At 44.2% G+C, this 144,179-nt stretch overlaps 1 protein-coding gene across 1 annotated transcript; it reads right to left on the reverse strand.

Moving 5' to 3' along the window:
* Nucleotides 1-7,303: 7,303 nt before the first annotated feature.
* On the reverse strand, nucleotides 7,304-110,668 carry EGFL6 (EGF like domain multiple 6). The gene is made up of 12 exons (XM_083174308.1): nucleotides 110,230-110,668; nucleotides 84,570-84,685; nucleotides 79,147-79,239; nucleotides 68,337-68,456; nucleotides 61,341-61,460; nucleotides 56,147-56,281; nucleotides 52,901-53,023; nucleotides 45,956-46,276; nucleotides 24,037-24,114; nucleotides 23,646-23,741; nucleotides 16,415-16,680; nucleotides 7,304-7,969 (listed from the first exon to the last, which is right to left on the reverse strand). The coding sequence occupies exons 1-12, from the start codon at nucleotides 110,298-110,300 to the stop codon at nucleotides 7,877-7,879; spliced, it is 1,632 nt and encodes a 543-aa protein (XP_083030434.1). The 5' UTR covers nucleotides 110,301-110,668; the 3' UTR covers nucleotides 7,304-7,876.
* Nucleotides 110,669-144,179: the final 33,511 nt, after the last annotated feature.

The following is a 144,179-nucleotide window of genomic DNA, read 5'->3' on the forward strand; positions in this document are numbered from 1 at the left end:
AAAGATAATGCTAATCCTGCTTCTTCGTCGTACTCTGCAAGGTATTTCTTTGTGTTCCAGACAAAGACAGCCATTGTAAACTGCGTCTCCCATAATGCAACAGGACAATGGCCCTTATTCACATTGGTGCGTACGCATGCAAATTTGCACATTTCACCCTGCTACCCCCATTGCGCATGTGCAGCTAACGCACTGCGCATGTGCAATCTAATAAAAAAGTACTCGCAAGCAATCTTCCGAGTAGATTTCTCCGTGCGAACGAGTGCATAGGTAGTAGGCGTGCAGTGGGCTTTAGCATGGGCGCGACCATTATAATGAGCAAAACTGGGCATACACATGGGCGTACACATGGGCGTTCACTATGAGTGGTGGGTGTGCTTTCGCATGAGTGCAAGAGGGATTGTTCCCCACAAACTCAAAACTTTTCGCAAGCTAAAAGCAGGTTTTTAGTTTCGCACACCTTGCTCCTTGTAATGTGCTCATTCGTACGGAGCAAACACACGCACGAAATGGCTAAATCAATGGGTAAATCAATGGCACCTGCACACTATTGACACCAATACATGGTTGATTTCTGGAGACAATGAACTCAGCACAACTTCTGATTGCATACCAACAGTTTTGCTGCGTGCATACTAGTATTTGGTTTGCTAACATTTGTGGAGTAAAGCATGTTCGTTAGCAGACTGTGGTGAGTGTGCGTACGAAAATGTGTGGGTGCGAGCGACCAGTTACACATACGCGCAATGATAGTCCACCCCCCTTTTTAGTATGGTTGCGTGCGAATGATTTCGCAAGCACTATAGGCGTGCCTTCGCCCGATGCGTGCGTGTGTTTTTTTTTATAAGAGTGCTTGCGAATGTGCATGCGAGCGCATGAACCTGAATGAGGGCCAATGTGCGCACAAGTCTGGTTTGGGTTCAAAGTCATGCTTTCCTGTGGGCAGCAGGGCTTAAGTTCCATCATGGTAATCATACAATTTAAGGTGGCAAAAGCTTAAAAAAATGAATACATTAGAATTGAGTGCAGTGCAGGCTTCGTGTGTACTGTATACGCAAGGTGATTGACATGAAGTAGGAATACCTAGGAAAATGCTGGGAGTGTCTGAGAAAATGATAGGCCTGTGCCCAGTGTAAAAATCAGTTGATGGTGAGCCTGTTACGATAGGTTTGGACATATTCCCACGGCTGCGAATAGATTTGTAGCCGTACACATCCATTTGCACAGCAAGCACATTAGTTCACAAGGCAGGATTTCACTCTAGCGGTGTGGCGGCTTAACTGAAAGCTGGCAGCTGCGAATTCCGAGCCATGCGATCAGGTCTGAATCAGCCCCCAAATCTCTTGCACTCTGGAGCTTCCTTTTGGAATTCATCAATGACCTTAACTAAACTTGAAGTACCTATTAGGTGTCTTCTTACACCACCACAAATATACCTACCCACATATACATTTTTACTATTTATTTATTATTATTTTATTAACAGTTTCTTACAAAAGGAGACCGTGATACAACAAACAGGGTATTTACAGACAGTCAAAAGGTAGGAGGGCCCTGCTCGCAAGCATACAATCTATAAGGAAAGCATTGATACATAAGGATAGATACTGTATTCTTTATTGCATCGATTCCACCAGAATGCAAGGTTCCGTGACTGGTTCTGGAATTCATAAGATTGCTTGAAGAGATGAGTTTTCAGGGAACGCTTATAGGTTTGGAGACTGGAGGAGAGTCTTATTGTGCTTGGGAGGGCATGCCACAGAGTGGGTGCAGCCTGAAGAAAGTCCTGCAATCGGAATGGGAGCGAGTGAGGAGTGTGGATGAGAGACGCAGATCTTGGGAGGAACTTCACTTGGAAGTTCATGTGGGTAAGCGGTAAGCATTTAAAACTTTATGGAAAAGTGGCTGTTATACTATAGGTGAAGTCAGAAATTTTATCTAAGAATTGTAATGGGCCATGGGTCATTGTATTGTATGAATGGGTCATTGCACTCCTACGAACATTTTTATTACTTAACTGTAACATTTTTCATGAATTTCCTCTGTGATGACAGTAGATAACATGAGATATGCAAGATACTGACTTATCCATGTTTCTATCAAGTCTCCAGATGATTTTAGGCTAAGTGCTTGGCCGTCTGTTGTTGTTTGTGTGTGATTTTCCTCATCTATCAACATTTTTAAACACAGCTGTGTTATGAATGATAATGACCTAGTCATCCGCACAAGCTGGTCTCCTACTTGTTACAATTTTGTCAAACTCATTATAATATGGTGCATTTTTTCTAACATAAACACAAAACTGCAGGGAACAGTGGGCCTGAATCAGAGTAGCCTGCAAAGCAGAAAGAAAAGCTGTTCAAAACCATGTTGCACTGCAGGTGGGGCTAATACAGCAAGTGCCGAGAGCTTTAGATTTGGGAGGGATCTGTTCAAACAAATCTAAATTGTAGTGTAAAAATAAAGCTCTCATTCTTACATGCAAAAGGAGGAGGGGGCTCCGGTGGGCCTGCTAAATGCGGGAGGCTTGCCCACCCTTTTGGAGAACCAGAAGTGGAACCCAATTTTCGTCTCCTGGCTACCCTGCAAAGTCAAGTATGAGTATCCAGAGTACTGCACATATTCATACTGGAGGAGGGGCTTACCCCCTGAAGGTTGCTTTTTCTGGGCCCCACCCCTTCCAGAAAAATATTGCAACTCAGTCCTTGCACATTCAGATGCACAGGTGTACACGAGAGAAGGGCTTTGTATCAGCATTGGCATAAAGTTGCCGATGTGCAACTGGATGCCTGGGACTGTCCCCCAAAAAATGGGATGGTCCAGCAAAATGGGGGAGAGTTGGAAGGTATGATTATATAATGTATAAAAATCTGTGGTTACAGATTGAGGGTTATAATAGTGGGTATTATAGCCTATAATAGAAGGGAGTACCTGGGGGCACTGTTTATAGTAGATTCCACCAGGGGGGCAGCTGTTGCCTTCCCCATGCTTGGTTCCTCTATGTAGCCTCTGATCTTGCATTATCTGCTCAGTATCTCTCCCATCAGTACCCATAGAGAGTCTCTCTCTCTTTTTTTTTTTTTACATGTATCAGCCTGGCATCCCTGCTGGGGGACCCCTTCATTGAGCCCCCCCCCCCCCCCTGTCCAGGGCTGACCAGCCACAGTGTGCATGATACGGCCGGGGGGACCTAGCGTAAAAAGTGTCCCCCGGCTGTGACACCGCGGGCTGTTGGAGCCCGGTGTTGGTTCCAAAATACGGGGGACCCCCGTATTTTGGTCCCCCGTATTTTTGGAACCAGGATCGGTCCAAGAGTCCAGGGCTGGTTTCAGAAATACGGGGGACCCCTACGCTTTTTGTCTCCTGTATTTTTGGAACCAGGTACGGCCATTTTTTTTATTTTACTAAATACCACACACTGTCATGGCTAAAAAAAATCGCACACTATCATTACTAAAGATCACGGGGGCCATTTACCAAAATGGATTCGTAGAAAAAAGGTGTATTCGTAGGGAGAAATACACCTTTTTTTTACGAATTTGTATTTTCGGGATTTACAATCCCAAAAATACAAAAATTCGTAGTCCTAAAGATGGAACATTCGTATTTGTATTTACAAATACGAATGTCTACACCATCGATAGAATACGACAGAAATCACCATTCAAAAGAATGGTGGTTTCTGATTTACTAAGCAGCCGTACTGATAATACGGCTGCTTAGTGGTGTAAAACACCCACGCAAATACGACAGGAAAATAGAACACCATTTTCATGTCGTATTTGCGTTTTAGCCTGCACGGATCAGTCAGATCCGTGCAGGCTTCAGTGTAAAAAAATAGAAAAAATAAATAAATAAAAAAAAAACCGGCGTGGGGTCCCCCCCACAGCTGAAACCAGCACCAGGCTGACAGAGCCTGGAGCCGGTAATTAAAAATCAGGGAACCCGACAAATAGGGGTTCCCCGATTTTTAACAACCAGCCCCAGGCTCCTGCTCTGGGGCTGGTTCCCAAAATACGGGGGACAAAATGACTAGGGGTCCCCCGTATTTTAAGAACCAGCCCCAGGCAAAACCAGCCAGCAGGCTAATGCCACAGCCGGGGGGAGACTTTTTATGCAAGTCCCCCCGGCCAAAGCATTAACACTACCGACCAGTCAGCCTGGCCAGGGGCCCTGGGGGAGTGGGGACCCCCCCAATAAAGGGGTCCCCCCCCTCCAGGACTTACCTGACCAGGCTGAAGCCTGGTGCTGTCCTCGATGCCCCTGGGCGGTGGGCATCGAGCTGATAGTTGTGTAAAAAATAGAAGAAACCATTGTTTTTTACTGTGGCACTACAAGTGCCAGCAAGCTGGGACTTGGAGAACCACAAGTCCCAGCCTGCTGGGCATTAAAGGGCCCGCTGGGTCTTGTAGTGCCACAGTAAAAAAAATAGTTAAATAAAACACACTGACACACATTTTAAATAAAAGTTTAATACATACAAAACACACATACTGATACTTACCTAGCTTGATCCCGTTGGTAGGTCGCTGGCTCCGGTGTCGGCGGCTCCGTGTCGGCGGCTCCGTTGTCGGCGGCTCCGTGTCGGCGGCTCCGGGGTCGTCGGCGTCCTGTCCGAAGATAATCCATGTTGGACCTGTGGAAGGAAATCCTACTCACCCAGGTCCTGCATGGATGGTCTTCGTTCTTCATCCGTCGACATCCCGGTCTTCTGACAGCTGCTGGCGACTTCCAGCAGCTGTCGGCATCTTCCGCGACGCTCCCCGGCTTTCAGAGCCGGAGAGAGAACCTTCCTGGTCGGCGTCTGGGCTCAGAATGAATTCTGGCCAATCAGGAGCCGCCTAGCCGCCTAGCGGCCAATCAGGAAAGACCTTTCCTGATTGGCCGCTAGGCGGCTAGGCGGCTCCTGATTGGCCAGAATTCATTCTGAGCCCAGACGCCGACCAGGAAGGTTCTCTCTCCGGCTCTGAAAGCCGGGGAGCGTCGCGGAAGATGCCGACAGCTGCTGGAAGTCGCCAGCAGCTGTCAGAAGACCGGGATGTCGACGGATGAAGAACGAAGACCATCCATGCAGGACCTGGGTGAGTAGGATTTCCTTCCACAGGTCCAACATGGATTATCTTCGGACAGGACGCCGACGACCCCGGAGCCGCCGACACGGAGCCGCCGACAACGGAGCCGCCGACACGGAGCCGCCGACACCGGAGCCAGCGACCTACCAACGGGATCAAGCTAGGTAAGTATCAGTATGTGTGTTTTGTATGTATTAAACTTTTATTTAAAATGTGTGTCAGTGTGTTTTATTTAACTATTTTTTTTACTGTGGCACTACAAGACCCAGCGGGCCCTTTAATGCCCAGCAGGCTGGGACTTGTGGTTCTCCAAGTCCCAGCTTGCTGGCACTTGTAGTGCCACAGTAAAAAACAATGGTTTCTTCTATTTTTTACACAACTATCAGCTCGATGCCCACCGCCCAGGGGCATCGAGGACAGCACCAGGCTTCAGCCTGGTCAGGTAAGTCCTGGAGGGGGGGGACCCCTTTATTGGGGGGGTCCCCACTCCCCCAGGGCCCCTGGCCAGGCTGACTGGTCGGTAGTGTTAATGCTTTGGCCGGGGGGACTTGCATAAAAAGTCTCCCCCCGGCTGTGGCATTAGCCTGCTGGCTGGTTTTGCCTGGGGCTGGTTCTTAAAATACGGGGGACCCCTAGTCATTTTGTCCCCCGTATTTTGGGAACCAGCCCCAGAGCAGGAGCCTGGGGCTGGTTGTTAAAAATCGGGGAACCCCTATTTGTCGGGTTCCCTGATTTTTAATTACCGGCTCCAGGCTCTGTCAGCCTGGTGCTGGTTTCGGCTGTGGGGGGGACCCCACGCCGGTTTTTTTTTTATTTATTTATTTTTCTATTTTTTTTTACACATTGCAGCCTGCACGGATCTGACTGATCCGTGCAGACTGCTAGAAATAATTCGTATTAGCGGCCGTATATACGGCCGCTAATACGAATTCCTACGACATCGGTGGGTTACAAAGCAGTCGTATATGACTGCTTTGTAAATCCCCCTCCGGAACACGACTTTGCATACGACTTAAACAGTCGTATGCAGTCGTAGGGAAAATACCAATACGAAAAACTAGGTTTTTCATATTGGTAAATTTCCCCCCACATGTCTAAAAATTGCACTCAATCTCATGCCAATTCCAACTTTGTCTAAAAAATCGCATCCTATTCAATATTCGACTTTGCTCACAAAATCACACATTTTACATGTGCGATTTGATGCGATTTTAAAACTCGCATCCTATTAAATCTCGCCCTTCATCTCATTTCCCTTCTTGTGTGCCATCTGGCTACATTTTCAGTTCCTCAAAAATGTGTTCACAAACATTCTAACATGTTATGATTCATCTTTACTTCTGTAATATAATAATTTCAATCATATTCGTGTATGTTAAACAAAAATGTTTTTAATAAAAAAACAAATACATTTCTCACATATGTATACAATATATAAAAACACACATTATTAATATCAGATATTTGTTTACATTAGAAGAAATGTATTATATTGGTCTATAAATATGCTGTAATTATACAAGGCACCTGGTTTGTTACAGTTCGTTACTGTTTTAGTTAACTTGCACCTCTTACTTGTGGTGCAATAATTTACATTTTCTAAACAGCAATCATAGCTTAAGATGTATACTCAGAATATCATCTTGTAACAAACAAACAGTGCTATGACATAACATAAAGGTCCCGTGATCAAACACAGAATACCAAGGTCTTGAACAAAGTTATTATGTGATTAATATGGATTATAATCTTAGGAAGCAGCTCAGATCACTAATACAAGCAGGAGGCATGACACCTCCTGCTGCAATAACATACTAGTGCTATTGCTTCTGCTTCTATGTAAGCATTAGAGACAGCGCCTTCAACCACCTCTGAATACATATACATACAACCCTATACATTCCTCTCAACTTTTAATAACTGTAATTCAGGACCTCTGCATGACAGAAAAGGCCAAAAAGGGCTGTGATCTGTGGTGGAGGGGGTGTGGCCTTGGGTGGAGGGGTGGCATGACCCTGCAGCCTGTGGAATAGACCATTTTGGTGATTTAACCACAGCGTGAGTTAACCGCCATCGCCAGTGGGTATACCTATCTTTTTTCTGTGGAATAGACCGCCTGACGGTGTCTAAAATGCAGGACTGACTGCATTGCTTATCTTGCACATACCCATTTTCTGATAATGCACAGTGCATATACTGTATATATATATATATATGTATATATATATATATATATATATATATATATATATATAGTATGTTTGCATTGCATTAGCTTTGTATGTGCATGCCTACAGTGTGTGGTAAAATGCAGAATTATGACAGAACAGTAATATATCAACAGAATCCTACCTACAGTATGTGCTATGTTAAATTAACTATGGCTGTTGTTCACAGTGCACATATTGGTGCTAATACTTTTCAGTAAGAAGGTTAGCAAATATAAAAATATATAAGATACCGATGCAGTTGATAATTCGGTGGCAGCTGGAATAATCAGTTGTCAGAAATTAGCAACGTACAATATCACACCATTTTACAAGACAAACATAAAACTACTAAGCACCATTTTGGAGAATAGTATATGATTATAACACACTTTATAAAACATACCAGAAAGATTACTAATACTCCACAACATGGTCATACATATATCCCTTGCATGTAAACATGACATTATTGTGGATACTAAATCACATTCAACAATAAAAAAAATACTGTTTTCCTTTTGTGTAATAAAAGTAAGGCACATGTCCGTTAATTATGTATACAGTACAGTTTAATGAAGTCATGTTATCTCAGGCTCAATCCTCAGAACATGGACCAGAGACAAGAAAGACATTGTCCAGTGCCATCTCTCCCGCTCTTCCCTTCCCACGTTCTGATTCAAATGTAATCTGCAAATAAACAACATCACGACGAGTTAGCATGTTTATCCAATAATCAGGTTAACATAAATACTTTTAATCTTTTTGTATGTTAATATAAGACAATGCAAAATATGATGTATTCCCCCAAAAAAGACTGCTCATGTTGTTTAGTTACTGTCATGTCGTGTTCACACTGCTCGTATGAAATACCCGGCTTTTACCCACCATTTTAATGCTGGGGACTGCAGCGCCAGACCCCGTTCTCACTCCTAAGGCAAATTCCCGGGTGAAGCAGTTCTACCCGGTAATTTGCCTTTTAACACAGCTTTTTTTTGCAGTGTGAACGGGTCAACCCGTGTCTGCATACCTGAGTCTCCAACCCAGGTTAAAATCAGGGTTGGAGACCCGGGAATTTTGACAGGGGTTAAACCATTCACACTGAACAAAAACCCATGTTAAAAGGCAATTTACTGGGTAAACATGCTAGACACGGGAATTTGCCTTGCAGTGAGAACAGGGCATCATTATAAAAATAACATTTTTTTTGTAAAAAGACTTTTAATTGCTTGCATCGCTCATTACTTAAACCTCCTCGTGTGTAGGCCCAATAAGAGTGCCAGTTTTAAACAGTTTCTATTGATAATGACTTGCAAAACATTTTAATACATTTTCTGTTGCAAATCACATATGTATCAAAGTCATATATAATATATTTTACTTATCTGTGGGAAAATACAACCACCATTTATTAAGTGTGGTAAATGAGAAATCAGAGCTTTAACTTTCCCAGCCACAGATGTTGGGGAGCAGGCAGCAGAACTATGAAGTCACTAATTATTTTAAACAAACTATTATACATTTCAGTAACTGTTATTCTGTTTGTTCACAAATATTCACAATTTACTTAAGGGGCATATTTAGCACTTATCGGGCCCTGATTATTATTCCTTATTAACGCTATTTGCAGCATAAAAATATAAGATTTCCCCAAATTAATTAAACTGCACCTTGACAATCATTTCACTACTTCCTTGATCACTGTGCTGGCGCCCTTGTGTGCACTATCCATAACCTATAAGCTGCAGTGGCGAACGTCATCTTCAGATGACATTAGGTATCGCTCTGGATTGCATTCCAGAGCTTGATTAATTTAGCAACCAAGCAGCACACATGAAAACCCATGCCCTTTAATGGATAAATAGGCCCCTAAATGTGTTTTGTTTCACAAAATACATGTGTTAAAAGCACAAATAGAAAATCCTCAAATGAATGCTGCATCTAAAATCAGACACAGTAATATAATGCCCCAACTGTGAATAAAGACATTTAATATGAATATATTTAATAAACTATGGAAAAAAAACACTTTTATAAAATCAATATATTTCTAATATGTAAATACATTTAAAGGAACATATTACATTTCATTATCAGAATCAAATCAGAATGAGAATCCTGTTCCCATGGGAGTTGTCCTTAGTGACAGTATGACACCACAAACAGTGTAATCCGATTTTCTTTTTGGCCCAAGAGCACATTCATCAAATTTCCAAGAAAACAATTATATTGCTCTGAACATTAAATTATATCAAATAAAAAGATTATGGTTACTTATCTAGTTGGACAAAAAATCTATTGCTTCATGCTTTTTTAGGGTTCTTTCTTTTTGTTCTTTTTTTATAATCAAGAAAGTATAAAGGGTTTTTCGGTACTTGTTTCCTAGCACGGCCACACCGATTTGCATCTGGGTGATCGTGTCGGAAAAATCGCGTCGGATGCGACCGACCCGATTTTTACATTGAATCAAATGTGAATAGGGTCCCTGGGACCCTATTTTACATTGGATTCAATGTAAAGTATTCCCCAGACCCCCAATTTTACCCCCTCAAAGCCACCCCACGAGTGACGCCAACCCGAAGCGTGGCGAGCGCAGCGAGCCCGCGAGGGGCGGCGGTGCGCGTCCTCCGACCTTTTCATACCCCTACTATCCACGTCGGCGTGGAGTTGAGAATATAAAGTGTGGCGAGCGTAGCGAGCCACCGAGCCCGAAGCGTGTCGAGCGGACACGTATATATAATGGCACAAGACCGACGCAATGCTCCCGATTTCAATGTTAAAAATATTTTAACATTGAAGCCTATGGCAAAATCGCGGGCATCGCGTCGGTCGCGTCGGGGGCCATGTTAATGCACGCGACCGACGCGATGCCCCGGATTTTGCCTTTGCCGGCAAAATGGACCTGATTTCAAAGGAAATCGGGTCCATCGCGGGCATCGTGTACCTTAAATTTAAGGTACACGATGCCCGCGATTGTGGCCGTTCTAGGAAACAAGTACCGGTTTTTCTTATACAGCTGTATAAATTTAGGCCTATAGTGCTCCTATTATTGCACAAATGTGAATATCTGTTGGGAGGATAGTAGCGGCGGCTCCTGAGGTGGGGCTGCAGCACAATTCAAAATTTTAATAGGTGAAAAACACCAACTGCCAGTGAGTCAGTTTCGAATGGCGGTTGGTCCACCTCCTCTATTTGATTTTTTGAACTGTGCTGCAGCCCCATCTCTGGAGGATACATAGTTTCTGCTGCCAGTAATGGTGCCCATACACTGTGCGACAGGGCAGTTTGATGAGATGTGCGCTCCCGTGCACATCCCATCGCACAGCACAAGTATGTGCTGCCTGTACTTTTAGTACTAGATTACATTGTATCTAGTACAAAAAGCAAGGTGCTGCAGAACATTGTATGCTTTTTGTACTAGATAGAATCCAATCTAGTATCTAGGAGTTCATCACACAAGGGCACCTTTAGTGACATTGCAATCATTTAGAGGAGTGTAGGGAATACACAACCCAGAAAAGGTAAAAACACCAAAAGCAAAATGTTGGGTACTTGTTTCCTAGAACGGCACCCACTAAGCAATTTACTTAGTGGGCTATTCTGCGTAGGGAAATCGCATCGCATGGGCCATGCGATGTGCGATGCAATGCGATTTTCCTATGTAATTTGTTCACTGCTCTCTCAGCCCAGGCCATCGCATCGCATCATGTGATCGCATGTGATTTTATAGGGTGTGCGATGCCATGACATTAGGTACAAAATAATATGATTATATGTCCCAAAATAGGTTTAACGCACCCCCCCTCCCACTATCCACCCCACCCTGAAGCGTGGCGAGCGGCGGTGGAACCCCTCCTCTGACTTTTTAATTACCCCACTATCCACGTCGGCGTAGAGTTGGTTTTATATAGTGTTGCAAGCCCGAAGCATGGCGAGCGGACACGGAATACATGTAAAGCAGGCATGTCCAAACTATGGCCCTCCAGCTGTTGTGAAACTACAATTCCCATCATGCCTTGCCACGGTTTTGCTATTAGGGAATGCTAAAATTATTGCAAGGCATGTTGGTATGTGTGGTTTTACAACAGCTGGAGGGCCATAGTTTGCCTGATGTAAAGTAATCCGCATCCCCTTGCTGGTCTCGCTGCACTTGCCACACTATCTAAAATCAACTCCACAGCGACGTGGATAGTGGGGTAATGAAAATGTCGGAGGACGCGTTCCGCCGCCGCTCGCCACACTTCAGGCTGGCGTGGACAGTGCCAGATTAAGCCTTCGGGGGGCCCGGGGTACTTTAGCCAGGGGGGCCCCCTTGCACTTGTCATTACTGGCCGCACACTGCATGAGAGAATATTACACTGTCAAAACACAGAGTAAAGGCAGTATAAACTTGGTCAATGGGTAACTGCATATATATATATATATATATATATATTTCGAAATTCCGCACTCCCAGCCAGCTTTGAAAAAATGTGGGGTGCTCCTTTAAGGCAACACAGATGTGTCCCAAATATAGAGCAAGGTAGGATTGTTTAAATCCAATAAGGGCACTCACCAGTGTCTCATCATGTAAAATTTATTGGTACATTACCAGTCACAGAAAAGGATGTAGGTCTGCAGGACCTACATCCTTTTCTGTGACTGGTAATGTACCAATAAATTTTACATGATGAGACACTGGTGAGTGCCCTTATTGGATTTAAACAATCCTACCTTGCTCTATATATATATATATATATATATATATATATATATATATATACACACATATATATACACACACACACACATACACATAAATACATACCATATGAAAAGCCTGTGTTTGTCCCTCTGCACCTTACTCTGTAGGAGACCTCACAGTCCTAGTGCTGCCTTTGATTAAAAACCCTCCCATGTCTAAGCTGCTGCTGCTGTTCTCCATGGGCATGTAATGAGCTCCACCAATTAGAGCTCAGCACAATCCTCTCAGCCTCTGCCCTCTGGTTTAAAGTGTCATGGGACTTAGACAACTCCCAGGAATGCACTGCACACTTGTGCAATCAGTGTGCCTTGGCTCCTGATGCTCAGCACCATTAATCATTGTCACATTGGCAGATAGGTGAAGCTGCAGCACTACCCCACTCCCATGCACAATACCTTTAGCTAAAAAAAAATTTTTTTTTTTGAAAAATACATGCCAACCACAGGGGGCCCCTAGCTAGTGGGGGGCCCAGGGGCACTGACCCCTTGTGCCTCCATTATAATCCGGGCGTGGATAGTGGGGGGGGGGTGCGTTAAACCTAATTTTGGGACATACAATCATATTATTGTATAGTTAATTTCATGGCATCGCACATCCTATTAAATCGCATTCGATCGCATGAGATTTTGCGGGACATGCGATGCAATGCGATGCGATATAGTGGGGTACAAAAAAAATTTATAGAATAGAAAAATTTACATAAAAAAGTTGCATCGCTTGCAGCTATAATGGCCCATGCGATGCGATTTCCCTAGGGTGCAGTACGTAGGAAATCTGGGTGCCGTGCTAGGAAACAAGTACCAAATGTTGCATAATAAGAGGGCAATTCAATTGTTCTAGGCATCTAATATGCTTTCTAAATAGGACTGTTTAGACGCCCAAACAATTGTTTAGCCGTGTTAAACAGCTAAACCTGTCTAAAATCATGCTTTGGCTGTCCAAACTACTATTTGAAAGCTCAAAGTGTAGTTTGCACACATTTTGGGCGAAATGGAATAGGAAGCGAGATGTAGAAGAGTGCGAATTTTAGACTTTTCCTAATTTTTCACAAAAAAAGTCCCAATTCGCACGTTTTCCGAAAATCGCACATTTAATAGAATGCAAATTGAGGTAAAAATCACCCTTTTTATGGCAAAAATAGCACATTTTGATTTTTTTCTCACACTTCAATTCGCATCCAGATGTTTTCCCATTATAAAGTATATAACTCGGGTGCGAGTGTGATTTTTGGTAAACGTTACTAATAAGCTAAAAAAAATCCCCAATAGACCAGGTTCTGATGGGTGAATTTGACAGAACCATGCACAGATCATTGAGATCTGTGCATTATGATCTGTGTATCGTTCTGTCTTAAAAAATGTGTAAAAGTAAAAAAAAAAACGGCATGGGGTCCCCCTCCTGGTATAACCAACCCAGAACTACAAGTCCTAGCAGGCCTCCCATGCATGCTGGGACTTGGCTAACCACAAGTCCCAGCATGCGGGGCATTAATGGGCCCCTTGGACTTGTGGTTTACCTGTAAAAATAATGTTAAAATAAAACACACACACATATAGAATAGTATAACTTTAATACATACACTAATTATACACCATCTTCCATCAACCGAACATCCCCTCTTCTCCCACTATCTCCATCAGCATTGGTGAAACCGAGATCACCTCCACCGACCAAACGCGCTGCCTTAGTGTCATCATTGACTCCTCCCTCTCTTTCACCCCCCACATTCATGCTCTCTCACAGTCTTGCCGCTTTCACCTACGCAACATCTCACGCATCAGACCATTCCTCTCCACTGATGCGACCAAAATTCTCATTCATTCTGTTGTCATCTCCCGCCTTGACTACTGCAACATCCTTCTCTCTGGGCTACCTCTCACCCGCCTCGCACCTCTCCAATCCATTCTTAACGCTGCAGCTAGGCTCATCTTCCTCTCCCGCCGCTCTACCTCCGCCTCCCCCCTCTGTCTATCTCTTCACTGGCTCCCCATTCCTTTCCGAGTTCTCTTTAAACTCCTCACCACCACCTACAAGGCTCTCTCCTCCTCCACCGCTCCTTACCTCTCTTCACTGATCTCTATCCACACTCCCTCCCGTCCTCTTCGCTCCATCGCTGACCGCCGACTGACCTCTCACCTAATCACCTCCTCCCACTCCCGTGTCCAAGACTTCTATCGCGCTGCCCCCCTGCACTGGAACAACCTCCCGCCACCCATCAGGCTTTCTGATTCCCTTACCTCCTTCAAGCGCTCCCTCAAAACCCACTTTTTTCGACTAGCCTATCCCTCCTAACCTCTTTTGAGCCTCCTATCCTGCCTCCGTTCCCCTCCGTTCCTACTTATCCTATTGTTTTTCGTTCGTCCACCCACCTATTTTTAGTATGTTAACTCTTATGAGTAGGGTCCTCCTTCCTCACGTACTCACCCTACCTCTTTACCTCACCTGTGCTCCTGTCCTGTTCTTCCCTTCCTCTACTTCATCTTCAGTCTCCTCGACAATTTTGACACCTACTTCTGAACTGATGCTGATTTTAGTTCTACCAGCTAAACCCCTATTCATACTGTATTTTTCAACACACCCTGTACGTTACCTTGTAATTTGTTTGCTATGTACGGCGCTGCAGACACTTTGCGGCGCCTTATAAATAAACGTACTGCTACTACTACACCAGCATACATTACCATTCCAGGCTCCAGCAGTGACTCTCCCCTGCATCTCACCCGCACAGACAGCAGGGATGAGTCAGCTTCCCTCACACTGACTGTGGGATGCGGCTTTCTGCGCACTAATAACAATGGAGATCCCTTCTGTCATAGAGCTATAGAAGCACTCAGCTCTGATTGGCTGAAAGAGTCTCTATGGAGACACCTACAGCCAATCAGGGCTGAGAGCTTCTATAGCAATTTAGTGCGGAGGAGGCCACCTCACAGCAGCAGTCAGTGCGAGGGGAGCTGGCTCACCCCCGCTGTCTGTGCGGGTGAGGTGCAGGGGAGAGTCACCACTGGAGCCTGGAATGGTAATATAGTCTGGTGTAAATTAAGTGTATGTATTAAAGTTATACTATTTTATGTGTTTGCATTTTTATTTGAACATTCTTTTTTCCTTTGAACTACAAGTCCAGGGGGACCATTAATGCCCCACATGCTGGGACTTGTGGTTTGCCAAGTCCCAGCATGCAGGGGAGGCCTGCTGGGACTTGTAGTTAAACTGTAAAAAGCAATGTTCTTTTCTATTTAATTTTATCAACCCGGCGTCCTTCCTAAAAATCGCACTAAATCGAATGTGAATTCTGACTTTGTCTATAAAAAAATCGCACCCTATTACATTTGCGAGTTTTACATTTTTTTATTTTTGGGCACCATATTGCACAAGTCACATGCAATTTTCAACCGAAAATCGCACATGTAACAGGGTGCGCATTTTTAGACCAAGCCAGAAATCACTTGCGATTTCTAACTATTTATGGGTGCAGTTTTTGGTTAAATAAAAAAAAAACATTGTGGGGGTCCCCCCCCTGAACATAACCAGTCCTGAATTTCCTCCCTATGAGTTTAATTCTAATACCTAACATCTTTGTCATAAAGGGCCCGATTCAGACCTGCTCGCGTGTACAGAGCCCAGCGAGTAGGTTACCACCGCCCCACTGAATGCACTCCCCTCCACCGTCCAAGCTCATGTGCTAGCGCCCGCACAGGGGAGAGATCCTTTGATGGTTATTTACCATCAAAGGATTTCTCCTCCTCTCCCCAGTACTTGCAGCTGCGGTGTGACCCAGGAGTCACTAGGCGATGACATCATGTGCCCGCCCAGAGCAGGTAGAGAATTGTTTGCATTCCGATGACCCGCCCAGTGTTTCTATGGCCGCTCCCATCATTTTTGTGGGCATGTCCATGAAACTCCGGGGGTCCACCCCACAATTCCCCCCCCTATATTTATATATAGAAACATAAATATATATATATATATCAACCAACCAATAACGTAGCAGCACTCAAGAGATTTCCACAAGGTAAAGAAAACAAAAATGGTGCTTTATTCCGTCATCGACGTTCGAGGACTATGTCCTCTTCATCAGGATCATCCTTGTGGAAGTCTCAAGTGCCGCTACTTTATTGGTTGATATATTGTAAGTTGTGTGTGGCTGACCAGCAGGCACTTGAGCCAGGTATCCCCGTGGGGGACCAGAGTGCCGGGGAACCAGGAATCGATATATAAATATATATATATATATATATATATATATATATATATTAGCATTTGTCTAATGTATTATTTATTATTAATTTGGAGCCGCAGCCATTATCAGCCCCAGCCCCAATATTTATTATTGTCATTTTTTTGAGCAACAGTGTTCTCATCTTCCTTTCTGACAATAGACCACATTGACTTACAGTGCTGGTAGTCCTGCTGTGCCTCTGAGGAATTTCAATTCTTGCTATCCTCCATCCCTCATCCTTGCTCCTGGTCTCCTCCCATGTAGGATTGTTGTTCTCATCCATATATACCCGCAGTTTTCCAACTTTTTCTCCAACAATTTGGTAGGTAAATGTCAAACAGAACTTGGTGTCTGCATTCAAATTTGCAAGAGGAAGTATCAAACGTCCAATATCTTTCTTGTGACCAACATTTGCTGGAACTGACAGATAAAATCCAGAACCTGATACATAAAAGAAAATTAAAATACTAAGTTGTAGGATATACAGGGTATTTTCAAACTGAACAACAAATGAGAATCCTAGAAAAAGCTACAAATATGTTCTCCGTATAATAATTCAACAAAGTCTGTTTTGTGCAGTTGGAGCATTCCTGACTAGGGTCAGACTTTTATACACAGGCTCTCCCTCGCTTATGGCTGCCCATGCAGGGAGATGAAGAGATGGGGCTGCTGGAAACTGAGGACAGGCTAACTGCTAGATGACAAAAGGAAGGATCCTGGACACAGAAAATGCCAAGTCCAATATAACAGTTTATTATATGGACATACTGTATTGCAAATGAAAAGCAGCACTGATCAACTGACCATCCGTTAGAATGTATTTGCCTTTGACAGCAGGCCCGGATCACACACACACACACACACACACACACACACACACCCCACATCTCTGCAGTGGCAGCTCCAGAGCAGTCAAACTCCTTTTGCTTCACACCACTGGTTTCCCTGCATCCGGTGGGCCCAGCTAGCAAATGAGCACCAGTCTGCTGCTTTACACACTATTGGACAGCTGAGCCTCTCAGCTGCCCTGTTCTGCTATACGGTGGGGCAGCGCAACTGTCCCTTGGTGCAAAGGGGAGACAGGAGCGCAGACATCTCACTGATATATGGAGCCGGCAGCGCCCCTCCCTTAATCCGGCCCTGTTGAACAGTAGGCAACTGCTTAATTGTGAGATATATGGCTGCGTCTACACATTGCCTTTTGACAGGACTCAGTTGAACAGGATCCTGTTTAGAAGGATGAAGCTTATTGCATCTACACACATCCTGTGTAGCAGGATGCAGCAGGCTTTTGTATGTATGTCTTTAGTATTTATCCTTCCAAACAGCTCCTGTTCGACTGCATCCTGCTAAAAGGCAATGTGTAGATGCAGCCGTAGACTTACATGTGCAGTCTCCTTCCTGCCAAACAGGTCCCTTTAAAAAATCTGTGCTGGAGACTATGCGGTAATAAAGGCCACATTTTTCATATCTTCTGGTCCTGCCCAGCGATATTACAATACTGAACGAGGTCTTTGCTCTAATCAATACAGTACTTAAGATGACTGTTTTGCCTGACCCGGCTTTAGCGCTGTTCCATGTCACCCCCCCCCCCCCCACTATTCCATCTGAAATAGATCTGTTTTAGGCCATATTCTTATTGCTGCTCACGCCAACCTAGCCCACCAGGGGAAGCAACCTGCCCCCCCTCCGTCATTACTGAAAGTTATCCTTAAAACAAATTACCATTTTCTCATGGAAACCAAATATATCCCATACTCCTATACAGCCTACCTCCCCTCTTGTGCGCTGGCTTCCATGGCACACATGTGACAGATGGCGAAGGAACCCAATATTTCCCAAGCTCTTCTCGTACTTACCCACTCCAGTTTAGTCTGAACGAAACTCCTGCCACCTAACCTCTGAGACTGATTACCTATATAGCTTTCATGTTTGTTATGTTTCATATTCCCTATCTGTATCCATTTTTCGTATTGTAATATTAGGTCTCAGGGCTGACATCATGTGTCCACATACTCTAGCTGCTATGCATCAGACTGTCAGAGCCTAACAATTAACAAAAATAGTGGAAATGGACTGTGACCAGGAAGACCACATTTTTATCCCAGTATCATATTGTAGAGCACACCAGCTGCAAGATCGTGACAAAACACTTCTAATATCACTTCTCCCCTTCTTCCTTCCATAAAGACCGGAGATGGAGAAAACTGGTCTTTGGGTTGGAATTTATTAGGGTAAAGGTACTCTTTACTTAGAAGGGCGCCCATCTCGGCCATCTCGGGCATTGAATGCACTAAAAAATCAGGTGCGATGCGACAGACGAGATGCCCGAGATTTCCCATAGGGAACAATGTTAAATGTCTCAATTGACCCGATTTTCCTGTTCAATGCCTCAATTGACCCAATTTTTCCATAGGAAACAATGTTAAATGGGCCACAGAGGCCAAATAGGCACCCTGAAGTGAATAATGGGCACCCGAATTGTTAACGCCACCCCACGATCAACGTCAACCCGAAGCGTGGCGAGCGCAGCGAGCCCGCGAGGGGCGGCGGTACGCGTCCTACGACCTTTTCATACCCCCACTATCCACGTCGGCGTGGAGTTGAGAATAGAAAGTGTGGCGAGCGCAGCGAGCCACCGTGCCCGAAGCGTGGCGAGCGGACGCGGATACCTTCACAGGTATCTGCGTCCCCTCGCGGGCTTCACAGCTGTCCGCGTACCCTCGCGGGGCTCGCTGCGCTCGCCACGCTTCGGGCTCGGTGGCTCGCTGCGCTCGCCACACTTTCTATTCTCAACTCCACGCCGACGTGGATAGTGGGGGTATGAAAAGGTCGTAGGACGCGTACCGCCGCCCCTCGCGGGCTCGCTGCGCTCGCCACGCATCGGGTTGACGTTGATCGTGGGGTGGCGTTAACAATTCGGGTGGCCATTATACACTTCAGGGTGCCTATTTGGCCTCTGTGGCCCATTTAACATCGTTTCCTATGGAAAAATCGGGTCAATTGAGGCATTGAACAGGAAAATTGGGTCAATTGAGACATTTAACATTGTTCCCTATGGGAAATCTCGGGCATCTCGTCGGTTGATCGCACCCGATTTTTTAGTGCATTCAATGCCCGAGATGCCCGAGATTTTTTACTAACGATGCCCACGATCAAAATCGTGGGCGCCCTTCTAAGTAAAGAGTACCAGGGTAAAATACTGGTTCTAATAATGAGCTGTTGCCACTTCAGATGAGTAGTTTTCATTATTTTCACACAGTAAAGGTGCGTACACATGGTGCAATTTTGGCTTAAAATGTTGACTACATACTGTAGTTAAAATCATAAGAAAAGGTAGCTAAAATTACACTGCATCTGTATTGCTTGAGATACCGATGCGTGACCCCGCAAGGTCGGTATCGCAATTAAAAATATACTCTGCAGACAAGGCAATATTGACTATGCTCCATACAATAGGTGAAATTTAATAGGATGAGAGATTCAGAAAGTGAGAGATTTGTTAAGAAATCTCCAGTTTCATTTGGTAAGAAATCTCCAGTTTCTTAAAGCGGCAATCATTTACATGGCAAAATCAAACTGGTTTTGAAGTGTAAATGATTGCCGCTTTAAAAACCTGGAGGTTTCTTACGAAATCTCTCACTTTCTCTGAATCGCTCATCCTATTAAATTTCCCCCAGCGTATTAAGCCATAGGCCAAATCGCACAATCAATTGCAAGTCAAAATTGGCTCCATGCGCTTCAAGGGGAAATCGCGCAGTCAAAATTGGCCATAGACAATATCTCACCGTGTGTATGCACCTTTAGTTTGGATATTGTTGAAAGAGAAAGCCTTAGGGTAGTATCCATGCGCACAATAAAGGGGTAATTAAACAGACGAGGTGATCAGAGCATTATCTCAGACAATTCTGCTCATGAGAGACATAGCATTTGCACTATTGTTACAGAACCTAACAAGTATATACTGAGCTCCATGGTTTGATGGTGATATGCAAAGTAGCAGCTAAGCAAAATACCAGCAAAAAAATGCTATAGTTATGACAAAAAGACAAAGTTGGGCTCGTCGCACTAGGTACTTATAATGTAAATATCGGAAGAGGCCCCCAGTATTTATTACACTTAAATCAGTGATATTGGCGGGGTGTGCTACCTTTTGACAAGAAATTTGAATACATCAAGGGGAGAAGGAAAGACTAGGCTTGTCGTTATTGTGGTGCACCGTAAGGAGGTATTTTATATAAAATATAACTTTTATTCAATTATTCACTTAAAAAGCGACATATAAAACCAAAGACATACAAAATGGACAATTAACACAAAAGTTTTAAAATTGAGGAAAAGATTCCTCACGTAGTGAGACCCCAATGTCACAGTATCCTGTGGTTTTTGTTTGTCACAGCAGTGCGTCTTACTATATAGGGAGTAGTCTGCAGACCTAAACAGATCAGTGAATTCTACCCATGTGATAGTGTTATATCTGAGTAGCCTTTAAGTTACAATGATGAGTACTAATCCTCTAATTGCTAGGGTACTCCAACACTAGTTGTTATTCACCACACCAGCTGATTACCCTCCAGACAGTTATACTGCCATCTAGCACACATGTAATACTGCCTCTAAAAACTCGGCAGACCTAGACCTATCAGATCACTATATCTCCCCACTATAACCATATTGTAAACAACTAGTGTTCGAGTACCCTAGCAATTAGAGGATTAGTACTCATCATTGTAACTTAAAGGCTACTCAGATATAACACTATCACATGGGTAGAATTCACTGATCTGTTCAGGTCTGCAGACTACTCCCTATATAGTAAGACGCACTGCTGTGACAAACAAAAACCACAGGATACTGTGACATTGGGGTCTCACTACGTGAGGAATCTTTTCCTCAATTTTAAAACTTTTGTGTTAATTGTCCATTTTGTATGTCTTTGGTTTTATATGTCGCTTTTTAAGTGAATAATTGAATAAAAGTTATATTTTATATAAAATACCTCCTTACGGTGCACCACAATAACGACAAGCCTAGTCTTTCCTTCTCCCCTTGATGCTATAGTTATGAAGCTACTGTACTACAATAGTAACCATATATAATACATTTCCATCTATAGGAATGAAATGTAAAAATCCAAGAACCACTAGCATCTGATTCATGTGAAAGGGAGTATTTAATGTTTAGGGATGGCCTGGGTATTTTATTCACTGTCTGTTTTTAGGGGTCAAAACTCTTTACAGTATATTTACATTTTTATAAATATCACTAGAGCTGAAATTCACTGAGGTAGATCCATGATGGCTATATGCTACACTTACAGAACTCAAGTTCTTATTATCTACAGTGAATTTAACTTAAAAATGTTCCCCTGCAGTTTGGGGAAATCTGAGCAGCATGCAGTTTCATCCTTGGATTTGTCAACACAGCTAACCAGCTGTATTTTCTGTCAGACCTCAGGGGTATGAAGCATGGGATTCCTCCAATTCTTCTCGATCTGTGAACGATCGGATTACTACAGACACAAGAATTGTGCATAAAGTTCTTGTCTGCTCAGTTTTATTTCCCTGATTATAGATAGAACAATGTGTAACTTAAGGAAAGCACTTGAACAGATGTTAAATGTATAAATCCCAAAGTACGTAATTATGTATGGCTGTACTTACAGAACAATGCAAGGGTGCTCCTATTTTGCCTAGGGAAAAAGTCATCATTTCGAAAAGGAAACCAAGTGTTCCGTTATTTTTATGTTACATTGAAGGTACTATTCCTTTGGAGACTATGGACAATATAATTCATGTTGCCTATGAACTCCATTTAAAGATTCCTTCACATCAGTACATATTAAAGTAGCAATGTCACAAAGAATTATTCTTAGCTGTCCTACAAATCATTATCTCATTTTGAAAATCTCTCTGGAGGGTTGACAGTATCACTAACAGTCACTCACAGAATGCCACCTTCTCTATCTGTAACTCTGGTCCATTCTGTGCTACCCAGGCCTACTCTTTGCCTGCAGCTTGTCCCACTGAATTCCCACTCCTTCTACTGCTGTTACTTAGTCCCCTTCTCTAGTTGCTCCTCTGTCTTGCTCCACCACCCCCTGTTCTGTTTCCCTTCCATACTTACCGGTTCCCCTCTTGCTAGGATATACTGTACACTACCATTCCAAAGTTTGGGGTCACATAGTTATTTTTAAAAGAAAAGTACTGTTTTTTTCCCCCCAATAAATATAACATTAAATTAATCGGAAATACACTCTATACATTGTTAATGTGGTAAGTGACTATACTAGCTGCAAATGTCTGTTTTTTTAAAGGAATATCTACATAGTGTATAGAGAACCATTTTCAGCAACCATCACGCCAGTGTTCTAATGGTACAATGTGTTTGCTCACGTTAGAAGACTAATGGATGATTAGAAAACTCTTGAAAACCCTGACGCCACCTCTCAAGCATGGTGGAGGTAATGTGATAGTCTGGGGCTGCTTTGGTGCTGGTGAAGTGGGAGATTTGTACAAGGTAAAAGGGATTTATAAGAAAGGTTATCACTCCATTTTGCAACGCCATGCCATACCCTGTTAACAGCGCTTGATTGGAGCCAATTTCCTCCTACAACTGAATCACACCTCCAAAGTATGCAAGAATTATTTAGGAAAGCAGCAGGCAGCTGTTTTTCTGAGTGGCCAGTGCAGTCACCAACCCATTGAGCTGTTGTGGGAGCAGCTTGACCGTATGGTACGTAAGCAGTGCCCATCAAGCCAATCCAACTTGTGGGAGGTGCTTCAGGAAACGCGGTGTGAAATTTCCTCCGATTACCTCAAAAAATGAACTACTAGGATGCCAAAGGTCTGCAATCCTGCAATTGCTGCAAAAGGAGCATTCTTTGATGAAAGCAAAGTTTGAAGGACAAAATTATTATTTCAAATACAAATCATTATTTCTAACCTTGCCAATGTCTTCACTATATGTTCTATTCATTTTGCAACTCATTCGATAAATAAAAGTGAGTTTTTATGTAAACACAAAACTGTCTGGGTGACCCTTTTACAACAAAATAACAGAACCAGTTACCTGGGTACCGCATGCTCCTACAGAAGAGCTTAAACATTTACATTTGTTTTAATTTATTTATATTAATTTAATCTTGGTATTGCAATCACACTTTTTAGCACTTTGTTATCTTAGAATTTTAGCTATTTCAAAACCTCACAGAGCGGCTGTACATACTACAAGGCGCAGGTTATTCCCCTTTTCTGTTACAATACTGATAATACCAGCACAGTATACATAACGGATGCATTGCGATAGATATAAATAATTACAGCAATATTTATAATAACTGAATAGCTAGTTACATTTTCCAATCCGCATAGACTACGTCCTATGTGCTATACAACTTCACTTACCATGGCTCCGAACAGTATGTTTCCAATCAAAGTCATCTTCAGTTTCCTGTTTCCAGTCACATGCTCCACGATCAAAGCTGCAATCTATAGTCACCTCTAAACATATGGAGAAATCAAAGGAAAGATATTATGTTAATATTATGTTAATATAGAGCTTGTATTTCAGAGAGAACAAAAAATAACAACCAGAAAGCTATTTAGAAAAGTATTAGTAATACTGATGCAAATCGCATTATCAGGCCCCACCCCAACTGCGGCCCGCATCATCGCCGGCCGCTGGTATTACCAGCAGATGAGCAATGGGGTGGATGGCTTTCTATAGCGTTCTATAAGGAAAATATATATACATTTTGTTGCTAGTGGTATATATCTGTAATTAATGTTAACTTACCTTCTGATTTTAGGTGAGGGACCTTTTGGATTACTGAATGTGCACTATAGGCAGGCTCTTCTCTTTTAACCTGTAGAGCTAATGGAAACAAATGTCAGACAGATAACTGATATAAACACTGTGGTAAAGCATACTTTACAATGTTGCAAATTGGAATGTCAGAACTCCTCACTGACTCTTCTATTCCATACCCATGCCTTGGCAGGCAAAACTGATACATTGCGGCTTATGGGGAATCGGGATATACACAGATAGAGAGGTGCACTTTAAGCTGGTGTACTAATTACCCGGGCCCAGGTCTGATGAAGGGGCCCAGTGGGGTCCTTCTTACCTGGCAGCAGCAGCTTTTCTCAACCCATCATATTGCTGTGCGCTGGGCTGTAGTGTGGCCAGGGATGTGCTTAATGCACTATTTTTTCTGTATTTTCTTCTGCTTTAATGGTGCATGGCCACGGCTCCCATAATTAGGCCGCTCCCACTTAATAGTACTTGTTCCCGGCCAGGCTCTCTACTGCCCTGATTTTAGGCCGGAGAACTGACAACGTCTAAGTGTAATGGACACTATATTACATTATAGTAGTATTGCACATGGATAATTCTGCCCAGTTTCAGATTTGGATCAGATTTGGATTAGCTTCATGGCTAGGGGGTGTGACCTATGATTGTGGCACTTAATGCTAAGCACTGCAGCGAATAAGAGAAGGTCTCCCAATTGCCCCCCACTGCGACTTGAGGATGGGACAGTCCCATAAAATGGGATGGTCCCGCCACAATTTTGACAGTTGGGAGGTATGTGATAATGACAACAGCAATGAAACATCACTTGTCATGCATGCCATGCAGAAGAAATGGCGGGTGATTGCATTTAACTCTACATAAGGTCCAAAAATATTCAATCCCTCCATAAAAACGGGGGGTGTTGGTGTTAGGGTAATAAATATTGCTATAAATTATTATTTACTTAATTAATTATTTACAGCTAAACTACAGTTCCTAGCAGGACTGTTGACACTAGGAGAACTACAAGTATCAACATGCCTCGGAATCTGCCAGCACCTGCAGTTTACATCTAAAAAAAAAAGTTAAAACAAACACGGTTATTACATGTTGAATGTTTAATCATTTACTAAAAAAAAACTTTCCCAGACATCCCTATTAACCCTTATATTAATATTTATATAATATAATATTTTATATAAACCCACTAAAAGGGTCATCTTTAGTGCAGGTAGAATTTACCTCCAGGTTTAACCAAAAAAAGAACATTCAACTGTCAGGCCAGAGCTGGATTAAGGCTCTGGGGATCCGGGGTACTTATGACACGGGGCCCTGAGGTCTAAAATTAAAATCATAATACAAATGTCTGGGTGTATGTGTGTACATATACACATATTTTATTAACATGAGATCCTGCTCGACCCAGAAATGTTGCTAATATGCGGTTTAATAAATTAAATTTAATATAATAGTTTAATACTGCAGTGCCCTGCATGGACTGGATTCATTCCTGACCCTCAGCAGAGAGATGGAATGGGATGCCGACACAGACATCCCAATCATAAGTATGACATTGAATCTAATGCTTGGCCCCCTACGCATCGCATTGGAGATCATACATATGATATTGCACATAAAATACATTATTTTCTGTCAAACCAAACCAGGTTATTAGTGATATTTGGGTGCAGATTTCTATATCAGAAGTGAGTAAACAAGGAGACAGTGACTGATAGATTAGTACAGTTTCCTTGCAGCATCTTGCTATATTTATTTTCTGATTCATTCACCGGTGTAGGGGACAGTGATGTTACAGGAGTCTCCGCTTTTTGGCCTAGTACAGGGGTTCCCAAAGTTTTTGAACCACGACACCCCGAAGCATCAGAAATGTTTTTGCGGCACCCCTAGGCTTAAAATGTATTATTGAGAAAGTCACAAACAAATATCAAAATAAAAAGTGTTTATTTGTCATCCTTAGGATCAGTTATGTTGTAATGGACAGGATTCACTTCTGTTTCTCCACAATTTGACTATAATAATGGACATAAAGAACTTGAATTGGTCCTGGACCACCAACCTAGGACACCCCTGCAAGTCCCCCAAGGCACCCCAGGGTGCCACGGCACACAGTTTGGGTACCACTGGCCTAGTATGAGAATTGAGAAAGACACTATCCTAAATCTCAATGAACATGTCCGTAGGGGAGTGTGAAGGTAATATTTACTGTTTATCAAACCTATTTAGGGATGGCCATCCGTATTGTCCCCATTGATTGGCTGCCATCAACGGTGACATGGGAAGTGGTTACAAACTATGCACAACCATTGGTGGTTTCAAAAAAGATGGTCATCCTTGTTTTTTTGACTGACAGGCCCGGGGTCCAATCTAAAACCCGGGGGTAGGGCAGCTCAGGTGCTGGGGGGTTGGGGGGGGGGGGGGGGGGGGCAGAGCTATGCTCTGTGTCCTGGCACTTGTAAAAAAAAAAATAGTTATGCTGTGCCACCAATGAATGGAAATTATCTGGCTCTCCCCCTTCGGTGGCAAAAGTATTTGACCATTACTGATTATAAATCAGTGATGGTCAATGGCCATCCCTTAACCCATCAAAATAAGTAGCTTTTATTCTCATTTTTGGAATGTACAGTAATCTAAAGTGGCTTAAGTAAATAAATCATGCAGGGGTGTCACATTTTTGCATAAGCACACAACATCTTTTCACAATTCAATGACAGCCTGAGACAGTACAGCAGCATCTCAGAGAGTGCTGGGCAAACTCCCACAGTGAAGCGAACAGGGGTGCTGTGCTCTGCATCTTTTCACCTGAAGCTTTGCCCCCTTTTTGGGTGATCACAGTGTCCTGAATCTTCTGCCAACATACTTGGGAGGTATGGATAAAATGGATCTCATGCCACCAAATTTGGGAGGTATGTATAATAAGATAGTTACCAGCTGATTCATAACTATTTTATTCTATTCATTACAGTCCTGATGTAAACAGTGCACACAAGTTTATTTGAGAACAACTTCAATTACACCCATAGCAGAAACATGAGGATTTCTGCTTGGAAACACTGACACCTAGACCACACAGATCTCATCAACAGCTAAAGCATACTGTGGGTGAATGATAAAACACACATATTCTGGGTTCCAACAATCTGTACTACATTTCCAACCACTGATTTCTCTTTCCTTGATGGTCGGATAACAAGAAACCAATCATATGCTTACTGGACTAAAGCCTGTCTTTTATCTATTTAAGCACATGAGTTAAATTGTTTAGTATCTGCACAATCCATCAGCAGTATTTAGTCAGGCTTTAAATACCTACTGCCAAAAGTTTAATGGGATAGTGCACTGCAGTGTTCTACCTTTATTCACTTTAATCGCTTTAGTGAAACTATTTAGGTCAGTGTTTACTCAAAATCAACTGACTGATTATATGAATGTACAATACCACGTTCAAGGCAACAAACGTATGATGTTTGCCCGCTTTAATAACATTCATACATTGCTATCTCATATTCCTGCTAAAGTAGCCAATCACAACAGTGAGTGCTTTAGACAGTCCAGAAAGTTTTTTTTTGGTTAGAAAAATTATTTAACCAATAGTGTATGTAGATATTGTGTATATAGCTAGATACAGTATAGTAGAATATCAGCTCCATTCAGCTGCTGGACCTATCAGAACGGATTCTGAATTAGGAGCTTCACTTACTCAGTTTTGGCAGTATCCAATTACCCGTGATCAGTGATTGCACATAACTGTCCTGTGGGGACCATCCATTTAGCTTTGTTAATAGAAGAGATGCAGTTGACTACTTCAGTCCTAGGCTTTTTATGTCATTATGCCAGGGGTTCCCAAACTTTTTTGAATCATGGCGCCCTAGAGCATAAAAATATTTTCATGGCACCCCTATGCCAAATGCTTCTTATCGAGAAATTCATTAAAAAAAAAAATTAAATTAAGTACATTTTGTTTATATGTCACAGTTATCTGGTGAGGGACAGGATTTGCTTCTGTTTGTCCACATATATTATGATTGGCAGCCACAAGCACTGGTTTTTCCTGTTACATTGACCATAAATAATATAAATTGATCCTGGTCCACCAACCCAAGGCACCCCTGCAAGTGTCCTGAGGCACCCCAGTTTGGGAACCACTGCATTAGGCCCTGTAAATATTGTGGCAAAATGCTGGTATTTTCCTACTTCACTATGAAGCAGGCAGGATGCGTAAGATCCAACCTCTCTTCCAGCAGTCAGGGAGACAAACAGAAAGATTGGGGATCTACCACACCGTTCTTAGGGTGTAGATAAATGTGGTTGGGAGCAAAGCAAGTAAGTTTGTATTAACAACAAATCATGTTGCAATGCAAGGGGTACAATTACATTTTATTAATTTGTTTGCACGTAGCTCACAAATGTTGGACAGCCGTATTTTTACACTGCAATTTAGATTGCAGTTTTGACACCTACCTTTCAAATCTACAACTATTTGCACATTTAAAATCTGCCCCACCTGCAGTGAAACATGGTTTGACCAAGGTACAGTTACTTGCTTTCTTGCTTTACACCTCAGAATCAGGTCCATTGAGTTTAATGGTCACTGCTGTTGCCACCTCTGTTCCGTAATTTCCTCATTGTGCACCACTGAATACTATGTTTGCAGAGTATACATAAAATGAATAAGCAATATTACTCACAATAAGAATCACTGGTACCTATCGTAATATACTAATTGTGACTCTAGAGGATAGCCTCATAGATGCAGGGAGTACAGCTGCTACAGGGCCCAGAGCTGGGATGTGACCACTTTCCCCATTAGTAGATACATAGGGGCACGTACATTTTTTTTTTTTACCTTGGGGTTAGCGAAATATCAAGGTATGCCCCTGGACCTGCTCATTGTAATGTGGTAATATGAATGGAGGGCATTATAATTGCTACACAACATGAATTGGAGGCACTGTAATGTGGAACAATATAAAATGGACACACTATAATGTGGTATAATATGAACTGTGGGCACTGTAATGTGGCATAATATAAACTAGGCGCACATTTCATAATGTGAATTGGGGGTACAGTATGTAATGGGTACTGGAAGCCACCAATATGACAATGTGACCTAGGGCAATACTATGGCCAAAGAATCTAGAGTTACCAGCATTGTTGATGGCTGCTTTTCAACTGCGACTGGTTTATAATGACTCTCGATAGTCCTTTTGGGGAACTGCTAGTCCCCATGGTGCTGTTTTTTTCTCTCCAAATTTATGTTTTAAAATTTCCTGTAGTGACCTTTTTTCTTAACTGTCTGTATCTAATATATTGAGGTATGACATTTATGTCTCCAAATTATTATGATATTGAACACTTAGATTTTTTGCTTCATATTGCTTAAAACTTATTAAAAAAAAAACATCATTTTGAAAATAAATAAAATAAATTAGTACACTATTGGGCAAAACAATAACTAAGGCATTACTATGGTTCAGAAAAAGAACTATGTGTCATAAAATGAACAACTGCTGCAAGAAGGTGCCTCTTTAGATACAATAAGACAGTGGTTCATTCAAAACATTGCTATAGGGTCAACAGAGGTCTGAATACACCCCTGATCATGACATGTTTCTATTTCACTCACCGCGACCCCCTTCTTTAGCCACCACAAATGCGCCCTGCCTGTCAATCAAGTCAATCACATTGCATCCAAGTCTTCAGTCATTCTGATGCATGTACAGTCCAAAAAATAAATCACTAAGGTCCACAAACATTGACATTGCAGCCACCACTAAATCAGGACCTCAATTATTTTAAACATTGAATGTTGAAAATATGGAACAAACTGTGCACATGAACAGACAGGATGTGACCAGACAGACGCAAGGAGCAGAGTGCGCCAAATAGCAAAACTATATTGTGATAACAAGAATAAAAAACAAACCATAATATTGCTCTTCATCCTTAAATAGTCATTACATGCTGACATAAGGGCTGAGAAAATAAATACAAATGCTAATGTGTTACACTAATATTTCATGGATTACAACTTTAATTGTGGAAAAAAACAATTATTGAATCGTTGACTCAGAAAATTATTTTTTGGGGGAAGAGAAGCCTTGTCATTATCTGCTTATAGCATGTAACTATGTGGAAGATGTGGAACTTAGAGAGAGATAAAGCACTAGCCAATCAGCTCCTAAATGCCATATTACAGGCAGTGTTTAAAAAATGACAGGAGCTAATTGGTTGGTACTTTATCTCTCTCCATATTTTTTATCTCCAAACTTTGATAAATCTCTAATGTCATGAGCTGCTGTCAGCAAGGATAGAGATGGCTAGTGTGTACGGATCTGTTACTGGCACACACAATCCGTAAAATGGGTGTTTCTGGGCAATAACTGGGTGGCGACCATGTGAACGCAATGAACTGTCCCATCTTGTTGGCATATTATACTGTGTCATGGGCGTGTATGCCGGTTCCCATGCTCGATTGCAGCATTCAGGCAGAAATTGGACACTTGTTTCAGAGGGATCTTTTGCACAAGCCTAGATACTAATATTGATGATTGCCACTGCAGACATAAAAAACAGTGAGCGAAATAGGATTCCACATGTACTCTTGTGGATATTCATTATAAAAGAGTGGATTCTTCCTTTAGTATAATGAATTGAGTTGGCTACCAGACCAAATGGTAGGCAGCAGCAGATGTGTCTGATTTAGAGAACCTGAATCAGGCCCAGTATGTCTTAAGTCGTAAGTCGAGTTGGTCAGGCCCACGAAAAAACCCTGGTGAGCCCCATTGCTTGAAGGCCCACCCTTTTCACCGGTGATCAGGTTCCATTAATCTGGTATATTATCACGCATGGGCTATATTCATAAAGGCGCCTATATCATGCATTAACAAATGGATAGCGAAGCCTCTGTGGTGGCTGACCGCACCCCTCTGGAGTATGGCCACACTCTTAAGTTTGGCCCCTAGCACTGCATTCCCCCAGGGGTCCCTTTATGCCCCAGTCCGACACTGGCTGTAAGTCCCTATGTCATGAGCTGCTAACAGAATGTGTCCTGGACTGCTGACAGTATGTCTCTGTGTCACGAGCTGTTGACAGTATGTCTCCTTGCCATGATCTGCTGATAGTATGCCTATGTGTCATGGCATAATCATTATCTGTGCTATCTCCATAAACAATACAGTTTATAGGGCACCCATACAGTACATTTTATGCAGTATTGTGCATGTGGAAACTATTAAGTTAAAGGAAACATTTTTGCAGAGAATTCCAGAAATCTTATACTTCATGGATATATAAGATATAAATAAAGTGTGTCTCCCATACCGAAAAGTCAGCCAGAAATGTATCCATTGATCCAACTGGGAGATCAATGACTTAGATGGAATGGATAGAATTTATACTGTACAAAAAAATAAATAAACCACTCACCACAGCATTTTGATTCATGTAGCATAGTGTTGTTTTTATAGCATTTATAACTTTTTTTTTTTATACAATATGAAAATTCCACACATGGACAAGTAATTTTCTTCCCAGGTAAACTGTAATAAAATGTTCTAAAACTAACTGTTATCCTAAAAGACTTCCTGTACATTACAGTGGGTCCATTGTTGATAATTACATGCTTTGTGACAGTAAGCACATTGCAATTTATATTCTTCTGCCAAGTAGGTGCTAATAAATTCCATTGAAAAGTGTTATTTTCATATTAGTTTATTTTTGCAGACAAAAAAGTTAAATTAACTTTTTCCTCTCAGTTTAAGTTCATTTTAGTGAGAAGAAAATATTTATATATAAACATGTCTTGTACATACCTGAATAGGAAGCTATGATGGAAACTAAATTGCATTACTTTTTGCTGGAACTGTATGTTAAATGTTAATAAATATATTGGTGGTGAGGGGAAGTGCGCCCCCTTAACTGCAGCCAAATGTAGTCCTCCTGGGTTTACCACCCCCCAATACAGAATATTTATAAAATGGAGAATTTCATCCGGCGCTGTTTCTAATCCTTAGTGACCTTTATAAACCAATTTTCGATTTTTGGAGAGAAGTGCTCATCCAGCGATGTTTATTCAAGTCTCCTCCACAGCCAATTGCAACTGACCTTTTAATAAGGCCCTATTTTCATATTAAAGGTTTCTTTCAGGATGACGACCAACAAGAATCTCCTTACTTCTCCCACTTCAGATTCCAAATTACACCTCCTAGTTGAATACTGACATCATATATAGGCCCTATTTTCATACAAAGGTTTCCTTTCTCCACTCAGGACACAAAGAACAACCACCAGGATACTTCTAAATACCGCATCAATGTTTCACAACCCCTTGGGGCAACAATTAACCTCTAGTAGAGGCCCTATATACTCCAAACGGTTTCTTTATGCTTCCTTCTCAGGCAGGATAACAAATTCTTAGGAGGCATCCAACCATAAAAAACAGGTTCTAATCCATAACGTTGACAAAAAAATACAGTGTATCAGGTACAAAAATTAAAAAAACAATAATAAAACCAATGAAGACCCTTAACAGCCAGAGTCAACCACCTCCACTCCGAATCCGGATAGGAATGGAAATGGCACCAGTTGGAAAAGGTAAGACTGTTATGGCTCCTCTCCATGAACCAACATGTTTTGGGCTATAATAGCCCTTTTTCAATGTGTGGAGATATGTCAGCCCTGTTCAGGTATTTATACCTTTGCAGCACTGGCAACAGATAAAACCCGGTAAAACACCGGAATGCAAATGATCTTGGACACATCCTACTTCTACCTAATACATATGATAAAAAAGTCTCTCTACCTTCTATATAACATACAGCCTCCTATAGAATATAATGCACAATATACAAAATAATCGAACTTTCAGAAATAACTCCATTCCATATTATACATCCATCTTACACAGCTGTATTACAATAACGGCATATTCCAGCCGCTATACCAGAAGTCTCTACGCTGACTTCCGCCCCACTTTGCGGCTTTAGTCTAGCGTGCTCCTTGCTGACTCTCCGTGAAGCCGGAATATTAAATTGGGTACTTGTTTCCTAGCACGGCCACAATTGCGGGCATCGCGGGTAATTTTTAGTGGTCTGCGATGCGACCGACGCGATGCCCGCGATTTCCCATTGAAATGCATTGAAAAAAGTCAAAATCGCGTCGGTCGCATCGCAGGCGGCTAAAAAAGCATTAAATGGTCCAGACGCGATGCCCGTGATTTGCCATAGGGAACAATGTTAAATGCCTCAATTTACCCTAATCAACATAGGGAACAATGGTAAATGGGCCAGAAACCCCCAAAAACACCCCATAACAGTGAAATGGCCCCCCAAAATTAGTTAACGCCACCCCACGATCAACGTGAACCCGAAGCGAGGCGAGCGCAGCGAGCCCGCGAGGGGCGGCGGTACGTGTCCTCCGACCTTTTCATACCCCCACTATCCACGTCGGCGTGGAGTTGAGAATAGAATAGTGTGGCGAGCCCGAAGCGTGGCGAGCGGACGCGGATACCTGTGAAGCCTGCGAAGGGACGCGTTTACCTGTGAAGGTATCCGCGACCCCTTGCGGGGCTCGCTGCGCTCGCCACGCTTCGGGCACGGTGGCTCGCTGCGCTCGCCACACTATTCTATTCTCAGCTCCACGCCGACGTGGATAGTGGGAGTATGAAAAGGTCGGAGGACGCGTACCGCTGCGCTCGCCACGCTTCGGGTTCACGTTGATCGTGGGGTGGCGTTAACTAATTTTGGGGGGCCATTTCACTGTTCAGGGGTGTTTTGGGGGGTTTCTGGCCCATTTACCATTGTTCCCTATGTTGATTTGGGTAAATTGAGGCATTTAACATTGTTCCCTATGGGAAATCGCGGGCATCGCGTCGGTCGCATCGCATGCGATTTTTTAGCCCGCATGCGATGCGACCGACGCGATTTTTTTACCTGCGATGCCCAAGATCATGATCGGTGTGGCCGTGCTAGGAAACAAGTACCTTAAATTGTGTTTATATGTCATCCAGGTATGTTTTGGTGGAGTACAGAGCTTCTGGTTGTCCACCTGTTTTATGATTGGCAGCCCCAGCACTGCTATTGAGTAGCACTTTCCTAAATTTGATAAATAATTTGATATGGACTCAGACCACTGACCTGGGGCACCGCTGCAAGAGCCTCGTAGCACCCCAGGGTGCCTAGGCACACAGTCTGGGAACCTCTGGTTAATGACCTTCTTATAATCTGATAATGTAGATCTTGCTATAGTTGTTCCTGAGGAGTTTTGATCTAGCATTATAAACTACACGTTGGGCCGATTCTGAGATAAACGCATAGATATGCCTTTGCAGCCACAAATAAGTAGCAGCGGCTGAGCAAAAATATGCAGAGGCTACAGCCATCAGTATTTGTACTTAAGGCCCCCATCCACTAGTCAGATTTGGCCTGTTTTCTTCAGGTTCAGATATATCTGGCAGACTGATCTGATCACATATATGATCTGAGCTCCCTCAGATCCAAAACTCAGCCGCACATATATGATCTGACAAAAAAATCTCAGATAATACACCAAAGATCCATCTGATCTGAAGCTGTCAGGGGTTTAACATAGAATTGATCAGATGTATCTGAAGTGAATAGAGTGAAAATTTAGCCCAGGGTCAGATCAGATTCCTGGGAAATCTGAAGAGTTTTACAGCTTCAGATATGACTGCGTAGTGGATGTCTATGATCTATGAAGATGCAGACTTTTTATGCACAGTCAGTAGCGCACTCAGGGGGGGTTCCAAGTACCCTCCTGATCAGAGCTGGCTGGCAGACACTATCTGCAGCTTCGATCAAAGATATCTTAGCTGAGCCAGCAGTCTCTAAAGAGCTGCAATCAGTGTCACTGCTTAGTGCAGTACTGCTGGGTGCCACCAGATGCCCCCATCTCCATTTGTACTGTCCCATCTGCCACAGTCAGCCCTGCTAAATGCTAATTACAAGCTGAATTCTGAGCTGACTCAGGGATGGCTGCAGGAAATATCAGAAGAGGGGGCACTATCTGGGATCCTACAAGCTGAGGAAGTAAGTTTTGCTATCTTTTAATATGTTTATCTCTCTCTCTGTAGGGAGTTTGTCTATCATTTCTCTCTCTAGGGTGTATATCTATCTATCTATCTATCTATCTATCTATCTATCTATCTATCTATCTATCTATCTATCACTTTGCTGGGTGCCGTCACAGAGGTCACTACTAACCCTAACCTACCTTTCCTGCAGCCTAAACATATCTACACTATCGCACAACATTAGGCCTTAATCCTCACCACTAGTGCCTAACCCTATCCCCTGTACCCCTATCCCCTGTACCCGATGACTAAAGCTAGACCCCCCCCAGACCTAATAACTCTATTAACCTTACTAATTCTTCTCCATAGTTTTACCACTACAGTATGTTGCATCTATACACTGCTTCTCTGGCCCAGCCTCAGCGAGATTGCCCCAATCTCTCTTGGGTCTGGAACATCACCTACTATTTCAGGATGCTAGAATTTAGCAGCAGGCGCAGGCTTAATATTGCTTGAGAAGCTTCACTGGAGCAGTCAATGATATGTAACTTTGCACCAGTCAATCCAATGATCAAGGATATGCAAAATATTAAATAGTCTACAAGACTTGATAGAGACATAATTGTGGACATCAACATTAAGGCCGTAGTTAGAGAAAGACATCACAGATTGATGCTGCTTTCAAATCGCAAAATAAAGGTTTGCACCGGGACTTTGAAACAGGTCAGTCCTGGCGCGAACCTTCATTTTGGGATGTTCACATTCCCACAGCAAACCGGCAATAATGCTGGTTCGCTGACATTGAGGGCAGGGGAGGAGGCAGCGCTTAGAGCTGGCGCTGCTCAATGCACTGCCTCCTCTATGAAAATATGAAATGGGTCGCTCGACCCGTTTAACCCATTCACACCGCCAAGCAACAAGGAAAACGGACCGGTAAGAACTCTTACCGGTTCAAATTGCCCATTTTAGGGACACGGTAACCCCTTTCACATCGCACTAATTACCGGGTCAAAACAGCTTGTACCCAGTAGTTGCGATGTGAAAGGGGAGTAAGTGTCCTAAATCCTTTTTGAGAAGGGGTGCTGGAATACAAATACTGCTTCAGAATTAATATTGCTTGAGAAATTACAATAGAGGGACTGCAGGTGGAGCTGTTATTAAAGTATCACTGCATAGTCTCTCTATGTTTACATAAGCATCTCTTTAGGAGAATGCTTGAGCTATCCTCCATGTACTGTACAAGTTACATCTGTGTGGTGAAATGCCTGCACTGCTCATGCTGATGTTATTCATCTCTGTGTGTCAGATGGGGATACGGTCATTGGTTCACCATTAGGTCGACATGAGTCTAGGTCGACAGTCAAAAAGTCGACATGGGGTTTTTCACTTTTTTTTTTTTTTTTGAGTCGTCATGTGGTATTTCATGACCTACCATCCACTAGTGTGTGGTGGGAGAATAAAATAGTGTGCCGAGCGTAATGAGGCACCGTGCCCAAAGCATGGCGAGCGCCGCCTTTTGACTGTTGACCTAACCCATGTCGACCTAATGACCCTGCTGACCTAACCCATGTCGACCTAGACTCATGACGACCTTCCTGCATGTTGACCTAGACTCATGTCGAACCCAATAACTGTCGACAAACATTGTGGTGACCTACTGATCCATACCCGTCAGATGACTGCTCAGAGAAGTGTATAATGCAAATTCGCAGCCTTGCGAGTCTACCAAACCCCTCCCGGCGAATGAATGCCCACCCGTCTCACCTTCGCAGTGCGGGTTCGCACGTACAGGCTGCGAATGGATGTTTAGCATAAACAGCCATTCGTATGCCTCGGGTAACCACACACATCTTTCGATGGTCAGCGACCATCGAAAGATGGGGAAGGTACACGCATATAAAAGTGACTTTCAAGTCACTTACATATGTGTGCACGCTGGAACGGATATTGGTCGGGCAGCTGACATCCGGTGATGTCAGCTGCCAGCCCCCCACTCCCGCGTCACTGCCTCATTACCATGAGAACGCCTAGCGTTCTCATGGGAACGCCCATGGAATGCTGGGTGTTCCAATATGGTAATGGGGCAGCCCGGCACCCCCCCGCCCTTCTCCACCCCCCGCATGCCGTTTTAGCTCCCCTTGTATTGCAACATGCTTTGCACCAGACACAAGTTACATGCTCTTTTCCTTTACTTACAAAGTCGGGTACTTGTGTATTATCACGGCGCCCGATTTAATCTAAATCGCATCCGATATCGCATCCGATTTGCGGCCGATTTTTTGGCCGATTCGATCTGCGATGTGAATTTGCGTCCGATTTTCGGCCATTTCCTGCCGATTTGCATGTTATTCCATCCTTGCACACCCCCAGGTACTATGCGATGGTATGCGATGTGATTTTCGGGAAAATGCCCCTGATTGTACAATTAAATATCGCATAGCATTGCATGCCAGCAAGTGGCATGCGATGCGATGTGATTCGCAATGTTAAATGCACCCCCATTGTTAACGCCACCCCCACTATCAACGCCAACCCGAAGCGTGGCGAGCGGCGGCGGTACTCGTCCTCCGACCTTTTCATACCCCCACTATCCACGTCGGCGTGGAGTTGATTTTAGATAGTGTGGCGAGCGTAGCGAGCCACTGATCCCGAAGCGTAGGTTATGTGCAGGTGGGTGACTCAAGAGTTGCCGGGGACAACACTGGCAAGAGATTGTGGGGTGGGTGTGGGCGGGGTTGCTGCCGGGCATTTGCAGGGGGAGGTGGGGAGGCTGAGAAGGGGTTGTGGAGACTGGCAGGAGAGTAACGCTGCGGGGGGTGAGTGAGCGGGCAGGGATGCTGTCGGGAGTCCGCGGGGGGTGTCCGAGCAGGAGGGGCTGCAGACAGTTTTTGGGAGATGGTGGGGTTGGAAAGATGCTGGCAGGGGATTCAGGAGGGGCTCAGGACAGTGGTAGGGGTGGGGGGGTTGTGGCTGGGGATGCTGGCAGGGGATTGAGGTCAGAGGGTCTGGGGACACTGCCAGGGCACCTCCTTCTCTTGCTCATCACAGCCACTTACAGGGAAGGAGCAGCCAGACTTTGCTGGTGATAGGCTATTAGCCCTATCTGTCACTGATTCCGCCCAGTGTTATACACACAGTCACAGAGTGACAGATCTGGCTAAATATATAAGAGATAGTTCTAACTAATTTGTCATATTGTTACTAATGAAATTAAGTACTTTTCTTTTTTCGGATACTGAAGAAATATGTCTCACAGCATTTCTCCCAACTGTCCCCAACAGGCAGAATTTGATGTCTCTCGCCTGCCAGTGCCTCAAATGCTTTTGATGCAGATTCGATCCCAATGCCCGCTCCCTTGTAGTGTAAATCGAATAGAAAAATTTTGTTTTGGCAGCCAAGACTATATAGTGGAAATCTAATAGATAGTGCAAATCTAATTTGTTCACTGCAGCATTCAATTCGATGTCCATCTCCTGCCTGAAGCCAGTGATCTAATAGTAAATCTAATAGCAAATCGAATGGAAAATTTTATAGAAAATAGTGGAGATAGAAAAGGAGTAGAAAAAACTTCAGAGCAAGTCAAATAGTCCATATCTAATAGAAATTGAATCAAAAACAGGGCAGGCATCAGGGGAGAGCCAGCCAGCATAATATTTGTCATAACTATTTTATTTGTATTTTTTATATTATGTAAATTATTTATGACAAGGGAGGCACTCCCTCACCTGACTGCATGTCCCTGAATTATGCCCCTGTCTGTAACTTCTCCATCCACTGGCAGGGGATGCAGTCAAAATCCCGATGGTCAAAATACCGATATTTAAAATCCCGACAAGGTCAAAATACCGACATTTAAAATCCCGACAAGGTCAAAATACCGACATATAGAATGTAGACAGGTGAAAAAGTGAACATGACTTTCGATCGACAGGTCGCGAGGTCGACATGGGTTTTTTCACAGTTTTTTGACCCGACATGTGCCGACAGGCGGTATTTCATTCCCTACCATCCACTAGGGCATGGTGGGAGAATAAAATAGTGTGCCATGCGCAGCGAGTCACCGTGCCCGAAGCATGCGAGGGGCTGCGGTTGGCTTCCAACTGTGTCCACGACGACTGTGCAGACATTCGGGTCAAAAAACTGTGAAAAACCCATGTCGCCCTCGCGACCTGTCGACCGAAAGTCATGTTCACTTTTTCACCTGTCTACATTCTATATGTCGGTATTTTGACCTTGTCGGGATTTTAAATGTCGGTATTTTGACCATGTCGGGATTTTGACCGTCGGGATTTAATACCGAATCCACTGGCAGTTCTGTCCTCAGCCCTACTTTGCATTTGTAATGTGTATACTAGAAATACCGTAATAAATACCACTAGATAAAACATGTTAAAGCAATAAGACAAAAACATGTTAACACAGTGACTGCTTCCACCCGACCATGTAGTAAAAACACAGAATTCTCGTAAAGCTCCATCTCCAGGTCACGTTTTAGAGCAGATTGTAACAATAGGCATTAAACTGAGTCAAACACTATCCACTCATAAGATATACTGTATGGACGTTCAATAACAAGTGCAAGCTGCCCTGAAATTCCATCTGATCTCTAGGAGGGGCAAGCAGGGGAGGTGTCAGTACAAGAGACCCCTCCTGCATGTAACTGCGATCGCAGCACTGCAATGTCACATACTGGGATCCAACAACACGGTCATCGCTTGTGATGTTCCCTGCAGACGGCCAGCTGAGTAAGCCTCAGCTTTCACAGCTGGCCAACGAAAGCAGAGGCTGCGAGGCAAGGAAGTCTTCATGTTGGCCTCCTAGAAAATGGAGGCACCCCCCCATTAAACTGAGTCAAACACTATCCACTCATAAGATATACTGTATGGACGTTCAATAACAAGTGCAAGCTGCCCTGAAATTCCATCTGATCTCTAGGAGGGGCAAGCAGGGGAGGTGTCAGTACAAGAGACCCCTCCTGCATGTAACTGCGATCGCAGCACTGCAATGTCACATACTGGGATCCAACAACACGGTCATCGCTTGTGATGTTCCCTGCAGACGGCCAGCTGAGTAAGCCTCAGCTTTCACAGCTGGCCAACGAAAGCAGAGGCTGCGAGGCAAGGAAGTCTTCATGTTGGCCTCCTAGAAAATGGAGGCACCCCCCCATTTAAAGAAACCCCCCATCCCTACCCCCTCAACACCACGGCTTGTCAATCAGGCAGCAGAAGAGGTAAGGATGGTGACCCATTCATATTCTGCATATACTCAGGACCGATAATCTGTGTGCCTCCCCTATACTATGCTCAGCTCTGAATCATTAATTATAACTGTGCATTAAAACAACTTCTGAAAATGCCAACAGCGCAATCACTTCAGCCAGTATCAGAAAGGTGGTGGAAAAATGATGGGTGTTTTTGGTTAGTAATGCTCGCAAGGTGACTGACCGGTGCAGAGCATTTGGAGGCGGAACGCAGGCATTCCCCGGCCATTTGGAGGGAAGGTCACGGACATCAGCAATGGCCTCCTTCTCCCCAAGACCTTCACAGCGCAGAGTATAGACTTACTCAGCGCTTGCGAGTAGGGCAAATCATTTGATGGTAAGTGATTTCCCCCTGTGTGCATGGGGTGGGATTGCTCAGGCTGGCAGGTGGTGTTTATCAGCTCGCTGGGCTCCGAATACTCGCAGCCCAACAAGCTGGTCTGAATCGGGCCCATAGTCCATTCCGTGGGCGTATTATGGGAGTGCCACAGGCTTGTTAGTGTGATCGGGCTGAGTTCCCAGATGCACAGCCACAAGCATGGGAGAGATGTGCTGATTTTGAGATAGATGGTGTTGTATAAGCATGCCCCAATCAGCATTAAAGTGTGCATGGTTAGTAAAAGATAATGAAGGGTATTCAATCCTGAGACCGACTGTCGGGGCTTTCCCGTCAGTCGGATTCACAGCCTTTATCGACATGTTCCGGGTTTGACAATCAGCAGCTGTTTTCCACATTTTAGATTTGACTTAAAAAAAAAAAGAAAGAATCTGAAAGCCTTCAATGCTGTCCTAAACGGCAGCATTGAATAGGCGAGTGCCGATATTTCTGCCGGCGTAAGTGAGAAGTGTGTGTTCCATTTGTAGTAACTCCCAGATGTGTGACCACCAACACGTATTGCTGGGTGATCTATTGCATGCAACTCCGAATCAGCCCCTTTTGACCAGCAAGTGGTGTATTTTGCATGTACAGAACTGTTGCAAAGGTAACATGTAAAAACTTCACCTTATTACTTGTCCTTCATTATAATTCATTTTACTACTCTGAAATACAATAAGAGCAAATCCTATTAATTAAAATAGGTTTATATGTGTAAAAATACTTTATCAGAGAGTCCCACAAGGGTTTATTAATATTAGTAAGAAATATTAAGACCAACTAATTTATTCATTCCCTAAGTAATAAATATGTTGGGTCACCCAGCAGGTTTACTTGCATGAGAGCCATGCTAGGCTAATGGGCAGATGATTCTTTTTTCATTTTGTAACTTGTGAGATGAGGTAATTGTCTGCAAATTGTGGGAGTGGTGTTGGTGGAGAGGGTTCAGGTTAGTGTTGCTTTATTATTATTATTATTATTATTATTATTATTATTATCCTTTAATTATATGGCGCCACAAGGGTTCCACAGTGCCCAATTACAGAGTACACATAAGCAAAACAGGAAAGCAGTGACTTACATTTGAAGACAATACAGGACAAGTACAGGGTAAATGATTATAGGAACACCAGCCCATTACTGAAACCTAAGCATCCAGGTGGCAGCAAACAGCATGCTTTGGTGCAGTGGAAGACTACTGAAGTAAGAAAGGATAAGCACATAAGGTAAGTGGTCCCTGCTCGTGAGAGCTTACATTCTAAAGAGGAGGGGCCGACAGACAGGGGTAACACCGGAGGGGTAGACGGGGCGAGGAACAGAAGGTTAGGAGGACAGTTAGCTGGGTTTGGTGAAGAAGTGGGTCTTAAGAGCTCGCTTTGGGAGGTTCTAACACAATGGGATGGAGGGCGGCTGATAAATGTATTTATTATTATTTATTAACAGTGTCTTATATAGCGCACACATATTCCGAAGCGCTTTGCAGAGAATATTTGAACAATCACATCAGTCCCTGCCCCAGTGGAGTTTACATTCTATATTCCCTACCACATGTACACACACACACAAACATTCTAGGGTTAATTTGTTGGGAGCCATTCAGCCTACCAGTAAATTGTTGGATTGTGGGAGGAAACCGGAGCACCCAGAGGAAACCCATGCAAGCACGAGGAGAATATACAAACTCCACACAGTTAGAGCCATGGTGGGGATTGAACACATGACCTCAGTGCTGTGAGGCAGTAATGCTTCCGTACTGCCCAAATGTCTAAAGGTGGCCTGATCCTTAAATTCGCCCCTGTACTCTACCTAAAAAGAGATCTAAACATGAAGATGATTAAGACATACAAAGTTAGCCTTGACTAAGGTCATGTTGTCTACTATATTGCCTAGAGGAGAAGGTACTGACTTTCTTTTCATCTAAACCTAATAAATCTAAACTCTGAGTTATATGGTCTTTCTACAAATTCTTTTTGTCTTCTGCCTGCAGCAAACTGCATTCCACATCAAGTAATCCTTCCTTGTGACTACAGGTTTGTCTCTAAAGAACATGTAGGGTGCACAGATTCCTCCACACTTAATACAAAATCTCACTCATACCCATTTACTATTGGCAAGATGTCCTTCTAGGTAGGCATTCATCATATGCAGATTCTGGATACAACCTACAGTATAATTTTGTTTGTATTTTAAAGATCTTTAAAAGGAATGGTGTTATCACATTAATTACAAATGTAACTAAATCTTCATTCCCAAACATAGTATTTATTATAGCCATTCACTGTACTTAGCAGGGTCCTGGTGCTAACAAATAGATAGGACATTCTTCATAGCTGTAAACCCCCAAAAAGTACTATTATGGGGAAAGGAGGAGATTTAATAAAGTGACAGCACTGAACTCACCTGAAACACCTAAATCATTATAAACCAGTCATTTATTAAACTTATTATCTAAAAACATGACATCTGATCAATTGCCTGAAGGAGTAAAATAGGACTTTCCAATTCTAACTAATCTGTATTATTCTCTAAAGAGACATAAAAATGTTGACATTATCTAACGGCACCTACTGTATTATCTACTATACATGAATACTCTTAATTGATGCATACATTTCTTAAATTCTGTAATAAGTAGGCTGCGATTACACGTATAGCGTTCATGCACAATTACCATAAAGCCATATCTGTCTGTAGTCACGCTTCAGAAAATTTATAGAACGGGAGAATAGGTGGGGTTCCTGTTGCGCAGTTAAGCAGCAGGTATTTGGTAAGGGCTTGGAGGAGACACCACACCTCCACTGGGAAACAATCGAAAAGGGTAAAGATGCCCTCCACCAAAAAATAGCGCTAAATATAAAAAAGGTATAACTTCTCTGTTTATGGGCTTAAGTCTGGATCCCCGTCTGTTCTGGATCTGGTAATCCCATATGTAAGACAAGAAAAAAACAGAGAGCTCCGTCCTCGTGTAATACTGTGATTTTATGGAGTGCTAATCTATTTTCATAAATATTCAATCCCTTCTATGTGGTGTGTAATATGGTCGGGGGGTTCCCCCTTTCACAACACTCACACTGTTGTGAGATCAAATTAGCTTATCACAGTATTCGACTCTCTTATACTCTAAGGATGTATGGATGGCGTCGGGGATTCCCCCTTTCAGGTTACTCACTCTCTTTCTTCTTGGAAGAAGCACATCAACTGGTCTTTTCTGAAGAATGAAGCCAGGACTCCGTCAAAAATAAAATATAAGTGGATCCTTTATTTAATATTTGTAAAAAACATGAGCATTATTGTCCAATCTCAGGTTAGCTGACGCTCCAGGGGTCCAGATGGTAGATACGATGGGGCCCCGTAAATGGTCCCTCTGGTAGCGGTCAGTTCACCCAGACTAGAAAAACTGCTCCTTAAAAAGTCACTCCCAACGCGTTTCGACCTCTAATGTAAGGTCTTTTTCAAGGTACGTCACCACCTTGCCGCGTCACTTCTGGGGGGGGGGGGGGGGGCGGCTGATTCACAGGAAGTTCCCATATGGAACCCGGTACCCGGGAACATGTGTATCTAGTTGATATTTATCAGGACAATGGGAAAAGTTATCTTGTATACAGAAGACCGAGTGACACACAGGTGATGGGAATATTGATAATGAGAGGGCTATTTAAACCTGGTCCTGAGAAGTCACTGGTACCTTGAAAAAGACCTTACATTAGAGGTCGAAACGCGTTGGGAGTGACTTTTTAAGGAGCAGTTTTTCTAGTCTGGGTGAACTGATGGCTACCAGAGGGACCATTTACGGGGCCCCATCGTATCTACCATCTGGACCCCTGGAGCGTCAGCTAACCTGAGATTGGACAATAATGCTCATGTTTTTTACAAATATTAAATAAAGGATCCACTTATATTTTATTTTTGACGGAGTCCTGGCTTCATTCTTCAGAAAAGACCAGTTGATGTGCTTCTTCCAAGAAGAAAGAGTGAGTAACCTGAAAGGGGAATCCCCGACGCCATCCATACATCCTTAGAGTATAAGAGAGTCGTCTGATGTTACTGTGATAAGCTAATTTGATCTCATAACAGTGTGAGTGTTGTGAAAGGGGGAATCCCCCGACCATATTACACACCACATAGAAGGGATTGAATATTTATGAAAATAGATTAGCACTCCATAAAATCACAGTATTACACGAGGGCGGAGCTCTCTGTTTTTTTCTTGTCTTACATATGGGATTACCAGATCCAGAACAGACGGGGATCCAGACTTAAGCCCATAAACAGGGAAGTTATACCTTTTTTATCTTTAGCGCTATTTTTTGCTGGAGGGCATCTTTACCCTTTTCGAACGCTTCAGAGAATGATGCTTTTACACAGCAGCTGCATCCACTTGCTAATGCCTGCAGGAGGCACCTGAAGGAAGAGGATGCCTCCTGCCAGCATCTCAGGGCCTGATTCAGATATTGCGGCAGATCACATTCCGTATAAAATATGCTAATGCTGCAGGAGGTGTTTGAGAGAAAAGGACACCTCCTGACCATATAGCATATCCAAGTGCTATGGCCTAATATGTGGGACTGGGTCTTCTCCGAAACCATCGACCAACTGAGTAACCCTGAGGTTGCTCTGTTCTTCGCAGCTCCATAGCCAAGGCCAGTGCATCTACTCTGGAAGATACAGGCTTTGGCCTGCCACTCAGAGAAAACAAGGGGGGAAACACACCACCATTTCCATGAACACTGAGTAATTCCTCCCCCAGCCCGCCCCAAATGGCAACAACTCTGGGGGAGCCGTGTGCGATCTTGTAGGTATTGGAGCTATGCATAAAACCTAGGGCTTCAATACATCACTCGATCACTCCCTTTGTTGTGGAACCCATTGTTCTTGTCCTCAAAAACATTGCTCACTTCATTACATCCCATATAGGGAAACAACAAAAATTGGAAATTGCATTGTTCACATCCTGGACAGAGCTATTAAGATCCATAAATAAAATATAGTATTATATGCCTTTTTTGGGCAAATATCAAACTGCTTTCTATAGGAGACACCACCTTTGAACAACTGCTGATAAAGGATTCCAAGCAATCCTCACATCTGAACTTCGCTATCACTTGGCTGAACACTGCTTAACATGGCCGCAATTTACAAAGCGATGGCAACTACTTGTTCCTTCATCCTTTTACTTGAGATTCACTATATTAATATAAACATTTTGTTTGTGCAGTGTATGTTATCTACTTACCAAACACATCACCTCTCAGTATTTTCTCTTGTCCAATTATGTTTTCATAATCATCTTCTTCGTCCTCATCATCTTCATTTTCATCCTGTTCCTCTTCTCTTTCATCCTCCTCATTATACCTTTCCCCAATGTATACTCCATCTTCATAATCAAATGGTTGCAAGCGTGTTTTCGGTGAAGGAGTAATAACAGGTTCGGGGATTGTATTCTTCAGGTCTTCATTCCTCTTTAGGCTGTTCTTATGTGCCAAGAGTTTCTTAATAGTGTCTTTAACACTTCCAACTATTTTAGTGTTTTCCTTCACCGGCTTGTCTAGAATTGCTGGAGGGAAATAATGGAAGTGTTAAAGAAGTGTAAAAACAGAACATATTTAAAATTAGCTTTCAATTATTAAACCATCGAAATAACACACACACACACACACACACACACGCATATATATATATATATATATACATACATACAGTATATATATATATATAATTATTATTATTATAATATTATTATTTTTAGATTCATCCTTAGTTGTATAAAAAGTATAATTCATATGAATTCTGAGTATCTGAGTGGTAAAATAACTTTATTTATGACATGATGTGGCATTGTGACTAGCTGAAAGGTGGCACACACCTCCACATCATTGATTGTAAATTACCATCTGTCCATTTGGTGTCAATGTTCTAGTGGTGTCTATGGATAATATTTTGTTGTTATATGAACTTGCTTCCACAGTTATAGCCCGGCTAAGTAGAAAGTTTGAAGTCTTGGCTCCCAGAATAGAACACATTGGGGAAAGGTATTACGAATGGAAAGCAGACAAGTGGAGAAGTTGCACACAATGACCAATTACATTCTAGCTAGCATTGAAGTTAATTTTATAAAAACATAGGTAGAAGCTGATAGGTTGCTATGAGCAAATGTTCCCCTTTTGCACACTTTAGAATGTTTGCTACATCTCCCTGTTAATAAGTCCCATAACTACCAGATGTAAGGTGACAACACTTGCTGCTAAATAAACTTTATTTAGCGGTGTCCGAGTTTAGTAATACCCCTTTCACATCGTGCTTAATTACTGTGTTCATGCCAGTTTCTTGCCAGTTCAACACGGTAATTGGTGCGATGTGAAAGGGGTCACCAGGTCCATCCAACCGGTAGCAACACGGCAATAGGAACCGGTAAAAAAAGAAGGGTTCTTACCAGTTCATTGCTGTGTTGTTTTGTGGTGTGAATAGGTTAATGAAGTCGAGTGATCCGTTTCCTGTTCACACTATGGAGGAGGCAGTGTTAGGAGCAGCGCCAGCACTAAGCGCTGCCTCCTCCCCCACCCCCGCATGACGCTCCGCCGCTCTGCCCTGCCCCGCATGACATCAGCGAACTGGCAATATTGCAATCTGAACAGTGCAAAATGCAGGATCGCACCAGGACTGAACCGTTACAAAGTCCTGGTGCCACCCCGCATTTTACGATGTGAAAGGGGTATTCATAACCCCTCACAATTATATATTTAGGGTGGGTTACTGGATCATGGAAACTCCAACCAAAAAGTCTTGTCTATAATCTGAAACACATTTAGCATAGTGGTGAGTTCTGCCATTGAGACCAAATATTTGGTTTAATATACTTTGTAACAAGGTTTTGGTGGTGTAGCTACATGCCACAACCTGACAATCCTTTTCTCATCACACTGGAGGCGAGCCGAGCCTTCTGGTAGCTGCTGCTACTACATGCGTTTATTTAATAGTTTATAGGGAAAAAAATGCATAGGGCTCCTCTCGGGGAGGATAAAGGGCATGATCTACCTTCAATATGAACTTTACCAACACAAGGCTTGATCAACCAAGGTTAGTGTAACCATCGAGGGAGATCCACAGTGTGAGAGTTTCTCCACCTTGATACCACCTTAACTAGGACAGCTGGCACCAGGGCTGGTTTCTCAAGGGGAGCGCGGCCCACAAAAAATAAAGCCAGCACACCACCTGGGTACAATCAGCCCTCCTGAGTACAACACACCAGTAGTACTAGAATTCTTCTCTGTACCCCCCGGGTATTTATCTATTTATTTTTATTCAAATTATACTTATTATTATTATTATTATTATTATCATCCATTACAAGTACTCTACAAGCCCCAGCAAGCCATGTCATGCCAAGTTATAAGGGCTGCCAAAGCATGCTGGCACTGGAGAACCAAAATCTGCCTTTGAGACTACTGTAGCTTACATTCCATTTTTACTAGGAGACGTATGGGGTAATGTAATGTTACATTCAATCACGTGGCAAGTTTACATTGAGTTTTATCTGAAACCTGCCAAATGTACTAGCCAATATATTATCTTAGTACAAAATATGTCAAGGATTCTGTAACCAGACTGCAAAAGGATGGTTAACATACACTATGGGTACTTCTGTGGAATATGTTAAGGAAAGACTTTAAGTAAACATTCACTGGCTATTATGTTATACATTAAGATATTATTATTATAAGTATTCTAGATTTCATTTACAGTTTATCATAGGATCAGATGAAAAGTCACCATAAATATTTTAGTAATACCACTCTGGCTCAAGCTCTTTGATCACTTTTATTTTGTTTAGGGGAACTGTAGGTTACACATTCTTCACATGCTCCTGTATTATGAAATGCAAGTTAAATGAAACATACCAGGCTTTAACATTGCTGGAGAGTAAGGATGTGTAACCGCAATGGTAGACAATGTAAAAATCTATATATGGGATTTAAGAAAAAAAAAAAGATTGAAGCCATTGCTACACAGCTTGTGGGGTGCATTGTTCAAAGGAGGTTGACAATAACAATGTGTTATGATGTCAAAGTGTCGACAAGCAATATGTTGACATTGTCAGATTACAACAGGTGAATTGTAGATTTTGTCAGAATGTCGAAAATAGTGTTACAGACGGGAGTGTTAGGTTTAGGCTGGGGGGGGGGGAGGTTAGGCACTAATGGGAAGTTAGGGAATAAATTCTCAAAGGACAGCTGCAGTATCGAAAAACTGACCCGGAAGTGCAGCAGCCAGAAGAGAGTAAGTCACCAATGGGTGACCAGCCTGAAATATTGACATTCTAATATGTTAACATTTTATATCCAACCTGTTCGACAGTACATTGAGGAGAACTGATTAAGGGACGATTCTGGATCACACACATTGATCCGAATTCAGCCCCTGCTCTGATGGTCGGCGCATGCACATTTCTGCTTATGTGCAAACCATGACTGCAAATGGCCGCGGCTACTTACTCACTTGCTAGGCAGTTTGCAGCGGGGAGGGAGGGACAGGGGTGGTGGGAGTGCTGGGTCATGGGAACGCCCAGCGTTTTATGGGCGTCCCTTATGATAACGCTGGGTGTTCTCATGGGTACGTGGGTGACGCCGCCTACCCTACCTGTCTTCGTCCCAGGACCCGCAAATAAATTTGAAACTGATTTTATTTGCAATGGCAGAAAAAAATCATTCAACGGTCGGTGGCATGTCACGGGATGTGTCTTCATTACACATCCCCTTGCATGGTTGCGAGGGGAAATGGTGGTGGTGGTTGCAGATTACCCAGCCAACCACCTATGGGCTATTTCACATGCTCCGGCTCCTGCCAGGCGGCGAAACCCCACACAGTGAAAAGCCGTGCCGCACACCATAGTTAATAATGAACACAATTGTGTACATTCACTCGGGTCGGCCACGGCCCGGCCGCCCGGTTGCAGCCGGATCCCACCACTGGAAGGGATTGCTGCCGGGCTGTGGCCATCCCTATCATTCTAAACTCCTGAGTGCGGCAAGGCTTCTTGGCCGTGCGGGGATTCGCCGCCCGGCAGCAGCCAGAGCATGTGAAATAGCCCTATGACCACCTAGAAAACACATTTAAATACACTTAGAAGTATTTGAACACCATCAGGATGCAGACATGGTGCAACTTAGACACCTGCGCACACAGAGAATTTCACTCCATTGCATCTGACATCCACTAAACCCCCCCCCCCTTCTCCGCAGCCTGACTCTAACCATAAGTAACCATTAGTGCCTTACTATCTCTCCATTTTTAGTGAATAACCCTGACCCTCTGCAGCCTAACCCTTACCATCTGTTCCATGCCCCAGGTGGCCCAATCCTCCCCTGACAGTATTTTGGGGGGCATATTTCTCTCATGCTGCATTTTTAATGGCAATCCTTATGGCAGCTGCTATATTGTTTGTAAATTGTACTTGTAATTGGTTTTTACACCTTTTTCTCCTCTTCTGGCCTGAGGGAATGCATGTAAGACTGCCGTCCATGATAGACCTGCTTTTTTGAAAACGAAAACCTACAGAACCCTAATTACATTAGGAAAAATCAGACATAGCATTAGGCACAGCAGGCAATGTCTGCTGTGGATTTTTCCTTTAACATTATCTTAAGTAAAGTTTTCTTTTATCAGCAATGGAAAATTGGCAGGAAAAATATAAGCTTGTGTATAATTACCTTACAAAACAATATATAGGAAAAGGAATAACAAATCTGGGGAGGAAGTGGGGTGTAGGGTGTTACCCAACAGCCTCCAAACATATCTTCTATACTGACCCATGGTAGGAATGGTATATTCTTTCTAAAACACACCTGGCTAATTCATGGAGTGATAATTGTTAATTGTTGAAATTCCACACGGCCAGGAATCCGTGCCGTGCACAGTAGTTGTGTCCATTCACACGGGACGGTCACGGCCCGGCCGTCCGGTTGCAGACGCATCCCGCCTCTGGACGGGACGGCTGCCGGGCTGTGGCCATCCCCTCCATGATAAACTACTGTGTGCTGCACGGCTTCCTGGCCGTGCGGGTTTTTGCCGCCCGGCAGGAGCCGGAATGTGTGAAACCGCCCTTATGTGCCTACAGGAGACAGTGGTGTAATCTGACCCTGTACACCGTGACAGCTGGCAATGTTTCCAACTGTAATCACTAGGACACCCTTCACTCTCAGCACCTCACTGTCACTAGGAACATATTACTAGATTTTCAATGTACAGTATATTGTGTATGTTGTTAGATGATCATTGGAAACATAGAAAAGAATAGTATGTAAAGTACAAAGAAAACAATTTCTGTAGTTAGGAAGCACTTTCCTGTATTTACACTTTAAAATGAGTGCTTCATTTAAATACATATTTTGAATTTCTACAAAAACACCCTGTATTTTTATGTACTTACCCCAATCAAGCAGTAAAATAATAAATACATGTTTTCAATCTGCTGTCACCTTGGATGAGAGTCTTTTATTTAACATGATATGCATAAATACAACATAATTTCACATCGGATTCCAGGCCATAGAATACACAAACTTTACATCAATATGAAATGTTCAGCCATTACTCAGTAACCTAAGATTACTTGATTTGTATATTTTAGGGGGGGTTCTAGTATGTTGTTTTAAGTTGCTGTTTGGGAAGTATTCTGTATAACCTCTTCCAAGAACTTTAAAATATTTGGATAATTTTAGAGTAGAAATAACAATCTTTGCCAGTTCATACATGCACTGTGGACTTTGGCTTCCAGCACCATTTTCATTATAGAGGAAAAGGTAAAAAAAGTAATAAAATGTTTAAGTGAAAAAGAGTTATTGAATTAAAAGCATCTTTTTTTTCAGATCTCAATGTGGATAAGAGGATTGCTCTGATACCGTACAAAGCATGATCCTTTGGTGTTCCTGTACATAAGGGATGATTTCGCTGGAGAAACCAGCACATAGTTTCTCTGGCAGGGTCAACTGCCGTTCTACCTAGCGGAGCGAAAATACCTTTCTCTGCTAGGTAAAGTGCTTAACGTACTCTAATAAACTATTCCAAAAGTGCCAAGCAATAAAGCCAATTTAAGTGAACTCCCTGTGCGTTTGTGGTGGAAAGTATGTTTATGAAGCTCAGCTGTAGATCACTGTGATCACAAGTATAATTTGTATAAATAAATTGAAGATTGTATAGTAAATAGTCTGTGACCTATTTTAACAGATTTATCAGACCAATTTTCACATTTACATTGGGATTAAAACAAACTTAGCTACTGTATATAAAGCCAGGTAATTAGTTATTAGCCATTTTGTCCGATCCAGCCCCCAAATAGCCAAAGTATTGACCTACTGTTTTCCCAGAGAGTCCACAGTACACAACCTCTCCGTGCCAGTGCTGGAAGAGACTTTCAATAATAGTGGCTGCTCCCTACCTTACCTCATGTAGAGTATACTTAGTGGCCGTTACACACATTTGCAGTGCCAGCACAATGGCTGCCTTCCCAGTAGCATAGCAATAGCCCACTGCCTACCCCACGCCACTGTGGCTTGGAGGTGCTGGGTGGCATATTTTCACTTGGAGCCTGCGAGGGCTATTGCTACACCCCTGCCAGGAACTTTAGACATAGTTACTCCACTGTGCCTTCACTTTTTCCTCTAGTGACAGTGCTCATGCAGCATGCAAGGGAAACTAGACCTAACCTGCCTAATACTTACCTACTGCCTACCTAACACACCTACTACCTAACCTACCTAACAGCCCCCTTTTTGTCCATCTCCGACCCAGATAACAGTCAGATCAGATTTACTTTTATCTGAGACGACAATTAAATGATTATTTGCTCTTACACCAGTATGGGAATGGATATATCAGTGTACACATTAATTTGCATGCCAGCACGGGCATCGGGTCGTCGAAGGGAGGCAGGCGTTCACTCCCAAGGCGGGCCACATTTACCCGCTAAACAGAGAAAGAACGGCCAGAATCAGGCCCCAAGTTGTGATATCCATCTACATCGCTGCTTTCAGGTTCTACCACATTTCTGTATTGATAATATTGTTGGTGATTTCCATTAAAATAGTAATACTAATGATACTATTAATTCATTACAAAAATATTCTAAACGGGTAAAGAAGTTGGTGACATATGTTCAATGGCATGCACTGCTGTGTCCGCTTACCTGAACACTCATATCCATTGCCTTTATATCCTTGTCTACATCTGCATTTAAAGGATCCCGGAGAGTTGATGCAGTCACTGTGAGGACTGCACTTGTGAGTGTTCACCAGACACTCATTTATATCTGCCAATGAGAAATCAATGATGCACTGGTCATTCTCAATACACTGCAGCAATAAGATAATACAGCTCTAGAAATGTAGCTGTCACATTGTGAATCTCTGTCTAGCTGGAAGTTCACCTGCTTAGAGGCATTCTTATTATTCCATTTTACTTATAAGGCACCACAAATGGATGGCAGCACCATACAAATAGCACACATTACAACAATACAAGATACACAGAACTAAACATAACAGAACTAAACATAACAGTAACTGAAAAACTTAAACAGAGCACAGGTTACAAAAAACAGCACAATTCTCAGCACACAATACAACGGAGATGTAGTGAAGCAAATGAGTTGTCCGTGTCGTTGGTAGAGATGAATGAGTGAAGTGGGAAGAGCTTCCGGTTATAGTTGGTAACTGAGTAATTGAAGTGGAAGAGAAGAGGCCTGTGAAAACAGGAGGGAAGAGGGCCCTGCTGTAAGGAGCTAACAGATGGGAGGGGGAGACAGACAGATGACATAAGTTGCAGGCCTGAAAGACTGACGTGGTGATGGCAGGGATGGCCAGGACATGGGAGACAGGTACGGAAAGTAGCCTCACTACTTGGTAATTCAGAAGTACTTTAATTAACAGGTGGATTTTCAGTCCCCGTATGAAGCTTTGCAAGGTCGGGGAGAGTCTAATAAAGCTAGAAAGCTCATTCCAGTGAAGGGCAAACAAAATCTTACACACACGGGAAGCAGTGATCATGGTAGTGGAGAGGTGACAGTTATTGGCCAACCGTAATTGGTCAGCATCATGGCAGAGATGTTTTGGTTTTTATTGTTTTTTTGTATAGAGCTGGAGTAGCCAAATCCAGTCCTCGAAAGTTACCAACAGTTCATGTTTTCCAGCTCACCTCGCAGGTACACAGTTGCACTCATTACTGACTAACACATTTTAAATACTTCACTTGTGATTCTGTGAGGAGACCTGGATAACGTTAACTGTTGGTAGCTCTCGAGGACTGCAATTGGCTACCCCTGGTATAGAGCTTCTACCTATGCTGCTGGATAGAACCAAGGTACAGATTTAATACATACTGTAGTAATTATGCTCATCTATCCTGCCGAGCCTCTTTTTTATGTTAAAATTTGTGCAGAAAGTGTGCCTACAACTAGGACATGCATGCCTATAGGAATACATGGGAGGCATACTATGTCGCAACTTGACACCCTGTGTTGCACCTTTGAACGTGCAGCCGAGTCTCAGGATGAGCTAGTGTGACTACATTTAAATATTGTTCCTCATACATGATGTATTGCGAGTTGAGTAACATACCCTGTTGCTATCCTTAGCAAATAAGCTGTCCTTCACCTAACTGATCATTTATACATTGGCTGGAGGAGGAGGTGCAGGTGATTAGTGTCATATTGTGCTTCCTCCTCAAATCAATCAAATTCAGACCCTTTAAAATATGTCCAGTGAGGTCATGTTTAGCTCTAGTCTCCATTATAGAAATATAGCACTCATTTCATTTCAGTGCATTCCAACTAGCTGTTGGAATTCACAAAGGACAACTACAGCCACTAGTGACAGCACAGGTTGCTCGGTCTGATGCTTTACTGTATGTAATGCTTGGACCATAGGGAAGATACCTATGATATGAATAATGGTTATGTTCCTGCATGCTGTTTGAATGAGGTCAGCATTGTTCCCTAGTCACATACGACATGGACTGCTTAATGGCCAGATTGAGCCAGAATTGTATTTTCCCTGAGAATATCTGGTGTTTTTCTCATCTATCACTGTCTCTAAGCTTAATGCATCTCAACTTGTCCTTTTTGCAATAATCAAAAACAGGAACAGTTTGGATCAAGAGCTCTAAGGGACATAGGAGGTTATTCTGGTTGCGTGTCATCTATGTGACGCCTGTACGAACCCCTGCATGCCTATTTGCCCACATGCATGTGAATGGATGTTTAGCATCCATTTGCAGCATGCGTGGTGGGACAAAATTATTTGATGGTAGCCGACCATCTAATGATTTTGCAAGCGCTCGCAGATCTAAGACACCTCTCTGGTGTCTTAGATCTGAGGCCTACCTCTACAAGAAGAGGGCGGGCAGCTGACATCTGCTCACATCAGCTGCCCACCCCCCCACACCCGTGTCACAGGCGAATTTCCATGGGAATGCTAAGTGTTTTCATGGGGACGCCCATAAAACGCTGGGCATTCCATGGGCGCCAACCCCTCGCCACCACCCCATGCCCCCTGCCCGCACTGCTAGGTGCGATTGGGCCAGCAAATGAGCAAGTTGTCGCTTCCTCTCGCACAAAGCGGCTGCACGTACGCATAAAACTTTATGTGCATATGCAGTTGCCGGCCATTGCATCCCTGTGCGAATGAGCAGGGGAGAGAATAGATCTAAATAAGGAATTTGTGTGTCTGGCAATTACTTATCGGGAAACTGCACACGCCCAGGACCCATCCACAGTATTGTGAACCATTCTGTTTGATTGACAGGAAGAGGCGTTCAGGGAGAGGGACAAGTTGGGAACAGCCAGCACTGGCAGAAACAGGGGCGTGTTGTCCCATTTTCTGGGAGTGGCAAGGCTAAGGATTGTGTCGCTAGACGCAGTTTTCTTGGACTCACGAGCCACCTTGCTCTATGCTCAATGGAAGTCTGGAATCTGTCTGAGGTATAGGCCCTCAGACAGTGGGACCCACTGGGGCTTTCGCCTATAGCCCTGTGGGACAATCCTGCCCTACTGTCTTGCTAAACAGACAATAAATATATATTATTGAATTACTTGTAAAATGCTATTTCTGTTGGCACTAATGTGGCCTGTAGTGCCAGTCTGGCATACACTGTAGACATTCATAAACACAATTGTAAAGGAAAAGGCTGGTGCTGCCAATAACGTTTGGTTACATTTTCTAATAACAGCACAATAATGAAATCTTACTACAGTACCTGCCACTGGCAACACCATACATTTCCTTTATACTGAAAGAGTAATTTTGTAAAACTGGTTCATGATGCCTAGTGTCATCAAATAGGGGATGATGGGTACTACTTCTCAATGGTCCTCTGTAATCTATTAGGCACAGATACATTTCAAACAAGTACATCAGTTGGTAAGCAGTATTCTTACCTACACAGTCATATCTGCCATTCACGTATTTTAATTCAAAGCCATGTTGACACTTGCAGTAATAGCTTCCAAATGTATTCACACATCTCCGGTTGAAAGGACAGGTCACTTTTCCAGCAGCACATTCATCAATATCTGTGAAGTATAGGTTTGTAAGAATGTAATACATCGGTTATCTCCGTTATCTGTGATACATGTTATACATTCCTAGGTGTACTGCAATCCCACAGCTGAATCAACTTTAGGAGATGGTCCTGGTGTTCTTGCGTGCCCTGAAGCCTTCTTCACAACTAATGAACCTCTCTCATTGAAGTTCTTGATGATTCGATAAATGGTTTATTGAGGTGAAATCTTACTAATAGCAATATGCTTGCCTGTGAAACCCTTTTTGTGCAAAGCGATGCTAACTGCATATGTTTCCTTGGAGGTAACCTTGGTTAGCAGAGAAAGAACAAGGATTTTAAGCACAACTCTACTTCTAAAGCATCCGGTCTGTTATTCTAACTCAATCAGCATGACAGTGATTTTCAACCTTGTCCTTGTCAACACTTACCTGTGTTAACGAAAGAACACTGACACGATGTCAGCTGGTCCTATTGTGGCAAGGCTGAAAAGCAGTGGAGGTGAGGGTGAGGGTCTTTGCAATAATTGCAATTCATCTGATCACTCTTCTTGACATTCTGGATTATAAGCAAATTGGCTCCATGTGGCAGCAAACTTTTTGAAAACTCAAGTCATGGCTGTACATGGATCTCTTCCAGGGCCGGCTCTACCACTAGGCAGCTTTAGGCAGCTGCCTAGGGCGCCGGGATTTGGGGGGCACCACCAAGTCTGCAAATCAAAAAAACAAGGCTGTCTATGAGGATCCTTGCTGTACTTAAAGCAGGTGGTGGCTGTGGAACTTCTAATACCTCACCTCTATACTTTCCCTTACTTCCTACATTGCTGCCCCCTCTTCCTTGTACCCTGTTGTGGGTGGCAAAGGGGAGGGTGCAGAGGACCTCCAGCAAAAACCAAGGGACTTGGCCACCTTCCCAGGGCGTGGGAGAGGGGGTCACGGGGATTGGATGACCACATAATCTAAAAATTTTTTTTTTGGGGGGGGGGGGGGGGGGGGGGGAGTAGGTTGAAGTTTTGCCTAGGGTGCTGAGAAGCCTTGCACCGGCCCTGATCTCTTCCCACTAATATAGAAATAATGAGAATGACACCTCTCCTGAATTTGGTTACAAAAGTAATGTTTGTGCATATGGAATATTTACTGATAAATATTAACTTATACATTCAAAGACTAAGAGTAGACAGTAAGGGTATATTTACTAAAGCTTCTAAAAATGAAAGGAGGTGATGTTGCCCATAGCAACCAATCAGATTCTGTCTATCATTTCTCTATTGCATCCTAGAAAATGATAGACAGCAGTTGGTTGCTATGGGGAACATTACCTCTTTTTATTTTTTGAAGCTTTAGTAAATTTACCACTCGGAGTGGTCAGCACTAAAACATAGGCATATTTCCAGGCACAAGTTTTAAAGTTGGCTATACTTCCAGCTAACATTACATGTTGCAAAGCCTAATGTGAGCAGTAATGTTATTGTCTCGGTTAAGCATGTAAGAAAGTTATAGAGGAAGTATGTTTAATAAATTAATCTCTTTTATAGCTCATGTTGAGTTGGATGCCTTTGCGACCAACTGTAATTGTCAATTGTGGAGTAAAAATATGACCAGTGACGCACAAAGCGCAATCCAGATAGAAAAATATATATGCAAATATGAAGACTCATTTCTCTATATACCCACTCACAACACTAAAATGAGTTTCAAACTCCCTGACAGCAGCTCAGTTTTCTTGCAAAAATCGGACCACAGCCACAAACGCACACAGGTTTCAATCTACCGGTGTGCTTTTGTGAGAAAATGTATTGTTTACAGGTGATTTAAGTTGGATAGCCTGTAAAAAAAAAAAAATAAATCCCCCCAAAAATCATTGAAACATCGGGAAAAATTACAAAAAAACAGACATTTTTCACATCCAATGTTTTATTGTGTTTAATCGGATACCCCCACTAACTTTGTAGGTTGCAGGATTCTTAACCCCTTCCCGACGAGGCCTTTTTTGTTAATTTTTTTTTTTTCCTCCTCGCGTTCAAATAAGCGTAACTTTTTTAATTTTCCGGCTATATAGACACATGAGGGCTTTTTTTTTGCGGGACAAGTTGTACTTTTTAATGGTACCATTTACTATACCGTATAATATTCTGGGGAATCAGGAAATAATTCAATGTGGGGTAAAAAAGAAAAAAAACGCAATTCCACAATTTTGCGCTGGTTACGGTTTTTTGGGAGTTCATAGTTCGTTTAAAATGAGGGGTTATCTTTATTCTATGGGTCGTTACGATTCCGGTGATACCAAACTTATATAGTTTTCGTTATGTTTTACCACTAAAAAAAAAAAATAGAAAATTTTACGGTTTTTCTAATTTGCGTCGCCATGTTCTGCGGCTTATAACTTTTTTATTTTTCCACCTACGGACCTGGGTGAGGGCTCATTTTTTGCGGGCTGAAGTGTACTTTTTAATTAATACCATTATGGGATATGGGCGACTTTCTGATCTCTTTTAGTTATTTTTTTTTGGGTAGGCGATGCGACCAAAAAACGTAGTTTTGGCGTTGGGAATTATTTTCCGTTTACGCCTTTAACCGTGCGGGATAACTAATGTTATATTTTAATAGATCGGACTTTTAGGAACGCGGCGATACCAAATAGGTTTATTTTTTTTATTTTTTATTTATTTTTATTTGTGAAATGGGGAAAGGGGGGTGATTTGAACTTTTAATATTTTTTTTTTTTTTTTTAATTTTTAAACTTATTTTTTTTTTTTTTTTTTACTTTTACTACAAGGCTCCCTAGTGTACTTGACCACTAGGGGGCGCGATCGCCTGTACTAGGTTCAGCCATAGAGCTCTATGGCTGAACATAGTGATTTTCAGCACTTTCTATTACATCCTGCCTCAGGCAGGATGTAATAGGAATGCTGACACGGCCAGCACAGGGGTCTACATTAGACCCCTGGCTACCATGGCAACCGATCGGCACCCTCCGATCTCGCCGCGGGGGGTCCCGATCGGCGCCGGAGGTGGGCGCCCCCCCTCCGATCAGCTATTTAAGCACTGCGGGCGCTTTGCCCGCGGTGCTTAAAGGGTTAAACGGCCACGATCGGCGAACTCGCCGCTCGTGGCCGTGAGAGCAGGTACCTGGCTGTAATATACAGCCATTACCTGCTCTCTTTCAAGCCAGCTCACTCCGTGAGCTGGCTTGATTCCCCCGCAACCGACATATGACGTAAATGTACGTCATATGTCGGGAAGGGGTTAATAATCTACAATGATTTCATGGATTAATAAAAAAAAAACTATATTTAGTCATTCTTGTTTGGGAATGCACTAGATATTATCTAGTCCTCTCTAAAATCCATAAAATGCACCAATTAACCTCTAACTTGTATTGGAGCAGGGGTGACCAAACCGGTCCTCAATATCTACCAACAGTTCATGGATGCAGCATGTTAGAAAATGTGACAGTTAGTAATGACTACACCTGTGTGTGCACCAGCTAGGTGATTTGGAAAAATTGGACCGTTGGTAGATCTCGAGGACCGGTTTGGCCACCCCTGTGCAGTCACTGGTTAATTTCACCATATACTGTATGCTGTCAATGCCCTTTCATTGCAAGTTTTTAGAATCAGATTTACATCAACTTACAGTATATTACTTGCAAGTGCAACTTACAAATGTTGATGAACAGACACTACAGCATACCTCCCAACTTTTTCAATTGAAGAATAGGGACATAGGGAATAGGAGTGTCCGAAAAGGGGGTGTGGTGTATGCAAATGAGGGTGTGGTTTATGCAAATGGTACTTGTTTAGTTTCACGGCGGCCAATATATCGGATGCGATATCGGCCGATCCGATGCAATTTTTTACCTGTTCATAACCCCACTATCCATTACGCATGGAGTTGATGTTATATAGTGTGGCGAGCGCAGCGACTCACTGAGCCCGATAGCGTGGCGAGCTGACGTGGATTACTGCGCTCACCACACTATATAAAATCAACTCCATGCGTAGTGGGGTTATGAACAGGTAAAAAATCAGATCGGCCGATATATCGCCTGATATCGCATCCGATCGTCCGCCGTGAAACTAAACAAGTACCATGCAAATGAAACCACGCCCCGTTTTCAGTCACTGCGCCACTGAATAGACACTGTGCGCATGCGCACGGCGTCTATTCTGTCAGATTGGGGGGGACTCCCAACCGCCCCCCTCCGCAGTGGGACACTGCCGGGCCAAGGGAGGGACGCAGGAATGTCCCCAAAAACCGGGACGTTCACGCGTTTAACCTCAGTACAGTATGATCGACTACAGTACTTCCACATGAAGCATATTGGGAGGAAATAGTTACATGTGGAAGTACTGGAGTGGCTAATACTGTACTGCTTCATAATACAACTGTTTGTCCTTATAGGCATCGTAGTGACATGGAATGGCAATGTGAGAAATCTCACTTTAGCAGCAAAAATCTAATCTAGAAAATGACTTTGTTTTTTTTTTGTGTTTTGTTGTGTGGTTTCTTAGAACCACAGCTTTATACACTCCGTGTTTTTTTTAATTCTTACCATGTGTATAAAAAAGACACGGCTGTGTAATATCTCGTGGTTCAAAAGAATGCAGCTTAATGTTTAGTTTGGCCTTTAGTAGATCTTGTGTATCAAAAGCTACACATACAAATGGTAAGAGCTATGTGATTTGGCAAAATACACCTGAGTAAGTCTCCTCCTCAGACTCACTTTCATATGGGTTAACTTTGTACAAAGATATAAATGTCTGAACAAGGTGTAGCCAGCTATCAAGTATCGCTCATTACACAGGTTATAATAGAGATATCATTTTACATGAGCACATATTGAGGTAGCTTTTTCCTACCCAGCAGGACCCAAAAGCCACAAAGTGCAGATATGCATGTTCATAGCCAAAAATTGAAATGTGGGCATATGTGTATATACTGTAGGTAATGGATCCACTATGAATTTGATAAATTACATATAAATCTTTTTTTGTAGTTTTGGTCACTGAAAATAAAAATGTAGAATTTTATGGGAAGCAAAATAAAACATACATATAAATCTGAACAAACCTATGCAGTTTCTCCCATCCGGTCCCAGCTGAAGTCCACTTGATGGGCATAAGCATCGCACCTGCCCTTTGACTTCTTCACAGCCATACTGGCAGCTTGCCATTGCACAGGTCCTGGAGTCTGAGAACATTAATGACACAAGGCTTCATTTCTGGTACTAATTACATATGTTTCACTTTCCTCTAAAGTCATCTCTACAGACACAGACAGAACACAAGACTATCAGTAATGTTTTGCAAACCATTGAATTTGGAAGCCAAAATGAATTGATTAACAACTTTTTGTAGAAGGGGACTATTATTAGAAAGGAACTTGTTGTGGCGATATGTTTATTTTTTTATTAAAGATTAGTTTGGAGATTTACACATGTTTTAGGAAGCTACGGGGTCCCACACTATTCTACTGAGCATGTGTGGTACAGTAACTCCGTATAGGTAATTTATAGCTATTGCTCTTAAAAGACTGCCACTTAGAAAACTGACACTGACTTCTTCAGTCTCATAAGACTGATGTAAGATAAAGAAGCCCCCCCCTCCTAAACAGCTTTTTCAAATTGTCAGCTATTAGAAGAAAAAAAATCAGTTTTACATAAACAAAAACACCTACATTTTAGTTGCCAATTTATTTAGCTCAGAAATACACATTATTCCATCAGCATCTTTAATAAGTTTGGCTATACAGCATTGAACACCTCAGAACTGATTGCAAGGTTGTCTGATATCTCATATATCTTATAGATTTTATATTCCCAAGTTCATTGAAATCTTTACTTTATATTCAAAACCTTTTATTTATAGCTTGTATGGTGAAATAGGATTTTCTGTTAATTCAGATAAGTATCTAAATGCTACAGAACTATAATCCTGAATGTCTGGTATTACATGACTTTCCGCATCTGGAGAAGATATTATGCCTGCTCATTAAAAGTCAGTAAATCCCTTTCTATGCTGTGGTGCGATTTAATACAACATGGCTGTATATCACTAATCTCTGCTCCTGAGTCGGAGAGATCTCTGGCAGACTTTTTTAATAATGTTCTTTAAGAATAAATCTAAAGATAAATGACCACTGCCAATGCGGACTGTACAAACTAATTTACTTCACGTGCAAATATATTACCATATATTGAATAAGTGATTTCCAGCAACAAGATTTAATGTGAAAGTTTTTGTGTTGTTACAGTTCAGTGATTCTAAAACTATATCAACATTTTTACATCTGGATTTTCTGTTTTGTTTTAAAATCAATAGATTTTATTCATCTTTTAAACAATTTTATACTGAATGCTGAGTAGAACAGTGCATAAATTCTGACAAACTACATGATACAGATACCACTACCAAAAAACATTGCAAATACATCATAATTCTACATTATTTGTATTATTGATATTTTACAAGCACAGCAAATAGGATAAGCATGTACTCTGGGTTAGAAACCCTGTGGATTGGGAGTTCAAGTATAGTCCTCATATATGTTTTTATGGGTGGCTGAATGTCATATATTGAGCACCATCTCCTATACTTGGGGCTCACACATGCACTCGCAGTTCTAGAATAATGCTGATACTTACCAGGGGTGCTGATTTATGGTTTTGCTGGTGGGAGCTCAAGGGGGCGTGTCCATTAGGGAAGGTGTGTGGTCCTTCAATGGGCCCCCACAGACCCCCCGGTCGGGGTCAGAGGCAGGCGGGGATCAGGGAAGCGCCGCAGCGCGGTCCCTGCAGTGGATGGGCAGTCAGCAGCGGGGTCCCTGCTGAGTTCCCATTCACTGCAGGGACCCCACCGCTGACTGCCCAGCAGTTTCGCCAATGTGTTTTTCGACTTAGTGGCACAGGTTGGCGACAAGCGTCGGGTGAGCTCCAGCCGTGGCCCATGGGTGCTTATCATTTGCCATGGGTGCTCGAGCCCCAGAGCACCCACGGAATCGGATAAGTGCGTTTGTATCACCTGTGCCATGTTAGTATAAACTTTCTGGCTAATTGTTATTCTGCCAGGTATAAATCTATCTGGGAATTGCAGGACCTGTTTCCACAATGTAAAATCAAGTATGACTCAAAAAGACTAACCACCTGGGTTAACCATATCTGTCTTCTCAAACTATGTATAATAATAATAATAATAATAATAATATATTTATATTGCACTCTTTCTCCAATAGGACTCAAGGCCATACCAATAGTATTGTTAGTATAACTTAAACATTCCTTCATATTCATAAAACACGGAAACACATCAGCAATTGTGCAACACATACACCGGTTCCCCCATCCTGCCATGTGTACTACAATTTATTATGTATTTATTTATTAACAGTTTCTTATATAGCGCATACATATTCCGCAGCGCTGTACAGAGTATAGTTGAACATTCACATCAGTCCCTGTCCCAGTGGAGCTTACAATCTATATTCCCTACCACATGCACACGCACACAGACATTATAGGGTTAATTTTGTTGGAAGCCAATTGACCTACCAGCATATTTTTGGATTGTGGGAGGAAACCGGAGTACCCGGAGTAAACCCACGCAACACGGGGAGAATATACAAACTCCGCACAGTTAGGGCCATGGTGGGTATTGAACCCATGACCTCAGTGCTGGCAGTAATGCTAACCATTACACCATCCGTGATGTACAAATTTTAACTTGTCATAGGAAACATGGAACAGCATTTTGGGGACCTGTTTAGTTCCAATTTCTGATTGGCAAGTGAATCAAGAAAATACAAGATTTCTAAAAATAACAATACAGGTTGAGTCTCCCATATCCAAAATGCTTTGAACCAGAAGAAAACACTGGCCGTACACTGATTCAGCCAATCAGCGTGCGGCCAGTGTTTATTCAAAATAGAAGCACTTCCCGCGCCGCCGGATAGAGCTTGTTATTTATTATTCACTGCAGTGCAGGGACCCCCGCCGCCGCCGCCAGGTTTATACACAAAGCGTCGCAGGACAGGTACCCGTGCGGGCTCCTGTCAGATTCCGGAATAGACACCCCTTCCTCCCCAGACGGCACAACAGGTACCCGTAGCATGGGGGGCGAAATGCCGCCCTCCAGTGGCCGGCGCCCTAGGCAAATGCCTTGACTTGCCTAGTGGTGGCGCCGGCCCTGGCAGTGGGCAGTCCCAAGCTCAGGGCTGTAAAAGCCGATTCAGAAAAAGCTGGAGAAGCGGCACCTATAGCGGTGCCTCGGTGACAGGGACGTGCTTTCTGCCTATATGAAAGCACACCCCTGTCACTGGGACAGATGTGATTGGGCACAGTGACGCCACTAAAGTGACAGGGACGTGCTTTCATATAGGCAGAAAGCACGTCCTTGACTGTCACTAAGGCACTGCTATAGGTGCCGCTTATAGGCAGTGTTGCTTTAGAGCAGGATGAGCAGGCGCACCTGCATGGCTTGCCCGCTGACTCCAATTTCCGTCGGGGAAGAGGGCAGGGGAGCACCGGCACTGGAGCAGGAGCTGTCTGGGGTCTCTCCTGCCTTCCGTTCGGCGCTCTTATCCTGATTCTCTGCCTGTTCTGGGAGCACTGGTCACTCCTGCCAATCTGTCCTTTTGGAATGGTGGTCCTAGTCCTTCCTGTGCGAGGGATCCAGCCTGGGGGCTGCCGCTGCTCACACCGGCCTGCTGACCACTTCAGCCCGTCCCCTGTATCCTGGTGACTCACAGCAGCCACACAGACAAAGACATAACGCCAGCCACTGCGGAGTTAAGCTGTAACAGTGACCTTTTCACGGAAGCTCTGCTCAGGCCCCCAGAACTAACAGTAACAACTTGTCCTGCTCCCTGGGTCAGTGCAGCTGCATTACCAACTAGAGGAGCCCAATGTGTACAGCTGCTTACCTGAGAAATGGCTGAGGACAGGAGGGCTGGTGGTGGATCTAGCACAGCAATCATTATGTGGAGCCAGGCCATGACCAAGGACATCGCTAAGATGGAGGAGCAGAGTTTACCCAGCCAGGAAGGAAAAGGTAAGTGACCAGTGTGCCCTGTCTAACATTTCCAAACAGCTGCCTCCATATTCTGCCTCCATAATAGTGCAGCACTGTTTTAAGCAGTTTCACCTGCCTGCACACTCTCACAGTTTGTTGGCTCCTGCTGTCCGCTCCCAATGGCAAGGCTGCAGGGACCAGTGTTATCTTCCTATAAAATGTGTGTGGCAAGTTGGCAACTGGCAACTAATCTGACTTGGAAAGTGGTGCTTGTATGCTAATTTTGAAGGTGATCCCAGGATTTTCCCCTTTTCACCTGGACTGGTAATTAAACTTGTATAGTTGTAATGTCTCATAGAGCAACACAAGTATCAGAACAGTCCTGCAGAATACAGTGATACATGTGTAACATTTAGTTACAAATTACAAAACTCTGCACAATTACTTCAGACTAGAGGTTAAGCCTGTCATTATAAGTATGAAGATTTGAATAAATCTGTATAGCATTAATATTATTATTTTATTATTAGGTTTGGGCAATGCTAGTTTGTATTTTTCATGCATTTTTTTTTGTATTTTTATAGACCATGTCTATAGCAAATAAGCTACAGCCCTTTTATCTATAATCCTTTTATTTTTTATTTACTCAAAAGTTTGTATCCTATTTATCTACATGTTGATGATATCATTTGTATATTACTTTAAAAAGGCTGGCACAGTTTTATGCAAATTTTTTTTTAAAGTGAATACAGCATTTAGTAATTTAGTTTTCACTCAATGTACCACTGGAGGACACATTCCTGAGATGCCCATACATGGAGCTGAACACACCTTATGGGTGGAGCATGACGCCCACTAAACAGTTTGCCGCATGAACATTCTGCTACAAACTATAATCTTCCTGAAACTAGTTTTCAATAGTAGGCAAGTATGGTTTAAGCGACAGAGGTGTGTGTTTGTGTAAAATAAGTGTATTTGTAAATGAAAGAAGTATGTCAGCCAAATGTACTAGCCTCTGAGTTCAGTGGCTGTGCGGGATGCCGGCTAAACCTCAGAGTTCTGACGGCAACCCGCACAGCCACTGAACTCAGAGGCTAGTACATTTGGCCGCATGTGTTTTTTTTTTCTTTACCAGCAGTGGCTCTTAAATAATTGGGTGTCTTGATATATATAGTACAGTATAATACATGCAAGTTTGTATACATTTTTGCATACTTGGCTAGTTGGTATTTTAAGAGGTGAAAAACTTTCTGGAAATTTTATGGCTAATAGTGTGGTTATTGTAGGGCAGGATTAAGGCAACATTTCGGTTCATAATAGCCTTAGTCAGGATATATTAGGGGAGAGGCGGGGATCGCTGAGTCCGGGTTGATTCTCTGCTGACAGGCATGAACTGCTCTTCTGGTCTCAGCTGCTTATGCAGACGGCAGCTCCCGCACCTGCCTGTCAGCGCAGAAGCAACCCGGACCTAGCGCTCCCCACAGAGCCGGTCAGTGCTGGCTCCACCAAGCCAGTGCCTCACCAACCATTAACCTCACCGCACGTCACTGAACCTGTGTAAACACAGAATGCATTTACTGTCTGCTTCATATACACCATGTACACATATAGCCTGAAGTTCATTTTATAAAATATGTTTAATCATATTGTGCATGAAACTAATTGTGTACACTGAATAAACAGAAAGTATAATTATCTCGCAAAAAAAAAAAATCTGCATTTTTAATTCTGGATATGGAAGACTCAATGGGGTGTAGTATAACGCCTCGACAGTCGGGATTCCGATAATCAGTATACTGACTGTGGGGCATTTAAACAGTTAGTATTCTGATGTCGGTGTAGTGACCATCGGAATCTCAACTGTCAGGCTGTCGTCAAGTCAGGGTAGGCAACAGGGTGGTCACAGGGGGCACTTGTACTGGGCCCCAAGAAGTTGAGGGGCCCCAAGGCTTTGAGGGACTCAGGGCTGCCTAATCACCTGTCTGGCTACCCGTACTAATGAGTTTAGTGACATCACGCAACACACCAAACTACACAACGCACAATGATGTGCCCTTCCCTATTATATTGCGTTGTAAATATGAATTATCTGTTTATTTCTAATAATAAAAACATATATTCAATATGCAATGTAATAACAATCCGCATTCGGTGTTGGGGGGACCCCAGAGACATCAGTGTTCCGGGCCCCAAGATTTCTGTTGCCAGCCCTGCGTCCAGCACCCAACTGCACCTGTACATAATTATAAATTGATATGCCACTCTCCTTTAGATTGTAAGCTCTCACAACCAGAGCCCCTATCCTATTAATTGAGGTAATTTAACATATTTTAGCCCTATTACAAAACGCTCTTCCCCCTGATACTGACACTTATCTGGGATTATGCTTCAGGTGCATCCAAAGCATAATCCTCAATAAGCAGCCGTCGAACTGCAATACACATGGCATCTGGAACTTATCCTAGATCCCTCGTGTTATCCCTTGATCACAGGTCCTTTTTGGGATGATAAAAAGGGCTGCGATTGGATGCCGTGATAATGACCATTGGTCATAAATTGCAATATAAGGTTGTTTTTATTGGCAGAAAACAGATTGCATCTCATTGGATACCCCAAGCTTACTGCGGATACAGAAATGTTTATAAACCTTGTCCATGTCCTGCAATGTTCTGTACTGTAAGTCACTTTTCTCTTATTTTATTCATACTGTTTCTGCATATGTACTTTGTAAGGCGAGGCAGACCCCTTGGGGTGCCACATAAGTAAAGGATGATAATAATAATAATAATAATAATTATTATTATTATTATTTCTGGAATGCAAGAAGATGACTTCTCCAGTCACACTGAATAAAATACAGACACGCATATCATCAAAATTGGTCACAACTATAGCCATTGCACATTTTGGTTTACAGGCTTCCTGTGGCTTCACACCTAGTTTAATATATGAGGTATCTTGAGGATAGAAGACTAATGTTCAGACATAAACAGCATCCAGCCCTGGAAATAATGGAACACAACTACAGTACATATATATCTTTGCTGTTGATATAACTTACTTGAACATGAGCCATCTGGCATCAGCATGTAGCCATTAAGACAATAGCACTTGTAGCTGCCGTGAGTGTTCATACAGCGATGCTCACAGGGACGTGGCTTCAGACCGCATTCATTCAAATCTGCAAAATACATTTGATTCAGAAATATGCGGACACATAGATTGCAGTGGTTATATATATATATTGCCAAGGGAAAGAGTCTGAGCTGGAAAATGAAATGAGGTTATTTGTAGTTCATGCGCCTTACTAGGACATGCTATAACCTTACTCTGAGACCAGAGAATAGAGCAGATAATACAGGAAACCAGCAGCACAATGGGATATTAGGTAACATGTACAATATAACTATGCTGACAAGGATGTAACACATTCATTGATGGGGACTCAAGGGTTTATTTTATTATGAGAATAAGCTGATCGTATCAGTAGAGTTCTCTCTCTCTCTCTCTCTATATATATATAGTACACTTACCCCCCCGTAGAAGGATGAAGACCAGCACTCAAACGTAGGTTTAGGTGAAGAAAAAGCGTGTTTATTCCATATAATCAGGTAATAGCAACACGGGCTGTCCCGACAGCCGTTTCAACTGGGCATCAACCAGTTGTCATCATTGGAGTGCCGTCCTGTTACCCATTCATCTATCTCTATATATATATATATATTTATATTGAGGAAGGTGAAAGTTTGACTACACTACTGTTTAAAAGTTTGGGGTCACTTTATAGAAACTACCTTATTTTTTAACTAAAAGCACTAATTTATTGCTGGTAAATGACTATTTTAGCTGCAAATGTCTGTTATTTTAAGGGATATCTACATAGGTACAGTATATAGAGGCCTATTTACAGCAATCATCACTGCAGTGTTCGAATGGTACATTGCGTTTGCTAATCGCGTTAGCAAAACTAATGGATTATTAGAAAACCCTTGTGCAATTATGTTAGCACAGCTGAAAATGGGTTTACTCATTAGAGAAGCTATAAAACTGGCTTTCCTTTGAGCGAGTTGAGTATCTGGAGCATCACATTTGTGGGTTTGATTATACTCTCAAAATGGCCAGAAAAAGAGAACTTTGTGTGAAACTCGACAGTGTATTCTTGTTCTTCTACATGAAGGATATTCAATGCGAGAAATTGCCAAGAAACTGAAAATTTCCTAGAACGGTGTGTACTACTCCATTCAGAGAACAGCACAAACTGACTCTAAACAGATCAGAAAAAGAAGTGGGAGGCCCCGGGGCACAGAGATTGGGGAGAGAAAAAAATCACAAACTTATTATGCGGGTGGACCCTCTTTGTGCACTATTAGTATTCAATATTTCGATATGCGAGGGTGTGCTACTATAGACATAGAATGAATATATTGGGGAGGACAGGGAAAGGGTGTCTTTGGTTGGTGCACCAAAAGAGAATTTAATAATAAAACATTACTTTTATTGGTTTCATTAAAATAGTTGCGAAGATATAAAAAAACACGAAAAACACATAGGACAACATTGAGTGATTTAAATAGGATATAATATATCCTCACCTAGTGGGACCCCACTTCACACTGTCCCTGAATAATTTAATAATTTTATAAAGCACGCTGGTTGAAATTTAAGAGTGGAAAAGTTATGTCTGGTATTGACAGTCTTACAGTGTGTATGCCTTATCCAGGATGTAACAATTATCAGATACAATGTATATATTCCTGGGGCTCAATATGCAGTAGCGATAAGCACCTGAACACAGGTGTGATCCCGTTTCAGCGCTACCGCTGTGCCCCGGGGCACAACTGAGCAAGAAGACAACTACATTATAGTTTCTAGTTTGAGAAATAGATGCCTCCCAGGTCCTCAACTGGCAGCTTCATTAAATGGTATCTGCAAAATGCCAGTGTCAACATCTACAGTGAAGAGGCAACTCCAGGATGCTGGCCTTCTAGGCAGTGACAAAGAAAAGGCCCCATATCTGAGACTGTCCAATAAAAGGAAAAGATTAATATGGGCAAAACAACACACATTGGACAGAGGAAGTTTGGAAAAAGTGTTATGAACAAAGGAGTTCAAGTTTGAGGTGTTTAGATCACACAGAAGAACATTTGTGAGATGCAGAACAAGTGAGGAGCCTGCAGATACCATCCAGGAGACCATATACTGTAGCCTTTACAAGTTTCAACTACTGGATCTGTCACTTAATGAGAAAATTCTTATTGGAAACTAGAGAAAAGTCTTATTGGAGACTAGAGAAGTGTCTTATTGGAGACTAGAGAAGTGTCTTATTGGAGACTAGAGAAAATTCTTATTGGAAACTAGAGAAAAGTCTTATTGGAGACTAGAGAAAAGTCTTATTGGAGACTAGAGAAAAGTCTTATTGGAGACTAGAGAAAAGTCTTATTGGAGACTAGAGAAAAGTCTTATTGGAGACTAGAGAAAAGTCTTATTGGAGACTAGAGAAAAGTCTTATTGGAAACTAGAGAAAAGTCTTATTGGAGACTAGAGAAAAGTCTTATTGGAGACTAGAGAAAAGTCTTATTGGAGACTAGAGAAGTGTCTTATTAAAGATTAGAGAAGTGTGTTATTAGAGATTAGAGAAGTCTCTTATTAGAGATTAGAGAAGTGTCTTATTAGAGATTAGAGAAAAGTCTTATTGGAGACTAGAGGAGTGTCTTATTGGAGACCAGAGAAAAGTCTTATTGGAAACTAGAGAAGTGTTTTACTGGAGACTAGAGAAAAGTCTTATTGGAGATTATATAAAAGTCTTACTGGAGACTAGAGAAAAGTATTATTGGAGACTTATTGTTTGTGAGAGGGCACTCCACAGGACCTGTCTTGACCCAGTAATCTAGCATTCACAATTTGACCATTTATCATTTTTCCTTCTTCCAACACATCAATGTACTAACTATTCACTTGTAATGAGATAATCAATTTTATTCACTTCTCCGGTAAGTTGATTTAAAAGTTCTGGGTGTATATGTTCTTTAAAGTATTTATTTTGTGTACATTGTGTACAATAATTTATTGAAACACATGTTTTTTGTTAATTTTGCAAAACCTTGAAAGGTGAAAGGCGGCGGTACGCGTCCTACGATGTTTTAATACCCCCACTATCCACGTCGGCGTGGAGTTGAAAATAGAAAGTGTGGCGAGCGCAGCGAGCCACCGAGCCCGAAGCGTGGCGAGAGCACGCGGACAGCTGTGAAGCCCGCGAGGGGACGTGGATACCTGTGAAGGTATCCGCGTGCGCTCGCCACGCTTCGGGCTCGGTGGATCGCTGCGCTCGCCACACTTTCTATTCTCAACTCCACGCCGACATGGATAGTGGGGGTATGAAAAGGTCGTAGGACGCGTACCGCCGCCCCTCGCGGGCTCGCTGCGCTCGCCACGCTTCGGGTTGACGTTGATCGTGGGGTGGCGTTAACAATTGGGGTGGCCATTTCACACTTCAGGGTGCCTATTTGGCCTCTGTGGCCCATTTAACATTGTTTCCTATGGAAAAATCGGGTCAATTGAGGCATTGAACAGGAAAATCGGGTCAATTGAGACATTTAACATTGTTCCCAATGGGAAATCACGGGCATCGCGTCGGTCGCATCGCACCCGATTTTTTAGTGCATTCAATGCCCGCGATGGCCACGATGGGCGCACTTCTAGGTAAAGAGTACCGTATGTACTAAAGTATTTGGACATATCCGCTACCAATCATTTTGGGGACATAGTTAATATTGGACAATCCAGGATCAAAGACAATGGGTGACTATAATACTCACCATTTATGCACCTTCTTGCTAGCTAGAAAATATATCAGCATACTATTTTTATTCTGTATACTATATGTTTCTTAAATTATGCACTTTTATATTTACATTTTTACTGTTGCTTTTTAGTGCACTCTTTTTCCTATATGTTACAGTTTGTATTTGAAAATTTACAGTTAGGAGTGAATTGGTTGGTAATTTATTTCTTTCCACTTTATCACTCTCGAAGGCTTAATACATCTGCTCTAAGACTGCTAATATTAAAAAAGGACAAATTATACCATTTGTGTCATCTGTAACATGTGTTATCCTTTTTAGCTCCAAGGGAATAACACCACTTAAAATAGTGGGCTCATTTACCAGGAATGTCTTCATTACTCCTGCAATTTACAGCAGGTTACAAGAGGTTACAGCTTGCAAGTGATTTTAACACACAGATGTTACTGTGTAATATACAGGCATATATATATCAGTAAATACATTTGTTGTTTTGTACAGAAAGAAACAATATTGCTTGATAGGTTATGCCCCTTTCCCACTGCAGCCTTAAAACGGTATTTTGCCGATTTTTGAGGGCAAAATACCGTTTAAGGCTGCAGTGGGAAAGCGCCAGAGTTGAAATACCGTTTAAAGTTAAACGGTATTTCAACCCGTTTTCAGAGCAGGGTTTTGCACGGTAATCTACCGTTTAAGATGGGGATGCATCTTTAAACGGTAGAGATGATTGCTGATTTTTTTCAGCAATCATCTCCGTGTGTGTACGCTGCCGGGCTGAAAGATTAACCACTTTCAGCCCGGCGGTACGCCCCGCTGCCCTCCGCCCCCCCCCCTCCCCCTCGCCCCCGTCCTGTTATACCCCTTTTACACCTTTTACACGGGTCCCGTGTAAATGGCGGTGTACATGGTCCCGCTGCGGGTGCAGGCACCCGCAGCGGGTCCACAGCATGCAGCGCTGGGCAAGATGTGCCCAGGTGCTGCGGGAGGAGGGGGGTCCCTGCTGCTGCTGAGGGGAGAGGGGGTACCTGTCAGCCTGACACGGCGCTGCCGCTGCTGTATCTCCCCCCCGGCGGCCGCTGCCGCTGCTGTATCTCCCCCCCCGGCGGCCGCTGCTGTATCTCCCCCCCCGGCGGCCGCTGCTGTATCTCCCCCCCGGCGGCCGGTCCTTGCGGCGGATGTACAGTCAGTGTCGGCGGTCCCTCTGGCGCAGGGGAAATAGTACTTATTTCCCCTGCGCCAGAGGGACCGCCGACACTGACTGTACATACGCCGCAAGGACCGGCCGCCGGGGGGGAGATACAGCAGCGGCAGCGCCGTGTCAGGCTGACAGGTACCCCCTCTCCCCTCAGCAGCAGCAGGGACCCCCCTCCTCCCGCAGCACATGGGGACAGCTTCCCCCCTCTACCCCCACAGCACCCGGGGACAGCTTCCCCCCTCTACCCCCTCCAAGCTGCCTGTCTATCCTTGTTGATAGATATATATCTATCTATATATATATATATAGATCTATATAGATATATATATATATATATATATATATATATATATATATATATCTATATAGATCTATATAGATATATATATAGATATAGACATAGATCTATATATATATATATATAGATCTATAGATCTATATATATATATATATATATATATATATATATATATATATATATATATATATAAATATATATATATATATATATATATATATATATATATCAACAAGGAAAGACAGGCCTGACCCATTGTCACAGGCACTAAACGTTTTGAAGAGCTAAAACGTTTTACCTGCAATGGCAATGGTACTTAAATGGCATTTGAAACTGTAATCTGCTGCAGTGGGAATGCTAAATACCATTTAAGATTACCTGTAAACTAAAACGGGTCTGCAGTGGGAAAGCAGCATAATACTGATCCAAGAGCAGATTAAAAATAGAAAATACTGTGAAGCCCTTTTTTGCAATAACCAGAGGTGCTTAGTAGGTGACCAGCTGCTCTTGGCTATTCTAGCTAGAAGCCTGTGAACTAGAAATTAGGCAATTGCTTTAAAGCTGGGTACACACCTAAAGATTTGTCTGTTCAATCTGTCCGGTGGGAACAAAAATCTGGTAATGCATGGGATTAAATGACATTCAACCATTCGCTCCCAAACACTGGAAATGGACAAAAAACATTGTTTAGAAAATTTGTTAAATCAAATGGATTTAACCAATTTTTCTGAATGACTGCTATCTGTTTTCCAGAGACCAAATGTTCAATTCTTATTTGCTGTCATACATTAACAAATTTTTGTTCACACCACATAGACTGGATAGATACATTTTTGTATGTACCCAGCTTTAATGTTAAGATGGGTACACACAGACAGATTTATCTGTCCAATATGTCTGATGGGAACAAAAATCTGGTAAAATACGGGCGCAGGTGACAGTCAACCATTTGCTCCGAAACCCTGCAAATTGGATACAAACGATTGTTCAGAGAATTTTTTTAAACAAATTTGTCTCAATGTCTTTTGGGTCTGATTCAGGGTTGAAAAGCAAAATCTTTCTCAAATAGGCAAAAATCATGTGCACTACAGATGGGGAAAATGCAACGTGCAGAGAGAGTTGGGTGAATTATTTTGTTTATGTGCAGGATAAATAATGACTGCTTTATTCTTACACTGCAATCTAGATTTAACTTTGAGCACATCCCAACAAAATCTAAATCTCCCTGCACAACTTGCAGTGCACATGGTTTCGTCCATTTGAGAAAGATTTGGCTTTGTGATCAACTCAAAAAGCAGGCCCATTGTCGTTGAGACAAATTGGTTAAAGCTGTTTGACAAATGTATCCGAACAAAGCAAATGGTGTATTGAGATTTGCTCCCATACATAGCTTGGGCAGATAAATCTTTAGTGTGTACTCAGCTTATGTGTTTTAGCAGAACTGCCCAGTACAATAAAAAAAAAGTTACGGTTACTCAACTAAATGTTTCCTTGGTGCACTATATGCCCTGTGTGCCCTGGCAAGAAGGGCATGCTGGCACTTCTAGTTCCTAAAGTATCATCATGTCCTGGCAGCCATGGGGACACTGGAGCCTTTAGCACTACAAGTCTCAGCATGCTCAGCTAATCAAATTACATAGATAAAATGGTAGTTATTTTTCCTTGCTACCACCTCAAACCCTTGGTAAATAAGCAAAGAAAACCAGACAGAATAGTCACTTGTGAGTGGAAAAGCATGGCTAAGGACAGGAAATGTCAGGCATGATTCTACAGTTGCTTGAAGAATGCCCAAAACCAAATGAGCTCTTTACATTTATTTCTTTTGGCTGTACTGTCCACAAACACAGCTAGCAATCAAGAATAATTCAGAAATATGATTCTGTGAAGTTTAAAGTTCCCAAGATATTATAATATACAATTTATACATACAACAGATCAAAATAGTATTCTGTTTCTGACAATAAACAGTTTTACAATCATAATACTGTAATTCAAGAATGTATTTAGATACATTCTCATAAATGGATGGTAGGATGAAGAAAATGTTTTCCCTTTCATTTAAAGGGGTTTCCCACTTTTAAAACATATCAAAGGCACAGGGCCTGATTAAAGTGTCCAGGTGCCAAACACATGTAACCCCCCATTATAATGCTGCTAAAGACATATGTATGAGCTCTCCCAGATTCCCCAGTCATACTGCCCATGTGCATGTAACAAAGGTTATACAACTGGCATGTATGATATGATGCTTGTGGCGTGTGAAGGAGACTTTGACTTTAGGCTGACCAGCTGGCACTGGCTCTAGCACAATGTACAGTACTTGTTTCCTAGAACGGCGCCACCGATTTTGATTGTAAGCATCGGGTCGGAAAAATCGCGTTGATCGCATCGCATGCCAACCAAATCGCATGTGATGCGATCGACCCGATTTTTACATTGGAATCAATGTAAAATGGTCCCTGAGACCAGATTTTGCATTGATTTTAATGTAAAATGCCCCGAAACACCCCATTTTCATAGAAAACCCCCCTGATGTTTCAAATGGCCCCCATTGTTAACGCCATCCCGGTATTGACGCCAACCCGAAGCATGGCAAGCGCAGCGAGCCCGCGAGGGGCGGCGGTACGCATCCTCCGACCTTTTCATACCCCCACTATCCACGTCGGCGTAGAGTTGAGAATAGAAAGTGTGGCGAGCGCAGTGAGCCACCGAGCCCGAAGCGTGGCGAGCCCCGCGAGCCCCGCCAGGGGATGCGGATACCTTCACAGGTATCCGCGTCCCCTTGCGGGCTTCACAGGTATCCGCGTCCCCTCTCGGGGCTCGCCACGCTGCGCTCGCCACACTTTCTATTCTCAACTCCACGCCGACGTGGATAGTGGGGGTATGAAAAGGTCGGAGGATGCGTACCGTTATTAGGGGCCGCGATGGACGTGACCAACGCGATTTTCACTTTTACTGGCAATTGAGCTAGTTAAAGACAGAAAATCGGGTCCATCGCGTCCATCGCATGCCTTAAGTACCTTAACTTAAGGCATGCGATGTACCCCGATGGGCGCCGTGCTAGGAAACAAGTACCCAATGTACATTAGGTAATGGTTCCATCAGTAAGTCACATCGGCACAGCTATCTGGCAATCACCTTAACAACCAGGACAGGTGATAGCTAACAAGCATGGAATAAATTAGCTCTCAATTTTTTCTCCTGCACCTGTCCTGCTGCCCTAGGCCACAGCCTAATCAGCCTATTGGTTAATCAGTCCCTTCAAAGGCAATAAGCCCTAAATACTATGGTATCAGAGTTTATGTCTATTTACCATGAATGACAGCAGTACATGCACCACCAGCTGTACTCCTAATACCCCTGTCACACCTGAAAATGCAGGGACCCACCGGGGAATACGGTCCAGGAATCTTGCCGGGGCATTACCGGGTTGGCCCCTTTCACGCCAGGTGTGGGAAGGAGGTGGGGAGGAGGTGGGCAAGACTCAGGAGGCTGGCAGGAGGTGGGATGGCGGTGGACAGTACTCACCCTGGGTTGCTGGCCGGGGATCCAAACAGGTGGCGGGAGCAGATGACAGGTCAGACAGTGGGCGCATATGACACAGCTCTCCGGCTGCAGTGAGGGCGCCGGAGAGCTGCGTCATCTTCATTTGCCATCTGTCCTGTCATCTGCGCCTGCAGCCTGTGTGGATCCCCAGCAGGACCGCACGCACCGTGGACCAACAACCCGGGTGAGTACCTCTACCCCTTTCACACCGGCCAGGAACCCGGGTTGAATGGTCCATAGCAGGGTTGAAATCCTGGGAACCATTCGCAACAGCGCTAGATGCCCAACTCAGGAATTTGGCTGGTGTGACATGGCAGGAGACGGTGTAGTATACATATTATGTTTTTATTAACTTACATTTTCCATTTTAATTTACTTTTATTACATATCAGAAATATCTGTTTTATTTTGTTATTGTATCTGCAGTGACCAGGCTTCTAGTGCAGCGCACACATTGCTCACCCTGTCAACCGCACGCCACCCCCTGCTGCTGCTCGCCCCGCCAATCAAATGGGAGCCTGAACACTTGAGTGCTCGAAAGCGCCCCAATAGCCAAGCTAGCTCGAACACCGGAATATCCGAGCACCCGAATGTTTCAGCGCACCCAAACAGCCAAATGCCCGAGCACCCAAATGTACCCAAGTGCCCTAGTTCCCAAATAACCGACTGACTGAACACCTAAACACACTCAAATGCCCAAGCGCTTCAACTCTCAAATACCCAACCGCTTGAACACGCCTGTACATGCCCGAATACTCAAGCGCCTCAACTCGCCAAAGCACCCCAACTCTAAAATACTCGACCGCCTGAGCACCAAAACGCGTCCAAACGCCCCAACTCCCAAATACCCGAGTGCCTGAGCACCCAAGTCCCACAGATCTTTGACTGTGTATTCTGATTTTCCCTGCAACAGGGAAGATCAGAAGATGTACAGTAGCTAAAGATCTGCAGGAGTGCACATTGGATTGCGATTGTTCACGATCCTGAACAATTTGCTGTAAAAATGGGCTGGAAATCGGGCCTTCTGCATAAAAAATTTAAAGTGCCAATTATTTACTTTGCAAAACCAGGTTGATTTTGCCATGTAATTGATTGCCACTTTAAAAAAAAATGGAAACACTCTCCCAAAATCTCTCACTTTCTGATTCTCACACCCTATTACATTTGGCCACATATTTTTTCAGACTTAATTGATTAAAAGGTCCCATGGTATCTAGACAAATGAATTGAGACACATCAAAGATAAATGGCAGACGTCTGGGCATTATTTCACGGATGGAACCTTGACAATTGCAGTGAAATATTTTACAGTCACAGTTATATTCTAATAATAGTCTATATAATTAAAGGCTAACACTGCTCAACTCTATGGGGGGAATTCAAGTGTTTAGTGTCCTTGCAACCACTAGATGGAGCAATTCAGGTGTTCCGGCAGGCACAGCCACTGGCACTAACATTACTGTTATGTTGTCCATCATTTTGAGGGGCTGGTTAGGCTGGTTACATTATGCTATTTATGGACCCCCAATAGACTATTATTAAGAGGAATGGAAATTTTGTGAAATTGAAACCACTTTAATGTCAATAATGCAAGGAAAAGCCTCATTTATAAGATGGTAATTGTACAAAGTTGTACTCTATTGTCATATTGGCAGGTTTAAGAAGAATAGTAAAAATATTGTCCAGTAGATGGGCACAGCCAACCCTCATTTCCTACCTCCCACTTCTTTATTCTTTCCAATATTTGTTGGTTTGTATTGACCGATCCACAAACTTTCCGACACTCGACAGCAGGAACATTAAATTCCGACTGTCAAGTTACTGTCTGGGATGTCCGGGGCTGTCGGAACGTCCCGACAGTTGGAATGCCATATTCAATACCCCCCCCCCCCCCATGTGTCTTTATGTGAAGAGGAGAAATGAAAAGTTGTAATGGAGGACAGTGACCCATAGTTATATAAATCTACCAAAATATTAAACATGTATTAATTTATAACCATATACATAGTTGATTGAATACTACATACTGTACCTTGATTGCAACTTTTTCCAGTGAATCCAGGGAAACATTTACATTTGTTTGGTCCAACACATTCGCCATGCTTACAGTTCTCCTCACATACAGCTAAGAAATTAGACAAAAAAAAAAATGATTAATTAATGTCAATAATCATAATTCAACTGCCTATGTATGCTAAAATAATTGTTAGTATTTCCCTTAGGATCAAATAACCCCCAGAGATTCAAGCTCTAGTTTTTGTCTCTAGACTAAAACAAAAATAATACAGTATAAACACAGTAAGCATAGAATAAATACAAAATTAAGAATCTAAGATATAATGGGCGCACATCATTTTATTTATCTGTGGTTTAAATTGTGTCTTATTTAGAGCAGAAGAACGCAGTCCTGAAGTGGACAACTTATTTTTTACTAACCCTGTAGAAAAATCAAAAGAGTTTAACCAGCCATGGACCTAAGAGTTGGTTCTAGTCCTGGAAAAATGGTGGAAAACTACACAGAGAGCCCTCTGCTAGAACATTAACCATCCCCCTACTATGGAGCCCCGGCTGGGGTTTCCTTGCAACGTGGGTTCCCTCAACAACAGGGTGTTGTTGCATTTTAAAATTTTAAGCATTTCATTACAATGTGACACAAATAGAACACTTAGCAGTTATTTGGGTACTTGTGTATTTTGACGGCGCCCGATTTCAGCATCGTTCGATGAACGTATCGCATCGCATGCCATGTACCTGATGGCATGCGATGCGATTTTGACCCCCTATACGATGAAAAATCGTATAAGTACCCTAAAGGGTGCTTTTGAGCACCCTAATGGGTGCTTACAATGTTAAATGCACCCCCACGCCACCCCCCCACTATAAACGTGAACCCGAAGCGTGGCGAGCGCAGCGAGCCCGCGAGGGGCGGCGGTACGCGTCCTACGACCTTTTCATACCCCCACTATCCACATCGGCGTGGAGTTGAGAATAGATTAGTGTGGCGAGCGCAGCGAGCCACCGAGTCCGATGCGTGGCGAGCGCAGCAAGCCCCGCGAGGGGACGCGGATACCTTCACAGGTAAACGCGTCCCTTCGCGGGCTTCACAGGTATCCGCGTGCGCTCGCCACGCTTCGGGCTCGGTGGCTCGCTGCGCTCGCCACACTAATCTATTCTCAACTCCACGCCGACGTGGATAGTGGGGGTATGAAAAGGTCGTAGGACGCGTACCGCTGCCCCTCGCGGGCTCGCTGCGCTCACCATGCTTCAGGTTCACGTTTATAGTGGGGGGGGGGGGTGGCGGCGTGGGCGTGCATTTAACATTGTAAGCACCCATTAGGGTGCTTAACATTGTATAAGGACCCATTAGGGTGCTTATACAATGTTTAATCGCATTGCATCGTATGGCATTGTATGCCATGTACAATGGCATACAATTTGAAAATTGTATGCCATCGTACACTAACCAACGAAATCGCGTCGCATCACATACCATTGCATGCGTAATGGTATGCGATGCGATGGGCGCTGCCAAAATACACAAGTACCGTTATTTGTGCAGCCTCCACCAGAACACGTGACTTCATAGGCATGTCCATTTGTTTCAGTCCAATAGGACTGAACTCGCACACAACAAAACATGATTGCATAGAACACTAGTTCCAAACTTGGTCCTCAAAGAACAGCAATACTTCATGTCTACCAGGTCACCTGTGGATTCGTGGTTATGCACAGTGCAACTGTGGGGTGACCTGAAAAAATGTGAACTGTTTGAGGAACAAGTTTGGGAACCACTGGTATAGCCCATCGAAAAACACAATTCAGTGGAATACAGTTGTTAGTGTTTGATTGAGAAAAACCTACACAGCAATGCTGAACACATTTATTGTCACTCATACATTTTCCCACAGGAATATCCAGGAATACCCCTTTACTCAAGTTAATTATGATCACCGATTTGGCAGCCAACATGCTACAAGTATCTTAATAAACTTCCTCTTGTGTTCATAATTGCCTCTAACCAGTGGAAGTTCGTTCCAGATGCCCGGAGGCAAGATATATATTGGTGAACCCCCCCCCACACACACACATATACACAACACAACCCAATAAAATGTTATATAAAATATATATTTCTGTTAAGAAATATAGATAGATAACACATATATTTATCAGAACTCAGCCACAGAAGCAATATTTTTGGCTTTTAAATAACTGATTTATACTTGTATGGGGAGGAGAGGTGCCCCTTAAGAGCAGGAGCCCGGCGGCAGATGACTCCATTGCCTCCCAGAGTTCTGCCTCTGCCTCTAACTAGTTTGTTTAAAAGAGCTATACAGGAGAGTGAGGACAACAGGATATTTCAACTTCCCATATAAGAATTATTGGCAGCTCCAACAGTTGTGCAATCTATCACTTAAATGGTCACAGCCAGGGAAACATAAGGCCAGAAGACATGTCTGGATTTAATTTAAATAAGTTCAGCAGTGTTATATCATTAAAGTGTTATGCAAGGATTTTTTTTTCTTCAAGCAAATCTATACTGATTGATATTTAAAAATTTGACAAATAATTTTTTAAACAGAAACAAGTTCCTAATCTGATAGTCACCTTATACTGTGCCTTGCTTGCCTAGCATAGCATTCTGCTACATTAACCATTGCCCCTTGCCAGTTTCTGCAATACATACAGGCGGTTATTCTAATGAGCTCGGCCCCCACTCTTTCGCACGGGGGACCGATGTTTTACTACAGTGCATGCACATTTCTGTCCATGTGCATACACTGGGTGCGAACGGGCACGGTGAACTGCTAGTTTGCCGTCCCATTCGCACACACCACCAGTGCGGGCAGAGGGCATCAGGTAAGGGAAGCGCCCCTATGTACAGTAGTACATTGTGTAAATGTGCTGCTTGCACATCTGCTATTACCATATATAACACAGCTGTTGCACTACAAAATAGAATGGAAGCCATGTAATACAATAATGTGTGACCCGGACGGCCAGACCCACGACCTGCGCTGTTTGTTTTTTGGGAGGTTTTAAATTACAGTCTTTTCAGTTACTCAGTAAAGCAATGCCCATTATACATCATCTGAACTCCAAGCCTCTTCCCATAACACATTCATCTGACAGCGAACATCACTCACATTATTCAAAGTTTGTTTAAGATATGTGATCTGGTCCAAGTTTCCTCATTACGTAAGTGAAATAGAAATGAATATCTTGTAGATAAGTACATCATTTATAATAACAATGTTTCAATGGATTCCTGCAGAACTATATGTCTGCAAATGGCAATTAACCATTTTCACCCAAACACTGGAATACAGGCTAAAGTGGATGTTCAGACAAATTAGGTTAAATCCATATGATTTAACCAATTTATCCGAATGACCATTTTAGTTAATTTTCCAGCTTTTGGGAGTAAATGGTTAATTACCTTTTGCTCCCATACATTACCAGGTTTTTGCTCCATGCAGAAAGATGGGACAGATTAGGGGTAGTATTCAATGCTCTGACGGCGAGCTATGCAGGTGAGCAGTGCAGATAGCTCGCCATCACAGTATACAACTGTCTCCCCTTCAGACTCCGTTTCCACCTCGCTGGTTTCAGCGAGGTGGAAATGGCGAGTGTGCCGCAAAATGCAGCAGACTCACTGCATTTGTGGGGAACCTCGACGTTTAAGGGAATCCTCATCCTCTGATGGTAAGGATTTCTCCCAAACATTGAATATGGCGAGGGGGGTTGGATGGCGAGGATGGCTTTCCTGCGCCGAAAATAAGCCATCCTCTCTGTACAAAGCCCCTTCAAAGCCGTTCGCTGCCGCATTGAACACACCTAATAGTTTATATCCAGTATGCAATGGAACATACTTGGACGATTTGAATGACAAATCATCTACATTGTCTAGTACAGTGGTTCTCAAACTCAGTCCTCAGGACCCCACACAGTTCACGTTTTCCAGGTCACCTGGCAGGTGCACTCATTACTGACTGACACATTTTAAAAGATCCACAGGTGGAGCTAATTATTTCACTTGATGCTGAGAGGAAACCTGCAAAACATGCGCTGTGTGGGGTCCCAAGGACTGACTTTGAGAACCTGTGGTCTAGTATATGCACACAGTTGCAAGCTCCTATGGGTGGTGTGCAACATCCTCTGGTCGCTGATGCTGCACGGTCAATCAGATCATATCGTATGTAGTTTGGTGCACATTGTGTAATGTGTATGTGGATGTGTATGCGGATCACCAGACCATATGTTGTTCCATTTTCTCCAGTATTCTTAAAACAGGGTTTTTTATTGTGTATAGGAGTGATGATAAATTGTATAACAAATACAATATATCATTCGGTCATATGCGATAATGGACAATGGGGGTTATTCAGAGCTGATCACTGCTCTGCGAGGTCTCACGGCAATCGATTATTGGACTACGCAGGAATACGTAGTAAAGCGCACATGCACAAGGACATTCAGCAACAAAAATCAGGGAATTTTTATTCACAACCCGGTTGCAGTTTGATTGACAGGAAGTCACAGTTTGTGGGTGGTAACTGGCCATTTTTGGGGAGTGTCAGGAAAAATGCAGGCATGATCAGGCATTTCCAGGGAGGGCATGTGACATCTGCTCCAGCCTCGATAAGCCGGTTGCAGAGCTGCGGAAGGGTCAGGATTACGCACAGACTGGAAAAATCATTAGACGTTGAGTGAGTTGCGTATGGATTTACAGCTGTACGACAACCTGCAATATTTTTGCAAGCCATTTGCAGCCTTGCAAAGGGCGGGTTTTACTTTTGTCTGGGTGGCGACTGATCGCAGGGCTCTGCTAAATTGCACAGCAGTGAGCAGGTCTGAATAACCCTCAGTGTGTATTCTCAATATTGTAGGTTCTGGGCTCAAGAGAAACTGAATGTAAAATCGGATCAATGACAAGTCATTCAAGTGTGTACCCAGCCTTAGATGCTATAGGTTACAATGACAGAAATGTTATGATTTAGGATGACTTCTGTTGCTCAGAGCAACCTTATATATGCGTGCACGCTGGGGAGGAAATGGGCGGGCAACTGACATCCGGCGATGTCAGTTACCCCCCCCCACACACACACACGCGCATCACGGCTTCTTTAGCATGAGAACACCCAGCGTATTCATGTTAACAACCATGAAATGCTTGGCATTCCCAAATGCTAATGAGGCCACCCGGCGCCCCACGCCCCTCTACACCCCACCCCCTGTGTTGCATATGTATATGCGCACAGATAAAAAACATCGGCCCCCGTGTGAACGCAGGCTATATGCAAACGAACCTGAATAAGGTCCTGTATGCAGTAGGGTCATTTCCTTTTCAGTGAGTTCACAATAATTACAGGTTCAACACAATATGGATGCATAAAGCATAACCATAATCCCATACGTAATTGGCCTGCTAAGGAATACACATACACCGCTTACCTTCACACTGTCCTTTGTTGTTATGTTTCCATCCATAGCAGCACTGAACTTTGGTTCCATATCGACATAACCCAGGTGAATTTGCAGACGATATGGTCTGTCTATGTCTTCTAGAACTGCAAACAAAGATTGGCATTTGATATTAGAATAATAAACTACAAACAAGATTTTTTGCTGAAGGTTTTATAAACTTGAAGGATCTGATGCTGATGGCAATAATTATTTCTATGGATCAGCTAGCCAGACATTTCTATTACTGTATTTATTTTCTAGCACAACCTGTAGCATAGCATAACATTGTAGAGGCTGAGGGTGGTGTCAGATGTGCACTGTACACGATTGTGGGAGTGACACTGCATTGCTGACGTACCGTGAATATTACATAACAGATTTGTCAGCACAGTCTCAGTTCACAGTCCTCGAAGGAGATGAAGTTCCACCCAACACGGACACTTCCATTGGATCAGAGTGTGGTTTAGGTGGGACACATGTGTCTTGTCTATATCCAGAATGTCAACAAGAAGTATACTGGACCCTGGAATACCAGCAGAGACATCTATACGCTCTACTGAAACATTTCACATGCACCGCCACAACTGCAAACTAAACATGGTTCATAATATTACCAGTTGTCATGCAGACATATGCACAATGCTTTAATGTGTAGATTTTCCAGCGTTGCTGTTCAGGATCCCCATAGTGCTTGTCGCCATTGTGTATGATGAGATGCCAACTGAACTAGATACAATTTAGATGGATAAAGGCAGGGCTTATTCCCTCCAAAGCATGAGATGGCATAGTACAGATAGTAAGAAAAGAGGTTCAGCATATGTATATGGACAAACTATGGTAGTTAGGGCCGGAAGAACCCCTAGATTAGATGGTCAATTGTCTAGGTAGCCAGATTGTATGGGGTCCCGGAATGTAGGACATGATGGGTCCCATTCAGAGCAGCATACTATGGTGATATTTACATAGTTAAATGATTTAGCAACTTGAGCAAGCATTTCAGGAAACCCTTACAGCACATGCATTACACACAGTGTACACACAAAGGTGCTGTTGCCACCGGTTGCGGCCAATGACTTGTAGTGCATGCAATCTGCTTTCCCAGGTGTACAGCAGACCAGACGATTTGTCATAAACTGTTGGCATTGTAGGCATGCTTCATAGAAACAGGATAGCAGATGCACCTGATACACCATGCATTTGTTTTTAATATAACGCATGAGGTTCTTGGCATAGTATTAGCAAATAGTAAGAGCCTGCCCACCGCCTGTGGGACAGGTCCCTAACATTATAGGCGTTCAACCCTGGGGTGCAGGGCACCCCCAAAACCGCCCCATCTAAACCACCCCAGGGCACCACACAAATATATACTATGCCAAGGAACTCATATATTATATAAAAAATGTTATGGTGCACTTGCTATCCTGTTTCTATGTTGTAATACTAAGTCTCAGGTTGCACATCCCATTATTGGTAGCTAGGGTAGAGGTGGGCCCTCCAGCTGTTGATGAACTACACATCCAGCATGCCTTGATTCAGTTTCAGTCTGGTAAAATAACAAACCTAAGGCAAGGCATGCTGGTATGAGTAGTTCATCAAAAGCTGGAGTGTCGCTAATTGCCTACCCCAGAGCTAGAGTGAGCAGTCCAGGCCCCCTCCCCCTGAATAATGGAGTAAGAAAATATTGAATTAGGGAGTTGCAATGTTTTGGTGTACTAGCTACAATGCTTTATGTTAGGGGTTCCCAAACTTTTTGGAACCACGGCACCTAATGTATCACAATTTTTTCTTGTGGCACCCCTAGGCCAAAGGTTTGTTACTGAGAATTACAATAGTTCTGCTTCTATGTCATCCTTAGGTATAGTTATGTGGTGGGGAACATTAAAATCAGTGCTTGTTGCGGCCAATAATTAAATATGTGGATTGAAAGCCACAAGCACTGATTTTACCTATTCTATTGACTATAAATAATTGTAATTAGTCCTGGATCACCAAACCGAGGCACCCCTGCAAGTACTCCAAGACACCCCAGGGGGAGCCTAGGCACACAGTTTGGGACCCACTGCTTTATGTATTAAATGAAAATAACCAAGCCATAATATATTTTTTTGGTACTTATGTAGTATCTGGGCTGCCGATTTCTAAATCGGGTACATCGCATCGCATCGCATGCGACCATCGGATGCGATGCGATGCGATGCGATGCGATGACCCGATTTTTCCATAGGAATCAATGTTAAAATGGACTGAGTCCATTTTAACATGGAATTCAATGGGAAAAAGGGGTCCTTTTCATACCCCTACTATCCAAGTGGGCATGGAGTTGGATATAAACCTGTGGCGAGCGTAGCGAGCCACCGAGCCCGAAGCGTGGCGAGCGTAGCGAGCCCCGCGAGGGGACACAGAATACCGTCCCCTCGCGGGGCTCGCTTCGCTCGCCACGCTTCGGGCTCGGTGGCTCGCTGCGCTCGCCACAGGTTTATATCCAACTCCATGCCCACTTGGATAGTAGGGGTATGAAAAGGACCCCTTTTTCCCATTGAATTCCATGTTAAAATGGACTCAGTCCATTTTAACATTGATTCCTATGGAAAAATCGGGTCATCGCATCCGATGGTCGCATGCGATGCGATGCGATGCGATATCGCATCGCATCGCATCTGATTGTATGCCTTAACTTAAGGCATACAATCAAAAAATCGGCAGCCCAGATACTACATAAGTACCATTTTTTTTATTATTACTTAGGGGCTCATCGGTCTACTTTACTTTTTTATTATATTATGTGTGAAGCACTTCACCTAGGCTAACACAAACATTGAGGTAAAGTAAACACATATTTTCTGTCCATTAGAGATTCTAACATGATTATATTTAAGGAAGAGGAAGAAAACGTATCTCAGTTAATAACAACCATTCCCATAACTCAGTGGGAGAAAATAAGTGAATTTTTTTTTTTTTTTTAAGAATAAAAACTAACATGTGCTAACCTACTTTTAAATTGTTCTCTCTGGAAAAAGCCTAGAGAGTAAAAGCAGGTGGGCGATAATGGGGATGGGAACGGAATATGACTATGCCCTGCTCACTTGTGGCAAAGTGCACCAAACTGTGCATATCTGAATAGAGGATGGGGCCTAAATGATACAATTACCATAGAATTGCATCACTAGGCCCCCCCCCCTTTCTCTATTCTGCCCATTTTATTAGAACAGTGTTTTTCAACAACTGTGGCGTGGCCCACTAGTGTGCCTTGAGCTGTTCTCAAGTGTGCCACCCCGATCTAGAGATGCCCAAACCACCAATTCAATTGTTATTTACTGGTTTCTTCTTTTCATGTAAAGGGCCAATGTATTTTATTTTTGTTACCTCTGGGGACCAGTGTGATTGTTTTTTTTATATGGGGGCGGGGCCAAAAGTTTTTTTTTTCCCTGTGGGGATCTCATGGTGTGTGTTGGCAATTTTAAAATCTTATTTAGTGTGCCACAATTTACAAAGGTTGAAAATCACTGCATTAGAAAGTAGGCAGAATGCAAGAGGGGTGCGCACTCCCCCAGGGAGTGCATAGGACTGCCCCAAAAATCGAGAGCAAAAGGCAAGTATTAACTAACATTTCAGTTATAATTACATTCTCTACATTCTAGTCCTAGTAAAATGATTATAATATCCTTTCATTGCTTCCTTCTATGGTGGATATAGAGTAGACTGTAAAGGCCCATACACACTGGGTGACTTTTAGCTGAAAGTCGCTTAAAACAGCAGATTTGAGCGGCTCTCAACTCAAAGCCTCCCAGTGTGTATGGCCCAGTGCTGAACGATGAGCACTGCTGCGTGCTCCCGCAACATCGCCGGGAAAGCAGTTCATCTGCTGGTTATACCAGTAGATGAGCGGCTTTAGGGACCGCTATGCAAAGCCGTCCTCCCCCCTCAATCCGCGCCGTGCAGAGGGAAAACTGCTCAGTGTGTATGCACTGAGCGGCTTTCCCCGCAGCGATGAACGCTATCATCGCTGTCCATACACGCTGGGCATAGTCGCCCAGTGTGTATGGACCTTTAGTTTTCTGCCAAGGAATAAAAACAAGGTCTAATTTATTCTATGCTTCTTAGCTATCACTTCTTAGCTATCACTGTTTGTACAAACCACTCTTATGCTTGAAAGATATCTTGGAAACACTGGCCGCACGCTGATTGGCTGAATCTCAGCGTGCGGCCAGTGTTTCCAAAACAGAAGCGCTTCCGCATAGCCTGGCGGATAGCGCTCGTTATTTCTTATTGGCTGCAGGGACCCCCCGCTGCCGCCGCCGCCAGCTTTATATACACACAGCACCGCAGGACAGGTACCCGGGCGGCAAGGGGGGCGAAATACCGCCCTCCAGTGGCCGGCTCCCTAGGCAAATGCCTAGATTTGTAGTGGATTCTTCGGGTACCCCTTTAGCAGCCTGATGTTACTGCTAGGTTTTTGGAGGAGTGTGCGGTAAGTGCAGTTTAGGGGGACCAGTGTCACTTCTGCTTACTGCCGTGTTGCTGCGGCATCGCACATGTGTGGGGACACCGTGTACGTCTGCGGCTGAAGCAGGGACTCAGTTCAGTGGACCGGCGTCACGGCTGACCATGTAGCCGTAGACTCCGTCTCACTTACTCTTGCCGGGATCCCTCCTGCCGAAAAGAGGTTATGACCAGTACCTTGGGGCTCCTAAAACCTAGACTGCTCATTCTTCTCCTCAAAAATACCCCAATGCTAGGTCTAGTAGTGTCCATAGTTGGCAAGTTGCATTCATTGTATGTTTTTGTGTGAGCAAGCCCTATATGGGGGCATTTGCATAATGAGGGGGGGTTACCTGCTGGTGCTCCCGGTTCCTCGTACAACCCAAAAATTTACTGGCATCCATCAACAAATGTACACAAGTGTGTATGTGCATGTGGGCCAGATGCAATAAGCTCCAAAAGTGATAAAATGGAGAGTGACAGACAGCCAATCAGCTCCTACTGGCCATGTCACAGATTGTGTTTGAAAAATGTCAGGCAGGAGTTGATTGGTTGGCTGTTAATTACTCTCCATTTTATCATTTTGAAGCTTAGGGGGTTATTCTAGTTCACTCTTTCTGACAAAATCCTTCTTAGATGGACAAAACCATGTGCACTGCAGGTGGGGCAGATGTAACTTGTGCAGAGAGAATTAGATTTGGGTGGAGTTCTACTTCAAAGTTAGAGCTATATTGCAGTGTAAAAATAAAGCAGCCAGTATTTACCCTGCACAGAAACAAAATAACTCACCCAAATCTAATTCTCTCTGCACATTTTACATCTGCCCCCCTGCGGTGCACATGGTTTTGTCCATCTAAGAAGGATTTTCTCAGAAAGAGTGAACTAGAATAACCCCCTTAGTGCATCTGGCCTTGTATGTATATGCATTTTATGGGGCCGGTTTCATAGCATTTACAGCTGTTATCCCATTCATAGCTAATGTACGCAAATACACATCTGTCTCAGCCGGCAGGATTAAGATGGAGGATTTATATGGAGAGCCTTCCATATTCTACGGTCGTGCAGATTGGTTGCGTGCACTGACGCTGGCGCCATCAGAAATGTGTTCAGGATGGCGGATGCGACTGGCTCCAAAAAAAATTAAATAAATCAGTGACGCGTTTGTGTTTTGCTGCCAATCCCAGTATTTCCGGCGGTACTTGTGTATTTTGGCGGCGCCCATCGCATCGCATACCATAACACATACGATGGTATGCGATGCGACGCGATATCGTACGATAGTGCACGATGGCATACAATTTTGAAATTGTATGCCATTGTACATGGCATACGATGCCATACGATGCGATGCGATGCGATTAAACATTGTATAAGCACCCTAATGGGTGCTTATACAATGTTAAGCACCCAAATGGGTGCTTACAATGTTAAATGCACCCCCACGCCACCCCCCACTATAAACGTGAACCCGAAGCGTGGCGAGCGCAGCGAGCCCGCGAGGGGCGGCGGTACGCGTCCTACGACCTTTTCATACCCCCACTATCCACGTCGGCGTGGAGTTGAGAATAGAATAGTGTGGCGAGCGCAGCGAGCCACCGAGCCCGAAGCGTGGCGAGCGCAGCGAGCCCCGCGAGGGGACGCGGATACCTTCACAGGTAAACGCGTCCCCTCGCGGGCTTCACAGGTAAACGCGTCGCCACGGACACCTGTGAAGCCCGCGAGGGGACGCGTATAACTGTGAAGGTATCCGCGTCCCCTCGCGGGGCTCGCTGCGCTCGCCACGCTTCGGGCTCGGTGGCTCGCTGCGCTCGCCACACTATTCTATTCTCATCTCCACACCGACGTGGATAGTGGGGGTATGAAAAGGTCGTAGGACGCGTACCGCCGCCCCTCGCGGGCTCGCTGCGCTCGCCACGCTTCGGGTTCACGTTTATAGTGGGGGGTGGCGTGGGGGTGCATTTAACATTGTAAGCACCCATTTGGGTGCTCAAAAGCACCCTTTAGGGTGCTTATACGATTTTTGGTCGTATAGGGGGTCAAAATCGCGTCGCATCGCATCGCATGCCATCGGGTGCATGGCATGCGATGCGATGCGATCTGTTCGTCGTACGACGGACATCGGGGGCGCCGCCAAAATACACAAGTACCTTTCCGGCAAACACCTTTCCTGCCAATCACTTTACGGCTCCTGTGCAGTGTGGCAGATTAATTGCTCAACTGCACTAACCTCATCCTAGTGTGCAACTGCTGTATAAATCAGGCCCATAGATTGTAAGCTCCATGGGTACATGGAATGTGTGAATGACTCTGAAAAGCTGCGGAATATGTCTGCACCATATAAACAATGGTCAAACTACATCAGGTTAATAATAAAATCAGTTTGCAGCCCTTATTCCTTTAGTTCAGGGATTTTCCAAATTGTGGGCTGGATTCAGCTTTGTTAGCTAAGCAAAAAAAGCATGCAAATGGGCAAAAACATGCTGCACTGCAGGTGGGGCAGATGTAACATGTGCAGAGAGAGTAAATGCCCTCATACACTTATGCGGCTTCTCGTCGATAGAAGTCGCATACGATTTCCCTTGAACTCTCCGGCGGCAGTCCTTCTGCATATGATGTATCATATGCGATCCCAGCAAGGGCTGCCGGATCCGATGAATCTTGATGGAAGCCCTTGTGATCTCCAGCTCTGATCTGATGCGCATGGGACAAAGGATCAGATCGGAGGTGAAACATGCAACTGGACAGTTTCCACCAGGAACCAGGTGAAAAGCTCCCAAACGACCAACTTTAGATTGGGTGGGGTGTGTTCAAACTGAAATCTGAATTGCAGTGTAAAAATAAAGCCGTCTAACATCTGTGGGGTACATGCAAAAGCAGCCAGTATTTACCCTGCAGAGAAACAATATAAATGTACTTGCTCCCCTTTCATAGCAGCATGGTTTATTCCAGACACATAATTACTTGCTTTAACCCCTTGAGTGGTGGGTTTTGCTGGGGCAGGACAAACCTACCAGGGCAGGTTTGTCCAGCCCCAGCAAAACCCACCACCAAAGGCGTAACTACCATAGGTGCAAGGGGTGCAGCTGCTATGGGGCCCAGAGCTGAAGGGGGCCCATCTTTCCTGTCTAAGTAATATGTTTTACATACATTTATCACCATCAGTTGCTAAATAGGGGGCCCTTACAAACTTTTGCTATGGGGCCCACGAATATGTAGTTACGCCCCTGCCCACCACATAAAGTTGGAAGCCCCCCCTCACCTCCGCTCCGGCGTTAGTACGTCTAGAGGTGCTGCGCCAGTGGTGCACACATGGACACCACTGTCGCGCACCTATTCTATATTAGTGGTATGCCCGGAAATTTTCCAGGACAGCCCACTGCGGCAGCGCAGCTTAGCCCGGAAAATTTCCGGGCATACCACCCAAGGGGTTAATGAATCTGACCCTCTGTCCTCAAAACACTTTCACAGTCCAGGTTTCAAGGTTATCTATGCTTGTGCACAACGGTATCAAGCTGGCTGAGGTATTGAATCACCTGTGCTTATGCATGGATATTCTTAAGACCTGGTCTGTTTGGGTTTCCATACTTCAGAGCCACTGCTGTGGTAATTAAATGAGTCGCATTTTTATGTCCTTTCCAGCTTGTTTGAAGGGTTTAAGGTGGCCATACACTGAGTGGCGTAACTACGGCTCAGCCCTAGCGATGGCGGGGGGGGGGGGGGGGGCAGCGCCACAGGGGCGCAGGGTCACCCTTGTCATTTTCTGTTTTTTTGTTTTTTTTTATAATTATTACACCCGCTGCGCTGCTGGGCAGCAGCTGCAGCAGGAAGAGGACGAGGAGCACTCTGTGCTCTGGTGGCTGGTGCTTCCCTCCTTCTCAGTCCCCGTGCTTCCCTCCTCCTCAGTCCCCGTGCGCCGTGTGGAGGCGGAAATGTTGGACATTGCATGTATTGCAGGAGAGTAGCAGCGGCGGCTGGGAACAATGAGAAGAGCAGCGGAGGCGGGGAGCAGGTGATTAGTGGCACTGCGGCAGTCAGCAGGCAGCAGCCGGGGACCATGATCAGGTTAGCAGCGGCCGGGACCACGTGAGCAGCGGTAGCAGGTAAGCACTCGCAGCCAGCAGAGGCTTGCCCATGTAACCCACCCAATGCTAGTGAGAACAGATCTGCTTCCTCTTCCTACCTTCTTCTGTACCCCCTATCACCTCACCCTCTGCCACCTCACCCCCTGTCAGCATGCCCCTCACCCCCTCTTGTCTCAGCCCATCACCTCTCCCTTCTTGCCCCAGCCCATCGCCTCATCCCACCACCTTGCCCCTTCTCACCTCAGCCCATCACCTTGCTTTATACCGCCACCTCGCCCCTTCTTAACTCAGCCCATGACCTCTCCCTTTCTCACCTTTTTTTTTGGCACGGGGAAGAAAAATTTCTAGTTATGCCACTGCATACACTACTGCAATGTATCGCAGCAGTGTATAGCCGTCCGAGCCCAGGGACACTCCCGAGCGTCATGCGATGTATTGCAGCAGTATATAGCCATCCGAGCCCAGGGACACTCCCGAGCGGTATGCGATGTATTGCAGCAGTATATAGCCATCTGAGCCCAGGGACACTCTCGAGCGGCATGCGATGTACCGCGCAAGTGTATAGCCATCCGAGCCACCAGGGGACACTCCCGAGTGGCATGCGATGTATCGCAGCAGTGTATAGCTATGTGCAGATGGGGCAGGCCTCTTCTTTGCTGGCGAATCGCCAGAACGTCAGCGCTGGCGATCCGCCAGCGGCCTGCCTCATCATCTGACTGAGACACGCTTCAGGGAGACCGACAGGGTTAGGGCGGGGTGCGGGCAGGCGGCAGGGACCCTGGGTCACCGCCGACAAGCCGGCAGTGACCCAGGGGAAGCACTGGAAGCGCCGTCGGAAAGGGACGCGCACGTCCCCTTCTCACTATAGCTATGGCGCTGGTGGGGGATGGCGGCTGGCGTCGCCATCGCCATCCCCTGCAAAGTTGGGACCTGCCCCATCTGTATTGCAGCAGTATATAGCCATCCGAGCCCAGGGACACTCCCGAGCGGTATGCAATGTATTGCAGCAATGTATAGCCATCTGAGCCCAGGGACACTCCAGAGCGACATGCAATGTATCGCAGCAGTGTATAGCATCCAAGCCCAGGGACACTCCCGAGCGGCATGCAATGTATTGCAGCAATGTATAGCCATCCGAGCCCAGGGACACTCTCGAGCGGCATGCGATGTACCGCACAAGTGTATAGCCATCCGAGCCACTGGGGACACTCCCGAGCGGCATGCGATGTATCACAGCAGTGTATAGCCATCCAAGCTCAGGGACACTTCCGAGCGGCATGCGATGTATCGCAGCAGTGTATAGCCATCCGAGCCGCCCAGGGACACTCCCGAGCGGCATGCCATGTATCGCAGCAGTGTATAGCCATCTGATCCCAGGGACATGCCCGAGCGTCATGCAATGTATCGCAACAGTGTATAGCCATCTGAGCCACCCAAGGACACTCCTGAGTGTCATGCTATGTATCGCAGCAGTATATAGCCATCCGAGCCACCCAAGGACACGTCCGAGCGGCATGCGATGTATCGCAGCAGTGTATAGCCATCCAAGCCCAGGGACACACCCGAGTGGCATGCGATGTATCGCAGCAGTGTATATCCATCTGAGCCCAGGGACACTCCCGAGCGGCATGCGATGTATTGCAGCAGTGTATAGCCATCCAAGCCACCCAGGGACAGTCCCGAGCAACATGCGATGTATCGCAGCAATGTATAGCCACCTGAGCCCAGGGACACTCCCGAGCAACATGCGATGTATCGCAGCAGTGTATAGCCACCTGAGCCCAGGGACACTCCCGAGCGGCATGCGATGTATCGCAGCAGTGTATAGCCATTTGAGCCCAGGGACACTCCCAAGCGGCATGAGATGTATCGCAGCAGTGTATAACCATCCAAGCCCAGGGACATACCCGAGCGGCATGCAATATATCGCAGCAGTGTATAGCCATCCGAGCCCTGGGACACTCCCGAGTAGCATGCAATATATGGCAGCAGTGTATAGCCATCTGAGCCCAGGGACATGCCCGAGCGGCATGCAATATATTGCAGCAGTGTATAGCCATCCGAGCCCTGGGACACTCCAGAGCGGCATGCGATGTATGGCAGCAGTGTATAGCCATCTGAGCCCTGGGACACTCCCGGGCGGCATGCGTTGTATCGCAGCAGTGTATAGCCATCCGAGCCCAGGGACACACCTGAGCGGCATGCGAGGAATTGCATGCGACTCAGTTCCATGACACCAATAAGGGGGTCAAGTCAGAGGTCAGACAGGCAAGTCCGACCACAGGCTCAGGTCTGATGCCCACGGGACCCAATGGGGATGTCAAACATCTGATTTGGGCCTACTTCTTGGCCCGATCTTTATACAGGATTGGGTAGAAGCGCGGTGACCGATAGACAGCCGCCATGTTGAATTTGCATAATTAATATACATGTACTGTACCTTGGCAACAGAGCTATATTTGTACAAGCGAATGTCCTGTTGCATCTGTGGGATTCTGATAATAAAATCTCTGCTTTTTGTTTTATCTCTTGATATTTTTTTTTATTTTTTATTGTTGTGCTCTTCTCAGTGCAGATTCGGGCACAGTTTAATAACTCTCTCTGTCTTGTTGTATGGACCAAACCAAGAAAAACCTCTATGTCTGTAGACAGGAAATTGAAGGGTTACGGAGCTGATATTTAAATGATTAAAAGTACATATCTGTTTTGTTTTACACATTGTGACACAGAGGTTCCCAAGCATTCATTCAGCATAGAGACGCTCCAATTGGGAAAAAAAAGAAAGAGAAACAGTATCATTAAACAACTCATTTTATTTGTATTTGTATAAAACACAATGGGTCTGCAAGCACTTCTCCGACGGTGTTGTTGGGGGTGCATGCCTCTCCAGAGATTTTGCGGGGGGCACATGCCACTCCAGAGGTGTTGATTGGGGGTGCATGCCACTATAGTGGTGTTGTTGGGGGTGCATGCCACTCAAGTGGTGTTGCTGGGGGCGCATGCCTCTCCAGAGATGTTGTTGGGGGCGCATGCCACTCCAGAGGTGTTGATTGGGGGCGCATTCCTCTCCAGAGATGTTGCTGGGGGGCGCATGCCACTCCAAAGATGTTGATTGGGGGCGCATGCCACTCCAAAGATGTTGAATGGGGGCGCATGCCACTCCAAAGATGTTGAATGGGGGCGCATGCCACTCCAAAGATGTTGAATGGGGGCGCATGCCACTCCAAAGATGTTGAATGGGGGTGAATTCCTCTATGGTGAGGGGGCCTGCCTCACACGGGGAGGCGGTGGTGCTTGCCTCACCCGGGGAGGCGGTGGTGCCTGCCTCTTCCGAGCAGCTGGAGGTACCTCCCTCTCCCGGGGCGCTGGAGGTGCCTGCCTCTCCCGGGGCTCTGGAGGTGCCTGCCTCTCCCGGGGCGCTGGAGGTGCCTGCCTCTCCCGGGGCGCTGGAGGTGCCTGCCTCTCCCGGGGCGCTGGAGGTGCCTGCCTCTCCCGGGGCGCTGGAGGTGCCTGCCTCTCCCGGGGCGCTGGAGGAGCCTGCCTCTCCCGGGGCGCCGGTGGTGCCTGCCTCTCCCGGGGCGCCTTTCTCTCCTGGGGCTCTTGCCTCTCCAGGGATGCCTCTCCCGGGGGTTTTTCCTCAGCTAGCATCGCCAAGGGTAGTGGGGCCATCAGAATCACTGTGGGCAGAGTCAATTGCTCCATTTCTGCCAGCAGTAGGGAGACATGGCTCTGCGTCACCTTAAATAAATAAAATAGAAATTATAAATGATAATTAAGCTATACACAAATATCCCTTCTTGTCATAATGGGTGGAATTTAGTTGTTTTTGGCGCTTGCAGCCAATAGATGGTGCCCAATGGATCTATTGAATTATTTTCCCTTTTGGTTGTGACCAGTTTCCAGTGCTGGCATTTCAGCTCGCTACCCCATGAGGTGGTGAGCTGACATGTGTGAAAAGTGACCCGCACTTGTGCTGAAACGGGACTGCACATTGCGCCATTACTTTCATCGGGTTAAGCTCATTTACACGGCTAAACCTGACATCTATGGGCGAGATGAGTGTGGCAAAAGGACCAGTGAATATCAAACCCCCCTCCCCCCAGTCTCCAGTCATGATATAACAACTGAATTCAGATAAATATGGTTTTATAATCTGGAGTAACAATGCCCCACTAGTAGGATCAGTATCCACATGTGTTACACAACTTACCATAGGTATTCGCAAATACAATACAAGAATGGGGAAAGGGGAAAAAGATTAAGTAATTGAATTTATTAAATGCCATTCCCATTTGCAGTGCAATGTGGGCAAAATATTAGTGCCCAAAATCACCGACAATACTATAAATAACGAATAATTCCTCAGTTTAATCAGATTTGGGCAGACACCGCCTGACATTTCGCCTTACTAAATTGGCACAAATCCACAGTCTACACCCACTATCTGGTTAGCCCCACCCCTTACAAAATCCATGAAAAACCCTAATTGTCCAAACACCAAAGCACAAATAGAAATAACAATGCACTTACCTGGCTGCTATAGAACGGGCAGCACATGCTAAATGGGAAGCAGCGCATGGCTGCTTCCGGACGACTCCTCCTTCCTCTCTCTTTCCTCCTTCCTCCTCTCCTATCACTTTATGAAGAAATTCAAAATTCACCAAATATCAGGAACTCAAAGAAACACTGACTGCACAAGTCAAGACCAGGCAACAGAGTGAACCCTACTGTGTTGCCATGGGTTACCTGTGCCCTGGCTGGGATTGTGACCTCATAGAACCAGTATGATTTCATCACCCAGACATTAGCATAAGCCATACAGGCAAATATTTGTGTATGACATTAAGGGCCAGGTGTACTAAGCCTAGGAAAGCGATAAAGTTGAGACATAAACTATCAACCAGCTCCTAACTGTCATTTTCAAACTGTCTGTAACATGACAGGAGCTGGTATTTCATCGCTCTCCACTTTATCACTTTTCAAGGCTTAGTACATACAGTATGGCTCTATCTATCAGACAGTGTTTAGGGGTAAGCAGGAGCAGAATGGCATATCTACCACCTGCTCCAATTTACAGCCGTGAAAGGGGAAATATATTAACATCAATGGGTGAAGCTTTTCTGGTTTTGGTGACATTTTTTGGTTCCCAAAATCACTTATATAAATGCTGTGGCGTGCATCAGGCATTGCCATGTACAAATAATAAGGTTTGGGTAGGCTCCTGACAATGCTGCTTAGTTACTTACTGACTCATTGCATGTAATTATAACAACCTACCCTGTGCAACGCTGGCTTACTGACACAAGGGGGGTTATTCTGGTTGATTCGCAAAGCTGCAAATTCTCAGCCTTGCAAGTCCACCAAACCCCACCTGGTGAATGCTGCCCCCCTTCCCCCCATCCATTCGTAGGCTAGGGGAAATCGCTAGGGGAAATCGCCGACCATCGAATGATGGTGAAGGTGCACACATATTACATATACACTTAGATATGGGTGCAGGGGCGGATTTAGGGATGAGGGCACCCCTAGGCACAACAATAATGTTTACTAAGTAGGACAGTTTATAGGGGCAGTATCTGCATGTCCTATCCATTTACACTCTATTTAAGATGGAATATAGTACAGTACAGTGGATATTTTGCAGTTATTGGTACATTTTGGGCTGACAGTACTATCACAGGCATCCAAGTGCCGCCCCCAAACATGTGCCGCCCCTAGGCACGTGCCTCACCTGCCTAATGGGAAATTCGGCTCTGTATGGGTGCACCCTCGGGAGGAAGTGGGTGGGCAGCTGACATCCGGGGATGTTAGCTGCCCCCCCCCCCCTCTCCTAGCATCACCGGGCGATTTGCATGGGAACGTAGATACAGTACAAAGGTACAGAGATCTTCCTGGCTTCCACTTCCAGCTTCTCACAGAGGACCTTATTCTGGTTGCGAGGCTGTGAATTTCCCACAGACACCACCCGCAGGACCGCTCGCCCACCACTTGGGCTCAGTGATCCGTGCAGGGCTGCTAATAGATAATTTGCATAATCATCCATTTGCAGCCTTCGATGCGGGGGAGAACTAATTTGATGGGCAGCTGACATCCCCGAACCCACGTCACCGGGCTATTACCATGGAAACACCCAGCACTGCAAGGTTCGAGCAGGATTGCGAACATGCAGTTTGTCGTGTCCACTCGCACCAAGCGTCTGCACATGAGCATAACTGCGTATGCGCAGATGCTAATAATCGCTCCCCGAGCAAACGTGCGGGGGACCGATGAAATCAGAATAACCCCCAGAATGTCAACTTGCCGCTTCAGACCAGCTCAGGTGATAGCAGGAATGGAAAAACAGGTGCTTCCTCCATGTGGCTCGGAGTCTGGGCGAATGATATATCTTTACCTCTGAATTCACATGATATATTGCATGAACTAAATATGGCTTTCGGGGGGGGGGGGGGGGGGGGCTGTGTCTGTGTATCCCTCCTCCCTTTCCCATAAAATAGCAGAGAGAGAGAGAGAGAGAGAGAGAGAGATTGTATTTAGAAATAAAGGCACGACAGGTGACTTTAAAATAAAACTTATCTTATGGAAAGTACATTTTGGCCCAGAACAGGTTCAGGAACCCAGTTCCTGATGATGTCAAATTTAATTTGAGGTTCAGGAACTGAGTTCCTGCTGGTTCCTGTTGAAAAATAGCACTGATTATTGGTAAAGTGTTATGTTACATGGAGGATTCTCTATCGCTTCCTAATATTAGATTGTACATGCCATCAAACCGGCATATTTCAGTTAAATAAATAAATGTCATGATTATTATATTTTCATTGCACATCTGGATTCCCTCAAATTACCCAAGTGCTGATGTACAAAATGCTTGTTACTTCAAGGGTTCTTTTAAAACAGTTCTTCTAAAAAAATGGGTTACAAAAAAAATGTCCATATACATCATTATTATCGATGCTTGATGTGTAGCAGACATTGCTCTCCAAATGTACAAAACATGAATTTCTTTCCACTTATACACTGATATAAAAGACAGGACTCAGGAGTGTAAAATTACTTACATTGGGGCAGATGTATGACGGTTCGTTATGGGGGAGAAGGGGTATCAGCAGACGTTATGTGCACTAATACTGCTTCTCCCCATGTATGAAGGAGCCGGGGTGCGGTAAATGCACCCCTGCCCATATCTGCGCTGCTATCTAAATGATAGCAGGCCGAATGTATGAGGGGGGGGGGGGGGAGTTTGCGCTCCCCCGCTTCGGCAGACAAGATGTTAATACATCTTGTCCATGTCCCTTCCTGCTTTGCCTCATTAGTGAGGCGAAGCAGGAAGTATTATAGCGGTGCGCTATGCACCACTATTATACATCTGCCCCATTGTGCTTTACTTACAGTAAATGGAAGAGGTTCTGTGATATGTACCAAGACAGATGAACTGGTATGTACAGTATAGCCTGATTCAGTAAAGATCACATATGCTAAGCTACATATATGACCCTTCGCAATGCAAATGCAGAAGGAGGTGCATAACATCTCCTGCCTGATTTACGATGCATAAAACGGTGATGCGACCGCAGTTTAATAAGAACATTGGGACCACTTCTCCGCAACTGCAGCCTACCTAGGTCTCACCTTACTCGGGCTGCCTGTCGTAGGGGGGCTTGCAAGGCCAATGAAACTGGACCTCGGGATTAGGGAGGCCAATACCGGGCCATTTTTTTTCAAACTCCAGATTGATAAACTGTCAATACCGGGATTCCTGGGATCGGCCTTTTGATGCGGGGCCACGCTGGGAACTGCTTAGAAGCAGTCCTTCGGCGAGCGGGCAGGGATGGATTGGGAAAGCGGGCAGATGCAGCAGAGACGACAGGCAAACGTGGGCAGGTTGAAAGGGTGAGTGTGGGCCACACAACAGGTTTTTAGGGCAGCACATGAACCGAGCCCTGCCAGCACTCAGTGCTGCCCGGTAGGAAGTATTGAAATCCCATAAAAAATGGTCCTAAATCGCGGGATCTCACCGATCCCTATCCTCGCGATGCAGTCCTTGGCCTGGCCACTTCTGGAAAATGGGGGAAATGCCGCCCCATCTCTGGAAATGCCAGACAACCCCACCCCTGTCCATCCCCTTAAACATCGCTGCCGGTCAATATGGAAGAGGTATTTGCTATTCTGTGCTGTGATTGCAAGACCTGTTCTTCCCATGCACACAATGGGTCATGGGCATGCTCAGTTCCCAACCATCAGGGAAACTGTTTATGTGATCCAACCTGAATTACCCCAGTACTCAGAACTTGAAATCCACACTATTTATACAAGGGTTCTCACAGGATGGCTCACAGACAATGTCTAGATAGACAGTCAGTGGGTCGACACTAAAAGATTGACATGCACTAGGTCGACAATTGACAAAAGGTCAATGTAGCTTTTCAAGATTTTTGGCATTTTGGGGAGTTTTTTATGTTTACCATCCAGGTGCACTCCAATTGGGAATGGTAATATGGCCAAAGCATGGCAAGTGAAGCGTGCCATGCAAGGGTATGTGCTACACTAAATATGGGTCCATGTGCTCAGGTGTCAACCTTGATACAAAAAGAACCCTGCAAAACTCATGCTGACGTGTTAACCTTTTCCTTGTGTCGACTTTTTTCACTGTCGACTTCATGCGTGTTAACCTTTTGTCATGCCGGCCTTTTGGTGTCAACCTATTCACTGTATACCTAGACATTGTCTGCGAGTTAATCCACACCTGTGCACAAGTACTACCCAGAAAACATGACCACATGTCAGGAGTACAGTCTGTTAAGGTAAACACATATCATGTCTCGCAACTTTTGAGTCCCATGAACCCTTGCAAGCCTTCAGCTCACACGCTAAGGAGAAGCGAGTGTCCTTTGATGTGAGGCCTCTCATCTAGGGGTGTGATCTTGTGGATAGTGATGCAAGCCACTTTTGTCACTGCGGGGGCATGCCCAGCGCTCTATGAGCTTCTAACGTGCACCCGGTCCCTCTCTGTGTGCCCATGATAGGCAGCTATTCACCGCTGCTCTGCTAGCCGGAACAGTGAGTTACAGCCACAACAATAAATCCACTACAAGGTGGAGTGTGAAAAACATTGATTATCTTGTTACAATGGCACCTGTCAAAGAGTGAGATACATTAGGCATCTTGGAGTGGATGAGTTGGAAGCAGTATAAATGTAAGTGTAAAATGTATTTATACCCCGATATTTCGATTCATGCTGCTCAATGCTGTGTGCTAAGCAAGGGAGAGAGGCAGCTGCAGAGGCAGCCTGTACTCTCTTTCTCCCTGTGTGCAGGTCCACCCCCCGCCGAATAAGACACCTGCGTCACCCTGTGCGGCCAGATCAACTATGTAATTTTTTTAAAAAGAGGAGGTATGGCCACGCCTCCTCCCATTGGGCACATACCCTGATTTTACAGCAGCCCGGCTGAATGACCAGGCACCCCTGGGTAGAGTCTCCCATATCAAAAATCATAAACATTCCAAAATATGAAATTGTTTGAGTGCGGCACCTTTGCTTACAAATGTACACAAACTATTTCATGCACAAAATTCAGGGTATGTAGAAAGTGCATATGAAACATACATTCATTTCATTATACAGATATGTAATAAAATATTCTGGTCCCAAGCATTTTGGATATGGAATCTCTGTACTGTACTTTTTTGTATTTATTTATGCTTGCATTTTAAAAAAAAGTATAATCATGCTACTCATTGCTGAGGTACAAATGCATTTCTGATTTTCTATAAAAGTAGCATACTGACTTATAATGTGATGGAAAATTAAAGTTAAGGAACACAGTAGAATAAACAACGGACAACAACTGAGGATAACAAGCCATCTTCATCTGCAACATTCAGAAACCTCATTGCACTGGACAATGTTACTTACTTCATTTAAGTATCTCTGTATTCCTTATTTATTTGCTTTAGTTCCCTGCCACTTATTCTCAAATCCCTATCAAATAAAACAATATACTGTACAATACAGCTATTTCTTTCATTATTATGCTTCCATGATATTACAACAGTTTGCATTGCATCCATTTGTCAATACTGCCCCTCAATACCTCACTCCACTCTAATTACACCTATAGATCTTTCGGTACTTATATGTTAGTTGGGCGCCCACTATAGTTAGTACGCTCATACCCCCACTATCCACGTCAGCGTGGAGTTGATTTCATATAGAGTGGTGAGCCACCGAGCCCAAAGCCTGGCTAGCGTAGCGAGCCCCGCGAGGGGATGCATAAAACTAAGTAAATAGCTTAGTGGGCGCCCAACTAACATATAAGTACCAATCTTTCATATCTTCAGTCCTTGATTCAAATATCCTCAACGGAATGCATATGCGTGACCGGTGATCGGGATGCTAGTGGTCAGGAGACAGACAGGAGGTTCCTGATACTGAGGATCCTGACTTGCACCCTGTAATTTCCCAAGTACCGTAACCCTCTCCCCTACTCCCCTAACCCTCCCTCCCCGCAGCCTAACCCACCCACTAGTGCCTACACCTAACCCTAGCATCCTTACCCTAAACAGACATGGCAAACTTACATTTGGGATGCCAGCTGTTGGGATTAAGCAGTTCTGATTCATGTTGGTGTTCCAGCATCAGTATTGTTACTGGTGGTCAGGATTGCAATGCCAGAACGCTGTATGCTGGCATCCCAACCGATGGTTCACTGACTACTTCCCTCCTCAACCTGTTCTCACATAGCATCCGGGTAAAACTGTACAAAATGCTACAGAATTAAATGCATTGGTTGCTTGATTATTTGTATGTGTGTGTGTGTGTGTGTGTATATATATATATATATATATATATATATATATATATATATATGTGTGTTGACCCCTGTAAGATTCAATGTCCCATCTGCCGATCGGCGAAAAGTGGGCGTGTCCGCGTAACGGCCATGGATTGTCAATCTGCGGCCGGGATCGCGACAATCCACGGCCATTATCGGCAGAACGGGCCCGTCAGCTTCTGAAGTCAGACTCGTTCTGTCGTTATCCCTCTTCGATGCTGTCGGTAAAGACCGCATTGAATAGGGACCTGCCGCTATTTCACCCATTGGGAATAGCGGCAGAGCACTGAATACCCCCCATAGGCCCCTAATGACTGCAGCAGGTAGGATTCCCAAAGCGACCAAACGACTGGCGGGGACGCGCATCGGAATCGGATCCAAAACATGACAAAACATGGCCAAAGTACATACAATCTACATACAATCAGTCAGAATCACCACAAAATTGACGTTATTGAGGCCAAATCGCTCTGGTGTGTACCCAGCATAAGAGTTGGGAGAAGTGTACAAACAGATCTTTAGTAAACTGTATGTATCACTCTTTTCTGTATTCACTGACCTCTTTTCTACGTGTATACAACAGTAATAAATGCCTGGCATGCCTTATGCATGTTGCAGCCACCTCTTTACCTCTTTGTAATATGATACATACATTACAAACAGCTGTGTTGTAGCATAAATATACCCAGCAATTCTTGGTGGTTACTCGTCATTCTCTAATAGCACCAATTATGGGATTATTATTGAAGTCTGTAAAACATAAGAAAAATGTTTTATATGACCCACAACTCTAGAAAGGCATTTGTAGTGTCCATGTCAGTAACCCCATTAGTGGTATTACCCACATTACTCTTATTGTGCATCTGAGCAGATGTTGTACATTGTAGAATTACCGGCAATGTACATAATTCCAATACCAGCTTTGGTACTTCCATGTGCCATGCAGAAGAGCAGTGTCCTCAGGCAGGAGTGAGGAAGTGCCACAGGGCAGCTAGCTTTGTAGAACATGTTCTCTTATTTCCAACCTTTGTTGATCTTAGCGTTAGGACAGACCTTGATAAATGTGTGTGGCCCCATTCCTCAATATACCCATTCAATGTTGTGCCCAGCAGTGGCAGTTACGCATAGCACCTGTTTCCTGATACTCTGTGGTTTGACCTAAATGAGCAGTCATTTTTAGTTGTGTACCTTGTGTGAAGGGAATATTATCATTTTCATTCTGTAAGAGCAGTGTCTTAACAGGGTGCTAGTGTATCCTGTGCTGGCCCCATGCCCCAAACCTATGATATCATGATGACATAATGTTGTGCTTAAGGGGCGGGGCCGCGGCTCTGGTAAGTAGAACTCTGCACAGAGCATCACTTGGGTGCTCCATTCATCTCTGCAGTAGTGCTAGTGGAAACTGGGGTGGACACTCAACGTGTCATGGGCCTGCCACAAAAATGGTGGGCATGCCCATAGAAACGCTAGGCGGGACCCAGGGAATGCAGGCAATCCCCTGCCTGCTCAGGGAGGGTGGCTGATGTCACATGACGTCAGCGCCCTCCAGGCTCCCCAATTTGCAGAAGACCGTGCAGCTGAAAAGTAAGTCCTGGCTTCCTTTCACCTGCGTGCAGAGGAATAATCCTTCGATGTACTGTAAGTAACCATCAAAGGATTTTTCCTCTGTGCAGGCACTTGCGGGCGGATGTGTAAGTGTACACATCCACTGACAGCGTAGCGAGGGGTTTCAGGTGGCAGAGCGTGCGTAAGTTGGGGCGGCATTAAGCTGCTTGCTAGGCTACAAATATACGCAGCCAAGCTGGGGGGAGCTTCTGGCCCCCCTGGAAGGTGGACAAGTATCCCGCTTTACCTGGAAGTGGGCGCTTTGAGGGGGACCCGGTGACGCGATTCGGGCTGAATCGCATATCTGACTAGAAAAGAAGGTAGAGTTTCTATGGGAAATGTGATGCCGTCAGATTTACCAAGCTACAATATATGGAAAATTTGGTCCCTGCAGCAAACGCCATCTAAAGATGGCATTGTGCTGCTGTAGCCTATTGGCTATACTTTGCAAACTCAGCCCACAGTGGATTCCTCCAGAACCCTCCGCACCAATGTCTGATGCACAGGCATGCACTATACCCTCCAACATGACCCATTCCATTAGCTACAAAATGCTCTGTTCCAGGACATCCCTCTTACTTATATAATTGCCATCACCTGTGTTGACACACCTTTCATATAAATGAACTAGTTCAACACAGGTGCCGGCAATCATAAATTAAGAGGGAAGTCCAGGAACAGAGCATTTTTTACCTAATGGAGAGGGTCATGTTGGAGGGTATGCTGCACATGTGCATACCTCCCAACATGACCCTCTCCAGGAGGGGCACAATGCTCTGTGTCTGGACTTCCCTCTAAATGTATGATTACCATCACCTGTGGTGAAACGCCTTTCTCATCACTTAGCCTGTTTAATACAGGTTATGGTAATCATACTGTGGGTGGGATGTACTAAAGGGAAAATGCGCTAAAACGGGGGTTTTACCGCATTTTCCTATGTACCATTACCCGTCCGCCCCATCTCCACTGGGCAGGGTATCACAAGCCTATGGGCTTCTATCGCCACCCGATGCCCGCGCGACCCCCACTCCATCGATCTCCTCCTCCCCCAGCAGGTGTCACAGCTGGGAGGACATCCGGCTGCAGGGGGGAGGAGGAGATGCCGGGGACACTGACAGCCGCCAGGATGTGACGGAGACCCCCGCACACCCCATTACAGGTATCGTGGGGGTCTCCGTCACCGCACCCCAATGCTAGCCGCATGTTAGTACATATGCGGTAGCATCGCGACGGCTAGGCGGCGATGTATATTAATACATCCCACCCAGTAAGAGGGAAGTCCAGAAACAGAGCATTGTGCCCTTCCTGTAATGGGTCATGTTGGGAGGTATGCATGTGTGGTCAGCAGCGCATACTGTATTAGTCTTGGCACAGGAGCAAAAAGACTGCTGAAGCACATAGCAGGGACAGACTCCTTTCAGAGCCTCTCCATATGCTATTCCAATGCTAATATCATGCCCAGTCTAGATTGCATTGCAGGAGTGATTATTGATAAATGCGCCCCAGAGTCACAGATGTTTCCAGATGCAGGATGGATCATTGATACATCTTGTTTTATACATTAGGTGTCCGGAGGATAAGCTATGAATGTACCTATGGACATTCCAACACAATAACCGTATTCTATTTATTCACTACATTTATATAAGTGTTTACAAGTTCTATCATTATGTTCCTTTTGAAAATATGCCTGAAATAAATGTGCCACAACATCACCTAAAGGCATTAAACTTGAGTTAAACAATATGTTAAATGTTAAACTTTATTGTCAGTGGACATGAAGAGTAAGTGCTGTACTTATCCTGCCTCTGGGATGTTGTGCCTGACAGGACAGCAAACATCAGCTGGCATAGCATAGCATAGGCTGTGCATGAAATCGCTCTACGCATGGACCATAAGTGGACAGAGGCATATACTGCTTTACAGGGGTGCAAGTGGTGCTGCAACCGAGCACCTGACACGCTGCTGCCACCGAATGTCCTTGGAAACATGTGGGGGATGGGTACTAGAACACATAATAGACCATGCGCAGTCCTCATAATAGACCATGCGCAGTCCTCATAATAGACCATGCGCAGTCCTCATAATAGACCATGCGCAGTCCTCATAATAGACCATGCGCAGTCCTCATAATAGACCATGCACAGTCCTCATAATAGACCATGCGCAGTCCTCATAATAGACCATGCGCAGTCCTCATAATCGACCATGCGCAGTCCTCATAATAGACCATGCGCAGTCCTCATAATAGACCATGCGCATTATTACCAGAGAACGCCAGCTCACATAAAAACTTGCATATACACCTGACAGGAGTCCTATTTTTTTAGATTTTCTGTACATACAGTACTGATGATATGCAGACCTTACATTAATAAGGCTAATGTGGAGACCCAAACATCCTGAGCTGTGATTTGTGGGAATCTTATGTTTTTACTATACACTAATAACTTTTTTTTTTCAAGTTTTGTAAGAATTGACTGCTTTAATACAAGTATACGGCAAATAATTATCAAATTTATGGAAACTGATATTTGAATTAGCAGGCACCTTGGATCTTTACAGTGTGTTCCACATACAAAGAGCCAGCTATAACTGTGGCGGCTCTGTAGCTCTATCTGCAGGGCAAGATTACAAGTGACGTGCGAGAAATGCATCAATTCACACTTCTGTTTTCCAGGGCAGAGGAATTCCTGGAACATACTGCTGTTGGCTTACCCTATATGAAAACATCTGGTACAAATTATTATTTGGTTACTTTAGTTTTGCACCTGCTTTTTTCCCACTGAAAATAATGGAAGTGTGACATAACAAAACCTGCAGCAATTATCGTGGTGAAACACATGATACATTTCCACCAATTAACTCTCAGCCCACAGCAAATACACACACCGCATATTCACTAATTGCCCCCACTGTTCATTTCCTGCAGCACTCACAGTCATTGCCGGAAACTTACACCATTCCATTTAATCCTGGCCTAAGACCAGAAGGTACCTTGGCACGAAGCAGACACATCACACTTCTAACACCACTTAGCATGATAAGAACCAGGTCTGCACAGTACCAACATAGCCCAGGCTGCTCATTTATTCCTGTGCGCTGGGATGATGATCTGCAGGCTGCAAACACTTCACACCAGTATTAATGCAATACTGGCGTAGCACAGACCATATATGTGCACACTATTCATTCATAGAGTAAATTTACTAAAGTGAGAGTTTTTAGAAGTGAGAGATGTTGGCCATATCAGCCATGGAGATTTTAGCTATTATACTCGAGAAGTTGCTAGATAAATTATAAGTAGAATCTGATTAATTGCTATGGGCAGGGAATGGGTACAAAACAGATCCTGGTGAGATTATGGTCCCAGATTGACTGCACTGCCACTGTATCCCCTCGCAATTATGCAAGGGGCTGTGTCACAAAGACATGTGCATGTGCATGCTGCAGGAGAAATCATTCGATGGTTGGTGAAGTGGGAACGAATGGACCTGAATGAGGGCCCATATGAGGAGGCTGTAATCCCTCCTTCCCCATCTCCCATGGTGACAGCTGTCACAGGCATCCCCCTGATAGGCACCCCTGGAAGGACACCACATGCTTTGGAATGGCACAGTTTGATGAATGGAGCCTGTCTGGTCCGGCGTTCCCGAGGTTAGGTTCGGTTCTTGTTTTTAGTTACTTAGTCCCCTATCATAGGAGACTACGGGGCACTAAAGGTGTGTACACACAGGGCAATATATTGCTAGCAATATATTGCTCAGCAATCATATTGCTCAGTGTCCCGTTTTCATCTGCGACCAGAGATGGTCGCAGATGAAAATGACACACTGCCAGGAGAAGAGGCAGTGGAAGTCGCTGGTTGGAGGAGCAAGCTCCTCCGACCAGCGACCATTCAGGTGCTGAAAATGGGAGCGCGCACCCGGCGATTTATCGCTGGTGCACACTCCAATCGCTGGCAATATGGTCGATGAGCGACCATATTGCCAGAGATAAGTGTACCGTGTGTACACAGCTTATGGGCAGGATCTCTCACTTCTCAAAACTCTTAATTCAGTTAATTTAATTTTATGGGGTGGAATAGACTACTCTGTGTGTAGTATACCTGTGTGTGTGTGTGTGTGTGTGTGTGTGTGTGTGTGTGTGTGTGTAAGTAAAACTAGTATACCTGGGTGTCTCTATACTGTATGTATCTAGCATACTTGTGCATATCTAGTATAGTGTGTGTGTGTGTGTGTGTGTGTGGGACTAGTTTACCTGTGTGTGTGTGACTAGTATACCTGTGTCTGTATACTGTATGTGTCTATCTATCTAGTATACTGGTGCATATCTAGTATACTGTGTGTGTGTGTGTGTGTGTGTGTCTAGTTTACCTGTGTGTGTATATGTGTGTGTATATGTGTGTGTGTGTGTGTGTGTGTGTGTGTGTGTGTGTGTGTGTGTGTGTGACTAGTATACCTGTGCCTGTATACTGTATGTGTGTCTATCTATCTAGTATACTGGTGCATATCTAGTATTCTGTACTGTATGTGTGTGTGTGTGTAGTATACTGAGTATTTAGTATGTATTAGTATACATGTGTGTCTATCTAGTATACATGTGTGTCTTAGTATACTAGAACTGCACCACAGATTGCACATGACCACTCACCTTGAAGACTCCGCAAATCTACCTGAAGCAGAGGTGAAGTATGCCCCCAATATTATCCAAAGCAGCAGCATCCTGCCTGAACCAAGTGCACCTCTTGGGAAACTTCTTTTATATGGAGGAGTTAATGGATATCTTCTGTCTCCTCTATGACGTGGTGTAGTCTGACTCTGCTAGTACTTCACTCCAGCAAGTGTCCTTTTCTAGTGGCTCTTCCAGGATCCCCGGTATTGAAGCTCACTCCATCTGTGATGTGCCCCAGCAGCGGTGCGAGCAGTGGGGGGAGCAGCCTCCTCTCTCTGCCTTTGTTGGGTGTTAGCTCTGCCTCTTTCCTGCCTGTAGCAGCTGCACGCAACACTTGGGCTCTTGTAGAATCCCAGCCAGTCTGCCCTCAGTCACTGATGACAGCGCTGGAGGTCGGTGGGCTGTGGCAGGTTTTTGGATGGGGAGGAGTGGGCTGCCTGTGTGTGTGTGTTTGTTTAACCCCAGTGCTCCTACCTCCAATTTGACGGAATGGAACTAAATTGCAGTTATGCATAGAAATATATAATTTATCCTACCTACTGTCTTGCTGTAGTTCTATTAATGAGTGATCATTTAAGCAGCACAGCTATTTGGGAAAGATGGAATATATGGGCATAGACATGACTTTTATCTGGTGTTATTTCTGTAGCAGTTTTTTTTTTTTATTTTATTTTACTAGCTAGTTTTACTATTGTGTACTTTTTCTCTACTTGAAAAAAATGATTTCCTGAAAGATATTCCACTTTGTTAATAGGGAATTTTTCCACTCTTAAAAGGTGCATACACACTACACGATTTATCATTAACGATATGCCTGATTTTGGGTACTTGTGTACTAGCACGGCGCCCACGATAATTAGTCGCCCGATTTTTGATCGCATCGCATGCCATACACCCGATGGCATGCGATGCAATGCGATTTTGACCCATATATGATGTTAAATTGCATAAGCACCCTAATGGGTGCTTACAATGTTAAATGCACCCCCACGCCACCCCCCAAGTATAAACGTGAACCCGAAGCGTGGCGAGCGCAGCTCGCCCGCGAGGAGCGGCGGTACACGTCCTACGACCTTTTCATACCCCCACTATCCACGTCGGCGTGGAGTTGATTTTATATAGTGTGGCGAGCGCAGCGAGCCACCGAGCCTGAAGCGTGGCGAGCGCAGCGTGCCCCACGAGGGGACGCGTATACCTGTCAAGTTCTGCGTGTCCCCTCGCCACGCTTCGGGCTCGCTGCGCTCGCCACACTATATAAAATCAACTCCACGCCGACGTGGATAGTGGAGGTATGAAAAAGGTCGTAGGACGTGTACCGCCGCCCCTCGCGGGCTCGCTGCACTCGCCACGCTTCGGGTTCACGTTTATACTTGGGGGGTGGCGTGGGGGTGCATTTAACATTGTAAGCACCCATTAGGGTGCATTTAACATTGTAAGCACCCATTAGAGTGCTTATAAAAGTTATAATCGCATCCCATCACATTGTATGGCATTGTATGCCATATACAATGCCATACAATTTTAAAATTGTATGACATTGTGGAACATCGCGCGATATCGTATGTGATATGGTCTGCGATGCGATGGGCGCCGTTATAGTACACAAGTACCCAATTTTGTTACCAATGTATCATAAATATTGTCTAGTAGTGTGTACGCACTAATTAATAATTAAAGATGGATGCTCCCGCGGGTCTTAAACGACACCCCTCTTGTCCTCTGTACTTATTTATATACAGTTTCTTATATAGTGCAGCATATTCCTTTGTGCTTTACAACTGGACTTGCAGCTCTAACCTGAGTATGGGGGTTATTGAGACCTGATCACTGCAGCAGGATACATCAGTGCCCTGCGACCACCCAGCAGTTAGATACCCATTTCCCAGTGTGAGTGAAATCCCGCTCCGCGCAAGGTCCATGTGAAAATATTGCAGGCCTCCGATCAGCTGCATATCCAATTGCAACAGTCAGCGTGTGTAGCCCAGGACTTACTGAGGATCGCGGACGGAGCTGACGTCACAAACTCTCCCTGCAAATGCCTGGACACGCCTGCATTTTTCCTGACACTCCCAGAAAACAGTCAGGTGACACGCATAAAGCCCGGCTTCCTGTCAATCACCTTACGTTATGAACAGCCAGCGATTCAAAAAGCAGCAGGATTCGATAGTCACTTGCGCTGTAAATTTGCAGCTGCGCAAGTGTGAATAACCCCTTATATCAGAAAAGACAGCATGTTCGGAGCCGTGTCAGGTTAGCAATATCATTCAGTGTATATGCGCTACATAATTTTCCCGACAGTTCAAGGGGCAACACCAGAGGCAGCTGCAGTCCCTGGACTGCAGCATCCACCAAGACATGCAAGGGGATCACAGAGCACATATTATATAGATGCATGTAATATATGTGCTGGATCGATCCCCGATCTGACTGCAGCCTGAGGCGCCCGGGAATCAGCATAAACCAGTGCAGTGTTAAGCCTGCCCCCGGACTCCTATTGGCCAGGAAGCGAGTTAAACACTGCAATAGCTTATGCCGATTCCCAGGCAGCGATGTTGATCCTCAATGGATGGAACTAGCACATATATATTACATACCTGATAACATGCATGTATATGATCGTATATGGTCATACACGGCCGGTGCTTCTTTAGCCGCAGACAATACAATCAAAGGTTTTAGAACATTTAGATTTTTAAGTTTTTATTGAAATTACAGTTTAGTTACTCATTGTACTGCGGTTTATGCAGAGAAACAATAAACAATTGGAGATTAATAAAACACTGTGCTTGGCTTTCACCCTTCTCTTCAGTTTGGGTGTGGTATAGCGCTGCCTTTTTCCTGCCTACAGAGCTAGAAATTGGGCCCTTTTCAAGGAACGAAATAATTTGTCATCCTTTATTGAAGTATAATTATGTTTGTTTTAAGCCTCATACATACTAGGCGATATAATTCACGAATGGTATCATCAATGATTTCCCTTGAACTCTTGGGTGAACGATACAGTACATACACGCTGAATGATATCAGTAACGATATCGTTCAGTAATGTCCCCCCCGGGTCCCCCATGTACACAAGATGGTGGGGGTCAATAATGAAATGCAGGAGCACGCATAGATAATGATATTGACCATACACACTAAGCCATATTACATAGGATATCACCCAAAAGGGTTGAAATGAGCGATACTGTTTTAAACATCGCTTAGTGTGTATGGGGCTTTAGTTTTGCTCTATAATTAAGATGTCTGCGCAACTGAAAAGGAGGCTTGAACAAGCAGAAGCCAACCCTGATTGATTTCACATTTTATAATGCATTGTAAGCAAGATTATCCGGAGAAACACTCACAGAGGCGGAACTACCATTGGTGCAGCAGGTGCATTGCATCGGGGCCCCTGAGGATCATGGGTCCCACTTCTGCCTAGACCTGCAATGAGCTATCCCTTGGGCCACCTGCAGATCATTTGGAGCAATGTCAGATGAATGGCCCAGTGCAGAGAGCAGGACGGACCTCACTTCCTGAGGGACCTGCCCCTTACCTTAGGGCTGCAGTGCTGACCTTTTCTATGCCAGCTGCCACTATTAATCACAGTCATACACCCCTGTAAATTTCCCCCCAGTCACTGCTGTCTGTGTTAATTAAATTAACTTAGCTGACACCTGGAAGGTAGCTGACACCTGGAAAGTACAAAAGGCAGGAGCCCCTGTCACAGAGAAGAGGCCATTGTGTTCCTGCCCACAGCAAGCCTCCTTTTCTCCACACAATACAGAACATTGTGCTTGTACCCCTTGCACCCACTGCCTCTCCCTGTCATCCGCTACCTGTTACCCACTGGTTTCCCTTGCCCTTCTTATACCCCTGCTTTCCACTGTCCCCATCTGCCTTAAACTGTCATCCTCTGCCTCTCCCTGTCACCCACTGCTGTGTAGCATATTGTGTTGGAGTGGAGGAGGGGGGCCCAAATTATATTCATGCACCTAGGCCAACCACTCACAAGTTTCGCTACTTAACTGGATTATACACAATTGGAACTAATGGCCTGATTCACAGATGGTGCAAACTCACTTTTTACACAGTTGAGCGATTAATGGTTGATGGGTCTGTGCATGGGTCTAAGGGCCAGATGTATCAAGGTTCAAAAAGTGATAAAGTGGAGAGTGATATACAAGCAGCCAATCAGCTCCTACCTGTTATTTTTCAAACCCAGCCTGTGGCATGGCAGGTAGGAGCTGATTGACTGGCTGTTTATCACTCTCTATTTTATCACTTTAGAAGCTTGATACATCTGGCCCTAAGTCACAATGCTCATGTGCTGTGAAGGCTTTATGACAATGGAGAGGATTTATTCCCAAAGTAATGGACAGTCAGGGAATGTTTGTGGGCAGTTATAAAGTGCTAAAAACACAGACATGTCCTAACCGTTTTTGTAGCATCTCAGCCCATGACTGTGATCTCATATGCAACTGCAATGTCTTTGGTGTCACACTTCCTGTGACCATGCTTCTCACTCTTAGTTCTACTCTGAATTTCAATAATCATCTGTGACTGACACTGCGTCTTTGTACACAGCTGCTGGGACCCACAAAGCAGCATATTTTCACGCAGTCGCTGCATACACATGTGAAGCTGCCGCAGCGGTACTTGTTTCCTAGCACGGCCACACCGATTTGCATCTGGGTGATCGTGTAGGAAAAATCGCGTCGGTCGCATCGCATGCGACCAAATCGCATGCGATGCGACCGACGCGATCGACCCGATTTTTACATTGAATCAAATGTGAATAGGGTCCCTATTTTACATTGGATTCAATGTAAAGTATTCCCCAGACCCCCAATTTTACCCCCTCAACGCCACCCCACGATTGACGCCAACCCGAAGCGTGGCGAGCGCAGCGAGCCAGCGAGAGGTGGTGGTGCGCGTCCTCCAACCTTTTCATACCCCTACTATCCACGTCGGCGTGGAGTTGAGAATATAAAGTGTGGTGAGCGCAGCGAGCCACCGAGCCCGAAGCGTGGCCAGCGGACGCGTATAACTTCACAGGTATACGCGTCCCCTCGCTGGGCTCGGTGGCTCGCTGTGCTCGCCACACTTTATATTCTCAACTCCACGCCGACGTGGATAGTAGGGGTATGAAAAGGTCGAAGGACGCGCACCTCCGCCGCTCGCCACGCTTCGGGTTGGCGTCAATCGTGGGGTGACGACAGGGTCATATACAATGTGAAATGGGTCATATTGGCCCATTTGACATTGTTTCCTATGTAAAATGGACTTAATCAAGTCTATCTCATCTTGTGCCATTATAATGGCACAAGACCGACGTGATGCTCCCGATTTCAATGTTAAAAATATCGTAACATTGAAGCCTATGGCAAAATCGCGGGCATCGCATCGGGGGCCATGTTAATGCACGCGACCGACGCAATGCCCCCGATTTTCCCTTTGCCGGCAAAATGGACCTGATTTCAAAGGAAATCGGGTCCATCGCGGGCATTGTGTACCTTAACTTTAAGGTACACGATGCCCGCGATTGTGGCCGTGCTAGGAAACAAGTACCGCCGCAGCATTAGCGCCTATCTCTGAGCTTGGTACATTACTTGTTTCAATGACCTTCTTTAGAGGTATCAGAATAATGTGACTGAATAGCAGAAATTGACAATATGAACAACTGCACAAAATAAAAAAATAAATGGATTTTGTTTAGTCCTATTTATCGCATACTGTACCGTATAGACTTACAAAAAGTTTATATTTTTATATAAAAGTATGAAAAATGGTTCTAATAAAAATACATGTGCGAAGAACAAAGAGAAAGGCAGAGCACAGTTCAAAAAATTTTCTCTGTTCTCACTGATGATATTTTTAACATTAATGCATATATGTCAGATCTCTCTGCCAATATTATCCTTAAACATGCAGCAATGATTCTAGAATCAGAGTTTGCCAGCACATATTCCTTTCCAGATATTAACTCTCTGTGGGAATTAACAATTAGATACAGTACAGATGTGTACTTTTCTTACTCTTCTGTTCTGTCACACCAAATAGCCCCTATCGTCATGCCAGAGACCGGGCAAATCATCTGTGCTGGGAGTCTTTCTAGCTCAAAATGTGCATCTGATTCACATAAATAAAACAGCTGGTGGCAAAACAACTACATTGCAGTGAGGTGTGTTGAGGTCAGTGGCTGGAGTGGAATTGGCTAGTATCAGATACAGATTTACAGTCACACACACGTATAGTATTTGGTGGCCGAGGTTTTACTACTGTATAAAACTAGAATAGTATAAAGATTATATGTATTAGTTTAAAATATCATCTTTGTATTATTTAAATCCTTTTTATAGTATAAATTCGGGAGTATACTGGAATATGGCAGGTGAGGCTCTGCCTACCATAGGCAAACTCAGGGGGTTGTCTGGTTGCCTGGAAACCTCCCTCCTCTTGGCAAATGCCTTAAATAACAACAAAAGCACTGGTATATGATATGATCAATAGAGCTGCCACCATATCATGCAGTGTAAAGCTGGATACACATATATACAATTGTCGGGCCGTTCTTCCGTTCTGGGTCGGACGGCCGTTCAATTGTATAGGTGTGTACGCTGTCCTGTACGAGCGATAAACGGCAAAAAAACGGTCTTGTCCGTCCATACTCGGTCGGTCAAAGGTTCTTTGCTGTTTAATTTTCATCCGACAGGACGGCCCCATATCGGAACAAAAGTGCAGTGTGTACACACATTCATTCGATATGCTGACCATCCTTACGACTATACTGCCATGTGGGCATTCCATAGCTGCATGATCTCTCCTACAGCACATATAGACGGGTTTGCGTCTAAATTTTAAGAAGCCGGCAGGGTGACTAAACTTCTATATAGACGGGTTATGCGTCTACATTTTAGTCACCCTTTTACCCATTTTAAAAAAAACTACGTGGGGTCCCCCCCCCCACGGCTGTAACCAGCACCAGGCTGAAGAGCCGGGGCTGGTATAAAAAAATCAGGAAACCCGACAAATAGGGCTTTGCTGATTTTTTAAAACCAGCCCCAGGCTCCAGGTCCGGGGCTGGTTCCCAAAATACGGGGGACAAAATGACTAGGGGTCCCCCTGTATTTTAAGAACCAGCCCCAGGCCAAACCAGCCAGCAGGGTAATGCCACAGCCGGGGGGGGGAGACTTTTTATACAAGTCCCCCCGGCCAAAGCATTCAGCCCTCTGACCAGTTAGCCTGGCCAGGGGTCCTGGGAAAGTGGGGACCCCCCCAATAAAGGGGCCCCCCCTCCAGGACTTATCTGACCAGGCTGAAGCCTGGTGCTGTCAACGGTGACCCTGTGCGGTGGTCACCGGGCTGATTGAAGTGTAAAAAAAAATTGAATAAAAACTATTGCCTTTTACTGTGGAACTATGAGTCCTAGCAAGCCTCCCCTGCATGCTGGGACTTGGAGAACCACAAGTCCCAGCATGCGGGGCATTAAAGGGCCCGCTGGCACTTGTAGTTCCACAGTAATAAAAATAGTCAAATAAACACACTGACACACACGAAAAATAAAACTTTAATACATCCAAAGCCCATATATGCTGATACTTATCTATCTTGAGCCCATCGGTAGGTCCCTGGGTCCGGTCCTTTGGTTCCGGGGCTGGTCTGGGGCTCCAGGGCTGAAGAGACCGGGGTCCTGGATCCGAAGAAATCCATGGGGGACCTGTGGAAGGAAATCCTACTCACCCAGGTCCTCTGGTGAAGATCCCGTCATCTTTTCCATCTTCTCCGTCTCCGCCTTAGTCCACCGCATCATCCGAATGATTCTATTGGCCGCCTAGCGGCCAATCAGGAGCCGAGAAAGTCAGCTCCTGATTGGCCGCTAGGCGGCCAATAGAATCATTAGATAGGCCATAGAATAGAATTATTGGTACTCTTTACTTAGAACGGCGCCCACGATTTTGATCGTGGGCATCGTTAGTAAAAAATCTCGGCCATCTCGGGCATTGAATGCACTAAAAAATCGGGTGCGATGCGACCGACGAGATGCCCGCGATTTCCCATAGGGAACAATGTTAAATGTCTCAATTGACCCAATTTTCCTGTTCAATGCCTCAATTGACCCGATTTTTCCATAGGAAACAATGTTAAATGGGCCACAGAGGCCAAATGCGAGCGCAGCGAGCCACCGAGCCCGAAGCGTGGCGAGCGCAGCGAGCCCCGCGAGGGGACGCGGACAGCTGTGAAGCCCGCGAGGGGACGCAGATACCTGTGAAGGTATCCGCGTCCCCTCGCGGGGCTCGCTGCGCTCGCCACGCTTCGGGCTCGGTGGCTCGCTGCGCTCGCCACACTTTCTATTCTCAACTCCACGCCGACGTGGATAGTGGGGGTATGAAAAGGTCGTAGGACGTGTACCGCCGCCCCTCGCGGGCTCGCTGCGCTCGCCACGCTTCGGGTTGACGTTGATCGTGGGGTGGCGTTAACAATTCGGGTGGCCATTATACACTTCAGGGTGCCTATTTGTCCTCTGTGGCCCATTTAACATTGTTTCCTATGGAAAAATTGGGTCAATTGAGGCATTGAACAGGAAAATCGGGTCAATTGAGACATTTAACATTGTTCCCTATGGGAAATCTCGGGCATCTCGTCGGTCGCATCGCACCCGATTTTTTAGTGCATTCAATGCCCGAGATGGCCATGATGGGCGCCCTTCTAAGTAAAGAGTACCGAATTATTCCTCACATAAATTACCAATCTCTTTGTATGAAACTGCAGTAGGTGGCTACTTGGAAGGATAATTGACATTGAGGGAATGACACACAGGGATACAGTCATTTGGGTCGAGGGAGGGGGCAGGACGTCAGCGCCTGCCCCTCTTTGGCAGACACAGACGGAAATAAAAGTCAGTTGAGACTGACTATTATTTCCGAAGGCAGGACAAATCTTTTGATGGTCGGCGGAGGCATGTTAGTGAATACATCCCCTTGCATGATACCAAGGGTATTCGGTGGCGTGGGGGGGCATTCGATAAGTAGTGATTTTTGCGGCTTAACGAGCTGTACAGAATCATCCCCCTAATGTGTACAATCAGCATAGTTAATAATGCGAACTCCCACATCATCGTTAACATAGTAACATAGTAATTAAGGTTGAAGAAGATTGTCAGTCCATTGAGTCCAACTTATTAGACTTGTAACTACTGACTTGAGTAAGTCATATCTGTATGATTCCATTAGATTCCCTTAATTCAGTATGGAATTTATTTTCCTCGAGCCTCAGTACATGCCCACGTACATGCCCATGTGTCCTTATTATAGGCTTGTTACTAAACAAATCATCTCCCAGTTCCATATGATTCCCAATCCTGTATTTGAACATACTGATCATATCTCCTCACAACCTCCGTTTCTCCAGTGATAACATATTCAGCCTGGTTAACCTATCTTTGTATTCTAGTGATTTAAGACCTTTTACTAGTTCTCTGTACCTGTTCCAATTCAGTTATGTCCTTTTTAAGGTGCGGTGCCCAGAACTGAACACAATATTCCGAGGGTGGACTCAACAATGCCTTGTAAAGAGGCACTATCACATTGGCATCCATTGAATCCATTCCCCTTTTAATGCATGCCAGTGTCTGGTTTGCTTTTGCTGCTGCACTTGAGCAGTGTGCACTATTACCCAATTTATCATCTATGATGACCCCCAAGTACTTCTCTACAGCAGAATTCCCGATAATAATTACATTTAACCTATAAGTAGCTTGCTGGTTCCCATAATGAATTAGTTTACATTTATCAATGTTAAACCTTATTTTCCACCTTTCCGCCCACCTTTCCAGTTTAATTATGTTGCTTTGTAGTGTATACACATCCTCTCCTGAGTTAATTTCCTTACTCAATGTTGTCTGCAAATATTCCAATCTTATTCACTATAACATATATCCTTAATGAATATATCAAACAAGGTTTTTGGACCCAGCTGGAATGTATGCCATTTACCACCACTTCCTGTCCCCGATTGTGAAACCAGTCTTTAATCCAATTACAAATTTTATCTCCTAACCCTAAGTTACCTAGTTTTATAAATAACCTTTTATGAGGCACCGTGTCAAAAGCTTTAGCGAAATCAAGAAATATTAATCAACAGATTTCACTAAGTCTACCCCCCTACTGACTTCCTCATATAAGCTAATGATCTATTTTTGACGATCCCATGCTGAGCCTTGCTTATCACCATCTCCTGTTCTAAGTAATTTCGGATACTATTTCTTAATATTCCTTCTAATATTTTGCCCACATTGGACTGGTCTATAATTTTCAGGGTTAGCTTTGCTTCCTTTCTTCCATATTGGTACTACGTTAGCTATGCACCAGTTCCTTGGTACCGTCCCTGAGTTTATTGATTCATCGAATATCAGATATAATGGTAGTGCTATGACATAACTGAATTATTTTAGTATCCTAGGGTGTATTTCATCTGGGCCAGGAGATTTGTCACTATTTAGGTAAACAACCTCCTTACTCATCCATCCAGTGCAGATTAGGGAGGACCTTATTAATGAAGCGGCTGTAGAATGGCCCCCACTCTCCCCACTGGCATTGACAAGTGTGGATGCAATATTGTTGGGTATACACATCACATATTGTGTACCTGGCTTAAAAGATAAAGAGAAGTTGCCCATAGTATATCAAACTTCTAGCTATCATTGATCTAGCACATACTATAAAATGACAGTGAGAAGCTGACTGTTTGATATCGACAACTTTTCCACTTCCTCTCTCTTGAAGGCCTGATACATCTACCCCTATTTCAGTTATTCCTTGATTTCAGAACAGCTTATACTGTAGTTAGCTTTTCTTGAGCCTTCTTTAGTGCAGAGCTTTCCAAGCTGTTCATGCCATGAGGACAGTGTTTGATAACAACTGCCATGGTACTGTATGGCTGCTGCCCTGGACCGGTGCCGGACGGGGTCCCGACAGTCGGGATCCCAACAGTAATTTACCCAACGTCGGGATCCCGACTGTTAAAACACAGACAGATGGGTTCCCGATGGCCACCGGCTATTCTCCCTCATGGGGGTCCATGACCCCCATAGAGGGAGAATAGAATATGTTGCGAGCGCAGCGAGCCCCCGTGCCTGCAATGGGCTTTTTTGTGCTCGCCATGCTGTCTGAGTCCGGCCAGTCGGGATCCCGACGTCTGGCTAATGACTGTCGGGATCCTGACTGTCGGAACCCTATACCACACCCGCCCTGGACCTCTGACCTCAGGCTGTTCATTGACCTTTCATATTCACCAGACACATTAACCTCGTTCTGGCTTTAGTAATTCCACTGCCCACCCTCCCTGCTTGCCTAACAGAGTTCTTCTCAGGCATTCATAAAATAATGTTTGTGGTCTATTTACTAAGCATTGGAGAGAGATAAAGTGGATGGAAATAAAGTCCCAGTCAATCAGGTCCTGATCGCTGTTGTACAAATTTCGTAAGACGACCGATTAGCAAACTAATATGCATGCATCGCAATGCGCATACATGACACCAACCCAGCACAGCCTTTCTCCCCAGCTCAGCACATGCTGCTTAGTGCTGTGTGCTTAGCTGGGGAGAGAGAATATCATCTCTCTCCCTCTGTATCAGAGCTGGCCCTAGACTAAATGACGCCTTAAGCAAGATTTTGGCTGGTGCCCCCTAGCATCGCCGCTAGTTCCGCCTCTGACCCTGCTCCCCTTTCCCAGCACCATCAACCCTCATCATAGCAGTCATCATTTTGGTGCTCCTACCCGCAATATTTTAAATAGAAACAGTGCACACATTCAGTGCGCAGCCCAAACAGGGGTGTGTTCTTGCTGGGAAGGGGCATGGCCACACAATAGTACCCCCAATTCAAATTATGCCACACAGTAGTGCAACTTTATTCACATTATATCATGCGATGATGTCCCTTATTCACGTTACATCACACAGTAGTACCACTTTACCTTATATACATTACTCCTCACATTATTCACATTATACCCTTAGAAAAAAATCCTGAGAAAATATTGTATTTTAAGCACCTCCATGGCCATACTGCAACCCATCACAAAGCAGCGTGTGCTGGGCAGAGCTGCAGCTGCTGCTGCTGTCACTTAAGGGGAGGGGCCCGGGGCCCCCACTGGGCCCTTCCATCAGACTTTGGCCTGGGTAATTTGTACCCCCTACCCCTTTCTCTCTGCACCCCTGATAATACCACACAGTAATGCCCCTTACACATGACACACATTATTAATATCCTTATAAACATAATGCCATTTACACATTATGCCAACCTTTATTAATGCCCTTCATACACATAATGACACACATAATGCCCCTTACACATATGTTGCACATTATTAATGCCCTTATACACATGACACACATAATGCCCATTACACATGTCGCACATTATTAATGCATTTATATATGACACACATAATGCCCCTTACACATATGCCGATCACTATTGCACAACCAACCCACCCGCAGACAGCACTTGCACAGCCGCTAACACTGTGACCTCTGCTTGGATACAGATGTTTCCTCATACATCTTGCCTCAATAGGCCATGCAGCTCCTGGCCAGTTCTGCTAACGTTGGGTGCCTTTTTTGCTGAAAATTCATCTTATTTGCATTGTTATGTGACAGGACACACAAGGAGCTTCCGATGATTAAAATGAGATGTGGCATGCCTATACTCTGTGTGCGACTGTGGCTGTACCTGCATACAGAATGATTTTCATGAATACACTATTTCATATGCAGATACAGCCTCACTCACACACAGAATATAGGCATGCTGCATATCATTTTAATCAGCAGAAGCTGCTGGTGCCCCTAGGCATTCCAAATGCCCTAGGCAATTGCCTAGTTTGCCTATGCCTAGGGCCGGCTCTGCTCTGTATACACCCTGCATCAACAAACTGCGGGGGGTTTCTCCCACACTTAAGTGGCCACGTGCCCTTCCAATGGCCATGCCCCCACCATGTTACTGGGGCCCTGCTGACCTGTTGGGAGCCAACAGCCAACATCCTAATGGATGCACAAATTCAACACAGATATTACTCACAGAACACATTGGAATCAATGGCCCTGAGTGCTCTGCAAACAATCCTGATGCAACAACAGAGCTGCCTGTGCTGTGCAAGATCTGCACAAAGTTACTGTACAATTTATATTTTTCCATACATAAATATTGTTACTGAAATGTCTCCAGATGATATCTTTTTATTAAAAATAAATAAAAAAATAAATTAAATGATTTAAATTAAAATCATATGCAAGGAATAAATACAGGAAATAGAGCTAAAGTTTAATATAGTTTATTTCCTATATTGTATACTGTCGTTAGGTCGACAATATTAAGGTCAACATGCATGGTTCGACCACTAACGGTCGACAGGGCTTAGGTAGACACATGAAGATGGTTGACATGGTCAAAAGGTCGACACAAGCATTAGGTCGACAATGGAAAGGATGACAGTGAAAAGGTCAAAATAAGTTGTTGTTTTTGAGCCAACAGGTGGTATTACATTCCCTACCATCCACTAGGGCGTGAAGGCAGAATATAACAGTGTGCCGAGTGTAGCAAGGCACTGAGCCCGAAGCATGGCAAGCACAACAAGCCATGCAAGGGGATGCGGTTCACTTCTTCAATGTACATGTCGACTGTGTTGACATTTGGGACACAAAAAGGTGAAAACCTCATGTCGACCTTTTGACCGTCAGCCTTCCCATTGTCGACCTAATGCTTTTGTCGACCTTTGGCCCTGTTGACCTTAGCCATGTCAATTTTTTATGTGTCAATCTAAGCCCTGTCGACCTTCAGTGGTCGACCCAATTCATGTCAAACTGAATTTGGTCGACACAATGACCCATACCTTTCCTATACTTGCAGTGTTGACATGTTTATATCTGAATGCATTGTTCTAGCATTGAATGTTTTGTTGGTAACAGTAGTAGAATTGTCATGAATTGCCATGATCCAGGTTCTGTTTATTTACAGTTTCTTATACAGCGCAGCAGATTCCGTTTACAATTGGGAACAGTGATAAAACAAACTGGGTAGTGACAGACCGATATAGAGCTAGGAGGACCCTGCTCACAAGCTTACAATCTATAAGGTTGTATACATACTCAGTGGAACACTGATATACCATACAATGGGGGTTATTCTAGTCCATTCTTTCTGACAAAATCCTTCTTAGATGGACAAAACCATGTGCACTGCAGGGGGGCAGATGTAACTTGTGCAGAGAGAATTAGATTTGGGTGGGGTTTTTCTTCAAAGTGAGATCTATATTGAAGTGTAAAATCATGCAGTCAGTATTTTCCCTGCACAGAAACAAAATAACTCACCCAAATCTAATTCTCTCTGCACATGTTACATCTGCCCCCCTGCAGTGCACATGGTTTTGTCCATCTAAGAAGGATTTTGTCAGAAAGAATGAACTAGAATAAACCCCAATGTTACATAGCAAATAAATCAGCACAGTCTCCAGGTGCTTCCTAGTCACAACGCACTGTGACTCAGGGGGCATACACATTGTGGCAGCATGGACGGTGTAATGGTTAGCATTACTGCCTGAAGGAGACCATGAGTTTGATTCCCCCCATAGCCCTAACTGTGCGGAGTTTGGCCCTTATTCCGATCTGATCGCAGGTGGGGCAGATGTAACGTATAGAGAGAGTTAGATTTGTGTGAGTTATTTTGTTTCTGTGCAGGGTAAATACTGGCTGCATTATTTTTACCCTGCAATTTAGATTTCAGTTTCAACACACTGCGATCAGATCTGAATAAGTGCCATTGTATATTCTCCCCGTATTTGCGTGGATTTCCTCCCACAATCCAAAAATATACTGGTAGTTAAATTGGCTACCAACAAAAATGAACCCTAGAATGAATGTGTGTGTGTACATGTGGTAGGGAACATAGTGAAAGCTTCATTGGGGCAGGGACTGATGTGAATGTTCACATATTCTCTGTAAAGCGCTGCGGAAAATGTGTGTGCTATATAAATAACTGTTAATAATAAAAAATAGGGCAATTTTTCCTTATTTTCTAAGCAATCTGTCTAAATTAAGCACACATACTGTCAGGGGCTGGCTGGCAACTTTTAGCCTAGGGGGCAAGTCCAGAGCACTGGCCCATAATCAGCCAAGTCACCGTCGGAAGGAATGCTTTTGCGCGCCGTAGGCGCGCCGAAAAATTAGGGGCGTGGCCTATCATAAGGGGCGTTGCCTGTACCATGATTGTATTGTGTACCTGCAGATTGCACATTTTAGCGAACCTTGTAATACCCATTACACATAAAGCCACATGCCGTAATGCCAATTACACATTATGCTGAACACCATGATGCCAGTTACACATTACGCCCAACACTGCGATGCTAATTACTCAATACACCGCACACTGTGATGCTAATTACACATTATGCTGCACACCTTGATGCCCATTACACCCCATACTGTGATGGCAATTACCCAATGCTCCCCACACCGTAATGTCCATTACGCCCCATACCATGATGCCCATTACACCGCACAATGTGATGTCCACAGTGCCAGATATGCCCCCACAGTGCAAGATATTCCGCCACAGTACCAAATACACATATGCCCCCACAGTGCCAGACACAAATGCCGCCACAGTGCCAGATATTCTGCCACAGTGCCAAATACGCATATTCCTCCACAGTGCCAGATATGCCCCCAGAGTGCCAGAGACACATATGCCCCCACAGTGCCAGAGACACATATGCCCCCACAGTGCCAGAGACACATATTCCCCCACAGTGCCAAAGACACATATGCCCCCACAGTGCCAGATATGCCCCCACAGTGCCAGAGACACATATGCCCCCACAGTGCCAGAGACACATATGCCCCCTCAGTGCCAGAGACACATATTCCCCCACAGTGCCAAAGACACATATGCCCCCACAGTGCCAGATATGCCCCCACAGTGCCAGAGACACATATGCCCCCACAGTGCCAGAGACACATATGCCCCCACAGTGCCAAATACACATATGCCCCCACAGTGCCAGACACATATGCCCCCACAGTGCCAGATACACATATGTCCCCACAGTGCCAGATACACATATGCCCCCACAGTGCCAGATACACATATGCCCCCACAGTGCCAGATATGCCCCCACAGTGCCAAATACACATATGCCCCACAGTGCCAGATACACATATGCCCCCACAGTGCCAAATACACATATGCCCCCACAGTGCCAGATACACATATGCCCCCACAGTGCCAAATACACATATGCCCCACTGTGCCAGATACACATATGCCCCCACAGTGCCAAATACATATATGCCCCCACAGTACCAGATATGCCCCCCACAGTGCCAGATACACATATGCCCCCACACAGTGCCAGATATGCCCCCACACAGTGCCAGATATGCCCCCACAGTGCCAAATACACATATGCCCCACAGTGCCAGATACACATATGCCCCCACAGTGCCAAATACACATATGCCCCCACAGTGCCAGATACACATATGCCCCCACAGTGCCAAATACACATATGCCCCACTGTGCCAGATACACATATGCCCCCACAGTGCCAAATACATATATGCCCCCACAGTACCAGATATGCCCCCCACAGTGCCAGATACACATATGCCCCCACACAGTGCCAGATATGCCCCCACACAGTGCCAGATATGCCCCCACACAGTGCCAGATATGCCCCCACACAGTGCCAGATATGCCCCCACAGTGACAGAAACACATATGCTGGGGTGAGGGAGGGGGGGGGGGAGAGCGCTTACCCACTCGCTAGCTGCGGGCCGTGCTGCGGCTGGATCAGCTTCTCCAGCCCTCCTGCGCTGGCCGCGGCTTCCAGAACACGGCCGCGGCTACAGGAAAATGGCCGCCGGCCTCCTGCACTGAGAACATGTCCTCAGTGCAGGGGGCCGGCGGCCATTTTCCTGTAGCCGCGGCCGTGTTCTGTAAGCCGCGGCCAATGCAGGAGGGCTGGAGAAGCTGATCCAGCCGCAGCACGGCCCGCAGCCAGTGGGTGGGTAAGCGGCCCGGGGGGCATATGGCACTCTGCCCCCCGGCCCAGCCCGCCCCTGCATACTGTGTACCCCATAGCGATGGCAATTAGCATTCCTGTGCGTCACCATCGCCTGCTCAGATCTTTAGTACATGCAGTGAAAATCTAGTCAGATCGCCTGCATGTGCATAAAAAAACACTGTGGGGCAGATGTATTAAGCTTTATGTTATAAAGCAGTGATAAAGTGAAGGTGATAATGCATCAGCCAATCAACTCCTAACTACAATGTTTTCAAAGACATCTGGTTGGCTGGTGCGTTTTCACCTTCCACTTTGTCGCCAGTTTATCACTTCACCGGGCTTAACACATCTGCCCCACTGAGTTAGCACAGATTGCTCAGCATGTGTGTGGTGTGGGGTCCCTAGGAATCAGGGGCCTGTGTCCAAGGGGGGCCATTACAAATTCATCAGTAGTGCTAGGTCATCAAGAGAAATGAGTTGCCCTCAAGTCATAATAATAGGGGAGTAGAGGTTTATTTTAGAATTGATTCCTGCGCAAACAGGGAACAATTACTAAGAAAAATTGCATTTACTCACACAAGCCAAGAACAATGGTCACTTGTTTGTGCTGTAATCAGGACAGACACAATACAGGAATAGCCTGCATTCAAACAATGGTTAAGAGTAGGCAGCCTCCACAGAATAGTCATAAAGTAGTCCAGTGGAAGGAGCAAAGGCAGGAAGCAGCCCCGACAGTAAGCAGTCCAGTGCAGAGGTCAATCTTATCAAGACACAATAAAAACACCAATAGGTGGATTGATACTACATATCACACTGACACCTCATCCTCCCCCTGCCTGACCACATTTAGAGGTAAATGGGGTACAGTGGTCATATATGTTGTGCTTGTTCTTCAATACTCCCGCTAAAGTTTTGTGGTGTTGCATTAATTTACCCTTTAATTTGCTGAAGATGTATTACATTTTCAGAATGGAAATAATTCCGATCATAATTCTGTTCAATCATTGATAAGATTGAAATGCGTCAAGGGCCAGGGTACATCTATGCCCCCATTTCACACAGACCATCCGGATCATCCTCCATCATCAGAAGTGCAGATTTTTCCATCCTCCATCGGCTTTTTCTTCACTGCCAACATAACGGCTTTCCTGCCTTAAACATCGCAGCTGTCTGCAGCGCATGGGATTGATTTAGATAATGCTGAACGAGTTAATGATTTTTCAGTCAATGATAAGAGAATTACATTATGTGGCGTAAAACAAATGCTCCACTGACACAGACTATACTCTTTAATGTATACTACATATATTTGCACTGAGAAAGAAAAATCATTTGCAGGAAGGTGCTACTGTTTTCCACTGTCTCCAACTCACTAAGGGCCAGATTCTCTAAGCTTCAAAAGTGATAAAATGGAGAGTGATAAACAGCCAGCCAATCAGCTCCTGCCTGCCATGTCACAGACTGTGTTTGAAAAATGTCAGGCAGGAGCTAATTGGCTGGCTGTTTATTACTCTCCATTTTATCGCTTTTGAAGCTTAGAGAATCTGGCCCTTTATCCATTCAGTAGACTAGCTACAGCTCTATAAGATAACTAAGCTCTACACATGGTGCTCACAAGACAGGGGTTTATATATGCATCCTAAACATGCAAGATGTTGAATAATACAGAAATGACAAAAACGAGTGAGATCCAGAATTTTTCTGTAAATTCCATCTTCCCTTATTTTGAAAATGGATTTTGTTGGAGATCAGTATTGACCTGGGTCTACCCGGTACTGTAATATTCGGTTCTGTTGGATTTCTCCAAAACTGAACCATTAATTGCTATGACCCATAATATACAACATTATAGAATATGGGCGGTATTTACTGTTGGCCACTATTTCTGACAGGGGAAATAGTGGCCGCCGGCTATTCACTGCTGCCAATTACGACAGCATTGAAGGCAGATTTTGATTTTTAAAACAAGTCGGATCTGTTTTGTTGGAAATGGCTGTGGATTGTCGAATTCCCGGCCGTTTTCACCGTCAGGCCTACTTTTCGCCACTTGGCAGGCAGAAGATTGAATTCGACAGTATTGATGGGCAATATACAGTCAGAAAGTATCTATTGGATATGTTTTGCTTCATTATAATATCCTATCAAACAGAATAACTCATTGCATGTGTCTTTTGTAGAATTTTTTAAACATTTTTTATCAAATGGACAAAACCATATTGCACTGCAGGTGGGGCAGGCGTAAAGGTGCCCATAGATGCTCCGATGCGGGCGTCCATTTTGTGCTTAAATAGCACGCATTGCATGCCTTGTGCATGCAATGCGATGCGATGAAAAGCATGTACAAAAAGTATGTGCAGCACATACTTTTTGTTCTGTACGATGAGATGCCGCGGGAGCGCGCATCTCAAAGTACAAAACGGACACTGCTGCATTGGAGCGTCTATGGGCACCTTAACATGTGCAGAGTGAGTTAGATTTGGGTTAAGTGTGTTCAAATGGAAATATAAATTGCAGTGTAAAAATAAAGCAGCCAGTATTTACCATGCACAGAAACAATATAACCCTCCCTGCACATGTTACATTTGCCCCACATCATTTTGCCCATTTGCTTAAAAATGTGCTTTGCAATCAGATCTGAATAACCCACTATGTACAGTAGTATATTTCCATTTACCAATAGATTTAGAAAGCTACTCATGGTCTCTCACCAACAGAGTAAAGATGTAAGGGAAAAAGTGTGCAAATGTTTTATTTTTTTTATTTTGATAATTCAATATTACTTTTGCAAAATCCATATATGGTTTTATGTTTCAGTTATGCTACTATAAAGTTAGCATTACCGTAGCTTTATTATTTGAAACTGCCCTACACATCCTACATGAAGCCCTTAAAATAAAAATGGAGCCATTGTCAGCAGCGCTGACATTCCTGTGGTGCCGCCGCAGCAAATTGCCCAGCATATCAGGGCTAGCTAGACAATTCCGCCAGGCGACGCCGGGTCCCGCTGCGTCATGTCCATCTGGCCGGGACGTGTCACTTCTTCCCAGCCGGGGGACAGCAGTGTCAGACCGCAGCAGCCTCCTGGCGGCCCGGAGGTTGCTTAGCAACGGGGAACACCGGGCGGTGCACGCTGGGCCATCTGAAGTTAGTTCTTAATTAAGGGGGCTAATTCTACGGTGGTGGCTGATTGGCCAGAGAATAACTTTTAAGCGATTTGGCCTAGCTCAGCCCCACCGTTGATACCGCTCTGTTAGGAGTTCACGAGCCACCTGCTGGTCTTTGGTCAATTTCTCCCTGTTCCTTTCCTGGTCAGCCAGTGTCTTTTATTCCTAGCTTGCCTCTTCCATCTGCAGCTGTTGGGAGTTTGCTGGACCTTTTACATCCACCTGAGGTCACATAAGTGCTCCATTGGAGCCTGGTTCTTTTTGTCATCTTTATTCTCATTGTTTGCTATTTTCCTATTATCTTTGTTATTCTCATTTGTTTGGGAATATCTCTGCTCTGCTTCTCCCCGGTGTGGTGAGACGTTCAGAGCTTTATTGCTTTCATCGTTTTGGAGTACTAAGTGTTTGTACCCTGTTTACTTTATTCCTGTTTGTTATCCCCTGCATAGGTATAGCTGGGGGCATCCCAGTTTTGTTATTTATTGTGTCTGTGACTAGGTCGCCTCCCCGTCCTTGGCCTGGTGTGTTGTTAGGTAGGTTATTTTTCCCAGGCAGGTCCTTTAGTTAGATCTCTTGACACTACCTTTGATGATCACTGTCACCTTTTTACCCCATAAGACCTGGTTGCACCGGAGTTGGGGCAGACTTAATTCAACCCTCCAAATGTGGTGACTAAAGGTGATGCCTAGGTTCCACAGGTTTCAGCCACCTGTCTGAGGAGGCCAACAGAGGTAGTGTAGAGTGTGCTGTGGCCGTCCTAAACAGCGGTCCTGTCTGAGGGTTCATGCCCAGAATCACTAACCACTGTTACCGTCATAACAGCCATGTTACTAAAGGTAAAGAGTGCCTTTAATATTTACAATTACAATAGACACAGAGGAAAAGTTTTGAGTGAGATTTCCACCTTTTCTGAGGATACGATAATTGGGATTGAGTTGTAAGGGTGCTAGATGATCTCCCGACAATCGGGGCTCCAATGATCAGCAGACCGACTTTGGAATAACAACTGTTAAAAGTCTGGTGTCCTGAAGTTGTCCCGACTTACAGGGGCTTTTCTCCCTTATAGGGTACCCATAGAGGAAGAATAGAGAATATGGCGAGCGGAGCGAGCAACGGAGCCCGCAAGGGGCTTCGATACTCCAGCCAAGCTGTCTGAGTACTAGCGGTCGGATTACCGTTAGTCAGGATTCCGACATTGGTCTAATGACCATCAGAATCCCCTATACCACAACCCCCATACCACATCCCAGTTGTAAAGGGTATTAGAAAAGAATCTATGATGTCATTAAAAAGTATTTAACCCTTTCAGTGCCAAGTGAATTTGTCAAAAACGGCTTAAAAATTGGCAAGCAAACATTTTTATTCATCAAAATGACCTGTAATGTTTACCTTATATAGGAAATATATTTTTTTTTTGCACAATTTTTTTTATTTGAAGTTATAACACAAATGTGAGCGATGTTGGAATTTTTAGTGGATATTTTGAACATCTCTCACAGAGATGTGGGCGCTCATAGGGTTAAAGTATATGTGAGAACTGAGATGTGTACATTGAATGGAAATTACATCACTTACTGGCCTTGTTCACAATCTTTTGATCTATGGTTGGAAAATTCACAACAAAACATTGACTTTTGTATGTGATTATTTATAGCTCCTTTTTACGCCTTCTTCCCTTCTTTGACTATTCTTGCACCGTATGTGTATTTGTGCTCTGAAACAAAAACCTGAACAACAACAACAAAAAGATCAAAAAAGTCTTGGATTTGGGCATTGTATAAGTTCACATAACTTATATAATGCCCAAATCCAAGACTTTTTTGATCTTTTTGTTGCTGTTGTTCAGGTTTTTGTTTCAGAGCACAAATCTGGTAAGGTGTGACAAATACATTTCTTTTAGACACAACTTAAAAACTTTAAGGTTGACTGAAAAAAGGTTACTTTACATTACTAACTGTCACATTTTCAAACCTGCTGCATTCATTCCTACTATAGACCCACAGGTTGCCTGAAAAACATGAACTGTTGGTAGATCTTGAGGACAGGTTCGGCCATTCCTGATCTAATAGAACCACATCAAGGAGGGCATGTCCATATCATGGAGGGGGCATGTGCACATCAAGGAGAAGAATGACTGATTTATAAAGGTCTGTATTTGCTTCATGGAGCAGAATAGTAGAGATAGAAAAAGTTTTTAAGGCGTTAATTCAGACAAATTTAAAGGACTTTCAGGAGTAGCCAGTGTCCTTGTATGATTAGTGTGGTTAAATTATTGACAACTTTTGGTGGAAAGGATACCTTTGGTGCATCAGATATTAATGTATCAGTGAAGTAATTATATTGGTGCAAAGTGTGCGATGCACAAGTGGTCCAGTAGGGGATATTGCTTACACCTTGCTCCCATATTCTTCAATACTTACCTCTACGAAGTTCTGTGGCCAGCACCTGCAGCTCTGCAAAGAGACCTATGCATGCACACTAGACTCTAGGTGGTATGGGTCATAATGTCGACAGTTATTAGGTCAAAAGCAATAAGTTGACAAGCACAAAGTTGACACAAGCAAAAGGTCAGCACATGAAAAGGTCAACATACATTTGAGCACATGGCTTCGCTCGCCATGTCTTGGGCCAGGTGCCTGGCTTTGATACCGCTCCACTTGGTACACTTTACCAATTCCACTTGCAGTCCACATGCATGATAAAGTATGAAAAAGTTTTAAACCATGAAAAAAAACCATGAAAAACTCATGTTGACTTTTTTCATGTGTTCACCATCACGATGTTGACCTTTTGCCCTGGTCAACCCTTTTGTCATGTCAACTCAGTGCATGTCACCCAACAGAGGCATAATTAGAAGTCTGTGGGCCCCATAGCAAAATTTTGAAAGGGCCCCCCTCTCACTATATCTCTACAATGCCCGTTAGTAATACAGAAGAAAAGAAAGAGGAATGAGAGAGGGAAGGGGGATTGTAAGGTCGAGAGAGAGAGAGCTTCCTGGAAAAAGAGGGAATTAGAGCACCGAGAGAGAATGTCAGAGAGAGAAACGGGGAGGAGTAAAAGAGAGAAGGGGATGTGCATGCAGGAGTGAGAAAGAATGTTAGCGAGGGATAGAGAGAGAAAGTAAGAGGGAAACAAGAGAGTGACAGAGAGAGAGAGACAAGGTGTCCAGCAAAAATGAGAGAGGGGGGGGGGGGGGGCGTGTCAGGGAAAGAGGGGGGGGGGGAGAGAGAGACAGTGCCAGGTAGGGAGAGATAGGGTAGGGAGAAGAGAGGGAGAATGGGAAGAAACAAAAAGGGGGATGAAGAAAGATAAGGAGAAAAAGAGAAACTTGGGGTGGATGAAGAAGGAAGAGGGTTGAGAGAATGGTGCAGGGAAAAGAGAGAGAGAGAAAGAGGAGAGTAAGTGGGGCAGAGGAATGGAGAAGGAGAGAGGATGATGGGGAGAGAGTTAAAAAGATGAGAGGAGGGGGGAGAGTGCAAGAAAAAAAAAGAGAGAGAGGATGTCATGGAGAGACAGCAACAGAGAAAAAAGAGAGGTGAGCAAAAGGTGAGGTGAGAGAGGGTGGAGCGAAAGTAGGGGGCAGGTGAGAGTGGTTAAGAGAAGATAGGGTTGGGTGGGAGAGATACAAGGGAGAGAAAAAGAGAGTGGGAGAAAAAGATGAGGGGAGGGCTGGGGGAGAAAGAGGTAGGAGAGAAAGGAGACAGGTGGGGAGGAGAGAAAGATGAGAGTGTTGGGGTAGGCCAAGAAAGCTGAAGAGAAGAGAGAGATAGGTATGCGGGGAGAGAAGGGGAGAAAGAGAGCAGGAGGGAGAAAGAGACCATGTGTTTGAAAGGCTTCGGACAGCATTCCTCCTAATCCCCCCCCCCTTTCCACACCTGAACTGGTTGCATCCCCCCCCATCTATATTGGCACCACTGTGTACCTGAAGCCATGCCACAGTGCCAATTAGTTAGCCTAGGGTCACCGGGTGCTCAGTGAACTGGCCGCGGGTTAGCAAATGATGGCGGCTGCAGTTCTGGATGTGGGGGAGCAACACTGAGGTGGTGCCGCTGGCGGAAGTGAAATGAGCTGCGGCATGAGTGTTGGACCGCGCCGGCAGTGCTGTGAGGACGCAACTCCTCAAGGTCTCAGCGCCTGCGGGGGGAACATGAGATGGCGACGGGGGGGAGCGTAGGATTGCTGCTGCGGTGGTGGAGGTAGGAGCACAGAGCTGCTGTTCACTGGCCCCGGCGGGGGGACCATGGGACGGCGGCAGCAGTGGGAGAGCAGGAATTAGGATGACCGCAACATTATATATAAAAAACCTAAATGAAAAAAAAAAATTCACATGGTGCAGGGGATTGCCAGCAGGGTCCCCGGGCCCCCCAAATGGCCAGGCCCCATAGCAGCTGCATCCCCTGCACCCTCCATAGTTACGCCACTGTCAACCAATAGTGGTTAATCTATTTGTTGTCGACCTAATATGTACAAGTCGACCCATAGTCCTATATTCTAGCATTACCAATAGAGTCAACTAGTGCTCTGAGATGGTGGCAGCTGGATGGGGAGGAAGTGTCCTGAATGGAGGATGCACATGGGAACCTTCAGCTTTTACTATGCTCATGTGATGTATGATACTCTCTTGGTAGTCATTGGAGGACTACTGCAATCCCCATTATGGTGATTACAGATTTATTTATTCTGACATTTCATATAATTTCAAAATTAAATTGTATATTTCAGAGAACAAACACTAACAAGAATTCTACTGTGCGGTTGGTCAACATTAAACCATGGAAATTACTATCCATGACATTTACTGTTTTTGGAAAATAGGGATAATAGGCAGCCTGAAATGGGACAGACAAATGAATAACAACAGGAATAAACTATGAACGATTGCAGTCCTTCTGGCGCTACCTCTGGTAAAAGCCCTGTACACACACATCGATTTGCTTTTGATTCGATGTTAGATTGGATTTTCTAGTAGATCTGGCATTAGATCTTTCCATTCGATTTGGCATTAGATCTGTACTTTTGCATCAAATATCAAATTCGATATCGATTCGATATTCATTCATGGTACATTGTACACATTCGATTTACTAGAACGAATTCGATATTTCCTTGACTGCACAGTAGATTTTTCTGTTCGATTTTGTGAAAACGGGAGTGCGCATCGAATAGAATGTAGATCGAAAGTGACACAAAAACCATTCGATTTAGTTTAGGATTCGATTTGATTTGCTTCTAGAAGCAAAATTGAATCGAAAATCGGGAAAAATCGATGCATGTGTACAGGGCTTACGACCCCCTGCTTTATCTCAGATTCTACTGAGCTTTAGTAAAGTGGTGCCATAGTAACAAGTCAGTTTGTCTACTACTTGATCGCCAATTTAGTGCAATCACATTTGTTAAATAAAATGTTGCTACAACAACAATCATAGTCGTGGACATTTGAATGGACCTGTGCTCTTGTACACAGATCAGCTCTGCGCTCCCAGGTGCACTGAACTACTGGAAACCCCAGAATCAGAGCAGGAATGTAATAACTAGCTGATCCCAACAGGATTACTAAAACAACATTAAAGATGAGATGTTGAAACTGCTAATTACAGAAGTAAGGAAATTAAAATATTTTTCTTGCAGATACTACTTTAAAGAGCAGTTAAGTAGCTGTAATCGTATTAAAAGAATGAAAATTACCTACAGGAAACGCTTGACGTAATTCAAGGGTCTTGTACCTTTCTTGATTTCAATCATTGTTCTGCGCTATGAGGCGCGGTGATTTCCTGAAAATTACACTGGGTGGAGTGGCTTAGCTAATATGTTCCCTTCATCACTATTCCTTCCTGAATTAATAAGAGCCCTTTGAAATATTGCTTCTGGATTGTGTATAGTATTATTGATTTATACAGGAAAGCTTTAATATTCTTCCCTATACTGTATGTGGCTGATTGTTGTACAATAACCCAGTGTACCTGAATGACTAGGCTCAGCACTGACTTTTCATGTAAACTAATGGGGCCTACATATGTGTTGATTTCAGGGCATTTTCTAAGCGATCTCACTAGATTGCTTAGAATATGCCCATACATCACTATGTGTGTAGGGGTGATAGCGATACTTGTCCCCGTGCATCGATAATGCCTGTCGATTAATACCCAGCACGCTGGATATTAATTGGTCAGGGCCAGTGTCCGATCTGCAGAGAACACTGGCCCTGACCGATCGCTCAGCATACAGCGCTGACACATTGCTGAGTGAACTTGCTGAGCGTTCTGAGCAATCTAACATAGCTTAGAATGCTCAGCACATCTCCCTGTGTGTAGGTGCCCTTAAGAACACACACACACACACACACACACACACACACACACACACACACACACACACACACACACACACATATATAGATACAAACAGTTTTAAAAGTATTCTATACCTCTCATCTGTCACTTTGACAAGTTTTCAATAACAATGAACAAAATCCTTCTTAGATGGGCAAAACCATGTGCACTGCAGGTGGGGCAGATGTAACATGTGCAGAGAGAATTAGATTTGGGTGGGGTTTTACTTCAAAGTGAGATCTATATTGCAGTGTAAAAATACAGCAGTCAGTATTTACCCTGCACAGAAACAAAATAATTCACCCAAATCTAATTCTCTCTGCACATTTTACATCTGCAGTGCACATGGTTTTTTCCATCTAAGAAGGATTTTGTCAGAAAGAGTGAACTAGAATAAGGCCCAATGTGCACAAGTGCAACAAAAAAGTGTTTCTAAAGAGCTATTTGTCTGGTCCTGCCAGAATGAAAGGACCAACCTGAACAGTAATGGATCCAAAAGTCCTGTATCAGACCACACATTATTTTAAACTGCTCTCTCGGGACAGGGGTCTGATGCAGCTGAAAATCGGCCAAAATGTTATGGTTTTGCTGAACTAATCAGATGAGAATTTTTGGCCCCAAAAGCTGGGAGTTACATTTGGCCAAGTCTATCTCTGTGTATTATTCCAATAACACCATTACTACCATGGTAGGCTCCAGACTTGTGGCCTGATTCTAGTTCATTCGCTCCCCTGGGCATTCGCAGGCTCATTTTGCAAGTGGGCACGGCAAATTAATTATTTGCCATTTGCACAGTGCATTAGAGGCAGGGGACGTGGGCCGGCGGCGAGGGGTAGTGCCTATGGGAACACCCAGAATTTCTTGGGCATCTCCATGCTAATGCGGCCATGATGTGGGTGCGGGGGGCAGGCAACCGACGTCAGCAGATGTCAGCTGACCGCCCTCTTCCCCTACAAGGGCGCTGCATATCTAGGGCACATGCTGAATTAAATCTCTGAGCGCTTGCAAAATCATTCGATAGTCGGCGACCATCGAATGATTTCCTCCCTGTACGCAAGGCTGCTAATGGATGTTCATGCATGCGGTGTGTAGATGACCCGCAAAGCTGCGAAATTCGCAGCTTTGCAGGTCAATCAGAATGACCTCCATGCTGCTGCAATGCAGTTCAAAACACTGACACCAACTGCCTTTTCCAAACTGACTGAATTTTGGACTGTGCTGCAGCCCATCTTCTGGAGCCAAAAATGGATTACTACCATAAAGCATGGTGGGAGGAGCTTTGGGGTAACATTTCAAAATAGAGGGCAACATGAATAGAGACATATAGAAGCAAATATTGTAATAAAAATGCTGCAGTCTGCAGCTCAGGTAAGCATTATATTCTAGCTGGGCAATGAACCAAAACATTTCAAAATATCCCAAGAACTAATTGTACTGCCTTTTACTGACTTCAATTCAATTTCCTTGGAGGAATTCTAGTAAATCCAGAGCTCAATTCCATTGAGAATTTGTGTAATAAATACTGGTGTTTTCCACTTACTGAAGTCCAGTACTGAAAAGAGGAATGGGTAAAGATAGCAGAGTTCATTTATAGCTTACACGATTAGACCCACAGATGGGATTGTACCTAAAGAATGTTTACAAATAAAGAAATTGAATACTTAGTTATGATACAATAAAACAATAAATGATTATGTTTATTTGGAATTAATGTATAAAAAAAAAATATATTTCTTCCTGTTTAGCAAAGAGTATTTTTGCCCGATGGTAGGAATTTATGGATTAATACTTTCTAATTTCATATAAAAAAGGAAATGCGGAAAAGGGTTGAATATACTTCATATAGATTCTGTATACAATGCTATTTAATAATCAGTTTCCAGTTTATGACCATCTGCTTGCAATGCTGCCTATCAAACTGGAGAAAATTCCTAGTTCAATATTACAAAATATAAAATAGCATACCCACTCAAGTAACTATAAAACAGTGGTTCCCAAACTTGGTGAAGTGGCAACATGAGGTGCCTTGAGGCACTTGCAGGAGTGCCTCAAATTGGTAGTCTAGGACCAAATCTATTATTTAGGTTTAAAGTGATAGGCAAAACCAGTGTTCAATGAGTGAATGTGACCTGCATACAAACTGTAAAATGAAGCATAATTCCAATTCATAGTGAATCAGTCTTGTAGATTATTACAGATTCCCGTCTCTTCTGACCGATGAGTCCTTAGAAAACCATTCATAGTATTGTTGATGTAAAACATGTAAAAGCAAGAAATTCTTCCCACAACAGAAAACCCCTCTTTGGAGAATGCAGTCATGGGAGAAAGGAAATGCCTTTAGATATACCTGAGATAACAGATAAATGCCATTGTTCTTGCATGTTGTAAAAGAAAAGAGACTAAACTCATTCACTACAACTCAATGGAAACTCATGTCGTCCTCACATGCACAATAATACTGATTTAATACAACTGAATCTCTTGCAATGCACAATTTACATTTCACAAATGCTCTTATATATTTATTAATTGATCATAGCCAGGATTACTCAGGACAGGAAGACAGGAAAAATTGGGAATATGAGGATATCTGCTACATAAGGTAATTTAGCATAATAATTGATATCTTTACTGTAAGGGAGAATAATACCCCTTTCACACCACACCTGTAACCTGGGTTATTGCCGGGTTGTTTGTTTTGTTGTTCGGGTTGAGGTGCAGTGTGAAAGCACCTGAACTCAGTAATGCATCTTCAAGACCACCAAATCAACCCGGGTTATTGCCGTGTTGACCCAGGTTGATCTGAAAGTGCCACATCCATGTTTCCTGGGTCGAGCAACCCAGCATTTCAAACCTAGTCATAACCCTGTAACCCGGGTTCCTGTGCATTGTGAATGTGTATCCTGGGTCAAGGGACCTGGATCCCATTCATACTATGGTGGAGGCAGCGCTTGGTGACAGCATAAGCTCCAAGTACTGCCTCCTTCTCCACCCTCTGATGATGCGCTGCTGCTCTGCCCTGCCCCCAATTGATGCCAGCAACCCAGCAATAAGCCGGGTTGCTGCAGGAGCATTCAGACCACAGATGCCAGGTCACTCCTGGGTGCGACCGGCATTTGTGGTCTGAAAGAGGTATAACCCGGGTTGACCAACCATCAATTCAACCCGGGTTATAAAAGGGGTTAAATCTGGATCACCCTATGTACAATGGGTGACCTGGGTTCAGTGTGAAAGGGTTGGAGCCGGGCTCAAAATCCCGGGTATGATACAGCTTTAGCAATGTGAAATAAGGGAGGATGTTAATAGTTGGTAAATTTAATAACCGAAAGAATATTGTACTGTAGGCATTAGTTCTTGTTTCAAAACTTTGTAATGATTTGCAGAATATTTTGTCTGTATGTTAAGGTACATTAAGGGTCTGATTCTAGTCTGCTCAGTCCCCCATGTGTTTGCACGAGGGACCAATGTTGAAGCACTGCACATGCATATTCACTTATGTATACCTCCCAACTTTGATGGCCCCAGAAGAGGGACACAATTAGGGGGCGTGGCTATCCAGGAAGGCGGCGTGGCTTATACTCGCATCTTCCCACAAGGCCATGCCCCCGTTTTGATGCTGTGGGGGCATGGCCCAGAGGCTCTGTGAGCCTCTAGCCATGCCCCCAGCCCCCCTGACTGCGGGAATAGATGCTGTGCGCATGTGCACAGTGTTTATTCACCGCTGCTCAGCAGCTGAGAGGGGGGACACCCAACAGCTCCCCCCCACCGCAGGAGGAACGCGGGAACGTCCCCGAAAACCGGGACGTTGCCGCGTTGATCAGGACTGTTGGGAGGTATGTTTATGCGCATGTGCAGGGCTTCTTGCATAGTCTCCATGGTACTTGCATGGGGGGTGTTTTCTGGGTGTAACCATGAAAAAGTTGGGTGCATCCAGAAAAATGTTGGTCGTCCCCAAGGGAACACAGACATGCACTTGCCTGCCGGGCGGCTGACATCACAGGACGTCAGTCATCCGCTCAGTTCTCAGACCAGACGCCGAAAGTCTAAGTCAGCAGAGACTGATTTAGATTTGCGAGCACTGTGAAAATAATTAAATCATATGATGGTCATCGATGATCGTATGATTTTGGACCCGCGCTACCCTGCAAATGGATGTTTATGCAAAACATCCATTCACAGTGTGGGGGGTATATTCGCTGGGCGGCAGGCATTTGCACACCCGGCACGGTGTTGTGGGCGGCTACAACTCAGTGAAAAGCAGGTATGTGTGTGCAAGCACTTATAAACATTTGCTTTTCACTGAGTTGCAGGGACAGTCAGTGGTTATTTCCGGTTGTAACCCGGTGGCCAGCCCATGTTAGTGCAATGTGAAAGGTCACACTTACGTATGTATCTCACTACATTTTAGACCCTTTTTTTTTGCAGCGTGTGTGTGAAATGGCCCATAGGGGGTGATTCAGGTTTGCACAGCACATTTGGTTTGCTAATGGACAAAACCATGTGCATTGCAGGTGGGGCTGATGTAACATGTGCAGAGAGAGTTAGATTTGGATGGGGTTTGTACTTCAAACTGATATCTATATTGCAGTGTAAAAATAAAGAAGTTAGTATTTACCTTGCACAGAACCCAAATCTAACTATCTCTGCACATGTTACATCTACCCCACCTGCAGTGTACATGGTTTTGTCCATTAGCAAACCAGTTAGAGCTCGGCTCCGTCTTGATGTTTTGGGGACAGTGCATGTGCTGTTATGTGCATGTGCAGCCCTCCTGTGCGAATGGCTTTGGCAATTTGCATAGTTGCCAAGCTGTTTGCAATCATCCCGGTGGACAGAGGGCGGACAGGCGCATGGGGAGGACCAGCATTTGCTGGGCGTGCCCACAAAAAATGGTGGGTGAGCCCAGGAAAATGCTGGGTGTTTCCAATGCGAACACAGATGGACCAATGCCTGCCGAGGGCGGGAGGTGGATGTCACATGTTGTCTAGGCTGACTTATATTTGCAAAAGGGTGGCATTCACATGCGACCATCAAATGATTGTTTACCCGTAGACTTAATGCGAATGGATGTGTGAGCTTATACATCCATTCGCATGCAAATGCAGCGTCTGATGGCTCGGCAAGCTGCAAATGTACGCAGCTAATGAGCCTTACTGAATCAGCCCCGAATGTGCTGTGCAAACCAACCTGAATCACCCCTTTACTTTAGATTGTAACATTTTTTGGACAACCTGTGTTGTTTTTTATTCTGTCTGGGATACATGGAGTGAATTTATTGCTAATAAATATATTTGCCTTCTATAAAAAAGTATTTCCTTTCTAAATGAATTTCAAGGCAATATTCTTATTCATGTAGCTCCCTCTACTGGTGACATTGCTTAGAAACTAGGATCATTCAATACCGTAGCTTATTAATATTCACGATATATACAGTAGAGGAGAACGTTTGTATAGAACACAATGTTTACTGCACAGTGCATAACCTAACTGTATCATGGGTTTAGCAACATGTCAGAATTTAAGGAGGAGAATAAAGCACTTAAAGAGACAGAATAGGGGGTTGGGCAGAGTAAGGACGATGTATGTACCAACAGCATATTGAAAATTATCTAATGTGTATACTTACTTTACTAAATATGGATTTGAATACAAACTATTTACATATTTAATACAATTTATAAAAAAAAAATGCATTCACGAGATGATACAAACACAATTATTCCAAGGGAATATGAACATGTTCTAAATGCCATATGATATTAATAACACAGGACTAGACAAAGGATTTAATGGATTTAGGGGGCAAATTTGCAGGCTTGCGAGTCCACAATCCCCGCCTTGCGAATGATGGTCTGCCCGCCACCCTTTTGCAGCATGTGTTTGAACACACTGGCTGCAAATGGATGTTTTACATAAACATCCATTCGCGGCCTGTAGGGGAACACCCACATCATTCGATGGAACACCCACATCATTCGATGATCACCGACCATCAAATGATGTGGAACATGCACGCATATCTAAGGTTGCTCAGAGCAACCGTAGATGTGCGTGCACATTCCGAAGGAAGTGGGTGGGCAGCTGAGTAACACCCCCGCCCTGCCTACCAGACGCAAGGTTGGGTGCGTTCACTCGGCGAACAATCTGTTCGCCATGGCCGCAAGCACCCAGAGCATGCACCTGCGCATTGAGAAAATATCAGCCCTGTGGGAACGCATGGGCCACTGCAAATGGACCTGAATAAAGTCCTTAATGCCAATGGAGACAACAAGTAGGGTCTACCATGTCGTACAGTATGTCTGAGAACCTATGGAATAAGAACAATTATCTATAAGTACATGTGAGATATCATGTAACATGCATTTACTGGCTTTACATCTTTCTATACAGTCACTTATATAGAAGGGGGAAACTGAGTGTACTTATAGGTTGTTACAGTATATATATATATATATATATATATATATATATATATATATATAAAATGTCTTCTTGGCTGCCCTGAGCGTCATTTGCTTCCCCCTACATATGAAACTGATTTTTGTTACCTTCATAAGAAAAGAAAATATTTTTTTCTGTAGTGTTTTTATTAAAGGAATCTTCTATTATAGCTAGGGCAATACATTTAATGAGTTACATGTTAACTAAATTGGTAATACTGGACCATTGAAATACAGGGGAGAGTTGAGATAATGATCTAGCATCTATACCAGTAACACTAGTACAGGTTGAGTATCCCGTATCCGAGTATCCGTTATCCGAATTATTCCGAAAACCATACATTCCAGAAAGTGAAAAAAAAAATATTTGTTTTGCTAAAAACTCACTGGGGACATTTGTAACAGCACTACTGAGGACATGATATGTAACTGGCACTATATATGTGCAAGACAATGATTGCTTGGCATTCAAATTCAGTATCTGAGATAGTACACACATTTTGTTTCATGTTTTGAAACCTTGTTTTTTGAACAAATAAAATATATTTGTGTGTATTTTATGTGGTAATAAAATATATTTGTGTGTATTTTATGTGTTTATACAGCATACATGCAAGATACTTCAAAATACATATTTGAATTATTAAAATATTCCGAAATACGGAATAATCCGTTATCCAAAATTCTCCTGGTCCCGAGCATTTTGGATACGGGATACTCAACCTGTATTTATCTGAGTGAGGCAGATTACAAAGTATTAGTTTAAAACAGATTTAATCCCATGTATTACACTTTTTTGGTTTACGTTTCCTATTCCATATTTACAGTTCCTACTGGGGGCCAGGAGGCAAGGTAACTGTTGCCTTTGCTTGCACCCACCACCAACCGTATTCTCCCTCCTCAGCATGCACATCCAACACCCAAGTAGCACTTGGACCCCCCCC

The sequence above is a fragment of the Crinia signifera genome, chromosome 2 (assembly GCF_055691185.1).
Source record: "Crinia signifera chromosome 2, ASM5569118v1, whole genome shotgun sequence".
NCBI classification, from domain to species: Eukaryota; Metazoa; Chordata; class Amphibia; order Anura; family Myobatrachidae; genus Crinia; species Crinia signifera.

What these genes read in the sequence shown, in the direction of transcription:
- EGFL6 (XM_083174308.1), bottom strand. Translation starts at nt 110,300, where the DNA reads ATGCTGCTGCTTTGGATAATATTGGGGGCATACTTCACCTCTGCTTCA. An exon ending in AGATTTGCGGAGTCTTCAAG is followed by an intron (nt 84,686 to 110,229) that starts GTGAGTGGTCAT and finishes CTTTGTTTGCAG; the next exon opens with TTCTAGAAGACATAGACAGA. An exon ending in CAACAAAGGACAGTGTGAAG is followed by an intron (nt 79,240 to 84,569) that starts GTAAGCGGTGTA and finishes CTAATTTCTTAG; the next exon opens with CTGTATGTGAGGAGAACTGT.